This window comes from Phoca vitulina, unplaced genomic scaffold (assembly GCF_004348235.1).
Source record: "Phoca vitulina isolate PV1807 unplaced genomic scaffold, GSC_HSeal_1.0 scaffold16, whole genome shotgun sequence".
NCBI lineage: Eukaryota > Metazoa > Chordata > Mammalia > Carnivora > Phocidae > Phoca > Phoca vitulina.
In genome coordinates this window covers 13971273-14115451 of record NW_022589719.1, presented here as the reverse complement: position 1 = coordinate 14115451, position 144179 = coordinate 13971273, and the positions used below count along the sequence as shown (strand labels likewise).

At 39.1% G+C, this 144179-nt stretch overlaps 2 protein-coding genes and 1 pseudogene across 2 annotated transcripts; 1 reads left to right on the top strand and 2 right to left on the bottom strand.

Annotated features, from left to right (window-relative positions):
• Positions 1-44351: 44351 nt before the first annotated feature.
• On the bottom strand, positions 44352-111523 carry PDHX (pyruvate dehydrogenase complex component X). The gene is made up of 11 exons (XM_032413895.1): positions 111301-111523; positions 94456-94536; positions 82047-82147; positions 76062-76261; positions 74174-74272; positions 65370-65544; positions 63622-63769; positions 56639-56697; positions 53123-53281; positions 48640-48704; positions 44352-46048 (listed from the first exon to the last, which is right to left on the bottom strand). Exons 1-11 carry the CDS (start codon positions 111458-111460, stop codon positions 45790-45792), a joined length of 1506 nt encoding a protein of 501 aa, XP_032269786.1. The 5' UTR covers positions 111461-111523; the 3' UTR covers positions 44352-45789.
• LOC116638173 lies at positions 65556-66848 on the bottom strand (annotated as a pseudogene).
• A 138-nt stretch (positions 111524-111661) lies between the features above and the next one.
• On the top strand, positions 111662-132518 carry APIP (APAF1 interacting protein). The gene is made up of 7 exons (XM_032414542.1): positions 111662-111896; positions 121099-121199; positions 125444-125492; positions 126587-126704; positions 128556-128691; positions 131414-131581; positions 132194-132518. The coding sequence occupies exons 1-7, from the start codon at positions 111840-111842 to the stop codon at positions 132291-132293; spliced, it is 729 nt and encodes a 242-aa protein (XP_032270433.1). The 5' UTR covers positions 111662-111839; the 3' UTR covers positions 132294-132518.
• The last annotated feature ends 11661 nt before the right edge of the window (positions 132519-144179 follow it).

Sequence of the window (144179 nt, the reverse complement as noted above, 5' to 3'; positions counted from 1 at the left end):
TTGCTTTTTTGTTCCCCTGTATTTTGCAAATGTTCTAACACTTAAAAAAAAATTTTTTTTTGTTCTCTTTTAAAGTTACCCTGGAAACTTCCAAAAGGCAGCTGCTGTCTCACATCATCCCCTTCCCACCCCCAGCCCCCGCCAATGTGTAAATAAAGCAACATCTCTATGTCTTTAACTTATAACAGCTAAACTTTCCCCCGTAAGCTGATACTCTGACCAGAAGTCTGTGGGTGGGACGGGTGTTGTGTTTTTTTGGTTGTAGCTTCTTTTGGCTGATAAACTAGCACTTAAGTGTTCCCCTTTTCCAAACCCCCAAATAACAAGTGTTTCTGTGGTGAGGTGGCAGGCCAACCGTCATTGCCAACATGAACGGTCCTGGGGACACTTATTTTTAGTTTGCTGTTTTAAACAACGGTTAGGCCGGGCAACCGGGGGCTTCAAGGCCCAAACTTCTACGATCCAGAGCATGGAGCTATTAAAGAGAAAGCAAGGCGAGGCGGGTAGCACTCTTCAGGAAGGCCCGAGCACCGGCTCTCTAGGTGGGCCAGGGGGACCAGGCAGAGATCTTGTCTTGGGTGAGAAGATTGTCATCCACTTTTTGCATGGGCGAATTTTATCAAGGATGCTATGAAACAGAAACATTTGACTCCATTGGGACGAATGCAAATCCAGGCAGCCGCGGGGAACTAATTATAGAGACGAGGCTAATGACGAAAAGCAGAGACTGCAGTAGACATCTGTTCTGTGGCCTGTTCAGCATTCTGTTCACCCTCCTAACAAAGCCCGAAGCAAGGTGTCTCACCTCCTGCGGGTCAAGTAGTTGGCACGGCACCAAGCAAGGTCAATTAACTCTCCCCGGGGAAGACGAATCCTGAGTAAAGTGACATAAGGGACCTCTGGCTAATGGGGAGTCCATTCATTTCTCCAACCTAATTTTCCCAGCTTCCTGTCCTGTACGAAGCCAGAGTCCTTAGCTTTTTATTTGACTCTATGAGCTACTCTGTGGCCTTCTAATATGTATGTGTCTGTGGTATGATATATATGTGTGTGTGTATTTTTTAATTTATTTTTTGATTAAATTAGCCAAAGTCGGTTTTTCTATGCTTGGAACAAAAGAACTCTCCCTCAACTGAGAACCTCAAATATTTTACTGTATATGTAAACCTCTGTCTGGCTCTGGACAGAAGGTCAATTTCTCCCTCCACTTCTTCCACCCCAACATCCCAGCCCAAATACTCTCAACTTAGGGAAAAATGAGTCTTCCCCCTTAAACAGGAGCTGTGACATGCTGGGTTTTATGAAAGCATCAGTGACCCCCCCCCCCCCCACTTCCTTCTTCTATGAATGCAAGCTTCTTACTATTTCCTAACCAGGGGCAGCCCAGCAACTCATCTCAAAAGGACCCTTCAGATAGGAGAGGGTGGGAGGGTCTGCCCACCCCCGAGTCTCTTGGATTGCTGCTGTAGGACCTGGCTTTGTTCATCCTGTGGTCCTTGAGCTGGAAAGCAGGCTCTGGTATTGACCTCGGAGATTGACCACCTCTAGCAGAAGCACCTCGGACTCCATGAGAGAGGTGTGGGACATCAACAAGTAGTGCTCTCAACAACACGGGGTTCTGTCACAGACGGCGTGGAAAGAACTAGCTGCACCCATCCCAACAGAATCTGGCTCCTCCATCACAGTACATGCAGAGGCAACATCAACGTAAGTGGCGCAGGATGGGCAATGACGCCCTCCCACCGCCATGGCCACTGCTGCTATTCTTTGCCCAGCCTGGACAAGATCTCCCATCCCCATAGGATATATTCACGTTTTAAAGCATCTCTTACTTTATTGGATGCATCTCAAAGTTCCCTAAGGTAGAAAAAGCCAGCAACCTTGGTCCCATTTTACGGATGCAGAAACTGAAGTACGTGCTAGTACGTCACATTCAATCTTGTAGGATTATTACTGACAGTAACAACGGTGGGCATAGTTGTCGAGTTACCAGACCTCTTTCCAGCACAACAGAAACAAGAGCAGTTCATATTTACCGAGTGCTCCCTATGGGCTTCAAATTTATTGAAGTAGATGCAATTTGCAATTGTCCTTATTTTTAAGATAAAGGAACTGGGGCTCAGGAAGATTAAGTAATCTGCCTACAACCACATAATCAGTAAGTGGTTGAGTCAGCCTAGGGACTCAAGCAGTCTGACTCTAAAGTCACGTCCCAGACTAGAAAGTCACATGCCTGTTAGTCCATTTTTAAAGAAAAAAAAAATCCATTAGAGTCAATTGGCCAGACCCTTAGGCTTTGTTCTGTTCTAATCTGACCCCCATTTGTAACACTTGTTAGTCTGAGAGTAAACATCCCATACCCACTACGGGCAGAAGTGGCTCTTCACAAATATTTTCAGCTCAGAGTGAAAAGGTGCAAGAACTCAAAGGAGAAGATGTCCAAGTCCATCCCCTAGACCCAGATGGCTTATAGGACTTGGGTAAACACTCAGCTCAAAAATGCTAACAAAGTTCCCAGTCTTGGCTGTTTACCTCAGCCTGTGTGTGCCAGGACAACAGAAGTAGTAGCCTGGAAAATGTCAAGGATCTAATCAGTTCATGCTGAAACCAAACTTGACTTCCCTCTGCAGTGTGTATCTCTGCCATGTCGATCTGCACGGTCCGGCAGACACCCAAATGTGACAGGAAACCCAATAGCCTAGGCTAGCAACATGTTCTTTTCAAAGTGGTGTTCAGAGGATAGGGAGGGAGGGCAGGTCGGACAAGATCTTATGAGTGAAATAAGATCAAAGGTTTGAGAAGACTTGGTATCATTCAGATGACACCCACAGACACTGGAAAGGTGTTTTGCTCACCTAGGCAACCCGGGGCAAACTGGTGAGTGCAAGGAAGTTGGTCATCAGCAGCTCTACCGTCTCTCAGTGCCCCTTCTTCTCTTGGAAAGTCTTCTTCAGACACTCACTTCTCTCAACTACCATTCCTCCCCAGAACCAGGGCCTCTCCAGTGTCTTCCACACAATTCTGTCCTGCCTGGCCAGCCCCTGGGCTGGTTTTTATAAGAAGGGATCTTAGGTGTGTTTCCCCCATAGTTGTTCATTCCTTCAAAGTTCTAGTGACTAAACCAAAGCTGATAAGCTAATTCGTGATTTATATGCTATTGGGTGATAGTGACTTAAACAAGACTCTCAGGGAACTTTTGAAATTTACCCTAATAATAACCAATGGAATTTTCTGGCATTCTGGGAGGCTGGTGTGGTAAGGCTATTGGGTGCTTGCTTTTATGCAGCTCTCCTGTCCTTTCAGACAGGGTCATGTGACAACAGCCTATGTGTCACATATGGACAAAGGCATTTAATTCTCAGTGAGAGACCTTCCAGCATGCTCTCCCTCTATTGTGAGAACTGTGAGTCATTTGTTGAAATGGAGGTGTCATGAGAGTAAAGCAGACTGGATACCTGAGGCACCATGTGATATCCCAGAGAACCATCCAGACCTACAATGGATTTTGGGTGAAAGTAATAAACTTCCTTCATATTAATCTACTAATATCTTTGTGATATTTGTTATAGCAACATAATCTAGCATATCCTGACTGTTACAGCTGGTAACTCTTGACCACTTTCAAAGCATAATCCATAGTTTGGTTCCTATCTACCATTAAGATAGGTGTTGAGGCACCTGGGTGGCTCAGTCGGTTAAGTGGCTAACTCTTGATTTTGGCTCAGGTCATGATCTCAGGGTCCTAGGATTGAGCCCCACATCAGGATCCATGCTCAGCGGGGAGTCTGCTTCAGGATTCTCTCTCTCCCTCTTCCCCTCTCCCTGCTTGCTTGCACGTGCCTGCTCTCTCTCTAAAATAAATAAATCTTAAAAAAAAAGAAAGAAAGATGTGTGTCACTTACCTGTGTGACTTTGGACAAGCTATTCTCCTTTCACAGAATGAGTCTCTGTATTCTGTGTAGGACAGGATGGCTGGTCTTTTGCAGATACAAGATTTTACCCAAATGGCAATCCATAGTTGCATGGTACCTATTCTCTAAAGATGACTACTGTATGTTAAGGCATGGTGACTTGTCCCAAAACAAACAGAAATGTTTAACCCAAGCCAGATACTTTTTGCCTGGTTGTCTCTGTAAACAGGAGGATCAAGATCCCAGGTTGACAGTACATAAGCACATTTTTTAGGAGGCTTGAGATTGTACAAAAGGCCACACGATATCCCATTCCCTTTTAAAATCGGCCATTCTCGCACCCCTCAGCTATCAATATTTGTCAAACTAGAGCTGCTCGACTGGAGCATCAGGCAGATTTTCTCAAAGTTTACTTAGAAGTTATATGAGAAATTCCCAGTTAAGTTGGCCCACATCATCTAAAATAGTATTTCTCAGCCCTTTGCACTCCTCTGCAGTGCAAAAACTTTCCCTTGATGTGTGTGTGTGTGTGTGTGTGTGTGTGTAACTTTTGGTGTCTGGTGATCTAAAAATGCACTATTTAAAAAAGTAAGTTTTGGTGAATTGTTATTCATATATTTGAAAAATAACACATATATTATTCAAAATATTTAAACATATGATGTATTCATGCCACAAGCATGTGTGTATATTTGCCCACCCCTGGCAATAACTCTGAACCTCCCCAGGGGCTATTCACACCCAGGGGCTGGGAGTTGTAGACTTAAGGAATCTAAGAGAATGTTGCAATCTGTATTTGCTTCTCATTGCCTCCTCCTTCCCCCACCCCCCAGCCTCTAGTTCTCTGGGAAGAAGATGCTAAGACAGAATTAGGAGTGCATAAGGTTTGGCGGGGAGTAGCACCCGTGAGAAAATGTGAGGAAACAAGAATGGTCATGGAGGAAGCCACCTGATCGGGATATTGTCTCTGTTGGCCCAAAAGGTTGCTCCAGAGCAAGATCAACTGTTGGATCCAAGTTGTCATTGGGCAGAAATGGCCAAGTCTCTGTTCTATGGCCCCATTCATTTATTGACTGGGGCCACTCAGGACAGAGTGTGGCTTTGGCTCAAAGGTTGCTCACAGAAGAGGCTGTGAGCGAGCTACCCTCCCAGCAGCCGGGCAGTGAGCCCTTTCTTGAAGGGGGATCTGGGGAGTGTATCTGTATCTGCCACACCCCACCTTTCCCCCTAATCCTGTGAGGCAATTTTGCCTCTCACGGTTATTCATGAAGACAACATAACTCTATAAATGACAGTGTGAATTGCCCTTGGGAAATAGGCCATCTTTACGCCAGCAAAATTAGAAAGGAAATTATAACCAGACATAAGCATAACTGAATCAGCTAAAAGGTGAGGTGCCCCTAGGATATGGGACTGTGTTTTGTTTAAGCAGAATCTCCTTCTGCAGAGGGAGCGCATTGCAAATCTGAAAGATCAGAGAAATGCTTGCTGCAGCAAGCTGGTCATCCTCTGCAGTGAACGTGAACACTCGTGAGTCCGTGAGTACTGACTGCTTACTCAGGGGAAGTCCCTGTGCTAAGAAAGACAAAGCAATCATGGGATGGTGGAAAGCAGCCTGCGGAAGGCACCTCAGGGAGGAGTCTATTCTAAGTGTCCGTCCCTTCACTTAGCCTGGGCTCGGAGGGAGTGTTTAGCACGTGGCATGAAAAAGAGACTGAGAGGGACCCAGCTACCACATCAAACCTGAGAATGTGGGGCCATGTTCTGTTAGTCCAGTTTCAAACATGGAACACTTATCTTTCAGAAGCTATCATGGTGCTTTCCAAGTGAGAGTTTATGCAGACCAAGGAGAGCAGAGGGCAGATAGAATAAAAGGAAGGTTGGGCCATCCCCTGTTGTTGCCTCCGGCCTCCTTCAGAAGAGGGGTCCCATCTTTATCTGTTGTACCTGTTAGGATTTTGTGTAGGGTGACATTTAAGGAAAGGTTCCTTAATGAAAATAAATGAGTCAGATAACTAGTTTCCTCGGCCTCCCCTGAAACCTACTGAAATAGAACTTCCCAGGAATGTGTACTTCCAAAATGCTGCTCAAGGTACCTCCTGATAGGATGGATAGCTGGATGACAGATGACATAGATAGATGATAGATAGATAGATAGATAGATAGATAGATAGATAGATAGATAGAATAAATTTACCAATATACTAATATATAATGCACTTTGTACCAGACACACACAAGTAGAAAATTTAAAATAAATATAATAGAGGCTCCAAGATTTTCCTTCTTGCCCCCCAGGGATCATCTTGATTTCCCGTGAAGCACGCACACCTTACACTGGAGCATTCTCACAGGCTTGTCTATGACAGCAAGAACGTGTGGGAAATGAGGGCATGACCCACCACTGCTTACAGATGTAAATCCACCCCACTGTTTTCACTGGCCTCTGAGCCACTGAGATAGTGAGTGGTACCCTCCATCCTAGCCTATTCCTTCCTCTGTTCCAGGACTAGGGCCTGGGGGTAGAAAAAGCACATAGTGACTGTAGTTGATGACTACAAGGTGGGAAAGAGGGACATGTCTTTTTCCAAACCAGATGGATTCTTCCCCTTCCTTCCCTTTGAGCACAGATGAAATCCAATTTAAGCAAAGTGGCTATTTCAAAACTGAGCTCTAGTCAATCACCCATGTTTAGAACAGTGAGGGGAGCTGCTGACATATTAGTTGCTGGAAAGCCCTGTAGCTCGACTCTGAAAGTCAATCATGGACATGCAGTCACCCATAGCTGGGACAACAACTAGAGAAGGACCGGTGTGAGGGGTATCGACTCTGGCCAAGGGGGTTGGATGTCAATGGAGAAGAGACTGCAAGGCCTGAGCAGGCAAAGGCCAGGCTCATCAACACCCCGGGGACTGAGGAGGCAGGAGACAGGCCCCGGATGTGTTTCCGTCACTTCTGTGACTCAGCTTCTATTTTAACTACTGATAAATAAAGGACTGTTTCCAGGTATGCTATGTTTGGCTAAGCCCTAAACTTGGACATTAAGTATAGTCCTAAAGTTCCCAAGACTACATTGCTCTAAACCACAATTATTGCACACACTTTGGATTGAAAAGAAATTAAAATTAGAAGCATGAAGAAAATGAAATAAATGCCTGAGGGTTTCCCACACAACCTACAAATCTCCCTTTACTAACAATACAACGCAGCAGTTCTGCTTCTGTTTTGACAGCTATTTCCACCTTGGGAACCCATTTTCAGTACTATTTCCCCAATGTGGTTCCCCCCACCCCCGTTTTGTTCACTTACAGTCTCTCCTCCCCACACCTTTCCCTCCAAATTCCTGGGTGCCAATCTGCTTTTCCAACTCCACCTCCAGATACACGTACAGGCTTTGCCCTGAAGCCTCCCCAGTGAGCAATATCACTTTCTGGGGATAGTAAGCACTGACTCATTGCCTCCTGCTTACCACAGTTTCCAAAACACAGTCTTATTTCACCCTTGTCTCTACCCAGATCTCTGTGAGTCTGGGCCACCACGTACGTAAACAGTCTCCTAATGGGGGATTCCCTGCTCATCTTCCCAATACCCTCTCACTCCCCATCCCTCCTCCGATGACTACCCTCCCAAAAGCCTGAAGAAAGCAGAACTTAAAGAACTAGGACCCTCCAGGATCCATCTTTCTCTGCCTCTCAGACTTTTGGTCCACAGAGGAAAACACTTCTGCTGTTAAAATAAAACTCGGAGGTCCTCCGAGAATATGGAGCCGTGAAGACAAGATGGTACCCCCAGTAAGTTCCATCGTAGCGCCACCACCTGGCCAGGAACTGTATAACCTAAAAATGAGCCATGATTTTGTCTGAAGTGGGTAACTATGTGAATTTGACTCTTGTTCTCCCAGCCCCAGTGAGAAATAGCAAGAGATTTAAATGTGAGTAGTTGAAGATGAAAGTTCTCAGATTTTTATGTTAAATACAAGTATATTTATCCCTTGATCAGATCCATGCAAGGCAGCTCCTTGAAGACACTGATCTGAGGGGTGCATGTTCACAAAGAGAACGATGCTATGCAGCAAAATCTATCAGATTGCCCTCTTAAATATTTCCAAGTTGAAGCAGCTTGAACTGGGTGTTCCTACCTCTTTCGATCCTCCTCCTGCTGGAAAATCGGTCTCCTGGTGACTCAGAATTAGTTAAGGATACTCCCCCACACCCTTACTGTCAAGATCAAGCCTGTTCCCTACTGATTTCCAACACTGATCCCACATGCCCTCAGGTTTCCCCTGTACCAAGGTGTGCATAGCTTTTTATTTGGGAAGCAGGGGGCAGCATTTGGAGCAAGCAACCTGTGCCTTTAAAACTCCTCAAAGCTGATGAACAGCTCAGGCCTTCCTGGAGGAATTTATGGAGAAATTCCTTAGTCCACCACACCTTCATTTTCCAGAAGAGGAAATGCCTTCTTGTCCTCTGGAAGTCCTGCTTATCTTGGCTGAGATTTTAGAGAAAGTGTGATCTAGAACAATTAGAAATGCATGCTCATTACAAGATCACTGAAATAGAACAAACCAAACCAACACATACAAAAAGGAGGTGTGTAAAATGTCCCCTGTGAATAAAATGGGGTGTTGCCCCTGAAATGATGCTAGAGGGGGCTGCCGTTGGGACAGGGTTCCTGCAAGGAGTCTGCTTACCTGGTCACCAGGTCTCAAAGAAGAATTTGCTTTCCACAGGGCCTCCAGATGGTGTGCTGCAGATGATCTAATGTTCCTTCTGCAACATGTTCAGCCATATTTGGGAATTAGCATCTAACTCAGGAGCTTCCCAGCAGTACGGAAGCCTGTTTCAGGGTTGATCTGTGAACATGACATAAGCCCAGTGCTAGGCAGTCATAGTGATTCAAGTAACCAGAGGCAAATCGATCTCTCTTCTGCCTTCATCTGCCTCCCAAACAGGGTCTGTTACTGCCTCAGATCCCTTTTCTGATGCCATTCTTCCGGAACATGTGAAGGAAGCAGAGCTGAAGGAAATCAGGACTTCTAGAATCCGGTTCTCTTCTGCATCTCAAGACAGTGATCAGATAGAGTATTCGTGCTGCCAAGGAAGACCCCTAGGTAAATGGTATCATAAAATCCATAGTAGTAGGTACAGTCATTTCCAACTCCAGTTCTCCACCTGGGCAGGAAACTCAAAGATGAGTTAAATTGTTCTGAAGAATGATTCACTCATTCATGCATTCATTCATTCAATTAATTTTATCTTTGTGGTCATGCAGATCTGAGGAAAACAGCCACCGGTGCCCACAACTCCTCTCATCCCCTTGGAGAGCAGAGATCTTATAGGCACTTCTCTGGCTTTTTGCTTGTTTCTATTTCTTTTTTTTCTAAAGCCAGTGACTTAACTGTGCCATTGAGAATTGAGGGTTAATTCACCTCCCCTATATTGTATGATCCAGAATTCTTGAGCATAAGCCACAGAAATCAACTCTTGATGAACTGAAGCAGAAAAGACATTTGTTGGAAGGGTTTAGGGACGTTCACAGAAAAACCAGGGAGGCAAGAGAGTGAGGCTTGGGGAAATGCAGAAACTAGAAGCAGCTCTGGGGATACAGGGAATACTAAGCACCATCAAGACCAGGTCTTAGGAAGAACTCGTTCAAGACATGCTGTGGATACTAGTGGTGGTATAGGTATCACCTCCTTCTGCTGTCGCTGTCATTTCTGCTGATGAACATATTTCTGTGAGTCCCTGCAGCCTACGCCATGATCAAGAGACTCCATGTCCCACAGAGGAGCATCTGATTGGGTAAGGGGAGGTTACGAGCTCACGCTGCCAGAACTCAGAAGTTCCCTCTTGCAGCTTCTACGGGCGGAGGTAGGGCACTGGATTCTACCAACACAAAACACATCTGGGTGGGGAAATCCCCCCAAAAGGGGAGTAGGAAGATGGGGAGCCAAAAAAAAAAAAAGGAAGAAAGAAAATAGTGAGCATCCACCATATATTTCAATCTCCTCCAAAAAAACACAAATCTATAGTCACTTCTTGAATAGCTCTCTCTCCAATCAGATCTTTTAAGGGTCTGATTTACACATAAGAAAAAACCCTTATCTTGAAGAAATAAGAGAGGCAGACAAACCATGAGAGACTCTTGACTCCGGGAAACAAACTGAGGGCTGCAGAAAAGAAGGTGGGTGGGGGATGGGGTAACCAGGTGATGGGCATGAAGGAGGGCACGTGATGTGATGGGCACTGGGTGTTGTACGCAGCTGATGAATCATTGAACATTGCATCAAAAACTGGAGATGTACAAAATGTTGGTCAATTGCATTTAAATTAAAAAAAAAAAGGAAAGAAATACCCTTATCTCAAAGGACCCACTTTGAGCTATAGAGTGTAGTTCATATCTCACATTATTTGGTCTCTTCTGCCAAATTCTGGCACAGTAAATACATTGTTTGTGCTCATATCTAATATTCCCTTGGACACTTCCAACAAAAATTTGATGTGGCTCACAAAATTTAATATGTTGTAAAACAGATCAATGAAAAATAAAAACAAACCAGCTGGGACCCTGTGTGGTGGCCACTCCTCTCAGTATTTCCAGGGAAGGGGGACGCTAACCAAGGAAGACGGGGTCAGTCTGGGCTCTTGCATTCTCTTGACGGGTCAAGTGGGGGGTGCTCTGGGCTGATAAGCAAGGTTTCATAAAAAGGGCTGAGGGGTTGGTTGGGTCCACAGGTATGGAGCCTGGCTCATATGTGTTCAGAACAAACAAGAACTAGGGTAGTGAAGGGAACTAGAGTCATGGCAGGGATCGACCAGGTGGCTAAAGCAGGACCATGGATAATGGGCTGCAGGAGGAACCCCAGCAGGCCTGCTGGTGGTTAATTAGTCATGGTTGAAATCAACAGGGTACGGACGCAAGGGTTAAGGTGAGGTCAGAGGACAAGGCTGGGATTTCACCCAGAGATAGGCTTCCTCTGGCAATGGGTGCTGACAAGTGCTACTCCTTGGAGGGGAAGCTGCAAGTGGTTCTTCCGAGGGTTAACCAAACCCAGAGCATTCAGGATGGCAGTTCTGAATCTTCATCTACATATTACTCTTTAATCAGAAAAACACACACACACATACACAAATGTTATATTTTGAAATGAAACTTCCAGACCGTTGGATATGGTAGAAGGAGAGCTGACTTTAATTTGAATCCAGCTTTCACTAACTAGCTGTGTGATATTAGGTAAGTCAAATCTCTCAAGGCCTAAATTTCCTCCTATTAAATGAGAAGATGGGGCTAAATATTGCTTAAAGAGTCTCCTAGCTTTAGATATGGCTAGTGCACTTTCAAGTGCCTGAGTGCACACACATGCATACATGCGTGCACACGCGTCCCAGGGCATGCTCAAGTGTGCTCCAAGAAGGAAGTCTCCAAACACCATCCTTGCTGTGTATCTCCTCTACCCTGAAGCTGGCTCTGGGAGAGGCGGACTTCCTCACAAACCACAGCTGTTGAAATGGCTCCAAGGGAGTTGTACTTAATTCCTGTTTCCTAACATCCTGGCCGTGGGGCCCAGCAGAACCGATAATGGGGTACTTCCCCCAAGTTACTAACCACAAACTGAAAGGGGGAAAACCATGCTACCCAAGGACTTAGCCAGTAGTGGATAACTGGGGCCAGAAATAATAAGGCTGACCTGAGTCCGACTAGCTCACAGCTTGAGAATGCACAGTGGTAGCCCAGCTAGGATTTCCTTTTTTCCAAGACAAACCATGTCAGCTCTGATTAATCTCCTGGTTGTGGCTAAATGCCCCTCCCTCCCTCACATCAGTATTCCCAAGATGGTACGGTGCTCCATCATCAGGGGTTTTGGGGGAAATCTTTGAACGTATTCAACCATTCTAAGTGATGTGCATTTATCAGCCTCTCTGAGTGACTGGCTGTGTCTAGGTCTTGTGCTGGACATCAGGAACACCCCAGTAAACAAGACTGACATGGCCTGTGCCTTTATGGGACCTATAGTCTTATAGGGGAGATTGAAAACATACAAATAAATATAAACCTCCAAACTTTTTTTTCCCAATTCAATAAGAAAGCAATAAGAATTTTAGACAAGAATAATGATTATCTTATTTCCATTTTCTGTTTGTTTTGGGGACAACAAAATAATAATACAAATAAAATTTGAAGTAAGAAGTCCAGGTAGGAGATCATTATAGTTCAGTGAGGAAAGGGTGAGGACCTGAACTCAGTTAGTCGATTCAGTCCTCTAGGGGACACTTGGCAGTCGTGTCTGGAGACATTTTTGATGGTCATGATGGGCAGGGGGGAGGGCAGAGTGTGCTACTGGCCTCTAGTGGGTAGAGGCCAAGGATGCTGCTAAACATCCTAAAAATGCACATGACAGCCCCCCAAACAATTATCCAGGCCCAATGTCAGAAGTACCAACGTAGACAAACCCTGGACTAGGTCATGGCTGGAGAAATGAAATCATTGGATTCAAGATGTATTTTTAAGCTGAAATAGCAAAGAATTCCAAAGAGATTAAATGTGGAGCTCGAGAGAAAGAAATGATCCAAAGATGGCTTTCAGATTTCTGTCTTGAGCAACATATCATGAAAACACGTTGGATGGATAGGCATTAAAATTTCTGTCTAGTAGATAAAATCAATTGCACAGTTTAAAATTCCAGGTCTACTATTTACCAATTGTGGACTGCAAAACACACAAGCATTCTGTCTCCGTCCCCCTTTTGATAAAATGAGGATTACAATGTACCTACTCCAAAGGTATGTGATGAAGATCAATGATTCCATCATGTAAAGTGTTTCAAACAGGCCTGGCATGTGGTCAACAGTTGGGTTTTAGTTACTTTTGCTGTTGCTACTATTGTTAATATTATCATAGTCTAGACCTCATGAGAACTATCCACCCAAGTGGGACATATGAATTTGGGAGCCATCAACACAGAGATGGTTCTACCAACATAGACAGCCTTTAACGCCTTGAAATGAGTATGTCCATAGGAAAAGTCCAGGGCTGACCTTGTATACCCTATGGGTTAGGATACTGGGGGGGTTAGGATACTGGGGGGATGTGAGTGCCACTTGCCTTTCCTTCTCCCTGAGGCTGCTCCAAGGACACGGCCGTAAGATGGTGAAGTGGTGTTGAGAATGGTGTCTGTGTGCAGTATTCATGACTGAAGCCAACTAAGGCCCCTTTATAAACTTAGAAGATTTAGCAGCAGGGATCCATTCATCTTGCTGCTGCCCAAGTATGTCCCCTTTGCTTATTAAAACTGCCACTTTCCACCCTGGAGTGGTGGCCTCTTTCTTTGGTCTCTTCCTGCCCTCTGCATAGGGAGGCCAGCTTCAGGTTACACTTGGGGAAGCTCCCAGGAGGCTTACAGACTGACAATGACTTTCACAAAAATGACTTCGGTTAAGAAGTGGGAATGGAAAGCAGTCTGGACTGAACTGAAGCTTAAGCAGGGGAAGATATGCAATAGAGTATGTGGGAATTTGGGGGAATTTTGGCTAAGAAGAGCAGAATTGGTGGGGGGGCTGTTAGGTTAATGGGGGACTGTTAAGTTGTTTTTTTAAGATAAATACTATTACATTATATTTATGTAATGATGGGAATAACATGGCAGAAGGGGAAACATTGGGGATGCAGGAAGGAAGGCCGTAGGTAAAGCACCAAAGTCCTTGAGAGATGAGAGGAGGCAGGAGAGAGTGGTCTTTGGTGAGATGGGAGACAATTCGTGTTTTGAAACAGGAGGTTAGCAGGAGATGGATGCCATGTAGACAGGTTTGTAGTTTTTTTTGTTAGGGGAATGAAAGTAGGACATGTCTGGTCACTTTTATTTTCTTAGTGAAGTATGGGACAGGCAGGACCCCCAGAAAAAGTAAAGGAAGAGAGTACAAAATAGTCACCTGGGAACTACAAAGCCTAGACTTCTAGAGAAAAGTGGGAGGATTGTTTTGAGACTTTTGATCATGAATTTTAAGTGACACCAGCGAACATCATTCCTTGATTTTCTCCTGTGATGTCTAGTTGTTCAGATAGAGGCATAGAGAAGGTGGGAGGTAGAAGGTAGGATTCATTGATGAGTTGGGCTTTTGCCAGACGAATAGGGCACAGGGTGAGGCGGGGGAGTTGGGGGTATTTGCAAGGGAGTGATTATAATGGTGGACCCCAGAATGTAAGCTGAGATAAGAGAGGATGAGAGAGAGAGAGAGGTTGGTTAGCAGGAGAGCGTAAAGGGGCAGGAGAGAATGAGAGGACACTTCCTCCCCACCTGGACTGAAGTACACAGGGTGTGAGCCAACAAACAGCCTCTGGTTGACAGACCTGAAGTGAGTGGTGGACCCGCGAGCTGCCAGGTCTTAGGGCAACCAAGTGGAGTTCAGAGAAGAGGTCAAGCCAGCTTCATCCCCTATTTGCTTTGTACACAGCAAAGTCTTACACAATCTGAGGTCCAAGCCTGCTTGGTTAAAGCTTCTTCACTCTGATCCCCCCATTTCCCACTTCCAGGGCAGGGGGAAGATTTTCAAAAGTTTGCAGATTAAAAATAACCATAGAGTAAGCTAATTAAGCAGCACCAGTGGTTTAAACAAAAGCCCATACTTAGCACCAATGTGGATTAGGTGGAGGCTGTTTTTATGAAATTCACATTGTTTTGAGAGCATGCCCCCCAAAACCCCCCCAGCATTCAGTTCAAAACATACTTTTAAGTTTTGTTTTAAATACTCTAGGTTCAAAATGCCTCAGAGATATTGTCAAAAAGAAAAAGAGAGAAAAGTTGTCCAATTAACACCCTGTTTGCTATGTCCAATTAACACCCTTTTATTTATTTTTATTTACTTTTTATTAATTTTTTAAATTTAAATTCAAATTAATTAACATACACTGTATCATTAGTTTCAGAGGTAGAATTCAGGGATTCATCAGTTGCATACAACACCAGTGCTCGTTACGTCACGTGCCCTCAATGCCCATCACCCAATAACCCCATCCTCCCACCCACCTCCCCTCCAGCAACCCTCAGTTTGTTTCTTATAGTTAAGAGCCTCCCTCTCTGTTTTCATCTTATTTTATTTTTCCTTTTAAATGCACTCCTCATCCTTACATATGGCAGATACCCCAAAGCAATTCATGGTAATAGTCCAAGAGCAGGGATAGCACTGCAATTAGTTAACATTTATTTAGTGCTGACTGTGTCTCAGGCATTGTTCTAGACCATGTTTCTTTGTTATTGCATTCGATGTTCACAACATATTTATGGGTTTTTGTCCTATTTTACAAATCAGGAAAATGAGAAATTGAAGAGGTAAGTGACTTGTCCAAGGTCACCAGTCATGAGGGGTAGCGATGAGGTCTGCAGAGCTTGTACTCTTAACCATTTGGCAATGCTACCATATACTGCAAATATACAGCATTTACTCTTCCTTTGTTGTCCAGAGCAGACACCACTGGCCTGTCACAGAGCCATCCCACCAAGCATGGTCCCTAATCTGTTGCTCTGGAAGCTCTAATTAGCTGATGAGTATTGACACCAGAAAGAAAAGATAACTCTCTGCTCTTCCAGGCCTAGACCCTCCTCCCTTGGTCGTTCCTATTCTCCCTTAAACTCTGCCCTGCTCTCGAGGTTCTACTTTGACTCTGACCCTCTATACTCAGCACATGGTCTTGGTCTCTTTCAAGTTTGACTCAGGCTGAGACTTATTCCCAGGTCCCTCTGCCCTTCTTCGGGTTCTTCCTCACCATCACTCCATCACAAGCTATCCCAGGGAGTGATTCGTTAGGTGTTGATAAGGCATCTGTGGTGCGGAGGTGAAGTAGTGGCAATAGCAGGACAGAAAGGGAAAGGGCTCAGAGCAGGATCATCCTCTGACTCCTGAGCTTCGATCATGCTATAAAAAGTTCTGTATGAACGGTAGAGATCCAGAGCTTTAGACGTGGCATCATGTTCTGAAGCTGCTACAGTTGGAAACATACCACTGGATTATCCTGTCCATATCTTCTTAAATGGCCCCAAAACACTCCTTCAGTTCTAGTCAACTGAATTGGAAACACAAGAAAATCTTTTAATTTTGGAGAAAAAACTTGGATATTTATTGGACATTGAAGGTGTTAATTGGGGGGCTGAAAAGTAGTGAGTTCTAATTAGCTGTGCAATGTTGGAAAACTGTTGAGCCTCTCTGAGCTGTGGTTGGTCTGTAAAGCAGGCCAATTAACTGGACAGCCTCTCGGGTCCCTTCCAGTCTCAGCATTTGGTGTCAATGCAGCCTGGGTTTCAGAGGCCCTTGTGTTCTCCCCAGTTACTCCCAAGGGTCACCCAAAGATGCTCCACATATGCTGATGGGACTTCTGTCAGTTTCCACAGGTCAGATGACATCTTATCTCTCCTGCTGTACTCTGCCCTTTCTTTCCCCCACTGCTGTTGCCTATGGTGTTCCCTGAGTTGCTGGTTCTGTGGGGTTTAAAGTCTGTTTACCTATCACCACCATCATGGCCATGGGGTATTCATGTCCTCGTGGTGCCAAAGCTCTTTTAGGACTTGTACACTCTAGTGTTTAGACCTGAAGCAGAACTAACAAACTCTACCACTGACATCTGAACCCTGGGCACACCTGCTAAGAGGTATTCTCAAGTTACTGTGAAAACTTTAGAGGCCCCACTCAAACTCTGGACTGCATGTCAATCTCTCCTCCATTTACACAAAGAATAACATGGGTTGGCTGAATACCCAAGACTCACAAAATACAGGATTGATCTAATCTGTCCCTGGAAACCATTGAGACAAACCCATTATCTGAGGAGCCAGGACAAGTTATAATTAGAAGCCCAGTGAGTCATGGCTCATGGGAGTTAGCTCAGAGGCTCTCACTCATAAAATGACACACTAGTTTGACGTCTGTTGGGCTCATCCTGGGCATCAGAATTCAGCCTGGTACAGGGACGGAGAGAATTTCTTGGAGACAAGTAAGATTTATGGAGCACAAGAATATTCATGCTGGGCCCAGTCTCACCAGGAAGACAGAGCATCAGACACAGGAAGTACAGACAAAGTGATAAAAAATGTTTGCTAGAAAAAAAAAATTCCCTTCACCGCACACAATTTCTCTTTAATTTTTCTTAAGGAAGTACAGTTGTTAATTTAAGCCCTTCACATACTTTCCCAGCAATGAAGTGAATTCATGAGTTTATTGTACATCCTTCCAGGCCCCGTGGATGCAGAAGGAGAATGAATTTTAAAATCCCAGCTCCATTACCTACTTGCTGTCTTTGTGAGTGTGAATAAGTCTGTCAAATATTCTAAACTTTTGTCCCCTTATTTACAAAATGGGGTTTGTATGAACATAAAAAAATAACAATGCATGCAAAGCATCTGGCTCAGGATCCCACACATGGTGTTCAGTCAGTGTGAGCCCCTCCCTAGTGGAAATCACCAGATGATACCAGCTCCAGGGCTTCTGTCAGACACAGAACCCACCCATGCAAAGTGCTAATGCCGGCTCAGCTCAGCAGACACCTCGTCTCAGGAAAGCCATTAGAAACCCCCAAAGTACTATATTTTTCTCCTGGTAAGTAGCTCACTTCCCACAACTTCCCACCACTTTATATTAAGTGAGCCCAACAAATGAGTCATGCCACTTACAGACGCAAATTTGGGAGCCACACCCCAAGCAGAGGCATCTTGGCTTTTCACAAGAAGCTGTCAATCCCACCAAAAAAGAAGGCCTAGGGGACCCACAGTTAGAAAATCTCAAACTCCCAAGCTACCTCTGAATTCATCTGCAAATCCAAAACCTTAGCTTGTTTTTCTTGCAGTGAGTTTTAATGAGAGGTGAGAGTCACTGGAACATTCAAACTTTTGCTGAACTTGCTGTTTGAGGGTGGGTGGTGTGGGTACAGAGGGTCCAGGAAGATAGGCCATTCACTTTCCCTCTTAGGTAAATGGGCAATACCAAATTAAATTTAAAATAACACCCTACTTGTTGGATCACTTAGAAGGTGATTATTTACTTTTTGAAAACATCTACCATAGCATTTAAAAGATGACTGATTTTCATGAAAATTTTCAAGAGTTTATCTATTGTATGAAAATACAATTATTTGTATAAAAATACAAAAACAGATCAAGGAAGCCTGGCGTGTGCCAAGGTCATAGCTGAAGAAAAGAGTTGCACTTGAGATATAAACACTCCCAGCCTATAGAAAACACAGGTGTGAAAAACTAATGATGTAATGTATGGTGACTAACATAACACAATAAAATAAAATTTAAAAAATTAAAAAAAATAAAAAGAAAACACAGGTGTGGTATTTGAATTTATATCTCTTATGTTGGATGAAAAGCCTACCCAAGTAATTAGCATAAAACAGGTATAGAACCACTGAAAGCCCTAGAAGCAGAAACTAAAACAGACATGGGCCTTCTGCTGAAGATAAGCTCACAACATCAAAAGAGGAAAAATGATAAACTATGTGAGTAAGTAAATACCATTAGAGAGAGTCATCAGGTTTCATAAACAAAAGAATTAGCACCTCAGGTGTTGAACTTGGTAAAACAATCTAGAAGGGACAAAAAAAATAAGTATGTTTCAAATAACTAAAGAGTTTTAAGAATGGAGGAAGGAAGAAATAAGATCCATAGTGAAAGCAAAGGACAGTACAGCAAAAGAAAAGACAGATTTGCAAAAGAATCAAAAGAAAATTTAGTCAATAAAATAAAGAATATACAGGATATTAGAGCTGCTGAGAAAATTAGTGAATTGGAAGACAGAGCTGAGGAAACTACATAGATTATATCACAGAGAGCAGATGGCAAATACAAAGGAACAGATAGGAAATATGAAAGCTAGATTGAGAAAATCAGCAGATACAAAATCAGGCTGCCATGATGCATGATTCTAAAGGTTATTCCATTCACCAGGAATCTAATATAAATGGTGTTTTTTGGATTTTTACAATGGATCAGAAATTTCCAAAATTGAAGAAAGACACAAGTTTTCAGTTCTCAGAAAATGTACACAAAAGTCTTGATCAGGATAAATAAAAATAAATGCACACCTAAACAATTTGTGAGAAAAATGAAAAATGTCAAAGACAATGAAAAACAACCAGAAATAAAAGAGATTACTTGAAAAGTAATGAGCAATCAGGATTACTGGCTGTGTGACTGTGAACAAACTTGTCAGACTTTCTAAACCTTGGTCCCCTTATTTATAAAATGGGGTTTGTATGATGACTGAAGAAAACAACAATGTATGCAAAGCACCTGGCTCAGGATCCCTGATTTTTTGCATGCCAGTAAACAATGGTATAGTATCTTTAAAATGCTGAGGCAGCAGTTCTGTCATTTAAAAATTCTAAATACAGGGGTGCCTGGGTGGTTCAGTTGGTTAAGCATCCACTCTTGGTTTCAGCTCAGGTCATGATCTCAGGGTCTCAGAATTGAGCCCTGCATCAGGCTCCTTGATCAGTGGGGAGTCTGTTTGAGATTCTCTCTCCCCTCCTCCCTCTCCCCCGCCACAACCTGGTGCACTCTCTCTCTCTCTCTCTCAAATAAATAAATAAATCTTTAAAAAAAATTCTAAATCCAGAGACATTTCATTCAACAATAAAGTATGGTTCATTCACACAGTGGAAGCTCACAATGGAGAGAACATCATAATACATTCTTAAGTAAAAAACAAAACAAAAAAAACCCCAAACAAAAACAAAAACAAAAAAAAACTTTTGGGAGGGAAAGAGGGAAAACGGGTATATCTTCAGTTTATAGTAATAGTATATAAAACACTGGAAAGCTACCCAACAAATGAATATACTTGGTTACCTGTAGAAGAAGGGAGGAGCTGAATGGATAAGAGTGAAAGCAAAATTTCTCACCAATTATACCACTGATTACCTCTTTAAAATTTGTATCTAATGGGCAAATTCCTGAAGCACAAAACCTACCAAGATCGAATCATGAAGAAGTAGAAAATCTGAACAGAACCCTAACTAAAAAAGAGATTGAATTAATAACCAAAAACCTTTTAACAAAGAAAAACTCAGGGCCAGATGGCTTTATTGGTTGATTCTACCAAACACTGAAAGAAGCATTAACACTAATCTTCCTCAAGCTCTTCCAAAAAAATGGAAAAAGAGGAAACATTTTCAAATTAATTCTATGAGGCCAGCATTATTCTGATAACAAGGCTAGACAAACCACAAGAAAAGAAAACCATAGACCAATATTGAATATTAATGCAAACATTTTCAGCAGAATACTAGTAAACAGAATCCAACAGCATATTATAGGATTTTACACTATGACCAAGTAGGATTTATTTCTGAAGTGCAAAGATGGTTCAATATATGAAAAACAATCAGCATAATCCACTACATTAACCAAAGGAAGGGGGGAAAACCCAAATGATGTTCACAAATAGGACAGAAAAAGCCTTTGACAAAATTCAAAACCCTTTCACAATAAAGAAAAAGCTCTGGACAAAGTAGGACTAGAAGGAAATGACCTCAACATAAGGAAATGATCTCAACATAATAAGGGGCATATATGAAAATCCCACAGCTAATACCATCCTCAATGGTGAAAGACTGAAAGGTTTTCCTCTGAGGTCAGCAATAAGACAAGAATGCCCACTTTTGCCACTACTAATCAACACAATACTAGAAGTCCTGGCCAGAGCCATTAGACAAGAAAAAGAAATAAAAGCATCTGAATTGGAAAGGAAGAAGTAAAACTATCTTTGTTTGCAGATGGCATGATTATGTAGATACCCTAAATATCAGACACACAATGTTGGAACTAGTAAACAAATTCAGCCAAGTTGCAGGATACAAAATCAACACACAAAAATCAGTTGCATTTCTATATACTGACAATGAACAATTTCAAAGGAAATTAAGAAAATACTTCCACTCACAATATCATCAAAAAGAATAAAATACTTAGTAATAAACTTAACCACAGAGGCAAAAGACTTAAACACTGAAAAATACCAAAATATTGCTGAAAGAAATTAAGAAGGCACCGATAAGTGGAAAGACATCCAGTGTTTATGAGTTAGAAGACATAATGTTGTTAATACCATTCAAAGTGATCTACAGGTTCAATGTTCCATTGAATCCCTCTCAACATCCCAACGATGTATTTTCCAGAAATAGAAAAATCCATAAAATTTATATAAAATCTAAAGGAACCCCAAAGAGCCAAACAATCTTGAAAAAGAAGAACCAGAAAGTCTCACACGTCCTAATTTCAAAACTGATTACAAAGCTGTAGTAAACAAAACAGTGTGAGGTGGGCATAAAGACAGACAAATAGTCAATGGAATAGAATAGGGAGTTCAGAAACACATAGAAGATCAAATGATTTTCGGCAGCAGTTCTCAGACCATTCAATGGGAAAAGGACATTCTTTTCAATAAATGGTACTGAGAAAACTGGATATCCACATGCAAAAGAATAAAAGTGAACCCTTTTCTTATATCATCTATAAAAAAATAACTCAAAATGAGTCAAAGACCTAAATATAAGAGCAAAAACTTTAAAACTTTTAGAACAAAACATAGGGGGAAAGCTTTAAGACATTGGATTTGGCAGGGCGCCTGGGTGGCTCAGTTGTTAAGCGTCTGCCTTCGGCTCAGGTCATGATCCCAGGGTCCTGGGATCGAGTCCCACATCGGGCTCCCTCCTTGAGGGGAAGCCTGCTTCTCCCTCTCCCGCTGCTGGTGTTCCTGCTCTCGCTATCTCTGTCTCTGTCAAATAAATAAATAAAATCTTTAAAAAAAAAAAAAAGACATTGGATTTGGCAATGATTTCTTGGCTATAACACTAAAGTCACAGACAACAAAAGAAAAAAATAAATAAGTGGGACTACATCAAAGGACACAATCAACTAGAGTAATAAGGCAACCCAAAGAATGGGAGAAAATATTTGCAAGTTATATATCTGATAAGGGGTTAAGATGCAGAATATACAAAGAATGCTTACAATTCAACAACAAGGGACAAACAACCCAGTTAAAAATAGGCAGAGGACTGGAAAGAAGAGATTTCTCTAAAGAAGATACACAAATATCCTATAAGCACATGAAAAGATGCTCAGCATCACTGATCATTAGGGAAATGCATATCAAAACCACAACGAGATAACACTTCATATCCATTAGGATGCTATTATAAAACAAAATAGAAGATGACAAGCATTGGCAAGGTTATGGAGACATTGCAACTCTGTGCACTGTTGGTAGGAATGCAAAGTGGTGCTACCACCATTGAAAACACTATAGCAGTTCCTCAAAGAATTCAAAATAGATCTAACATTTTTACTTTTGGGTATGCACCCCAAAGAACTGAAAGCAGAGAATCAAGGAGCTATTTGTGTACCCATGTTCATAGCAACATTATTCACAAGAGTCAAAAGGTGAAAGTGATGTGTCCATGGAGAGATGAACTGATAAACAAAATAGAGCAAATACTTATACAATGGAATATCACTCCGCCTTAAAAAAAAAGGAAGGAAATCCTGACACATGCTCCAACATGGATGAACCTTCAGGATATATGGTAAGTGAAGTAAGCAAGTCACTAAAGGACAAATACCGTAGGATTCCACACACATGAGGTACCCAGGGTAGTCAAATTCATAGAGACAGAAAGTAGGATGGTGGTTGAAAAGGGCTGGGGGTGGGGAGGGAAAAATGAATAGCTATCTAATGGACACAGAGTTCAGTTTTGCACAATGGAAAAAGTCCTGGAGACGGATGGTGGTGATGGTGGCACATCACTGTGAATGTGCTTAGTGCCGCTGAGCTGTAGTCTTAAAAATGGTGACAATGGTCAATTGTCTGTTATGTGCCTCTTACCACAATTTGAAAAATCATCCAAGTATGCTCCACAGAAAAGTAATTCAAGAGGCAGAGGTTAACCCAAAAGTCAATATAAAGTATTTCTACCCAAGTGGGAAAAAAAATGTTTGTTTTTATTAAAAAGCAGTGAAGGGCACCTGGGTGGCTCAGTTGGTTAAGCGACTGCCTTCGGCTCAGGTCATGATCCTGGAGTCCCTGGATCGAGTCCCGCATCGGGCTCCCTGCTCGGCAGGGAGTCTGCTTCTCCCTCTGACCCTCCCCCCTCTCATGTGCTCTCTCTCATTCTCTCTCTCACAAATAAATAAATAAAATCTTTAAAAAAAAAAAAAAAAGCAGTTAAAAAAAAGAACACCTTTGAAAATTTACAATACGGCACAAGAAACAAATGTTCATTGTAGAAAACTGACAAATATAGGCCAACAAAAATAAGAAAATACATGAAAGATCTGTGGTTTGCCATCCAAAGGTAACTGTGGCTAAATTTTTGGTGTAGCTCCTTTAAATATGGTGTGTGTGTGTGTGTGTGTGTGTGTGTGTGTGTGTAAAATATACCAATGAGAATTGTTCTCTGTGGGTACAGATGCAGCTGAACAGACAAGGGGGGTCCTTTCTACCCTCTGGACCACTATACACATGAAAGCTGCTTAATCCCCCAACATTTTATTATGAACATTTTCAAACAAATAAGAAGTTGAAATAATTTCATAGTGAGCACTGTATATCCACCACCTACATTCTATCATTACCATTTTCTTATGCTTATTTTTTCACATATATATCTATTCTCTTCATCCATCAATCTACCTTATCACCTTATCTACCTACACATCACCCCAAATACTTCATCATGCATATTATGGTGTTTTCACATATAATTTATATACAATGAAATGTGCAAATCTTAAGTGTACATTCACTGAGATTTGACAAATGCATACAGATGTTTAATCCAAACCTACCAAGCTATAGTTCATGACCATCACCCGAGAAATTTCCCTCCTACCCCTTCCCAGCCACCTCTGCCCTCACTCTCCAGAGGCAACACATGCTTGGATTTCTTTCCACCATAGGTTAGTTTTACCTGTTGCAGAATTGCATGCAAGTGCAATCAGGCTTCTACTCAATATAATTAACATGTCTTATTCAAGAGCTCAGACAGAGGGGGTGAGGGACAATTTAATTCCTTCTGGTCTCCAGTGATGGTGGGACACCCATTTGATGCTGTTCCCATCCCTGCTGGCCCCTTGATGTAGCAGTTAGCTGTGTGCGGGACTTGCCAAAGTCTACGAGATGGATGACAATGCCAGGCCACCATTCACTGAGGTCAGAGGAAAATGGAAATCATAGGTTAGGGATTTATGAATTATGTGCGGGAAATAGCGGCTGCCCAATTCTACTGAAGAATTTCTATGGAGTAGTCATAATGGCCTCGTGCAGTGATTTTGTCATTAATCATACAGTATAAATCTACAACCATTTATTTTATTGTTTGGCAATACTTTAATTTTGCAATAAATTCTTTTTTAAAGATTTTATTTATTTGAGAGACAGAGTGTGTGTGTGTGTGAGAGAGAGAGAGCACGCTTGAGCATGAGCAGGGAGAGGAGCAAAGAGAGAGGGAGAAGCAGGCTCCCCACTGAGCAGGGAACCTGACATGGGGCAGGATCCAGGACCCTGAGGTCGTGACCTGAGCCGAAGGCAGACGCTTAACCCACTGAGCCACCCAGGCGCCCCTGCAATAAATTCTTTTGGCAACAAAAAGTCATAAATTTTTAACTAAACTGGAAGTGTACATTTAGTGAAAAATTAAATACTAAACTTCTGTGTCTCAAGACAATTGATGATGATAAGGTGCACAAAATACGTTTGGCATTTACTCTCCATGAAGAGTGTCACACGAAATCACCAACCACTCAGAAACCCCAAGATACAAATCCGCTGCCGAAGAAGCCTCAGCATCTACATAATCCTAGGTGGGATTGAAAGAAGAATGTGCCCACATTAAGACATAAAAGGCTACTCCTCATATATACTGCACGTGCAACCACATTGGCTGAGATGTGCCAGGTCTTCTGAAGTGCAAAGGTAGGAATTTGAACTTCATTTATGATTTTCATGGACCGAGAGTCAAAATCAAAACACAACTTCCTGCGTCACACTGAACTTGGAAGGAAGTGTAAATAAGATATGCCCTGCGTTGAACAAAAGCTGCTGGAATCCAGAAGACTCTTCTCCTAGCCAAGGACTGCCTTTGAGTTTCACGCCAAAGACCGAACGACCACTGGGCACAGCTGGTCTCATAATTTTGAATATGTAAAGCACTGCAATTCCAGTCCACGAGCACTAATGTAATTTGTGAAAACAGTACACCCACAATTGGCATGGAGCTCAAAACTTAATAAGATCTCTTTTCTACTAGATATATTGTTGGCTAATTGCTCTCAGCCACTAGCTGGAAGAGATACATGGGGAGAAGGCTTTGGAGGCACACAGAGAACCAGGTGGTTTAATTATTTCTCACATTTCTCTTTCCTTGGTAGTTAATTAGCAAACATTCCTTTCTCTACCTTGTCTCTTTGTTGAGGTCGTATCAGCAAATATCTGGTCCAATTTGTGCAAAACTATCTGATTAATTCATAATGCAGAAGAGCTTATCAGCTTGCTTCCATTTCCCTTCGCCCAACAATGATTAGCAATGAAATATTTCAAACATACAGAAAAATAGGTCAATAAAATCACCTAGCTTTAACAGATGTTAACACTCCACTGTACATGTTTATTATAATATTTTTAATAAAGTTCTTCAGTCATCACTGCCCTGTTTACAAGGATATTTGGCCTTTTGCTATAACGTGTCGTATGAACACATCTTGTGTGAAAGTCTGTCATATTTCTCTGGAGTGCTTGCCTGGCTGTCAGCTCCGTGGTCTTTGCTGTTCCAATATGGCCCCCTCTGCAGGGCAGGGATGAGACCAGATGGTGTAGTGGTTGCAGCGTGGCTTTGGGGCCATGCAGATCTGATTTCCAATCCCGGCAACCAACTCAGTGGTGGGCAGATGTCTGTACCTATTTTCACATTTATAAGATGGGAATACCACCTACCTTGTAGAGGTATTTTGAGGTGATGTTAGTAAAGCATGGGAAGGGTACCTAGCAGAGGGTAAGTGGCTGTTACCAGCTTGTATATCTGTTGTACGTGCCGAGCAACCCCATTAATCTTGGGTCCATCTCTAACTGAGGCTGTATTTACCAGGAACCAGCCAGCCACTAGCCAGATAATTAACCACTTCTTATTTGTGGACACCAGCTTTCCACATGAGCCTCAATTTAGTCAGTAAAATGGTGGTCCTTTTTTTTTTTTTTTTTACCAGCTGGAGGTGACTTTGCCCCATGTGTCTGATCTCAAAAACATAATGGAATTTTACAGAATTTTATAGCACTTACCTTTATATAAAGTCAAAACTAGTCCATGAAATAAGGGAGCAGTTGGTTATAATCATGAAGCAAGCCCCCTTGTGACCATGGGCATTGTTTGTTATTTCTGCGAGCATCTTCTCTTGCTGTCCTTAGGTGTATCTGTTATTTATCATTAAAGCAAATTGCCTTTAAATAAGACCACATTGTTTAACATAGTGGTTCTCAACCATGGCTGAGCCTCAAGATCATCAGTGTTTTTTTTTTTTTAAATCTATCTATTTATCTATCTATCTATCCATCCATCCATCCCAAGACCCCCACCTAAGACATACTGGGAGTCTCTGGGAATGAAATCTTCATCTCCTGGATGAAGTGGAAGGGATTAATGTTCCACCCAGGTGAGGCTGTTATAGACCCAGGGTTGAGAATCACACCAGGTTAACTACTTGAAATGGTACCTATCTAAAGGGTAGTTGAAGATTTTGGAATAAATAAGGAAATCTTTTTTTTTTTTTTAATAATTTTGCAAGCAAGATGCTTCTATTCCAAGTCTTCTGTTACAAATTACGTCTTCCACAGGAACGAAGCATACACATGGTCCATCCAAGCACAATGTAAATCAAAACACATGTCCACAGCTGGAGCAGAAGTCTTAGGACTGTCTAACTGGATTCCATTGGAATGAGTCTGCGTGACACCATGTCAAAGTAATTGTGCACAATTCCCCTAAAGAAAGCTACATGAAGGATAGCCAAAACACAAGAAATAATTGGATTTAACTCAATTTTCTTAAAAAAAAAAAAGTATAATGCACACACTATCTTTTACAAACAAAAGCACACCAAATGTCAGAAAGTGACATAAGACTACATTGTTTTCCAGACTTATATTGACCAGTGCTTCCAATACTCACCTTCCCTCCCCGCTTTTCTTTATTCCAAATAGCTGTCTGCTCTCTCAGGTAATTGGACAGAGAAGTGCATCTGAAGATGGAGGCCATTAAGAAATCATGCTTCTCTTTATTTATTAGTTTCCATGGCAAGAGCAAAATAAAAGACAATTGTGTTTCAAAGCAACAACAGTAAAAGAAGCAACATCTCTCTCAGGCAGATAAACCTCAGAGGGAAAGTAAAAGTTACACTGCCCTCCATGTCTTTCCCCAAACCAAGGGCATGATTTGTCATGGCATTGGCCGCAGGTAGATGTTAAGTCCAGACACCGAGAAGCTACTCCTGGAAGCTACTAACTTTTGTATTTTCCTTGGGGATTCTGTTGCTAAGCTTCTCTTTCATTTGACTCCCAGAAATCAGACAGTGAAATCTCGGGGGCTTTCCAGGCCACCTAATTCAAAGTAATCAGGAACCTGAGTAGGGTCAGGATGCTGGCTGACTTCTTTCAACAAACAGGGATCTAGAATGTGGGCTACTGAGATATTTCACCAGCTCTATCCCTCAAGACAGAGTCAGCAGGTGAAATGCCCCAAATGGTTGGGTTTTGTAGTGCTCGAGGCAGGCAACTCCAAAGCTAGATCCCTCTCCCTCTGAGCAACGAAGGCCACCACGTTCATTAGTCACAGAGTGGTCTACTCCTGCACTGCAACCTCATCCTTAGGGGTCCCCTCTGCCTGGCATTCAAGTGCCTGGCCCAGGTCAACTGCAGCAGTTTGCTTTCCTTTTCAAATAAAGGCTCCAGTATCAAATCATTAGTTTCCTCAACCACCCAGCACGATGACAGTATTCTCTTTGATTAGCGTCCACAGCCCTATGTTAGAAGAGTGGGAAATAAGGCACAGGTAGAATGGTGAAAGCAGTAGTTTCTAACCCCCACACCCCTCCTTTTTTTTTAAGGGAGGAAATTCCCTCAGTGGGTAATCCACTTAGAGCAAAAATGGTATCACAGTGTTGGGCTTGCCCCTACATTCATTCATGTTGGTACTTTTTTATTTAAGTTTTTATAGTAGGTAGGTTCCCCTCTGCCTAAAAACCCAAGGGAAAAAACCCAATTCTTTAATTTACTCACATCCTGCTATGCTTTCTCAGGCTACTCATTTCCTTACCCAGCCTCATCTTCAGCTACAAGGAAGCTGGGGTTGCAGGAAGGGGGGAGGCAGGTCAACTGGAGGTTGTCCTGACCTCCGAGGGAGAGGACCCTGGTCATCAACACCAGGGCTGCCCTGGGCTATTTCAAAATGTCAGCAGGCTCAATTCTAGGGAAAAAACACCATTTGCTTCCCAATAGGCTGGGGCTCAGTGGGGCAAAAAGAATAAGTAAATTAACTGACAAAATTTGGCAATTGCCGGTTCCTGAGAACTTGCGAGAGAAACAGTAAGAGGTATCCTCAACCTTCAGGGCCATGAGGAGACTATCTTGATGCAGTCAAAATAAAGGAATGATGTGCTCTGCAGATTTGAAGACGTTCTCCTCTCTGGTCCTGGGGGTGCCCCTGTGTCCCTGGCTCTAGGAGACCATCCAACCCGTAACATCGACAGCTCCTCACAAAAGCAGCATTGCCCTTGCCCCACTTACCATTCGGGCCTGTGGACTGCTTTTATTCTAGGGTGATTTTAAATACTTCTCTTCCTGCCATGGCTGTTGTCCCCTGTGCCCCATCTCGATCTTTGTATCCAGGTTTGATTACACGGAAATGAACTCTGAGCATCGTCAAGGAGCCACAGATGCCACAAGGAGGAAGAGGCAGTAAAGAGGGGCCAGAATGCCTACTTGGGTTGACAAGGACAGTCATGGTCTTGGGGTGGGCTGGGGAGATTTTGTGTGGACAATATGTGAAACGGGACCATAAAATAAAGGCGCCCATGTCACTGGCTGGCTGGTGAAGCCAACTTCACTACTGTGCCGCCACACTGTATATGCACATGAAACACACAGGTCTTTTTTTTTTAGCCCTTGCTGGCAAATCCACTTCTAGCTCCTCCTAGGCAGCCTCCCTTGGTCGCTACTTAGCCATCAGTTACCTCCAAAGTCCCACGGCCCTCGAAGTATGGGAGCTCTGGCCACTTGCCATTTCTGATGTTGCCCCTGAAATCTTTATGTCTCCTTCTGAGCTCACAACACTTGGATTTTGGCATTATATTCTTAAACTATAAAGTCCCCCACATTATGGCCATTCAGAAGGTCTAAGCAGGCAAGACTGGTTCATCTAGGAAATGTCCAATTTAGTCCATGGAAATCTGTTCCTTTCATTGCCCAGGACCTGCGGACAGCTAGTTCTCAGTCTTTCCCTAATAGCCATTTGACTTTGGGGAAAGACCTGTCTTTCCTCTGGATTTTAGTTTTCTCCTCTTAACAAATGAGAAGCTGGCTAGATAATACCAGTCATATTTCTTTCAGCTCTATGTTCTATGCTTTGTAACTGCGAGGTTGAAGATCGGAGAATTCACGCACTCCCAAAGGGCGTAAAAATAATAGTGCCTAACACACAATTTCCATGTATTAAGTCATTCAATTCTCTTTAGAATCCTATGAGTAAGTATTATAATCATGACTCCTATTTGTTGGGTGAGGAAAAAGGCATAAAGAGGTTGAGTAGCTTAAACTGTGTCATGAAGTAGCAGTGCAACGGGGTACAAACTCAGGCAGTCTGGCTCTAAGCTATGTTCTAGAAACCATGACAGATACAGGGTAATAGGCAGATCTGAGGACCGAGCTTCCTTGATGTGTGTGTGTTTAGGTGAGAATCAGTTTATCTGCCAGTCAGTAGCAGTTCCAAGGAGCCAAGACCAGAGCTAGCGGCCAGCGCCCTCTCTACCACCTGCTGGATTCTCCTGCATTATTTAGGGCATATATTACCACAGACAAACACAAGCACTTCGTGGCAGTGGTGTAAATTAGGATGATTCTGCCAGCAAAAGCCTAGAATCATGAAGATAACATGACTAGCTTGGGATCTCTTTGCCACCTACTGACCTGTCAGTGTATTGATGCCGTTTGGGGTAGAAAATATTCAGATGATCCTGGATGAGGAGAGACCAGGCAAAGAGAGCCACTCCCGAGCCTAGTTTAGGGAAATAAGCTGTGTCTCCAGGTATCTTGAAAACACAGCCACTCTGAGGATCTGACTGCCCTATTCCAATGTCCCAGCTGTTCTCCTCAAAAGCAAGTGCCTTAGCACCTTTCACCGAGGCCAACCCTAGCCCCGGGAGATCTTTGCACAGAAAAGACAACATGCTCATTCATTTTTAAAATAGGTCCATTAAGAATCCCAAACTCAGGGCGCCTGGGTGGCTCAGTCGTTAAGCGGCTGCCTTGGGTCATGATCCCAGGGTCCTGGGATCGAGCCCCGCATCGGGCTCCCTGCTCTGCAGGAAGCCTGCTTCTCCCTCTCCCACTCCCCCTGCTTGTGTTCCCTCTCTCGCTGTGTCTCTCTCTGTCAAATAAATAAAATCTTTAAAAATATAAAAATTCCCAAACTCAACAAGACTCTGTCTACCAGGAGAGTTCTTGCCAGTTCACTCCAGAAAGGTAGTAATGCAAATTCATAAGGCTATCTTGATTCTAAACTCATTGCCAGTAGGGCCCAAGGTCTAGAACTGGGCCTCTTTTCAGTGCTTATTTAAACATTGCTGAGCATTGAGTGTTGAATGTTGTTTAGTTCTCTGCCCTTCGGGTCTTTTCCATCTTTAATCCTCTTAGAGCAGGGTGGGGCTGAGCTGGGAACTAGTGTAAGTCAGGTTGGAATCATCCTTGTGCAATCTAGCACATCCACAGGGTAACACCACCTTTGGGGGGAAACCAACATAAGGGAGCTGTTTGATAGAGCTTCTGGCTGCTCGAGGTCACTCAGAGGTCTATGGCCAACTGGGAAAGAGTTCTAGACATTGATACTTTCTTTGACCTTTTCTACCAAATGGCTATGCGGCATACATGCTATCACACTGAGTGAAATACCTTTCTTTCCCTCAAGCTAAAAGCACACTATTTTAAGAAGCTATGGATTCTTTGCCGCCATGTCACTGATTTACCTACTGTACTTTGTAACCCAGAACTATGAATCATCCTTCCTAAATTTTCAGCTAACAAAACATGTTCCCTTAGATACAATCTCTTCTTTATCTAGATTTATTTGTTCTGAATCCTGATGCATTCTTAGGGCATTATTTCTTACTGAAGGCAGCTCTCCCTCAGTGTTTGTTTAATGATAATTTTTATTTCAAGCTCTTCATGAGTAGTAGGCTTGTCCTTTCTCAAGGCTTTATATTCCTAGAACTCTCTGAGTCAGTTGTCAGATTTCTGGCATTCGTCAAGTACAGGCAAGGGGGCTGTATTTCCTTGCCTCTCTTTCATGGGTCACTGAACAGTGCTAAAATTCTGAATTCCTTAGGAATAGAACTCAGAGACAATCTCTTACCTTTTCCCCCCTCCTCTTATTCATTAGTTTTAATTTCTAAGTAATGAAACAGATCATTTATTCATTCCAACACTGGTTGAAGAATCACCATGTGGCAGGCACTTTGCTAGGGATACAGAGATGGTCTGCTGTCAGGAAGCTCACAATATGGTGAATAAGATCAGGTCATGATTGGAAAAGCAGTATGTGCTCCAGGGTCTGCACGGCATTTATTTAGAGGTGTGCAGATCCCAGAAAATCCATCCAAAAGCCAAGAGATGCTGCTTGACCTGAACTGCAAAGGACAAGTAGCAGTCCTTTTGGAAGAGTCCAAACAACGGGTAGATTGATGTGGACACAGCAGAGGGACAGAATTAAGGGAGTGGCTGGAGAGTCAGGGCCAGATCACAAAGGGCTTTGTCCCTTGGGCTAAGAAATTTGAACTTTATCTTAAAAAAGAGAAGGAACCACCAAAGGGGAGAGACAGCAGAACTGTGAATACAGAATGGTATCATGTATGAAAGAATGAGAGTTCTGCTAAGTTCACACAAGTTAGTAAGATTCTGTGTCCCCATGTGCTTGATCTGACACTGCTCTTTGGCCGCTGGGATGGCATACAGAGCATGTGGAGACTAGTCTCGGCTCAGTGCCAGTTCATGGTGCCAGTCTGCCTCTCCAGATTTACAGCCATGACCTTCTTCCCACTCCGAGCGAGCCGTGCTTGTTCTGTACTCGGCCCTGTACCAGGATCATCCGGGAAGCCTCACTGGAACATGGCCTCTTTGCAGAAGGGCACGAAATAAGGAATCCAGATGGTGGAGAGCAGTGTAAATGGCACTTGGGGACGGGAAGAGAATGTGTGTGCAGAGGCAGAGAAAGTCAGCAAGCCCCACGTGTGACATCTCAAATACAGGGAGGCAGGGGAAGAGGTGGGAAACGTGGGGAAAGGGACCAGAAGATCCATGGGTTCTCTTCCAGAAGAGTGCTGCTGCATAGAATATGAACCCACTTCCAAGCAGGAGAAGCTAAGGTTCATATGAAGAGAGAGTAAATTGTCTCAGCGCAAAGGTGAAGCAGGAACAAATTAATAAAACAAGTCACATGGGTTTGCTTGCTTCCTTTTCCAATCTCTGTTCTCCAGACCCAAAGCAGTCTGCCTGTCACCTCAAGTTAAACATTCTCCCTGGGAAATGATGCAGTCGCAGAGCTTAAGTAAGCTTGCAAATGGAAATGTCATTACTTAATTTAAAAAAAAAAATTAAAAAAAGGCTCAAGTCCTGTCCAGTCACCTGCTATTGTTGTTCCTCTCTTTAGCACAGCCCGTGAGCTAATGCTCTTCAGGCTCATCAGCGGGCTTGGGAACTGCTCAGGGGAACGATCTGATGCCTAATGAACCCTGAGAAATTCTTTTCATGTTTTTTCTCTGGACACTGACTTTTTACATTTTCCTTGAGAAATTCTGGGTACAGCTAATTAATATACATACCAGAAATGTGATGAGTGCACGGAACTTAGTTTAATCTGGTTTCATGCACGCTGGCTCCCTGCTCCACCACAAGCCATGATTTTATTCCTCTCACATAGATGTTTTATGATGGATTTCTCAGGAATTTAAAAGAAAAGTTTAACACTTTCACTCGAGCTGAGGTTCCTCAATTTTCATTTGTAAGTTCATTGGCCAGGATGTGTTACAGGGACAAAAGTGATTTCAAAATTGCTGGCTCAGCGACTCTCAGCGTAGCAAAGAAGAAAGTCTTTCGTGTTGTTACTGTCCTCAAACATACCCTTTCTGCTCGGATGTCACCCCTAGTTCCTCTCATTTGGGCCACATTTCCTATTTCACAGCTATAAAAAGACAGGTTCTGGATACTGTACGGTAAAGGTAAGGTTCCTATGTGTAATGCATATAGGTGTATTTCTACAAAATATACATGAACAAGGATTTTGTGAGCACCAGTTAAAACTATGTGAAGGGTATTTTCTAGGGAACTTTCTGTGGATCTTTTCAAAAAACAAAAAGCCCTATGGAAAAATATCCATCTCTTCTTCATGAATTTCAGGTTTTCATGGACTAACTTCAAAAACTGATGGAGGTCACCATTCGTTTTCCTTTATTGAGCAAGCTCCACACCAACACAAGGGTCAAGCATGCTTGGCTGTTAGGCTTTACTAAACAAAGATATTTGCAGTGTGGAATACTGAAACAGCAAACTTCCCCATGAGTCAGGAGCCAACCCCAGCAAAAGACCTCATGGTTCCAAATAACCAGCCCACAACCTTTCGTATCCAGTTCTGCTTTTTCAGTGGTCTCTACAGTCGAATTTCTAGTTAGGAACTGAAAAACTGGCTTGGTTTCGACTTCCGTAGGATAGGCAGTGGTGCTAGCCACCATACCCTGGGAGTTACAGGATCTCAAACACGTGAACGCTTCCCCACCTGAAGCCCCCACTCTAACCTCTGCCCCATGGGGCTCCAAAGGGACACCATATATGAGCAGAAAAGAAGGCCAGGTAAGAAAGACATCTCGTTCGTGGGACTCCTGCCTCAAACCCTGGGGAGCTGGCTTGGAGTATAAGCGTTCTCGTCAAAGGAATAGTTCCTAATTCTCCTTAAGCATCTTAATCACCTGGGGAGGTCTGGGTTTTGTAGTTTCAAGTTTCGCCTCAGACTGATCTCCAGGGGTAGGGCCCTGGATTCTGTATTTTAAAAGGCATATTGGCGTATGTCTGCCCTGTCCCCACCACCACGGGCATTAAGGAAGCGCGGGTCGGAGTTGGAGGGTGGGAAGCCACGGGTGTGCTGAAGCTGCCTTGTACAGCTTGGGAGAACTGACTGTTAAAAGCAGCAGACTGTTTCAAGAATTTTGCAACCCCTTATTAAAAGTTAAATTATATAAGCTTACTATTAAATAATTATCAACACCAAAAATAATACCCACAGCTCATCACCTCCTACTCATTTACTATTATCTATGTTCTTGAGGTTTTTCCCATCTATTGTATCTGTACTAATGGTGGGAAATGCTACATAATGGTACACAGCCGCATGCACTTCCCAACTCTGCATTCTATGACATCACATTGGTAGTTTGAGATCACAGCATTTATATAATAGGCAAAAGCTAGAAATCAGGGCTTCATTTATTGTTGATTATCTCCAGCCTTAAGAAAGTGATGGGAAAATGTAAATAATGCAGATTAAACTTAAAAATATGTCACACGTAGGGGGTGTCTGGGTGGCACAGTCAGTTAAGTGACTGACTCTTGGTTTTGGCTCATGTTGTGAAATTGAGCCCCTGGCCCACTCCGTGCTCAGCGGGGCATCTGCTTCAGATTCTCTCTCCCCCTCCCTCTGTACCTCCCACTAGTGCGCTCTCTCTCTCTCTCTCTCTCTCTCTCAAATAAATAAATCTTAAAAAACAAATATCACATCTATAGCTGGTATATTGTGAATAGCACAAAATTTGAGGAAATGTTCTTCCAGTATCTGAAAATGGTCCGATTTCAGTAAAGAAGTGACTCTCTTCATTGACAAACAAGTGAAATTCCAACATACGTCTTTGTTGTTCTAACCTTCATCTTAGTCTTTCATGTAAAGGAAAATATCAACCAACATTCATGCTGGGAATCATACTTATTCATCAACTGCAACCATAGTTTGGCTATAAAAGAGTTCCATAAAATCAATGAACGCATTCTGTGAGAATCAATGAGCTATATAAAAACTTACAATAAAGAGGACTGTGTGTTCTATTATTATTTGTGAATTGTGTATTTTATTGCACTGTATTACTAATGTATTCATACATTATTGTATTTAATAGTATATATTCTATTCAATTTGTTAATTGTATATTTATTTGTATCTCAGTAAAATTTATAATAGACTTACATTTGATTATATGTAAATATACATTTTCCCCCAGAGAGCCAGTTGTTAAACATTTCCCAGCACACCACTGCCTAAGCCAAGAACAAAAACAGGCTGAACAGCTTCCTTGGCTTCTATCCTATAGGTCCACACCCTTATCTCAGCCGTTTAGTTTACCACTCTCTCCTGTCAAGAAAAACACCAAGAATTGTACAAGAACACAAGTCAAAAGAGATTTTCCTGAAGATTCAAAGCAGCTAATTTAATCTGCCTAATCCAACACTTCCTAAGAAGGCTGCCTTCCAAGGAGGGACAGCTTTGGGCTGATCTGACCACACTTGCCATTGGAAAAAAAAAAAAAGCAGAACCCCAACAGATGGCAGTTTGGGCACTATAGTCTAATAAATATCCTCCCCCTAGAAGCCACGTCAGATGGTTCCTTCGGAGCAGAGGAGAGGGGACTATGAAGGCATCCAAGTAGGGAACAAGAGGAATTTGAATCTTCCTGTCAACTGTGGTACATGTTTGGGGTAAATAACAACAGGATCAGTGAGGATTTCCACTTTTCACCAACCTGAGTACACGTGCACGCCATGGCTTCTTCCATATTTAAATTGTCATTGCTTGTGATTTAAAAACGTCTTTCTAAACGTGGAATAAAACCCAGTTACCAAACCAAGATGTACAGAAATTTTAAAAATTCTGTTACTTGGGGGCACCTGGGTGGCTCAGTCAGTTGAGTATCCGACTCTTGATTTCAGCTCAGGTCATGATCTTAGGGCCGTGGGATTGAGTCCCATGTCTGGCTCCAGGTCAGGCTCTGTGTTGGGCGTGGAGTCTGCTTGAGATTCTCTCTCCCCCTCTCTGCCCCTCCCCCCACTTTCATATACTGTCTCTCTCTCAAAAAAAAATTCTGTTACTTGATAGTTTTGTTGTTTGGTAACTTTAGGCCAATGTCAATAGCCAACACTAACCACTAAGGAGTTTCCTTTAGTGTTGGAAAAATAGAATGCCACAAAATTTTCAAGTTTTCTTTAGAGTTTAAATAAAAACTTGAAATAAAAAAAGTTTTCTTAAAAAAAGAAAGGCTTGGGGCGCCTGGGTGGCTCAGTTGGTTAAGTATCTGCCTTCGGCTCTGGTCATGACCCCAGGGTCCTGGAATCAAGTCCCACATCAGGCTCCCTTCTCAGCCGGGAGCCTGCTTCTCCCTCTCCTCCCTACTCATGCTCTCTGTCGCTATTTCTGTCTCTCTCTCTCTCTCAAATAAATAAATAAAATCTTTAAAAAAATAAATAAAAATTAAAAAATAAAAAGGAAAGGACTCATCTTAAAAAAAAAAAAAGGCCTGTTCTCTCTAATCAAATCAGATTACTGACAGTTCATGTTAATCCTGGTCTTGTCTAAGTGTCTACTTAACTCCATTCATACTTTTCCATTTGTTAGTCTTACCCTACCTCACCTTCTCCTTAATGGTCTTTCTCTTAAAAAACAAAAGAAGCAAAAGCCCATCAAATATCTGTTGTTATTATCTGAGTACCATGAGCTAGAAACCTTGGCTAAAGAGCCATCCTCCATTTAAAGAGTGTAATTTTTCATTTATGAAAAAAAAACCACAATTGATACAGATAAGGAGTCTTCAAGTAAGTTGCTTTTTAAAAAAAATATTTAAATTCAATTAGCCAACATACACTACATCTTTAGTCTCAGATGCAGTGTTTAACAATTTATCAATTACTTCTGAATGTCTTAAATATATGGTATTGCAGATGTAAATACACAAAGAGACCTCTCTGACCTTCAAATAGGAGAGGACTCTGCTACCGAATGTTCACATATCTATCCACCAGAAAGGGAGACTGGTCTCAGAAATCCTCTAGAGAGCATAATGTTATGGGTGAGTCTTGACGAATGTTAACATTTTTACTTCATCAGTATGTTCTTGAAACCTAGGCACAGAACTGCTCCAACAAGATTCCCCGGGCCATTAATGAAAGGAATGTGTTTGGTGAATGTCAGACCACACATTCGGGGGTTGGGAGGAGGTAAGATGTGAGAAATCCAATCAGTCAGGAATCCTACAAGATGTGAGTCTTGTGTTACGTATTTTGAACTAACAGCCTTGAAGGTGGTAATACGGATGAGGGGTGCTGTGATAATCAAACAAAAACATATCCAAGACACTTGCAAAACAGTCCAGGGAAAAATCAAGATGTTTCTACTTACCTGATATCTGGTATCTTACCTGGTATCTGGTATCTTACCTGGTATCTGGTATGTTATCTGGTATCTGCATAGAAAGAAGACGTACTTTCAAGTACAAAGACATTTATTATGTTTTTTTAAAAAAGGGTATTTTTTTTCCCTTAACTTGTTATCTCAGAGAAAAATTAAAGAACTCTGGTCATCACTCAAAAACTTGCCCTGTAAATAAGAACGTGGAGGTGTCTTCCTGTTTGACTAATTACTAATCCATATCAGCTACCACCCCTTCATGAATCAGAAGATTAAAGGAACATGTCACTCATTAATATAAAAATCTAGAGGACAATAAACATCAGATTACTGTGGCTTTAGCCAGACTCATTTGTATGATATTCCTGTAGGAGATGCTACTAAGAATAAGCTGTTTTCACTATATCAACACAGAGGCATTTCCTCAATTCGTGTCTTTGTCATGTGCTAAGCTCCAGAATTTCCTAATAGATTGACGTTTTTAAAAAGAGGACTCTTTTGCAAGGCTCTGGGGCCAGACTGTCCGCCTTGACTCCTGTCATCACTTCTTGCTATCTGATCTCGACATGTTACCTAATGTGTCTTCTGTGAAGTACTGATAGGACCGATTCCTATCTCAGGCAGTTGTGAGGATTTAATGAGTTAATAATACTTTACAAAGCATTCGGAAGAATGCGCGGAATATATAAAGTTAGCTATTCGAATCATTATATTTTCATAGTCAGCATATGTGTAGTTGGAAGAAGAGAAAAAAGGTCTGCATCTACTTACCGAGAACTAAGTAAATAACTAGAAAAATTATATTAAAATATCCGGTTGGAAAATAAAAGTCCTATAGAGGATTTCCCAAGTAAAAAAATACTTTGGGTTTTATTAATATATGTTTATTTCTTTTATCAGTTTTTCCATTTTTAAAACATTTTAGGAAGCTATTCTTTCCAATATTTCCCAAAGTCATGAGGATTCCTTCAGGAAGTGCCCTATCCCCCTATGAATACTGAGTTTCCATTTTGCCCAATTCATAGGCTCATATATTCTCAGCATAAAGGAATAACGGCTTCTGAAAAACGGCCAAAATTAAAATTTTTAAAAGGAGGGTTCGAGTCTGCTTTCAGGAACAGATATATCTATAAAACTTAACACATATTTTCATTCTTCTTAAGTTATATCAAAGCATTAAAAGTATAAGAGAATACCTGGAAACTTAGTTCTGATTAGCATTTAAATTAACAGGTTGAGATAAAATACATTCTTATTAATTTACCAATAATTTTTTTTAAGATTTTATTTATTTATTTGACAGAGAGAGACACAGTGAGAGAGGGAACACAAGCAGGGGGAGTGGGAGAGGGAGAAGCAGGCTTCCCGCGGAGCAGGGAGCCCGATGCGGGGCTCTATCCCAGGACCCTGAGATCATGACCTGAGCCGAAGGGCAGACGCTTAATGACTGAGCCACCCAGGTGCCCCCCAATAATTAATAGATGATTTGGTGTCAAAATGAAATGCCCACAGACTGCATAATGTATTAAGTAATGAAATTAAGTTTACCGGGGGTAGGGAGGGAGGGGGTGGCATGGTGCTAGTGGGCGAATGAAGTTGGCCTCAGAACCTACTAATTTGATACTTAGCATTAAAGATATCGAATGGTAAAAATAAAGCTTGATTTTAACTTGCACCTATCGTTTTGCTCAGTTAGCCAGAGAACCCAAAGATGATCGTTTCTCTGAAAATAAATTTAACAGATGGTCCCTTGAGATGTGAAACAGTGAGCCTGAAGATACCTAAAGAAGTATCTGTCCTGGCCGATGACTTATTCCATTATCAGAAGGCACTTGCACATTCATCTTCCAAAAAAGCAGAGGTTAGAGAAGAGGTAAGGGAATGGAAGTAATATTAAAATATATTTCAATTAAACAGGACATAAGCACTTATTCCTAAACTAACTTAACTTCCTTTAGGCATGATGACCTTGGCAAGAACATTTTCTTGCAGGTAAAGGGGTGTAAAGCTTTCTCTGCTCACGAACGGCCCCCATGGAGTAGCTTTCCTTCCAACTAAGTTTCTAAGCTCTGTTGGAGTTAAAAAGTTACTAGAAGGATAGGTACAGGCACTGGGTCAAGGTCATACAAAGATGGACTGCTGATACCTGTACATTAGGTGTATAAAAGGTGCTAAATACTTGGCTACTGAAATTAGAGAAGTCAGAGACAAAAGGGAGGTGGGTTAAAACCAGTCAAAACCTGCTTCAAATGTTACCTGCTCCGTAAGTCTACCTCTCAACCCAGGCCCGATGCACATACTTTGAATACAGAACTGACTGAGTTGTCTGTATCTGCAGTTTAAGCTGATGGAGGGTAAGGGCCATTAGCTATAAATCCTCAGTGCTGATGCACGGGAGATGCTCCCCACTACTGAATGAATATTGAATTTCACATTTTACTTTTGTTTCACACTTTAATAACTGTCTCACCTAGGAAATAGGGAACTTATTTGAAATGAAGTGACAGTATTTTCAGTATTAATCTCTCGTTTAGATAGATTTCTACCCACAAAGCAGGTCTCACATAGACTGCTATGCCTGTCTAAGCTGTCTTATTATTTGGTGTTATTTCAAAAATGACATCACATTATATTTCCCAGCCTTTCTGGTTGGGTTTATTGTGCCAGTTTTAATTCACTGTCTCTCAGCTTCAAATTTACCCTTCAGTGGCTGTTCCAAAACAATGAATGCAATTCTTTTAAGCATTTTTCCTTTTACAGCAAGAATGATGTTAGGCTTTCTCAGAAGACACATAAAGAACAAGCAGGTGTCTTTGCCCCTGCCGTATGTCCAGAATGGCTCTCCCAACACCATGTCCCAATGGCCCTCTCAATATTTAGATACCATGTGCTCTAGGTCTCCCACCCACTGTGGCACCCTGACCCCCTCAGTACACCAGCCCAGCGGCTGAGGCTCACCTGTGCCCTGGAGGGCCACTTCCTATTTCCCTGGCGAATGTGGACAGATCTGGCCTTGACAACCCAATGGACACTACCAGACAGTGAACTGCAACCAGTGGCCCCTGACTGATAAGGTCAATATACGGGATTGGACCCTGACTGAGATGGTTGTCAACAAAGAAGTCTGGAGCCTCCAAAGGAAAAATGGGATAACTACTTTTGCTTCTGAACTTGGACCTGATTCTAAGGTATTTATTAAAAGTGAAATGTTCTATATATCATGTTTTTATCCTCAGAGGAACTAAGCCCCTAGTTTAAGTTTATATTTTTCTAAGCCTTCCGTTCAGAGGGAGAAGTTACAATACTTAAGTTCAGCATTTCAGGTTAACAGGAGTTGTCCATATAAAAACAAAAATCCCTCAGCACTTTCTGCATACAATTACCAGAAAGACACCAGGAGAAGTACTACAGAAAAACTATGAACTGATTTAAGAGTGGTCATGTAGCAAACACATCACTGTTAGGACTGAGGGGCAGGACCTTCAGTTATTCCAAGTGGAAAACGCTATGTGTTATAAGGAACTAACTCAGCAACAGTACTACAACCTACAAAGCTCTATACCACACTGTGGCGAGCTTGAATTTGCGTGCTGCACGGACCTGGGTTCGAATCCCAATTGTGGCACCTGAGCCGTGTGCCTCTGGCCAAATGATATCATCTCTGAGTTTCTTGCATTGCCCTGCCTTGCAAGGATGATGTTCAAGTCGGATATATGTACCTTAGAGAATTGAGAAGATATTAAACAAGATCAGCAACACCATAGTTAATTTTCCCTCCTGTTTCCTCATTTTCTAAGTAAGAATACCGAGGCACAGAAATGAAGTTTTTACCAAGAGCACAGTAATTTATAAAGCTGAAAGCAGGCTAAAATGTTCTTGATTTAAGTGTGCAAACTTGGGCAACAAAGTATGTACTGAAGACCAGCAGTTCTGTTGAGGACAGCAACTTATTAAGTGCTATCTTATACTTTCCTGACAAATGCCATTCTTTACCAAACAGACTGTGGATGAGCCACTGAAAAGAAGTATAGAATAAATGCAATTTATGCGATTAAACATTTAACAACTTACATTTACAGAATACTCTATGATTTATAAAGTGCTATGACTAGTATTTCACCTGATCACAACAGCCTTCTCTTCAGAACAATTTTTAGGGACATCTGGGTGGCTCAGTCGGTTAAGCAGCTGCCTTCGGCTCAGGTCATGATCCCAGGGTCCTGGGATCGAGTCCCGCATCAGGCTCCTTGCTCAGCTGGGAGCCTGCTTCTCACTCTGCCTGCCGCTCCCCCTGCTTGTGCACGCGCTCTCTCTGACAAGTAACTAAATAAAATCTTAAAAAATAAAATAAAAAATAAAAAAATAAAAGACTGATTTTTAGTGATAAAAATTCTTTAGTAATAATTTCATAAATCAAGAAATTTCAGAAAAAATAAATTTTATGTGTGAATAAAGGCAAATCATGACTAATTCACGATTTTGTGAATAATTTCTCAACTTCTAATGAAAGTCCAGGTTTCCTTTAGTTGTATATGTCATATGTAGTAGAGGGTAAGTTAGAGTTTTAAAAGTATCCACTTTCCTAGGCAGAAAAGGCTGCTTGAACTTGTTGCAAAAAATACAGATGAGTGATAAAATGTGTAAGTAAGCTTTACATATGATCAAAGAAATAAAAGACTGCTACTAACAGAGGCTAATCATCATTTTTCAAAACACATCTTTATGCCTTATAATTTCATTCAATATTACAAGTCTAGACAAACCACACCTTTCCTCCAACACTGTGCCTGTCCCCATCTGCCGAAACCAATGGAAGCACTAGAAAATACAATGTAAAAGTCCACAAAACTATTTAAAATTATTTTACTGGAAGACTGCTGCTTTTTCCATTTATAAAAAGTTTAAATGGAGATATACCATCTGCTGTACATAACTAACCTTTTGGAGACTGGCGATGCACGGGCCGTGGGGGACTGTGATCTGGCCCAGGAAATTTCATCACTCTTGCCACATCGTACACGCCCGCCCCGTATATTCATAATATGCCACAGCAAACTGACATGTACAATATTCTTCATTTTCTCCCTTCTTTAAAATCCCCTGACCTAGTGCAGAATCTAGTCAACTCACGCTCTCATTAATGCAAAAGTATCCAGATGGTTCCTGTTGCCCGCTGTCCTTGCCCTGTTTTGACCTGCCTTGCACATTGTGGCCAGAGACTAACCTCACAGCAATTCTGCACTGTTACTTCCTTCTTCAAAATTCAACAGAAGTGTCCCATGAATAAGATCATATTTAAATTAATGGTTAATTCTTACCTGCAACATACTTAGTTCTTTTACTTCTTCACGTCACCGGAGACAAAGTCCATCATGAGGCAGTGCGTAATGAGGACACATTTCCCTTGAACACGAAGATTTAAATGCCATTTTAATTTTTCTCCCACACTCTAACTACAATCCCTTAACTCACAGCACCACCTATCTTTCAGTTAAAAGGTTAGAAACCTAGCTTTACTTTTAACACAATGCTCAAACGCCTGGCCTATACAATTTAGTGTGAAATTAAGTCCAAAAGGCAAAAAAGAAAAAAACATTCTAAAAATAACAGTTCCATTTGACACCACATGTAAGGTACCTGTTCCAGTCCATGTAAGTCTTTTATATGGACTGGAATGTTTCAAACAAAGGAGTTGGGCGAGCAGTGTATCGATGCCACAATACAGTGAACAAACTCCATCTGTAAATGTCAACCAGAAATTGCAATCAGAGCAGGACCATTTGACTTATAAATTCTAATATTCACGGATATTTATTTTCATGCCCAAGTGTTAACTGAAATGTGTGTCACCTTTTCCTTAGAAGTCTCCCCAGATTTTATTCATTTTCCCTGTTTAAATGAGAATATAAATATAAAATTTAATTTTTATATTCTCTCAGTGTGATAACTGTCACTACTACAAATAAATATCTATTATATATATACAGAATAATATATATATTTATAAATAAATAAAAATAAATAAATAAAATGGGGGAGGGAGACTGCCCGTGCAGCACATAGTTTGTTCTCTATAGTAACCCAAACCAAGTTTACTGTACCTCTTTCTCAAATCAGTGTTACAGCAATTTCCTTACATAATCAGTATGAATATTCGAGAAAATGCTTTTAGTCAGAATGAAAGAGCATTTGTACCAAAAGCTGAAAGGTCAACCCATGAAAAGTCAAAATGTCTTAAATGTATACGGCATTTCTCCTGTGCAGTTCATAACTTTATAAAGCAGGCTGCAGTGCATCTCAGCACCCATTTCACTGACAGGGAAACAGATACACTACTGTTGATGCACAACGGTCCGTGGAGAACAGAACTCCAAGCCAAGGCTTATTTATGGCTATCTTGTGTTCTGTTCCTCAGATATAAAAATTAGGAAAAAAATCGGGGCGCCTGGGTGGCTCAGTTGGTTAAGTGTCCAACACTCGATTTCGGCTCAGGTCATGATGTCAGGGTTGTGAGAGAGCCCCACGTCAGGTTCTATGCTCAGCTCCGAGTCTGCTTGAGATTCTCCCTCTCCCTCTGCCCCTCCTTTCTGTTCATGCTCTCTAAATAAATAAATAAAATCTTTTTAAAAAACTAGGAAAACAAATAATTTCAGTTAAAACTGAAAGCAATGTAACTTATAAAAGTTATTTTGAAAATAGCATTTGGTTATAATTTTCAGTGTAACTATTAAACAGAAGTTTTGAAGGCTACTTTGGAAAAACAGCTTGTTGAAACTGAGTAATTGGGTTAAGCATATTCTTAACAACTGATGTATTGGGGCTCTAATTGTTTTAGAAGCTCTTTGGTTCAGGACTAAGTAGTGTGCTGTCATACCATACACCTTGTACCACATGGGTCTTTTTTTCTGGTGATTTCCGGCAGGAGATACCAACACAAGCCTTTCTGGGACTGGTTAATTAAATTTAACTACCCAATTTCAGTACAGTTAACTTACCAACTGTAGCAAAGTTGTTAAAAGAGAGAAATAAATTCTTTGAACTTTTACAATTAATTAGTGAAAATTTCATACTACTGATGGAATAAAAAGGAGAGTTCTTGCCTACTTCATAAGCTCTCCCTTCCACTCTCTTTCAAAGTTTTACATTCCATATCCATTGTTTTCCTAATGTCATATGAAGTTTAAATTCTTTCTTTCCTCCTGTAGAATTCCTTATAAGCTGTTCCAAGCAAATTACTAACCTACTTCAAGGTTTCGCTAAACTTCTTTGTCCTAACATTTAAAATACAATAGAAATTTTTATATTTTCTCACATTTATTGCACAATACAAACTTGATTAAAATGCACTAAAACCCCCCAACATTTTGTGTTTAAAGTAACACTAATTTAAAATGTTTGGTAGGAAATAGCATAATTTATTTTAATATATTCCAACTTAATATGAAGGTGAGCAGTTTATTTCAGAAAATCTATATATTTTAACTATAGTTTATTACTGAAAAAAATTTTTTGGTCTCTCTTATTTTTGACTTAATTCTTCCTCTTTAGAAGTTCACAGTGTCATAGAAGTAAAAAATAAGATTGACAGAAACCACTCTAAGACCTATGGCTTTATATACATAAAAAATTCAATAATGTTGCCATAACCCCTAATACAATGTGATCCTTATTTATTACTACTATCCAGAATAAACTGTACATATTAAACTGTTCAAGTATATCTAGAGCAGTGCTTATAAAAAGTGAGGTCCCACTGCTTAAATTGATGGGCCTCTCTTTGAAGATCACTTCTAATTTCAACATAATTAGTTCTAACAATTTTTCAATTTTACAATTTATCATACATTTTCAATAGTCTAAAATGCTCAAATGAGCCAAACATTTAATTTACATCGAGCACCAGAAGTTAAAAATGGATCTAACCAAATGTTCTCTTTTATTAGTTACAGTTTGTTATTTATTTCTATACCATTAAATCCAAACTGAAAATGAAGACAACTCGGGCCAAACTTGTTCACCTTGAATAAATAAACAACTCACCCACTTCACGCTTATATACCTAATTGTTTTCCTATAGTGTAGGTTCTGGTAACAGCTATACAATAAACTAAGCCCAAGACCAACTTCTTATCTTGGAGGACTAGGCCAGTCGGATAGGATTCTCCAGGTTTGCTTTAAAATTTTCAAGAAACCTGGTAGCCAGTTCATCGTCCACCACTCGGCTGTCACTTGACATCGTGACTGTTATAAGCTGGTGCTGCTGCAACCTGGCATTCCCCTCTTCGTCCTGCTCCAGCTTGAGCACAGGTCGGAATCTCCCAACAGCCAGTATGCAGGCCTGAGGAGGGTTGATCACTGCAGTAAATTCGTCGATGCCAAACATGCCCAAGTTGGAAATACTAGGGGAAAACAAAAAGCTCTGAAGGTGGCATGTCCTCAATCAAAGAACCCTTTCCCGGAAGCATGTTTTTACTCTACTAAAAAACGGTGACACAGAACCCTATACCAAGTTATTCAAAGACCAAAGACAAAGATACCATGTACAATAGTATCAAAAAAACAACACACATATAAATAGTGTATCTAATACAAACATTCATTCAGCATGAACTGAAGTCCTTGGCAGTGGATTATGACAAGAAAAAGAAATAATTAAATATAAGAAGAAAGAAAAAGAAAAAAAAAGAAATAAAACAGTCAATATTCACAGATGAACTGAGCGTACACAGAAAATTTAAGACTCTATAGATAAACTAGTAGGATTCATAATTTAGCTAAGTCACTAGATAAAAATGTCAATATAAAAATCCATTTTATATCTATATACAGGTTGCTGTAGTTAAAAAATGAAATTTTAAAACAATACCATTTAAAGTAGTAGCAAAAACCAAATATTAAGAAATACATCTAATGAAAAAAATGTAAGACCTCTGTATAGAAGATTATAAAACAGAACTGATAGAAACCAAAGAACTGAACAATGGTTTATACCATGTTCACTGCCTGGAAGACTCAATGCTGTAAAGACTGAATCCTCAAACTGATCAAAAGATTTAATGCAATCCCAATCAACACTCTAGCAAGGTTTCTTGATTTTGGCTCAGGTCATGATCTCAGAGTCGTGGGATCTCGAGCCATACATCTGCGCTCAGCGCGGTGTCTGCTTGAGATTCTCTCTCCCTCTCCCTCTGCCCCTCCCCTCACTCGTGCTCTCTCCCTCCATAAATAAATAAATAAATAAAATCTTAAAAAAAAACCCCAAAAAACACAAACAACAACAACAAAACTCCAGCAAGGTTTCTATGTATGTGTCTGTATATTGAAAGTGATAAGTTGATTCTAAAATTTATTTGAAAATATAAAGAGCCAGGAAAGACCATCTTGAGGGTGAACAAAATTAGAAGACTTTCCTTACCAGATATCAAAAGTTATTGCTTAGTGGTATCGAGCAAGGGATGGACAAACAGGCCAACTGAAGACAGAACACAGAACAGACCAAACACATACACAGTCACTTTCTCAGTGCTATGGAGTAAGCTTTTCAATAAGTGATGCTGGGTCAATATAATATCCATAGGGGGAAAAAAAGAATCTTGACCTTTATCTTCATACCACACACAAAATCCAGTTTTAGATGGATTGTGATCTACATGTGAAAAGTTATAAAGCTTCTAGAAAATAGCACAGAAAAATAACATCATGATTCTGGAATAGGCAATAATTCCACATAGAACAAATAGTACCAGCTGTAAAAAAAAAAACAAAAAACAAAAAACAATAGAATTTAATTAAAATTCAGAACTGTGTTCATTAAAAAACACCATGAGGAAAGTTCCAAAGGCAAGGGACAGAGTGGGAAAAGATATCTGAAATAATATATATCCTATAAAGGTCTGTGTATTTGGAAATAAACCCCCACATATCATTTTTAAAAATGGACACAAGACATCAACAGGTACTTTATCTGGTAAGTTACCAGATACTCAAAAGGCTTTGCATTTCCCTGACCACAAAGAGTATCACTACACACTCCAAGAACTGTTACAATTTAAAACCTAACATTACTAAGTGTTGGTGAGAATATGAAGCAATGAGAATTCTCATACACTGTTACTAGAAGTATAAATTTGTATAACCATTTTGGAAAATTGTTTGGCAGTATCCATTAACGCTTTTAATTCAGGGATTTCACTTGCAGATCTATGCAACAAATATATTCACCGTAAGATGCTAATAATAAGAATGTTCATGGTGCCATTATTTGTCATAGCATCAAACTGTAAACAATGACAAATGCCCAACAGTAAAATGGATACTGGCATACTTATACAATATACTATAAAAGAGTGTATACTGCAATAATAATAAACTGCTTCACACTGCAATGTGGTTAATCTCACAGACATTAATATTGAGTAAAAGAAGTCAGACACTAAGGAATATATATTATTTATATAAAGAAAAAGGTAGCAAAACAAATCTACGGTGATGATTTTCAGAAGAGTGGTTACCTTGGCAAGGGGGATACTTAGGAAGGGGTAAAGGGAAGCTTCCGGGATGCTGGTAATGGTCTACATCTTGCTTTGGTTGGTTACACAGGTTTCTCCGCTTTTTGAAACATTCATGCTGTACTCAGTATATTACACCGTGTATAAGTGACACTTAAAAACAGAGCTGATGATAACTAAAGGGTCTAAGTATTAATGTTTTCCTCCAAAGTACCTTAAAATAAGAGATCACAAGTAGAAAAAGTTGAGGTTTATAAATGTATTGTATTTATAAATATATATTTTTTTAAAGTTTCAGAACCTGGATGTCATTCTGAAATACCTGAATGGGTTAACTAGCTAACCCTAATGGGTTCCTACTAGCCCTGATACGTTGCTTCGATTAAAAAAATTGTTTCAAAAAATAAATGAAACAGATTGACACAGACTCCTAGGTCTGATACCTGTTTGACGCTACCGATAATTAAGAGTTTAAATATTACCTAAAAGATCCTCCCTGGTATTCTTCAGGTAACAGTTTTCCATCTCTTGCTTTCTTTGATAGAGCCTGGGAAAGAAAAATACAAATACAGCATGACAACCAATACTATATTACAGCCTGATTTTGTCACTTAAAATATTTGTAGAGAGTACATGCTCATCTCTCATGTGCCTTGATTTGACTTTATTGTCTCTAATACAATTAAAAAATGAACAAGTTAGAGCGCAAATAGTCTAAGAAGCTGAAGATGTAAATCGAAACTCTACAAAAATTACTTCCCTTTAAAAATTCTTCAAGTATTAGAATTACCCTGTACACCATTACTATGCAGAAGGTTTCACTGTTTTCTATAGATACAGTAAAATTTGTCTATAGGAGTTTTTTCTTGTAAGACACAGAATATTAGAAGAAGCCATTCTTGTCAACCCGGTAGCTTTTAAATAGTTGTCCAATGGCAACAAACCCACAACCAATGTATTAGTTTTCATCTTTCAGTGTTTGCTTCTTTTTTACATATAACATATACATATATATAACTTCAGAGAGTTGTAAAAAAAAAAAAAGTAGAATTTTGTATTTCACTCCCAATATTATAACCCATCTTCTGGGTTGTTAGTCTTTATAAATGGTTTTTTAATGTCTGCTTAACATTCTAAAGACTACATCTGCCACAATTCAGTCATGTCCCCAGTGTTTTAATTTGGTTCACTGGTTTTTCAATTATTTCATATAAATTTTCAGAAGTGGAATTATAAAGCCCTAGAACATAAACATTTTCTTGGTTCTTGATTTACAGCCGAGGCATTTCCTGAATGAGCTAGTCCAATTTGCACTGCCATGAGAAATAGAAGAATGTAGTAATTTCATATCACTATTGGCAAAACTGATTTCTAAAAACTGACAGAGGGAAAGACAGATGACACTCTGAGAGTGACACTAAGTAGTTAAATTTTCCTTTACTTGCACTTGCAATTAACCACACTTACGTTTTTATTTTTGAATGCTTCAAAAACAAAGGAACGGAGGTAGAGTCATTACATATGAAAAATTAATAATGAACTAATTTATGAGTGGAAGAGAAAAATGAAACTATTGTCATTTGGGGAGATGAAATAAATCTGAGGCTTAATTTTCGGTACTATACAGCTTACATAGGTACAATTACAGTCACTGTTGACAACTGTGAAATTTTTTTTTAAAGATTTTTATTTATTTATTTGAGGGAGAGAGAATGAGAGAGAGAGAGAGAGAGAGCATGAGAGGGGGTAGGGTCAGATGGAGAAGCAGCCTCCCCGCTGAGCAGGGAGCCCGATGCGGGACTCGATCCCGGGACCCTGAGATCATGACCTGAGTCGAAGGCAGTCATTTAATCAACTGAGCCACCCATGCGCCCCGACAACTGTTAAATTTTAAACCAGAGAAGACTTGGGCGCCTGGGTGGCTCAGTTGGTTAAGCGTCTGCCTTCGGCTCAGGTCATGATCCTGGGGTCCTGGGATCGAGTCCCGTATCAGGTTCCCTGCTCTGTGGGAAGCCTGCTTCTCCCTCTCCTCCCCACTTGTGCTCTATCTCTGTCTCTCTCTCTCAAATAAATAAATAAAATCTAAAAAGAATTTTTTTAAACCAGAGAGGACTTAATTTTTGAAAAATAAAAACATTCTTTAAAAGTCTAAAAATGATCTCAACATATCACTGTGACTTTCTGAGAGTTGAGAAAACTACATATTTATACCAGTTGGATGTAGTTATTTATAAAATTACTTGGATCCAAAATGAAAACTGAAAAGATGAACTTAGACTTGTGTGGTCCTTGGACTATCAGAAATAGAGAGGACAATCTACAAATGTGTTTTTTCTGCCTTAAGCAATGTGACTGTTCACATGATATAAACAGGCATGTATCATATGAACTTTGAAAGGCATTTCTTTAAAGGCAGATGATCTCAACAATCTTGCTGAGTTATGAGGCTAAAAACAAATAACACAGACATTCATTTAAAAAACTGGATTGCAAGCCCACATTAAAAAAAAAAAAAGGGAGAGAGAAAAAAAAGGAAAAAAAAAAAAACCTCTGTAGACCCTAAACACATCAGCAGGATATTTCTACCAATGAACTCTAAAAGCTTGGAATAAGAATAATTCTGAGGAGCACTGGTTTTGAAAATTGCTAATTCTCACTGGGATTTCCCAGCAATATAAACTTAAAATCAAAGCACAAGCTACCTGAAGCCTCCAGCTAAAAGGATGAAATATAAGATGACCAGCAAATATTTCTAAAATACGTTACATTCTTTATTAATTCATTTAAAAAATCTGCGTAAATAGAGGAAAACTTTACCTCTGTCTTTTAAGACTGTTAAAATTAATGAAGAATTAAGAATAACATGGGATCTAAGGCTTATTACTATATTACTTTATATTTAGGGAATACAAACTTGAACTCAGCTGAGGCATGCCTTTAGTACCACACAATGACATCCCTGAGGCTTGTGAGGGTCAAGAAGTAAAAACTTAGTGCAGGTATTCTAACCTGGGTCCACAGATGGAGTTCCAGAGAGCCGCAAACTCCTTAAAAAATTAATCTCGGTAAGATTTTTTATTGAAAATTAAAAATATAAATTCACTGAGCATCTATGATCTTCCACGCACTCTTGTAGAATTAGTTATATGGCAAGAACAAGACCCTCAATGTCAGACAGGAGGGAAGAGAGAAGGATCAACAAATAAACAAGGTAACCTCAAAGACTGATCAACTGCATAAAGACAGTAAAACAGGGTAATGTCAGGAAGCTACTTTAGCTATGGAAGGCCTAAGAAAGTGGCATTTGAACTGAGAAATGCCCAGATTTAAATAAATCCTCACTTCTACTGCTTTCTAGATGCATCACCTTGGCAAATTTCCTAAAGGTACTATAACTCTGTTTCCTCAATTTTGAAATGGGGAAATTAAGGTTTCAACTATAATGTGGGGCTAATAGGATTAAATAAAGTGCTTAGCCTAATGGCTGGTATATCCTAAGAACAGAGAGTGGAGTGTTCATCATAGACAGCAGGGTGGGAGAGAGAAGCAGGGAGAATGGGAAGCACAGAGTAGCCAGAGCGGAGTAAACCTTAAGGATTGCTGGGAATGAGAGGAAAGCCTCGAGGACCACCAGAGGCCGTGGAACATTCCAAAGGGTTAAGACTGCCCTTCCCATCGCTGAGAGGCTGCTCACACTGCCTCCTTACCACCTCAACGTAGGTTCTTCCAGGATACAAGGAACAGACTATGTATTATCATAGTAGAATTAGTAAATTGATCAAAATCAAAGAAACCTTCCTGGAATGGTTAATTTTAAAAATTTAATATACAAATATTAAAAATAAGAAAAAAATATATAAAGAATATATATGAAAATTCTAACTCTATAGTTAAATGTAATTTCATTTGAATTTCACAAAAACACTAAAATACACGAATTCTCATTATTGTTGAAAACATGTGATGAACAAAAGGCACATAACTACCTTAGTAAACCAATCTAATTACTTTGACTTTTGAACCAGTCAAATTAATACCACCACTCAATTAAGAAAAAGTTACATTTTTATCTATAAAAACACACTGCAAATCTTTTCAAAGAGGAGTGAAGACCTAAAAATGTCTATTCCACTAAGGTCACCCTTAATTATATCTAACTGGAAGATTCCAAGGGTGTGCTTTTAAAAGGAGATTAACTTGTCTTCATGTATTTTGGGCAACTTGATCGCCTCTGTATATACTGTCAGCTCTCCAAAGAAATCTGATGCTCTACTTTTAATTCCTCCTTATAACTGGTTCATCCACTATACATACAACTGGTCGTTGGTAAATGAAAAAAAAAGAATCACTTACTTAAATGAACCTAAAATTTTTTAATTCTAACACTCTTATAAGAGCCATGAGACTTCTGTCAAAAAGTACCTTTGGAAATTATAGTAGTTGTCAGAGCTGACCTACTGCCTGTGTTCCTGCTGATTCAATGGAATATTTGGGGGAAAATCAGACTCCTCCATATTAGAGCTATAAAAACTGCTTTTAAAGAAACTCAGGAAAAATTCCATACTTTTGCTTCTGGAATATTAAGTACTTTTAGTGGTCTCAATTCTAGAGAGGAAATGAATAAAATATAACAACTTTGAAGAATAAAATGCTGTGAACAGTGAGGTCTTTCCATTACCACCTGCACAGGAATATGGTTTCAGCTTTAACGTTAAAACCACCTAAAATACCATCGTTAGAGTTGAATTCTAGACTTTGGGAAATAAAGCATTCACCTATAACTTGAATGCAGTTGATCCTCATTTAACTGTATGTTTTTTCCTGAACTCTTGAATGTTACATGTTCTTAAAGTGGGTCATACCTGGATTAAAACTTAAAATCTCCATATAGTGTGACTAGATGATGTCACGACTTTACCAGAAAGTAAATACTAACATTCTGAAAGCACAGTATTTAAGACATACCTTTACAGAGTCAGCAATTTCCTGTATACCCTTAGCAGCAGCATCTTTTATGATTGGTGTAATTAAACCTTTATCTGTTGCCACAGCCACTGAAATGTCAATAAAGGGCAGTTGCTTTGGGCCCTCTCCATCCCAGCTTACATTAACATCTGGCATTTGCTAGGAAACAGAACCAGAAAAAACATGTTACTCTAAAGAAGCAGCTTTATTTTTTTTTTTTCAATTTTTTTAAAAAGCAGCTTTAGGCCAAAGTGGTTACAGAAAAATAGCATTATTATGCATTTTTGGAAGTGAGTATAGTAGACAGAAGCAAATAAATGAAGATTTGGTTTGAAACAATGGTTTGGATCTCTGTGTTAAATGTCATTTTCTGTGTTCGGGAAGAATAAACATACCATGCTTCTTGAAGCAAGCTTGAGGAAACGCTGATGTACATGTTTTGATCTCTTTACAATAAATCATGGTTAAAAAAAGGTCTCCCTTTGTTAAACCTGATTGCTAAAAAGCATTTAACATTTGTTATACTTCCTGTCTCATATGCTGACTGAGATGGCCTTGAGGAGAGGAGGGGAGGGGACGGGGTAACGATTCAATCATACTATTCTGGTGGCAATGTAGAAAGCCCAATTTCCTAGTGCAGCCCTGGGAGATCCATCCAACCCTTAATAAGTGACTTCCCTCTTTAAGAAAGATTTCCTAGGCTTCATAAACATGTGATAAATGTCTGAGCATGCTTGTATTTAACACACATACAACTACATGGAGGATGAAAAGAGCAGAAGAAATCAGTAAACGCCTGGAGACAGTATGTACGACACTGTTGCCAAATATCATAGAGAAACTGATGGTGAAAAACAGAAATCACAAACAAATTTCTCTTCTCAAAAATTCTTTGCTTTGATTAACAGCCTACCTAACTGTACTTCTGACCACTCCCTGGAGATGCATTCCCCACCGTACTCGAGCTTCTCATCGTCCTGCTATGTTCACTCCCACTGCATAGTTTTTGTTTTGTTTTGATTTTTAAGAGAGACAGCACGTGCACGAGTGGTGGGGGAGCAGGCAGAGGGAGATGGGGAGAGAGAATCTTAAGTGGGCTCCACACCCAGCGCAGAGCCCAACATGGGGCTCAATCTCACAACCTGAGATCATGACTGGAGCCAAAATCAAGAGTCCGACGCTCAGACGACTGAGCCACCCAGGTGCCCCTCCACTGCACTGCTTCCATCTGCTCTTTGCACTTCTCCATCTCTCAAGGCTCCTTCATTCAAAGTAATCAAAGCTCGTTTATGTCAAAATAATTAACAGTGAAGCCCCAAACCCCCAGAAGATTTAAAATTCTTTATAGAGAACACTAAAGTAAAAGAGGAAAAAAAAACCCTCCCAAGTGAGGAATATCTGGCAAATAAATGTAATTACAGAGCTATGTAACAAAAACCCATGGGATGTAGCCTCAGTTGTAGTCAGAAGAAAATTCATACACTTAAACCTTCTTATTCATATTCATAACTATAATAATTACACATTCACATTTCCTAACAAAATATTTTCAACCAAAGTCTAATATAATTCCAATCTGAAGGTAAGGAAATGAAGGAAGGAATACATAAGGCAACAATATAAATGGACTGAGAACACCCATATGCAATAATAAAAGCAAGACAGAGTTTAGCATAATGCCAGCATTGAGGATTATAATATTAAAATATTATAAGAAGCAAATTTAAATGACTCTGGGCTAGTGAGTTTGGGAATCCAGATGAAATGAGTGATTTTTCTGGGAATACAGGTTTCCAAAATCGATTCAAGAAAAAGCTGAAAATTAAACCGCTCAATAATTATGGGGAAAAATGAGAAAGTTGCCAAGGCTCCCTCCTCAAAACAGAACTAGACTCAGATATTTTTACTGGTGAATTCCTTAAAGCTTCAAGAAATAAAAACCTTTATAATATTGAAATAAGCACAGAGAAAGGAAAGGGGGGGAAGAATCCAAATTCACTTAAGAAGCCACTGATTTAAAAAAAGAAAGCCTGACAAAACTAGCACAAAATGTAAATTACAATTACTTATGGCTCCTGATACAAAATTATGAAATGAAATGTAATGACCACTAGAAATTCACTTAAGGAGGACAGGAATGATTCATAATTAGAAAATCACTAATATAATTCAAAATATTATTCGATCAAAAGACAAAAGCCATACAAACACTTATTATATGAATGGCTAAGAAAATGCATGACTTCAAAATTCTCTATTACTGTATTGTTCAAGAAATAAAAATAAATTCCTTATAAATATACATTAAATATAGCACCTAACATGCAGTGATCCAGAAAAATAGCCTAGTCATGGAAAGAAAGACAGGACAGAAAATGGTGCAGAGCAAGAAGGCAGGAAGGCTGGGTTTCAGATCCAAATCCAACTCTAGACTCCTACCTCAAACCTGCTCCTCTCCCACCTTCCCCATGTCAGTAAGTGGAAAACTCCACTCCTCCCACTGCTTGGGCCAAAGTCCTGGTCCTTCACCCCACATTTAATCTATAAGCAAATCTTGCTGGCTCTACCTCTGAAATGTATCCCAAATCTCACCTTCACCCCAGCTTCACCGCTAGCTGCCACCTTACCCCAAACCATTGTCCTCGTCCATAGCCTCCCGGAGAGCGCACTGCTGCCCTCCCCCCCCCCCCCTCCCCCCCCCCGGCTTCCCTGTCGGCTGTTTTCCACAAAGCACCAGAACAGTCTTTTTCTTTTTAAAATTTAAGTAGGATGTCAGTCCTCTCTCAAAACCCTCCAAAGGCTTCCTTCTCCTTCATAATAAAATCCCCAGTCCTTCCATGGCCGCCAAGGCTTCACCGGCTTCGGGGCCCTCGTAACTCCTCTCTCTTTCTTCTGTTTAATCTCATCCGCTACCTTCTTTCCTCCAGAAACAGTATCCCCGACGCCATGTCTGAATGGCAGTGTCCCCTTCCCCCAGCCTCTGTCTGCAGTTCCCTCTGCCTGGTGCACTCTTCTGATAGCTCTGCGGCTCACACCCTCTCTTCCAGGCCTTGGCTCAGTTACCACCTTGCCAGAGAGGCCTTCCTTGCCTAACTGTGTGCACCATGACACCCCTCCTATTCTGTAGCAGGGTCTTTCTCTTCCTCCTCAGCACTTTGACTATCTGACAAATATTGGTCTCTCTCAACTAGACTATAATCTCCAGGAGAGCAGAGAACATGTAGGCTTTTGTTCCTACTGTTTCTCTAAATGCCTATAATGTATTCAGCGCATGACAGGGGATCAGTTAGTATTTGCTGAATAAATGGTCTTTATTCTGCTATAATTAGTTGTAAGGCCCACTGATTCTCAGTTTCATCTATAAAACTGAGGGAGTGAGATTAAATGGTATAATATTTTTAGCAATAAAATTATACAATTTTTGTGACTTAAAAATGACAGTTCTATTTATCATATGAAAATCCCAAGACATGAGACCACTGTAGAAGCCGAAATGATTTGGGGTCTGCTACGTACTTTAAGGGTAACAGCTGCAGCCTTGATGATAAAATCGTTCACTGACACTTTAATGTCATCTGAAAGAAAACCAAGCGTATCAAAATTAGCGCTCATAATGAAACTTTAACATTGGCCATTATGATTTCAAACTTGTTCATTAACAAATTATCATAAAAATATTATAGGTTTTTGCTGGTTCACTTAGTAAGAGTCCCCTGATTAGAAAAACTTATATGAGGTTCTGCATAAGTAATATTAACCATAAATGTAAAAGATTACTTCTGCACCTTGATTACAATTCTTTTAAATTGCTCAGATATCATACACGAGAACCTGAAGGGCACATTATAACCATAATTAGAAAGAAAGGAACCAACTCCTATGTCTCTAAAAACACAAATGGTCTATGGTGGTTCATTTTTTCTCTCACCCTTTTCAAATGTCTTTATTCTGCATATGCTTTATAATATATTGATTATACTAGAACAGTGGTAACATACAGTCATTTTAAAGATATCTGTATCTATCTACATATCTACCTTTATCTAGAGAGAGCAATTTTTTACAAATGGAGTGTGTACCAAAAAAATTTAAGACCACCGAGCTGCTTTTTCACTTAACGAAACAGGATATAGCAAAGCCAAAGATGAAGCAATGTTGGCACAGGCCCTAGTGCAACGAACAAAATGAGGTTTTCTGTCTAGTTTTATGGTGATTCCATTTGAATCAATTTCCTTCCAGTATACATAATGATTTCAAGATAAAGCTAAGGTCCCCTCCCTTCCCACCGAGCTGATCATAATGAAAGCACTTGATTTACACTTTTGCTTTTCCCGGTGGGTAGGAAAGTGTTGAAAAATGTAAACTACACTTGATTCTCTATTGCAAAAGCTTCAAGAAAAAAAATTTAAGATCAATATCTAGTCAATGGTATGTGGCAAGATACACAAATCCTGTTACTATAGTATCATGGAATTTTACATGAATGATAGCTCATTCCAAAGGCACGCTGGGGATTTCAGAAAGACATTAGATGAATTACCATAAATCCAAATACTGCCAAACTGTCATAGTAACCACCACCTGCTCATCCAGTTCCTAGTTCTTTTAATCCAGATTTCCAGAGATATAAATATTTTTGTTTGCTTGTTTAAAACCCCTTTAGGAGTAGAAATAGAAGTGGATTTCCAGTGCTTACAGAATTTTAATGATAACCACATACAAAAGATACGGTCTGCATAAATTCAAGTATGTGGACATATTTGATGAACCCATTATGCTTACCTTTCATGGCTCCCTCAACCTCCTTCGCACTTTATCTAGCATCTATAGGTAGCCACAGTGAAAACTTCCCACACCACCCACCAGCTGATGATTCTTTATCTACTGCCGGAGTCCACAGTGCTCACCTAAATTCTCTGCCCTCATCATATCCAACATTTTGTACTCTGGAGCTGATCACTTTCTTCATCATGAAACATTTCTTCTTACTGGCTTCTATGTCACTGTACTCTCCTGTGTTTTCTTCCACTCTTTACTACTCACTCATTTTCCATCCCTTCCTCTTAATGGTGGCATCTTCCCAGGCAAGAACTTTCTGCTCCAGGATTTTGATACCATTCATATGGTGATGATTCCTTCAAATGCTACCTCTTATCCTGATGCATCAGGAGTTTCAGACTTATATGTCCAATTTCTCACATGACATTTCTAACAGGCATTGAAAATCAAAAAAGTACAAGGGAGATTTTTTTTTTCAAGATCTTTTATTTTTAACTCTTTATTATGGAAATTTTCAAATATATAGTAAGGAGACTGTTGGTGACACTGAGAATAGGAAATAGTTTCTGAGGGAATATTAAATATTTTCATTTGCATATCATTACAAAACAGTGTAAACATGCTTACAGAATGTTATATAACTATATAAGAAAGAGGACTGAAGATAAATAATGTGGGCTCTTTGGAGACCCCCTAGAAACTTCCTAGTTGCAAGGACATACAAAACTTGGACGATGAAAAGATACTAAACTAATCCATCTCTCCACTGAAATAGTACTCTCTTCTGCCTCATGAAAGGAAGAAAGCAGGAAAATTACTCCCCTAATGATCTCTGTATCATGACTAAGCAAGTACACCTAAAACCTATAAGGGGAGCTTCCAGGATTAACTTTTTGAATATTGTTAATTTTCTCTGAAGTAAGCTTTCCATTTATTTCCTTGAACTTTTAAAAGCTGTCAGGTTGTCTTCATATGAATTCTCCAAAGTCTGTATTTAAACTGAAATACCAGTCCTGCTGTCTCTTAAGATGTAGAAAGCCACAAGAGAACATTTTTCCCACCCTAATAGGGTAGGGGAAAAAGCAGGAGAAGTTACAAAATCGTAACTTCTCTTGAGTCTGTTAGGGAGTCGAGGTTACAAGGCAAACAAGTGAATTGAATGTCAAGGGTAAGGATTCCCCTCTGAAGAAGGACAAACACATGAAATGATTAACCACTGTCAGAGTATGGGAAAATATGGGACAAAGTACGGGACAATGCGCATGAACAGATGGGGATATCAGCAGAGAGATGGAAACTCTAAAAACATTCCAATGGAGAGTTAGGGGAAAAAAACATGCAATCAAAGATAAATACTTTTTCGTTAAGCTTCACAGACTAAACATAGCTGAGAAAAGAGTCAGTGACATTGAAGCTAGATCAACAAAAATTATCCAAACAGAAACACAAAGAGAAAAAAAAAGGATGAACAAAAAAAGAATAGGGGATCTAAGAGCTTTGGACAATTCAAACAGTTGAACATTTATAATCAGAGTTCCAAAAATAAAACACACGGAGCAGAAAATATAGTGAAAACTAATGGCTAGGAGCTTTCCAAAATCAATGAAAGACAACAAACCACAAATCCAAGAAGCTGAGAGAAACCCAAACAGGATAAACACAGTTTGTTTATGAGAGAGAGAGCATGTGCAAGCAAGTGCACAAGCCAGGGGGTAAGGGCAGAGGGAGAGAGAATCCCAAGCAGGCTCCATGTTCAGCACAGAGCTGGATATGGGGCTCGATCTCATGACACTGAGATCATGACCTGAGCTGAAATCATGAGTCACATGCTCAACCTACTGAGCCATCCAGGTGCCCCTCATTTTTAAAATTCTTTAAAACACAGTTGATTTGCTAAAGCAAAAAAACATCAAGCATATATGCTGGGGCTTATACCATAGGTAGAAATAAAACATGACAACAACAGCACAAAGGATAGAAGGGGGAAAATGTAATATATTGTTGTAAAGTTCTTACATTACACATGAAGGGATGTGATAAAAATTTGAAGGTAGACTGTGATGAGTTAAAGAATCATATTGTAAACCTTAAGGAAACCACCACAAAAGAGAGAGAAAGGTAAAATAGAAATAAAATGGAATCAAAACTTAAAAAGTAACCAATCCAAAAAAAGGCAAGGAAACAGGAAAAAAAAAAAGGAAGAAGAGATGGGACAAATAAAAACAAAGGACAAAATGGTACAAAGGAAAATAGTACAAAGCAAAAAGAAAGGACAAAATTATGAAATGTGAATGGTCTAAATACATAAAAGACAGTATAGGATTAGACAAAAAACAAAGAAAAATTATATGCTGTCTGCAAGAAGTCAGTTTAAATATAAAGAGACAGGTAAGTTAGCAGTAAAAAAAAATATAAAAAGATATAAAAACATTAATCAAAGAAAGTTGGACTAACTGTATCAATATCAGATAAGGAAGGCTTTGGGGTAAGAAAGATTACAACAGGAGTGGACAGGGACATTCCATGATACATCTATTCATCAGGAACACATCAAAACCCTAAATGTGTTATGTGCCTAATTACAGATCTTCAAAATGATGTAAAAACTGACAGAACTCAAAGGGGAAATAGACGAATCCATAATTATAATTGGGAGTTTCAACACTCTTCTTCCAAGAATTGATAGAACACACAGGAAACCAGTAAGGATATAAAAGACATGAACACTACTACCAGCCAACCTCACCTGACATTTAAAGAACACTCCTCAAAAGTAGAATACACATTCTTTTCAGGGGCTATCTGGGTGGCTCAGTCGGTTAAGCATCGACTGAATTTCAGCTCAGGTCATGATCTCAGGGTTGTGATTTCGAGCTCCACGTTGGGCTTTGCACTCAGTGCAGAGTTTGCTTGAGATTCTTTCTTTCTCTTTCTCCCTCTTGCCTCTGCCCCTCCCCCTGCTTGTGGGCTCTCTCTCTCAAAATAAATAAAATCTTAAAAAAAAAGTAGAGGGGTGCCTGGGTGGCTCAGTCAGTTAAACATCTGCCTTTGGTGCAGGTCATGATCTCAGGACCCTGCTCAGCAGGGAGCCTGCTTCTCCCTCTCCTTCTGCCCCTCCCCCTGACTCATGTTCTCTCCTGCTTGCTCTGCTTTCTCTCTCTCAAATAAATAAATAATCTTAAAAAAAAAAAAAAAAAAGTAGAACACACATTCTTCTCAAATACACATGAAACATTCATCAAGATAGACCATATTATGACTATAAAATCTCAAAAAATTTAAAAATATTTCAATCATACAAAGAATGTTCTCTAAGCACAATGGAGCTAAGGAAGAAATCATAAAAGAAAGGCTGAAAAGTCCCCAAATATTTGGAAATTATACTTACATTCGAAATAATTCATGGATCAAAAAAGATACACAAGGAAAAATAGAAAACATCTTGAATTGAATGTAAAGAAAAATAAAACACATCAAATTTTGTGGAATTCATCTAAAGCACTGCCAAAAGGGACCTTAAAAGCCTTATATGCTTATGTTAGGAATAAGGTTTGTTATATTATATTGATCTCAGCTTTAGCCTTAAGAAACTAGAAAACAAAAGAGCAAATTAAACTGAAAGCAAACAGAAAAAAAGAATAAAGGTTAAGAGCAGAAATCAATGAAAAGAAAATTATAAAAATGGAGAAAGTTAATGAAATCAAACATGGATTATTTGAAGAGATCAATAAAACTGATAAATCCCCAGCCAGCTTGATCAAGAAAGTAAGAAGCCACAAATTACTAATATCGAAAATGAGGATATCACTTCAGATTATATAGATGTTAGAAGTATAATAAGGTAACATTATGAACAGCTTTATGCCAATACCATAGACCCCCTTATTCACGGTTCTGCTTTCCACAGTTTCAGCCACCTGTGGTCAAAAGCCCAGAAGCAGATGATCCTCCTGACTTATTGTCAGATGGCCACCAGTAGCCTAATGCTATGTCACAATGCCTATGTCATTTACCTCATGTCATCTCATCACGTGGGCATGTTATCTCAGCATCACAAGAACGGTGAGTACAGTACAATATTTAGAGACAGAGAGACCACATTCACTTAACTTTGATTACAGCATATCATTATAATTGTTCTATTTTATTATTATTGTTAATCTCTCACTGTGTCTAATTTTTAAATTAAAGTTTATCATAAGTATGTATGCATAGGAGAAAGCATAGTATATATAGGGTTTTGTACCATCAGAGGTTGCAGGCATCCACTGGGGGTCCTGGAATGTATTCCTGCAGATGAGGGGGGACTACTGTAAATTTCATTGCTTAGATAACATAAACAAATTCCTTGAAAGACAAAAACTACTAAAGCTCATTCAAGAAGAAACAGAGAACTTATACTTACTTTTAAAAATTGAATTCATAGTTAAAAATCTCCCCACAAAGAAAATCACAGGCCTAGATAGCTTCAATGGTGAATTCTACCAAACAATTAGAAAGGAAATAAACTAATTCTACCCAAACTCTTCCAGAAAATAAAGGAGAAGGAAACATTTCCAACTCATTCTGTGAAATCTGGTAACAAACACAGAAAAAAGTATCTTCAAAAAAAGGTAAACTACAGGGTTTTCTCATGTGCACAGGTATAATGATTCTTAGCAAATTTACTTTATTTATTTTTTTGAGATTTTTATTTATTTGACAGAGAGAGAGAGAGGGAACACAAGCAGGGGGAGTGGGAGAGGGAGAAGCAGGCTTCCCGCTGAGCAGGGAGCCCGATGCGGGGCTTGACCCCAGGACCCTGGGATCATGACCTGAGCTGAAGGCAGACACTTAACCGACTGAGCCACCTGGGCACCCCAATTCTTAGCAAAATTTTAGAAAATGAGATCAATAAATAGATGAGAAAATTAATGATTAATGAGTTTTATATGGGGAATACAAGGTTAATTCAACATCTGGAAATCAACCAATATAACTGACCAAAATAACAGAGTGAAAAAGGAAAGATTATCTCAAAGGATGCACAAAAGCATATGATAAAATTCAACATCCATTTATGCTTAAAACTCTCAGCAAATTAGGAATATAAATTTCCTCAACCTAAAATAAGGAATCTACAAAAAACCTACAGCTGATGTTAAAGATGGAATGTTTTTCCTAAGATCAAGAACAAGGCAAAAGTCCGCTTTCACCACGACATTCATTACTGTACCAGAGGTCTTAGCCAGCACAACAAAGCACGAGAATGAAATAAAAACCACACAGACTGGAAAGAAAGAAAGAAAACATCCGTTCATGCTAAAAATTCGTTATGTCTCCCAGCAACCTTAGTTTTAACTGATTGCTGGGAGGTACACCGCAAATTTCATAACCTGAAAGTTCACTTTGAAGAATAAATACAAAATTAAAATTTGTATTAGGCAGAAGAATATCTAAGATACACGTAACATCTAAAACATTAAGTTTGGGATTTTGTACTTTCTAGAATGTTAATAAGGACTGCTTTATTCAGGTATCGTACCAAAAAGCATGATTTACTCAGTACTAGGGAACCAGTTTGTTTCTTACAGGAAAAGTGAGCCAATTCTTTTCTCTAGCACTAAAATACATCCAGATGATGAAACTGAAATAAAAAGCTATACAGTGTGCCTTTACAAGTAAAGGATTTCATGACAGTTAGCATGTGTATTGTATTAAGTAAATTTAACTTTACTAACCTTTGACCAGACTTTGTCTAGCTTCTAAAACAGCTCCGAGGTCACAGTCAGCAGTGGCATATGCATGTGGTACGGTACTCTTAGATTCAGTTAACCTCTTGGCAATAACTCTTCGAACATTGCTAGCAGGGATCTCAGTGAATGTGCCCTGTAAAGAAATTGCAATTTGTCCATTAAACCATAAATATGGAAGTGGAAAAAACAAACTCCATAGCTAAAATCTAGTCTCAGTGACTTAGCTTTTGGTAATAATTAAAGATTAGTATAGGAAAAGTACTAGTAAAAATTCTTAGTATACGGAGGAATATAAGAAATCCAAAGAGTTTTAACTTTATAGTACATGAGTGTAGAAAATAGTAAAATTCATGTTTTAGTTTTAAATGGGTTGTCTTATGTTACTATGTTTAAGATGATCAAAAAGAAATCTCCCAAGTCATGAATAATTCTCCCGTGTGTGTGTATGTGTGTGAAACAGAGACAAGAGAGACAGACACACACACATACCACCTGTAAGCAGCTTCTATTGCAAATATCACTTCTTAATAAAACTCAAAGCATACAATTCAACAAACCAACAACAGACAATTCTTACTTATAAATGGCATGCAGTAGAAAAAGATAATTCAATATATTTATAGGATAATCTGCCAAACTATTTCTATTTTGGTTTGTTAATTTAAAAAAGAAATCACATGAGTACCCTATTTCCTAAAACTTCACAATATAAAGTATAGGTGAGATAATAAAATCTTCCTGTAATTCTACTGTAGCTTTTCCACTCTGTTCCTTGAACCTTTAACAAAAGCAGGATGGACCTTAAACTATATGTGATTCCTTTGTTGTCCTTCGCTCCATTCTGGGACCAGATCACAATCACTTCAGAAAAATAACTAAGCAGCTAAAAATACACGTGATTTCTTAGGAAACTAAACATTTTATTTTGGCAGAGTACTTGTTCAAATAGAATAAATGCTCACTATATACCATTAAAATTTCAAAGTCAGGTTTATCTTCTTAATTTGAATAACCTACTTCTTAAAAATGTAAGATTTGATTACAAATAAATGTTTTGTATGTGCAGTCATGAATCATGAATTTACACTAAAAAATTTTGTTTCCCATGAAATTTATACTGTTTGCAACTATTTTAAAATATACTGAAATGTATCTCTCCATGAGAAAGAGCAGGATAGGTTTGTGTGTTTAGTTTCTAAGTGCCCATTCAGTTTTACATGAACCTGATTATCCTGCATTTCTTCTGATTGGAAGCAAATGACATGAAAGATACTAGGAAAAGGAGGTAAAAAGAGGCAAAAATGGAATATTTTGACAACAAAAAAGGGGCTGTTACACTGCCTGCATCTGACAAAGAATGTCTAGCAGTGCAGTCTCTGTAGTTCTTCACAGTGAGACTATCCATTCCCTCAGTCAAAATCAAACAGCCACAGAAGAGGGCTAGTGGCAGCTACCAATTAATAGTACCACACCCAAGAAAAGCTACATGAAAAGTACCGTAATTACAGAGCATACACATATGGCACTGAATTTGGAAGTTAGCACCATACAAACAAATCGGGTTTGCGCTAGGAGTCTGCAAAACAAAGCATTTGGAGTATTTCCTCTTTATCACTTTCAGCTACTACTAAAATGGACTGGTAGAATCACTTGTAAATGAGACAGTAATGGTTCTTGTTTTCTTTCTCACTGAAATCTGAAAAAAAACCCCAAATCTACTCAAATGATATTACCGCTACATTAGGTTGTCCAGGAGTTGATAGCGGTGGGATCATCGGCCGTGGATAAGGTGGCGTAGGTATGGCCTGTGCGGGCAGAGGCACCATGGGAGTGGCTGGAGGGGCTGGGGTGGGTCTGGATTCGGTAATCTTGCCCATTTCTTTCAACTGGAACAGTTTGAGAGCATCCCTGAAGATAACAGATAGAGAACCATGATTAGCAACAAGGAACAGAATGTTCAGAAAGCGGAGATGAGGTGTGGGGGGAAGGTACTGAACTAGAGAGAAGTCAAGGCTAAAATAATGCAAAATGAATCATTTGAGTTAAGCAAGCAAATCTTATCTGGTCTGCTGATTTACATTATTCACCCACTAGAATACTTGGACATTTTCAAAAACTAAACAATTCAGATTTATCAAAGTATTGGGTGTAGGTATCTTTAAAAAAGAAATTAGTCTTTTTTTGAGGGGGGTATCATCTGATAGATGAACAATTCATAAATTAAACCATAGTCTCATTTTTTATACTTGTCAATTTTCACATGGCATTCAGAAAATGTCAAGTTCATTACAACTTTCATTAGGATATGTACTAAATCATTGGATTTTCTAGTGCAAATTACCCTTTTTATGGCCAGGAAATCACACCATTTTATATTGCTCAATATGTTGTCAGCACCATCCAATGAAATAAACCTAACCCACAGCATCATTCAGAATGAAAGATAACTAAACTAGTAATAGACTTAACTTGCATTAAAGGTATCTTTGGTTTTTAAAAGGATTTAATTAGATTACTACATATATCAAGCTTTCGATCTATGCTAAGTTATAGTGGGTATGAAGTAATACAATCTCTTAAACAAAATGGCTTTTGCAAAAATTATAATATCTGACAATTCAAAAGAACCCTTTCCAAAAACAAAATTTTACATTTTAAAAAATGTTTTCTTTTTTGTTCCCCCATTGTGCCATTTTATTTGCACATATGTATTACATCCCTAGAAAAAGAATCCCAGGATTTTCCCTCCTGTGTATTTTCGTCTTGCTTCTTCATGGTCCATGATGCCAGCTGAGGCTATCAGTAAAATGAAACCAAACTGGCAGGATGGGAGCAGGTTATTCTGCCATTTTTTAGATCTTTCAATTGTACATCAAATCTGGGGCCGATCACTCCACACTTGTTTAACCTGTCCGTGAGGTTCACAGCAATTTTCCCCGCTCTGTGATCATCAATGATTTCAAATTTGCCAATGTAACCATGCTTCATCATTACAGTGAGAAACCGGACGATGACTTTGGAGCACGGCCTAATAAGAACCTGGCATTTGCTTCTCTTTTCAGCATTGTTAATGCTCTTGAGAGCATCTGCCAGGACATTCATGCGCACCATTATGGCGGCACAGAAAGATGGCAGAAAGAGCTTAAAAAATGTTTTTAATCTAAAAATTTCTTTAAAAAGGTTTTACATAATCTAAAAACAACATCATGGTGACACAAATTTAAAGGCAAATTACAGGGCGCCTGGGTGGCTCAGTTGTTAAGCGTCTGCCTTCGGCTCATGTCATGATCCCAGGGTCCTGGGATCGAGTCCCACACTGGGCTCCCTGCTCGGCGGGAAGCCTGCTTCTCCCTCTCCCACTCCCGCTGCTTGTGTTCCTGCTCTCGCTATCTCTCTCTCTGTCAAATAAATAAATAAAATCTTTAAAAAAAAAAAAAAAGGCAAATTACATTACTTAAATTTCTCAAACACAGTTTATTTATTATTGTTTATCAAAAGAATTATGAGGGGGAAAACCTAGCATCTGCTGGGCATATTAGAAATGACAATCATCCTCCCCTAAACAAACCCTTTTACTTAATATCTTATGGCAACATGGTAGAGAATTCTGAGATGGATGGCTCCAATATTCTTGTATGTATAGAATTATTACCCGGTGTACACAGCCCACATAATCCCTTGTGAGTATGGGTGGGCCTGAGGATGATGGATGGGCTCCCATGATTAGGTTACAAGACAAAGGTGATGGACTTTGCAGACCTAATTAAGGTCCTCAATCAGTTGGCATTAAGTTCATCAAAAAGCAAAAGTAAAATTACCCTGGAGGGATCAGACATATCAGTTAAGCCCTTTAAAAGGAACCAGGAATTCCTGGAAGAAGAGATTTGAATTGAGAGAGATTCTCCTGCTGGCACTGGAGAAGGGAATAAGCATTTGTGGAGATGAGTACACGGCAAGGACCTGAGGGAGGCCTCCAGGAGCTGGGACCAGTCCTTGGCTAAAAGCCAACCAGGGGCGCCAGAGTCTCAAAGACTGAATTCTGATAGATTGACTGAGTTCTGATAGATAGAACTGAATTCTGCCAACAACCATATGAGCTTGGAAGAGGACTCCATCCAACCTTTAGATGAGACCCTAGCCCTGGCCAAAAACCTTCATTTCAACCTCGTGACCGGAAGCTGAGAACCCAGCCATGCTGGGCCCTGACTTCTGACCTACAAAACTGTTAGATAATAAACAGGTACTGTTTTAAGCTGCTAAGTTTGTAGTAATTTGTTATGCAGTAATAGAAAACTGACCCAGGCAAGCATGTTCCAACCTGGGGCACATTATTAGAGGAACCCCCCCATAGTACTGATACCGTTTTTAGTTAGGAGAGTCCATGCTTTATACCCAGTCCAAAAAGGGGTCCATGGAGTTAACACTAAGAACAATGAACTTACTTGTTTCAAAATTAAAGAGCTGACACTTAACAAGAGAGGTCAGATTGACGGAAGAACTCTTAAATGTTTTACCATCTTGGATCCCTAATAAGCACTGAAAGTGGGAGTAAAAGTGAGAAAATGAGCCTCTTAAGCCTGTACTGTGCTTATGTTAATTATGTAATCTTACACCAGCCCTGTGAGGGAGGTATTATTACTCCCAATCCATCAATGAGTAAGTAGGCTTAGAGAGGTTAAATTCCAAGCGTAAGTCAGTATTTCTCAAGCACCTACTCTATTGCAGGTGTTGAGGATACAGCGTTAAACAAGACACTTTATTCCACAGAAAAGTCTGTATTAATCAGGCAAACAAATGACAGTAGTGATGTGCTATGAAGAAAATAAAGCAGAATAACGACATGAGTGACAGATGAGAGGAGGGGCTCTTTGAAAAGAGGATGGATGGTCGGGGAAGGCCCAAGGACGTGGTATTTGTGTGGAATGACGTGAAGGAGCAAGCCACAAGAAGAGCTGGGGAAAGTATGTTTCTAGGCAGGGAAAATACAGCTGCTTCTAAAAACAGAAGGCAGGCCAGTGTGGAAAGAGCAGTGAACAAGGAGGAGAGGGTTAAAAGATGAAGCCAGGGCGGCATCAAACCCAGGTATGGCCAACTCCAGAGCCTGTGCATTTGCTACTACTTTTCTCATACCTGTGCACATAATATGCAAATATAAACCAAGGCAGAGTCAAAATACTTTTTTCTCACATGAACAGACTAGGATAGAATCCAGTACATCTCAGATTAACAGCAAGTCTGGGATTGAATGACAAAATGTGATCTACCTAATCTAAAGCTAAATGTAGGACCTCCTGACCATGGCCTCCAACCCGTCACACAAAAAGCGGCACGGGCGTAACTGGAGGCCGTGCTGGTTCTCAGAGCATGTGCTGTGCACACAACACGGTGATGGGAATGGAAAGAACGAGGGTGAAGAGGAGATACGTGGCCTAGGGAATGACCTTATATATTGTTGAGGCTTTTGACAACAAGCTTACTTCTCTTTGGAAGTTAATTTTTAATTTACTTATACTCATAACCAAAAGCACCATTTTCCAGTTAATTATGGTAACATTTAAATGTGAAGTAAATGGCTGCCAATATCCTTTCCGGGGATTTATGCCATGAGCCAAAACCCTAGCCAGATAAATAAAAATATGAGCACTGGGGGGCGCCTGGGTGGCTCAGTTGGTTGAGCACCCAACTTTTAATTTCAGCTCAGGTCATGATCTCAGGGTCGGGGGGACTGAGCCCCATGTCGGGCTCCGTGCTCAGTGGGGAGTCTGCTTGAGGATTCTCTCCCTCTGCCCCTCCCCCCGCTTGCTTGTGCTCTCTAAAATAAAACAAATAAAATCTTAAAAAAATGAGCACTGATATACAATAAGGCCTTCTGTTGATTCAGAAAAAATGCCTTCAACAAAAGATATTTAGCTTTTAAGAGCTCTTACAAGTCATAGCCTAACATTACTAGTCCCTTTCTATTATATAAGGTAATTAAATACATCTAATAAGACCTATTACTAATCTGGGTTTTAAATCAAATTAAAGTTTAGCATCAGAGTGACATATCCAAAACACATCCATTTCTTTATATGGGGATCACCAGTTTACTCTCAGGCATCAGTTAAAAATAAACAAACAAAAATAACAACTGAACATAAAGACTAAAATATTAATGCCTGAATATGTCTATTTAAGAAAAGATTGGTCACATTAAACTGACACATTTTTATTTCATTATCAGCATAACTAATACTATTTTATCAAGAAATAGGCATAAATTTAGTTTCGTTCTTGTAGTAACTAAGATTCTTGGGTAAAATTGCTCTTGGTAAAGAATAAAAGTAAGGAGAAGTCATTAATCATTACCAAGTAAACAGAAAATCAGTTCTGGCCACCGCTTCACAGTAAACTTTCACTGCTGATTTTACACTTACATACCTCATAAAGTATAAATGTTAACTACTGTTTAATAACAGCCAACAATTTAGTTTCTATAATGCAGAGAATGCTTTTAATGATTTCTGTCCATGAAATAATGAATCAGATTCTACTTGAAGAATGAGGTGGGCATTAAAAGCTCTAAAAATTAGGAGAAAAACAAATACGTCACACTTCTGCATAAAGGCAGAAGATACCCTGGTAGTTCACTCAGGGTAGAACCTTTTTTACCAGGATCCCTTAAAGAGTAATTCATTTGGGTGGGCTATAACTTAGTTTTATTTATTTATTTATTTAAATAAATTCTTTTTTTTTTTTTAAGATTTTATTTATTTATTTGACAGAGACACACAGTGAGAGGGAACACAAGCAGGGGGAGTGGGAGAGGGAGAAGCAGGTTTCCCACTGAGCAGGGAGCCCGATGCAGGGCTTGATCCCAGGACCCTGGGATCATGACCCGAGCCGAAGGCAGACGCTTAAGGAATGAGCCACCCAGGCACCCCTATAACTTAGTTTTAAAAAGAAATACTGAAAACCTGCTAGACGCTCACCTGTCACACCTATCAGTTTTGATGCTGTGATATGAATACAAACATTAACTACAGCTATGATTTAAGACACAGATACACAAAAGATGTTAGGTTACTGGCAAAGAACTTAAATGTATTCTGTCTCTAACTGTGGCCCCAGCACTAGCTTTCCTAAAATAGTTACATACACAGGCAAAGTCAAGTCTATATGCTTTTGCGCAACATACATTCTGAGCAGTATGTTTGGGCAATATGTTTGCTCTACTGCAACATTTAAAATAGCAACCCTAACACTGAGGATTTACTTCATAAACACACTGGATCAGAGGCACTTCCTCAGCGGTTGGAACTGATTTTTCTATTCTACTTGCATTTTTAGTTGACAGTGGAAGAAGGAAGGATGTCCCTCCAAATTTCAAGAATTTGTGCTAAGGTATTTTGGGGGAAGCTTAGCCTGCAGTTTTTCAATCTCATCAGAAGATGACATTTTTGTAGGCGACAGTAAGCCAAAGTTTTTTCTGAGGTCCACCTTAATATTAAACTTAAAACACAGGCATCTTTAGTAGTATACAAATTAAAAATCCTAAATAATGCATGCCTTCAGGATCGATTTTTCTCATGAAATCTTTTGTAATGTGTCAGATTTTGAAGACCAAAGGTTGACTCTCTTACGGTGTAGAGTTAAAGAATCAGGACAGGAAAGACAACTGGAAATTAGGAGGAGGAAGATGGCAAAAATATTAAAAATATAACTCTACTTTAATAGTGCTTCCTTTGGGTGTGCAGCAAGACAATACTATTTCATTTTCCTTAATAAATATTACATTACTATTATAACTTCAATTCAGGTTTAAAAAAGTGCTATTTGTTCATTGTATATATAGTAAGCACATATGGAAAGAGAAGGGAGAAAGGAAGAAAGGGCTATTTCATTCCTCTGCTGTCACACCACTCAACTGCCTTCTAAAATATCACCTAGTAACCGACTTCAAAAGGCTTTTCTCAGATCACATGTTCCTTAACTTTTTATCCAGCTCCTAGATATCCTCCAACACAAGAAAAGCTGCCTTCTAAAAGTTTACCTCCTGATTATCTCAATTATAACTACTGCTCTACTACCTACCAAACCTCCCTCTCGAGTCCCGAACTGTCTCCTCCAAGTAACCGTCACCTCACTGATCCTGATGCCTGTGGGCTTGTCAGCACTGACGACAGGCTTCAGAGCTAACATATCACTCACTCCACCAAGATAAATACTTTCCCAAAGCCCTTATTTGTGTTTATGGAGCCAAAATTTCATTGTCCAGACCAGAATCCCAAATTCATTCCTTGATTCGTTGCTATCCTGGTCTATGCTCCCCATTCAATCCTTTATGAAAGCTTCTGGATTCTGTCCTTATAACATTGTCTAGATCAGTAATCTCTACTTCTTTCACCTACATTCAAGCATTTTTTTTATCTTTTATCTGAATTACTTTATACGCCTATTAATTTATCTCCTAACCTCAAGTTTTTTTCTGCTCCAATGTATCTTCTACAAATATGCAAAATTAATCCTTCTAAGGTACAGCTATGATTACTTTACCAAAGATGTCACCAAATCTTGATCAATGACTAATGAATTAAGTACAGACTCTCCGCCCTATCCCTCAGAAATACAGGTAAGTCTATTTGGTTATAAAGAAAGTTGCTTTATCCCATTTTTATGGAGAGTTTACTAAAACATAGACTGGTAGATTAATAAAATCAAGGTACAAATAGTAGGATAGATGTGGGGGAGAAACTAGGCTTAACTGGCTATGAGGATACTTAATTTTAACATTTTATGGCTAAGTGAAACTTTTTAAGCCCTTTAACTAAAATTTCACAACCTAGAATACTACTTCAGTCATAGGTCAGGACAGCTGATCTCCAACTCATGTAGGTATGGCAGGACTCACAGTACGTGTTTAAGAGAACCACATACACATCTGATGAACAAATCAATAAGGCTGTAATACAGATAAATGAGGCTACCTAAGAATTAAACCTGGATTGCTCGCCATAAAAGAAATGCCCCAAAATAAACCAGTGCTTTCTTTTTAAGATTTATTTATTTATTTATTTACTTATTTATTGGAAAGAGAGAATGAGTACAAGTGGGGAGGAGGGGCAGAGAGAGAGGAGAAGGAGGCTCCCTGCTGAGCAGGGAGCCCAATGCTGGGCTCAATCCCAGGACCTTGGGATCATGACCTGAGCCGAAGGCAGACACTTCACTGACTGAGCCACCCAGGTGCCCTAAACCAATGCTTTAATGAAGAGTAAAATAACCCAATGAAAAAAAAGAAATTTCCGTTGGTCCAGCACTGCCACTTAATAGTTTTATAACCTTTGCTCATCTCAACTTAAAAAATTTTAGCCAGTATTACTGATCACTTTTTATCAATAGTAAATGGGGAATAAGTATATTGCCTTAAAATGTTAGCTCAATTTGAAGAATTTAACATTACCGCCAATAGAAATGTAATACAGGGGTGCCTGGGTGTGCACTTGGTTAAGCATCCAACTCTTGGTTTCAGCTCGGGTCATGATCTCAGGGTCTTGAGATCCAGTGTCGCTTTGGGCTCCATGCTCAGTGTGGAGTCTGCTTAAGACTCTTTCTCTTTCTCCCTCTGCCCCATTCCTTCTCCCTGCTCTCTCTCTTTCTAAAATAACACATACCTCTACAGCAATTTAACATTAGTCAAATGTCTAAAGGATTAATCTTTGCCTTCCCCACTGATTAAGTTTCAATAGAGCAGGGGCCATCTGTTCTCATACACTCTTAAAAGAAACAAAATGTAAACAAATGGAGAAACATCAGTGTTCTTGAATAGGAAGGCTCAGGATCATCAAGATATCAATTCTTCCCCAAGTTAATTGTAAAATGTGATACAATCCCAATAAAAACACCATCATTCCCCTGTACCAGCAGGGCAAATGAATTGTTTAAAATTCATTTGGAAAAATAATAAAATAAGAATCAGCCAAGAAAACTGGTCTATTGAGAAAGAAGAACAAGGATAACTCGATCAAATTTTAAAACTTACTATAAAATATTTATAATTAAGAGTGTGGTACTAAACAATGGTGCCAACTCATGGACAGTTGACTAGAAAAGGAAATCCAAAAAGAGCCAACTGCATATGGAAATCACTTTGATCATACAAGTGACTAAAATCCAAACAGATAAGAATGAAATTATTTTTGAAAGTATATTTCCAGGTTTTAAAAAATTAAATGTGATTACAAGCTTATTTCAAACAAACGTAAAACAATATAAAGGTTCACCACTCTGCACTCTATATATAATTTTTTGCATTTATCACCATTTCTAAGGATCTGGCTTAGTTACCAAATTAGAACCATTCTTCACTAATGCTATAATTACTCTGAAACAACCCTTGCACAGAATATAATTTTGCACTCACAAAAGCAATTGAAAATACAAAAGAACGGTATATGTCCTCTTAAATCTTAACACTGAATAAGTTCTTCTTTAAATACTTTCAGAAAAAGCTGATCATGATAAATAATGGAATCGGTTGTTACAAAAAGCACAAACATACTCTTTAGTGAATATCCCCCGAGGACCAGTGGCTGTGCCCTGGCTAGCATCCAGGGCATGTTTTTCCACAATATTACGGGCAGCTGGACTTAAACGGAACCTAAGAAAAAAACGTGAAGATTAAAAAAAAAACAAAAACGTGAAGATTAAGGAAACTAATAAACACTCATAATTTGAATCAAATATACCTAAACATCAAGTTTTACCGATAATTAGCAAAATAAAAATTTATAATAAAGTTAAAATGATTCCCATAGTCACAAATAAATTAATCTGTACTAATCTGGTTTATTTTACTACCAAAACATTTTCATACAAAATTAATTAGTTACTATTTCAAAATATTCCTTTAATAAGAGTAAATATTCAAAAGGAGAGAGCTTCTATTTTGATTAATAATTTTTCACATGGCTCTTCATCCAACACATCAATAAGGAACTAACTATACTGTTCCTTCATTTTTTTCTGTGTGGTAAAACGTACCAAAAAAATGACAATTTTAAACATTTTTAGGCGTACAATTGAGTGGCATTAAGTACAATTAACCTGTTGTGCAACCATTGCCACCATCCACCTCCAGAATTTTCATTCTCTCAAACTGAAACTCTGTACCCATTGAACAATAACTCCCCATTCCCTGCCCCACCCCCTGCCCCAAGCAGCTAGCATTCCACTGTCTTTACCAATTTGATTACTCTAGGTAACTCATATAAGTGGAACCATACAATGTTTGTTCTTTTGTGATTGGCTTATTTTACTTTGCATAATGTCTTCAAGCTTCATCCATGTCATGGTACGTGTGTCAGTATTTCCTTCCTTTTCAAAGCTGAGTAACATTCCGTTGTAGGTATATAGCATATTTTGGACACATGGGTTGTTCTCACCTTTTGGCTACTGTGCATAATACTGCTATACATGGCTGTAAAGCATCTCCTTGAGTTCCTGCTTTCAATTCTTTTGAGTATATACCCAGAGGAGGAATTGCTGGGTCATATGGTAATTCTATTCTTATTTTTCTGAGGAATTGCCATACTGTTTTCCACAGTGGCTGCACCACTTTACATTCCCACCAACAGTGCACGAGCGTTCTAGTTTCTCTATATCCCCATCAACATGGAAATTTACAACTCAGCACTTCAAAAACACTGACAAGAACTGACACTGGTAAACTAAAGGAAAAAATTTTTAAAACGGTAAGGGTCTGCATTTTTATTTAAGTTCAAAAATGGTTCTTAAGAGGACCTTTCTCAATGAAGAAGTTTTTCTTATAAAGAAAAAGTAATTTTGTATAATTATAGAGAATGTTAAATAAATGAACTTGTTAAAATTTTCAGAATCCATCAATTAAAGCTATGTAAGGCTGAAGTGAAATGGTGTTTACTAAGTATCGGTGTTATATAGGGACAAAATTGAGCTCTAGTCTGTGTCGGACACTCAAATGCAATATAGTTGTAAAGGAATGCATGTTAAGATGGTAATTCCATTTTATGTCAGTTGTACATTTAAAACTGGAATTCACATTACGGTAACTAGAATTCCATGGACAGAAACATGATATGAAGTCTGGTATATTGAATTCCATCCTGTAATCCTAAAACCTACTTCAAGTTCAACGTGGACAAAGACTACTTGCTTTGTTCTCCACCGGGTGAGCAGGGCTTTCATACTACCTGGAACATGACACGTATTCAATAACTGTTTGTTTGTTGAATGAACAATGACAGTAAAAGAATCATTCCTAGGCCTCAGTCACCTAAGAGAAAAAGGGAAGATCAGCCACTTCCTACATAAGGTGCAAAGATGTTTTAAATATAATGACTGAAATATCCTAAAAGCTGCTGTAACTTTTTTTTTCTTTTTAACATCAGCATCCAAATAAGCATACTCACTGCAGTTTTCCCAATGTGTGTTCCTTTTTGACAGGAGGAGAAATTTGTGGTTCGGGTGGGGGACAAGGCACTGATGGTTTTGAAGCTGGTGATGGAGGACCTACATCTTTGGGGATTTCAACATGTTTCCAATCTTCTCCTTCTTCAACTAGCAAACCAATTAGTGAACCTAGTTGTATATTTTTAGATCCTTCTTCAACCTGTATTTTAAAAAGAAAATAATTGCAGAGATGGAAAGGCTCATGACCATATGAAGTAGTTTAAATAATTCTGTACTGATTAGAAAGATCTCTTAATTTGAGCTAAAATCTGCTTCCAAGTCAGCCTGCCTCCTCCTTCTACCCACCACCGTCCTTTCTTACCTTCCCCCACGTATACCTTCCTTCACCACTCTTCCCATCCCAGTTATTAATGCTATATCCTGAAAAAAAAATCCAGAATTTCTCCTCTGACAGCTTTCAAATATATAAGAGCAATCATTACCATCTTCCTTTTGATGTCAATCAGTACAAATCAAAAACAGGAGACTGGTTTACTTCAACTATTTGTCTTTCCCAGATAGTTTCTTGTTACAATAGCTTAGAAATTCCAAGAGCTCACAATGAATTAAGCACCCTAAATTAGTCCTATTACTAACATTAATTTAATGTAAAATGTATTCAGTAAACTTAGTCTCTGGAAAAAAGTATATCCCATCATATAAACAGAATTGGTTAACTACTCTGGTTAATGTTGGTTTCTGTCTTTCCCTATACTTAACTTTTCCATATGTATCTATTTACAAAACCTGAGAAATAAAACCCCATGAATTTTTGTAAGTACATCAGAGACACGGTGGTGTCTCAGCTAATCAATCTTTCATAGATAATGCCAATTAAAAGGATAAATAAGATTGAAGTTTAAAAAAAACAAACTTATATGTATTTCAAACATTTCAGCCGCATTAGCTTTTAAAGAAAGGGCTGATTTTTATTTACTTAGTAAGAGAAGTCCCTAGGGGACCTTCAGATGACAATGTTTTTAAATTCAGTACTGGAAGAAAATGTCATTCCTTTAAAATTTTTATTATTCTCTTTCAATTACATTAAATAAAGTTCATTACAGATGTAATTTAATGAATAATAGAATGAGAGGTTGTAGGATGTTCACTAATATAATAACTGTAAGTAAGAACATAACTCCTAAAATGCACTTGACATTTCTGATTAACATTAAATTTGATGCTTATTAGTATGTGCACTATTCTAAAAATAAATAAGGCATAAGTCATGGTAATTAGGAAGCTTTGTAAGTTTACTAATTACTGATGGAGAAGAACAGAAATAATGCTTCAGTGAAGCAAAATATATATATAAGAAATGAGTACAGAATATAAGGACATGTAATGAATTGCAAGCTGTGAAAAAAAACTAAACAGCCCAAGAACAATTTGTTTAGCTGTTTGTCACATCCTAAAAAGTTTTAGTTCTATGTACTACTCATTTTTTTTTTACTATTATGTCAAAAAGATGAGTTAATATTATTTTAAATAAAAATTTTGTTTTAAAAAAAAAAAACACTCAACATGGATCAAGAGTGGACTTCAGAATGTCCGCTGGTAAGGGTTGGAAAGTGGCGCCTAAAGGCCCAGCACGAGGCCGGCGGAACTGGGGAAGAGACAGCAACATGGGACAACAAATGGGAAACCTGTGGCACCTATTTCTCCAGACACCCATACACGGGCTGAACTCCATCCCAAGGCACAGACCCCTAGGATGGAGCCTCTTTCTTTACAAGAGACATTCCCATAGGCTGACATGAATCACCTGCAAATGTGCTAAAGACGGCCCGCCTAAGCTCACCAGCGTCCCCGAGGATGTGAGATGCTGACGTCGAGAGACAAAATCTGTACAGCAGAAACTCCCAACAGAGAAATAACTTGAGGGGGTTCACTCCATTAAAGGTGCTGGTAAAAACTCTGTTTTGATTGTGATGTTAAAAAATAATCAGTAAGTTAAATAGTTTCTTCTGTAAAAGTCAAACAGTGTGAAAGCTGCTGACACAGAAGGAGCGCGCACCGCGGTTAATGGAGAGGAGCAGAGTCACATGACTGATTGGGTTTGAGAGCTTAGTAAAATATAATACGTTATATGTTAATAAAGCGTCTAAGACAAGATATCTAAAAAAAAAAAAAAAGAAAGAAAACTTAGTAAAACTTTTCCATCATGGTTTCAACCATTGAACAGTTTGAAACTGTCTATATTCTTTAAGATAAACATTTTAACTTATATGCAAATTAACTTTGGTCTGAAAGGAAGATACATAAGAAACACTGAAGCTGAAAACAAATCAATGACAAGTTAAAAATGCAGAGGGGGAGAAAAACACTCATTAAGTCCTTGACTAACAGTTTGGCAGTCAAGTGCCAGGCACTGTTCTAGCCCTATGTCAACTCATTTAATTCTCCTAACAACCTTAGGAGGTAAGTGCTATTATTATTCAAGTATAGATAAGGAAACTGAAGCACAGAAAGGTTGAAGGACTTGCTCAAGATCATAAGACCAGGAGGTATCCAGCCAAGATTCAAATCCAGTCTGACATTACAGACAGCATTCAACACGCCAAGTACCAAATCTGTAAACTGCATTCACAGGACCAAAATTATCATACAGCAGTTCAAGATCATGCTCCTACTTTAAAAAACAAGCTTAAAGGGGAGAAGATATAGACTGGATTATAATTCATTTAGCTTTTAATTCACGGGGAACACAGACTCATTTACCATTTTAATGCGTCATTTACCCATTTCAACATGAAAATATTAGAACTGAGAATATCTCCCATTTAGTGAATTTGCTCTGAGTTTTGAGGGTTATTTTCTCAATTAAAAATGTTATAGTCTACAGAGAGGAATCAATTGAAGGTCTCACAACGTCAAATTTCAACCATAAACTTCGGAACAGTGAAATGCATCTTTGAAGGTGACTCCGGCAATTTAATGAAAAATAAGGGGGGAAAGGGACCTAACAATAAAATCATATTGAAAAAATACATATTCTTGAAAAAGAAAGGAATACATTCTTTAGAGAAACACTAGTGACACAGTATTAGAGTAAGATACAGCTAAGAAATTGATTGAAGAACATGACTAGTACCCAAAATAATTATTCTTTGTTATTTTTTAATTTTAGGAGTATCAACAAAAGGAAGCATTTTTTTCTTTTTTAAGTAAGCTCTCCCAAAATGGGGCTTGAACTCACGACCCAGAGATCAAGAGTCGCATGCTCCACCAATTCAGCCAGCCAGGTGCCCCTAAAGGAAGTATTTTTTAAAATTTTGCATTAATATCCATGGATTTTAGTTTTCAGAAAGAATTCTAGTCTTGAAAATTATTTTGAAAAATAATGGTCTACCAATATAATAAAAATCTATCAATGAATGTTTTGCCAGTCAATAAATTAAAATGTCAAAAATTTATATAAGTTTAAATAATCTTAATATCCTACACCCTTTTCACCCTCAAAAGTATCCTGGTTTGTAACAAATCATATAGTAACCCTAAAATGTTAGAAGCCAAACCAGACAATCTTTAATAAATTCTCCAAATAGGGGCGCCTGGGTGGCTCAATCAGTTACGCATCTGACTCTTGATTTTGGCTCAGGTCATGATCTCAGGGTCGTGAGACAGAGCCCCACATTGGGCTCCACACTGGGCATGGAGCCTGCTTAAGATTCTCTCTCTCCCTTTCCATCTGCCCTTCCCCTTCCCCCTCCCCCTCTCAAAACAAAACAAAACAAAAACCCCAAATATGTCATCCTAATATTCTACTTTATTAACATCATTTAAAATGCCTGCTGTCCAATTCGCTGAATAAATTTAAGACTAAGCTTATGAACTAACACCTGAGTAAAAATTTAAGGTTTTCTGTACAATTTACTAGTGATTAAATAAGAATTTAACAATTTTCTCATTAACTGAACTAAACTGGAAATGGATCATAAAATTATCTACACTGACAGCAATTATTCTTTATTAACATTATTAAAAACTTCTAAGCTTTTTTCTGGTTCTAACTGAAATGTAATAAGTATTATTTTATATAAAATGGAAATCAGATGCAAAAATTATGAATGAGAACAAAGAGATATGAAATTGGGCAGGGGGAGAGGAAGAATACAAAAACCTTTCCAAGACTATGCAAACAAATCTCCATGAGGAGCAAGATAGGTAATAATTTCTAATGGTTTCAAAAATGTGCACAAGCTAAAAACTAGAGCTTTATATCATCACTTGCCTTTTAATAAGATCAATCTCCACCTCCTTGATTCCGAAAGTAAAGATCTCGTATAAGTATTCTTATTAAAATCAGTTTATTATGTGTGCTCATATGAGAATTATTCCACAACGAAAGACAAAGGTGTAACCTGCATGGGTGTGAGAGAGCTGAGAGTGGGGAGGGGTGAAAGACTAAAACACCCCAGTGATGTCACCTAATATCACCCTGATTTTTTCCCTCCATAAAACTTACATTGTGACATGAATAGACTCCCATTCCTATTATTCAAAACGCATGTGGAATAATAATAAAGCCATAAAGCCCTAAAACACACATACAATCTTTTCTTTGGCAAGGAAGTAACCATTTGTGCTGCTAAAGCCCTTATTAATCATATCTCCCCCTCAGCCCCCTACCTTTTCAGAGCATTAGGGGCCAGATGAATAGGCACTACTGACCTATAACACTGTTAGCAATTTGAAATGCATTACGAAGCAGCTAAGTGGGAAAAGCTATCAATTCTGGGAGACTTTCATAGTCAAACAATCCAGAGCTAGGGCCAAGAACACAGCTTGCCAAAAGCATACACAATAAAATGTAGCTGGGTTTATTACATATGGTAATTCAAACAATCTTTTCCTTTTTCAAAATGCTGCATAAATTAGTTGAAGAAACTATTTTTGGTATGAATAATTACATTTTCCTTGTTATGAAGGTATAGAAATTTTAGCTTTCCATTCATATTTCCTCCAAGAAGTATTTTCAACACGGTGTTTTAACATGGCTATTAATAATGTAGATGATAAGTAAAGGAAGTTTGATAATTAGAATGTAAAAAGCAACATATGAATGATGAAAAAAGGGAAAAGGATTTTTTAGTAAGAAACACGAGTGAAAAACTGTGTATAGATCTACATCTAATTAGATTATAACATTCCAAATTGTGGTCTTTGGATAAAATGTACAAAGAAAGGTGTTGTTATCCATTCCCAAAACAGAGGTGAGCTGGCATCTCAGAATTAAAAACGTATCAACAATGGACTATAACAGATATGCAGCGTCTCTGTACAAATCAAACTACAGAGGTATGAATGGATACTTACTGTTCAGTTGCAAACAACCAATACAAATTATTAGATAAACATATAGATTGACATAGGGGCTAATGGTCACTAAGAGCTGAGTGAGTAATTATAATAATAATCAGAGTAGCAATATTTCTTGATGCTTGGTGGGTGACAAGCCTTATAATGAGTATATATGTATTATCTCAATCTCTACTACTGCTCCATGGTGTAGATATTATTATTATCTCTACTTTATTATGAAGGAAAAGGCACATAGAGGTTAAGGAATTTGCCAATCACAGGGCGCCTGAGTGCCTCAGTGGGTTAAGCGTCTGACTCTTGGTTTTGGCTCAGGTCATGATCTCAGGTTCATAAGATCTAGCCCCAGGTTGGGTTCCATGCTCAGCATGGAATCTGCTTGAGATTCTCTCTCTCTCCTTCTGTCCCTCCCCCTGCTCGTGCTTTCTCTTTCTCTCTCTCTCAAATAAAATCTTTAAAAATAAATAAATAAATACAATAAAAAATAATAAAAATATATTATGTAGATACAGATAACATGATATTATAAATACAGTGGTAAAAATAAAAGGTGACTTTAATTCAAAGAACTTCACATTTAAGAGATCTTCATCCCGTTGAAGACAATCAAAATAAACACTTACCACTATTTTGGCCAAGATGCCATCATCACTTGCATCTAAGGTAACCACAGCTTTATCAGTCTCTATTTCACATAAGGCATCTCCAGCACTCACAGCTTCACCTACAAAACAAGACTGGGTTTGTTTTGTTTTTTAAAATATGAATGTTAGTATGTGGGTTTGAGTGTGTGTTAAGTGCATAAAACATGAATAATGAATACCAAGATATTCAGTACCTAGCTCTGGGCTGTGGAATTACAAGTAATTTTCATTGTGTATGTGAGTGTGTGTTTGCATGTGTGTATATTATGTATGGTTTGTTGTATTTTCCAAAAGCTCTATAATGGACATAAACTACATTTGTTATAATAAAAACAACAATTACAAAAGATTATTGAACAGATATAATGAGATCACACTCTAGAAACAATAGCAATGAATGCATATTCTCTTCCAAACAAATCAATTCCAGATCTATTCCTTTCTTTTTATTATGTTTTGACTATTATTCCATGAGGAGAAAAGTTTTACAATTAATAGCACTTCTTGGTTAACATTGTAGCATAAATTCAGAAACCCTGTTGGCACTGCAGAGCATAAATAAATAAAGCATATTAAACAAAAAGAGACAATGTCAAAGACACAACTGAGGTCAAATAAGAAACATTTCTGTGCAACAGAAACAATATGGAAACTCAAAAATGTTGAGCAAGATCTGACTTGCTGTTTCTGAATCTAGAAACAGGTGGAGTGGGGGGAGGTTAGCAGGGAGAATGCAGTGGTTTCCTTTGGAATAAAGAGAACTAAAAGTGATTTGCTGGAGACAGGGATGCAAATCAGAATCTCCCCTTAAAGCTAGGGCTGGGTCAGTGACTCTAGTCATAACAGAAGGCCAATAACGGGGGCAATCAAGACCTGCTGACTAGGACTATGGCTTTAACCAGAACTGTAGGTCTAGGAAGGTAGGGAACAAAAACACTACCTCAGTACCAGGATCTGAGCCAAGCCACCCTCTGTCTCCATTACCGCATCTATTGATATCTGCAATATCAATAGCAAAATCCCTAGACTGGGGATGGGGAAAGGGAAAGTGGAGGGCAGGTGGGAAGACACTGAAACACAAACAAAAAGCCTTTTTTAAATAAATAAATAAATAAATAAATAAATAAATAAATAATAAAACAAAGTTCCAAAACATTTGAAGAAATTTAATGCTAAGAAAGAAAACCACAAAACCAATAATGGAAACAAACTTTTTCAGATGAAATTCATTTAGTGCAACCTGCCAGAGATTTTTAAATAAGTATTTTGAGGATGTTCAGAAACATAAATGAAGGTAAAAGATCCATCACAAGAACAAGAGATAAAAAACAATGTACAGAAATGAAACAAAATGACATCACATAGGAAGGAAAACCTAATTAGAAATCTTGGAAATGAAAAATAGTCATTGAAATAAAAAGAAACAATCATTGGGATGTATTCTAGACTAGACATAGTAAAGTGAATTATAAAGGCAGCATTAAGGAACTACCTGGAACTTACTACAGGCAGAAAAAAAAGATTAAAAATAGAAGAAAGCAGTAAGAGACACAGATTGAGGCTGCAATGTTTGTCTAATAGATTTTCCAAGGGAAGACTGGAGGGAATAGTTGAAAAGCAATACGTGAAAAGATAAATGCTGAGAATTGTCTACAATGGAAAAGAAATACATATCCTCAACATGAAAGAGCTCTGAATGAGTTTAGATAATTGTAACCTATGATGTATTGACTAGGAGGGGGCACTGGGAGCCTTGTAGCTTGCTGGAAATATGAATTATGAATCTTGACTAGGTGGTGGTAACCTGGTTATATGTGTATGTAAAAATTAATTGAGCTTACACTTTCTTCAATTTATACTTCACTAAAAAAAAAAAAAAAAAAGCAGAAAAAAAGTATTAGACTGTATGAATTCACATTAGATACACTGTAGTGAAATTCCATACAATAAAAACAATCTTAAAACCTATCAGAGGAAAATAAACCAGATTACATCAATGGAATGACAGAAAGCATACTTCCCAGAAGCTGTAATAAAGGTCAGAAGACAATGGAGTAGTATCTTTGAAAAGCTGAGGAAAAGTAACTGTCTAGAATTTTATATGCAACCAAACCATCATTCTAGAATAAACGAAAGGGGGAGGCACCTGGGTGGCTCAGTCAGTTAGGTGTCTGACTCTTGATTTCGGCTCAGGTAACGATCTCAGGGTTGTGGGCTGTGAAATCGAGCCCCGTGTCGGGCTCTGCTCTGGGTGTGGAGCCTGCTTAATATATTCTCTCTCTCTCTCTCTTCATCTGCCCTTACCCACCTTCCCTTTCATAAAAAAAAAAAAAAAAAAAAAGATTCTTTAGACATAAAAGGCTAAGAAAATTTACCACCTATTGATGAGCTATTAAAAAATGCAGTTCATCAAGAAGAAAAATGGGACACAGGAGGGACCCATGGACTACATGAAACAAGTTACTACAGAAACTGATAGAATGGTAACTATGAATCATTTAAAAGCTAATTTCTGAGGGTTTAAAAAATGTAAAACTCAAACTCTAAAAAAAAGTAAGCTGGATAAGGAAATGTTTAGTTGATAGTTAAAGCATTAAAAGAACTTTGATATAAATAGGCAGAAAAAAATGCTAAATAACTCTAGATTTTATTGGCAAAATTTAATTAAATATGTATCCAAAATACTTAATGATGTACACCCCCCCAAAAATAGAAATATTATCTACAGCATTCTGCAAAGCAGAGGAAACATTAAATAAAAACTATCACCCACCTGAAGACACATGAAAAGAAAAAAATAAAAAACACACCGAAATTGTAGAAATAAGTCCAAATGTATCAGTAATTGTAATAAACGGATTAAAACAACCTACTAAAAGAAGCAGAAATTATCAAAATGATTACAAAAAAATAAAATCTGGATAAATGTGGCTTACAAGAGACAGACCTAAAACAAAACCAGAATAAAAATACAAGTATAGAAAAGCATGTAACATACAAATACACTCCCTCACACATATACCAAAAATAGCTGGTACTGTAGTTTTCATAGGCACACTCAATAAAAGAACATGAAGGAAAATCTAAAACACTATGATAAATATGCTCTGGAAGTTTACTGTACAGAAACTACTTCCCTGTATACCAAGATGGTCACATAGATGGTTATATTATCTTTGGTTAAAACAGTCTGGAACTGTCAATATAAACTATTTTAATGAAATCAACATTATCTGTTAGATGATATTTATGAAACACCTAAAAGGTGATTGTTGGCCTAACCCTGAAGAGATTTTTCTACTCAACAAATATTTATTAAAAATGCTTTAAGGTACTGAGGATACAGCAGGGGGGTGGGGGGGTGGGCAGGGAAGTTAACATTCTAACTTCAAGAAGCTTGCTTTCTACCTAGTGACAATTAACTGGAAATTATGGTGGGATCGGGTGGTTAGGATGTCATAGGAACATTCAGGAGGGATATCTAATTTAGTTTTTGCAAGGTGAAAGGCTTCCTAAAAAAAGAAGATATATATTTACATAATTATGTATATTATATACATACTATTTATACATATATATAATCTGAGCCTGAAAAGACGAGAAGACAATCAAGTAAAGAAGCAGTGATCCAAGCAGAAGGCACAACATACCCAAAGCCCAGGAGGCAAAAGAGAACAGGAAACTTTGGAGGAGCTGGGTAATAGTACCTGAGAGAAGCAATGAGAGATTAGGCTGGTGAGGTAAGCAGAAATCAGACCCAAAAGGAACCTTGTACGTCCCACAGAGAAAGCAGATTATATCATCTTACACACTTCTTTATAATGGCAGATGTTTTCATAGTTAAAATAGAGTGTATCTCAAAAAAAAGAAAAAAAAAAAGAGTGTATTTTAAAAGGAAAAAAAAAAAATCACACCCTTATGTTTCTGCTGTAACCATGGAAAAAACAATTGAACTAGGCCACCTAGCAATACTTCTAGACACCTAGAAATTCTGCTCATAAGAAAAAAGTAAAATTCACAGATCTGTACTTCTGAAACAAATAATACAATATATGTTAAAAAAAAAAAAAAGACAGGAGGGGAAGAATGAAGGGGGGGAAATCAGAGGGGGAGATGAACCATGAGAGATGATGGACTCTGAAAAACAAACTGAGGGTTCTAGAGGGGAGGGGGGTGGGAGGATGGGTTAGCCTGGTGATGGGTATTAAAGAGGGCACGTATTGCATGGAGCACTGGGTGTTATACACAAACAATGAATCATGGAACACTACATCAAAAACTAACGATGTAATGTATGGTGATTAACATAACAATAAAAAATTTAAAAAAGAGAAAAAAGTAAAATGATGTTTTATCACTTGTGTCCACCTACCACAAATTCCAAACACCCTTTAAGAACCATAGATCAAAAAAAAAAGAAAAGCCCCACAAAAAAACAAACCATAGACAGCCATCGATCAATCTAGATGACTTTGTTCCTATTCCTGAATTCCTACAACAGTTGTAATTAATTTGAAATGAATCACAAATTGCATTCTAAAATGTTATGTAGCTACTGTTATTTGTTTTTTTTTTTCAATTGGGTTTTCCTCTATTTACCAGGCTGTGAGCTTCTTCACAACAGGAATAGGACACATCTTAAGTGTTTTACATTCTACCTCATTACCCTGGCCTCCAGCTAGTGCTTCACACATAATGAGTTTGCGCTGAAAACGCTTGAGGGAAAGAAACTATAGTAATTTCACAAATGCTCATGTCATCATAAGGTTTACATCAAACTATCATCATATTTCATTTGGTTCTAACATTTGATTTGTAGCATGCTTCTAACAGTTAATATCTCGGGCAGCCTATTTCCTTTTTATGGTGTTTTAATTATATGTACACCTACTCACATAACACAGACATATATATTTGCTATATGAGGATGCCGAGAGAGAGAATGGAAAGAAACATAGAGAAGGATCAATCCATTACGCAGTGAAATTTCCCCAGAAACCAGAGCACAGTTTAAAACATCGCATTATTATATAAGGGCACATTACCCCTAATTTTATGAAACTAAGGTACTAGCTATCAATAATCAAACATAATGTAAACACCAAAAGAAAATTTTGAGACTAATAATAAGCCATGATGATTCTAAATATCCTCACTTTTAGCTTTGATTAATTAACAAGTTAGTGCTATAATTGAGAAAAGCTGTGAAGCAGAGTATTAGAACTCAGACACAGGTTTGATTCCAAGCTGACACAAGTAATCTTGACCAAATTACTTAGGTTTTGAATGCATAGGTGTTAAAAAAAAAGATCATGGAACTGGAAATGTTAGGTTAACTCTTCATATACATCTTCAAACACTTCACATCTTTAGATAAAAACATCAGGTATGTTATTGAGAACCATTAAGAACCAGGACTCATTCTCACTCCCTATCCCATACTCTCATTTCAAACAGATCATTCAACAATTAGTACACATTAATATATAAGGCATTCTACTAAGCACTGGTTACAAGCACAACGAGAAGAGTCTGTAGTCCAAAGGAGCAGGCTGAAAATGAAAAGCCAGGACAGAGCATCATGGACGGCGTGAGGTGACAGACCCTCAGCTGCCCGTGTTGCAGGAGATGGCAGCTTTGCAGTGTCCCCGCCCCATCTCCTCGTGGTGCATGTCAGCAGCCGAGGTGGAGCGGGCCCGGAGCGAGAGTGCGGGCCCCAGGAGGGGCCAGAGCAGAGGCCCGCCCGGGGGCCGCTCCCCAGCACCGAAGCCAGCATCATCGTTGGTTCCTTTGTCCAGATGGGCGGCTGTCGGAGCTGAGGCCTGGAGTTACAGAGGCTTCCCTTTCTCTTTTTAAATTCTGGGTATGAAGTATAGTCTTGATCAAACACAACGGTCATGTTTATGAAGTAAATACATCCTGTGACTTTAACAAAATAATTTTGTCCTGCCAAAAGTTAAGAATAAAAGTCTTTATATAAAAGGTGTATATGGTGGTAGTGGTGGGGGAGAGCTAGCTTTTATCTGTAAGACTAAGAACATTAAAGAAAAAAACCTCTTCTTAGTGCTAAGTTGAAGCATAACGACAGCTATGATTTGAGAAAAATAATTCAATTGTTTACACAACAAATACTAGTTAAGTACGTAAATGACATTGTACAAGGCAGTATGGTAAAAAAAAAAAAAAATAAAATCAGACAGACCTGCTTCAAGAAGTTCTTAACGTAACTGAAGAGTACAAACAAGCAGGCCACGGCCTTCCCACCCAATAAGGGCTTACAGCAGTGTGGGAAGACAGAGGAGGGGCCCCTAGTCAGTGTTGGTCAACTCTTTTCACCTCATTACACAAATAAAAAATATTATTTGCATGACCAAAGACCCCCAGCAACTGTGCTCCTTGGCCATCTGAGGTCCTGACCTGAGAGCTAAAGGCAGGAGTAGCAGTTTGAGAAGGAAATGGCTGGGCCAAGTTAACCTCCCTTACATCCTTCTGGCCCCTTACATTTTATTATGTTGCCTTTCAAGTGCTCAACACACATGTGGCTCGGGGTCACCCACTATATGGGGCAGGGCAGACACAGAACATTTCCATCACCACAGAAAGTTCTATTAAATAAAATGGCAATCAGTAATTGCACCCACCAATTCTAAAATCCTAACATGATAAGAAATACGAACAATAAATGTAAAAAGCATAGATGCAGTGTTGTTCAGCAACGAAAGGAAGGCATTGCTGATACCGGCTACAACATGGATGAACCTCAACAGCATGCTAAATGGTAGAAGCCAGTCACAAAAGACAACACATTATAGGATTCTATTATACGAAATGTCCAGGAAAGGCAAAATTTTAGAGCCAGAAAGCAGATCACACTAGGGATGGGAGAAAGAAGTGACTGCAGTCAGGCACCCGGGATCTTCTAGGTGACAGAAATGTTCTGAAACTGGATTTTGGTGATGTCGCACAACTCTTCTACTTAACTAAAAATCATGGAATTGTGCACTTAAAATCAGCAAAATCTATGGTATGTAAACTGTACCTCAATAAAGCTGCTAAAACAGTAACAGACTGAAAAAAATGGTGAAGCTATTTATGAAATGTGTGTTTCAAAGTTTTCCATTTTAGCACCACAAACATGGATACAAATCCCCAGAAATAACAACAGACATCGGGAGCTCTTCTTCAGCAGAATCCAGAGACCCATGTGACTCCACAACAGCACCTCGTGATAACACTTCCAACAGTGATGAACTCCTTCCGAACAGTTTTACTTCAGAACTGTATAATCCACATTAATGAGATCTAGTCTAAAGACTTGTACAAAAGCTATTTGAGATAGTCGCAGTTCCCAGTCACATGACAGAAGGAACGTCCACATAAAATGGCAGTCTCTGGGGGAGAACATCAAGAGCTGCAGCAGCAAACATCACTGATGAAGTTCCAGACACTAAGACTAAGTAAGTACTTTGCGGGACTACCTCAACCAACTTCTCTTCCAGTATTTCATGGTATGCTCTAAAATATCTCAGAGAGAAAACAGTGTTTTTCATACCCTCAAATATTCTCTCACAGAAGGGGGGAAACAAGAATATTTTCTTCCTTTTGTTATTTTAACGGATTTGATTTCAATTGATGAAAAAATAAGCTATATCCATGTTCATTAAACTGAAAATACCTGAAGCACATTTTTCTCTCCAAATAACAAACTTGTAAAAAAGATGTGAAATTACAGTTCAGCTCACCTTTCAAGAGATTCTGACATTGTACATGTTACCTATCACTTTTGAAGTGTCTTCTCCACCAATTTTACAATGCATACTCCTTACTTAATCCCAGACTGAAATTAAGTACTGTACTATTCATTATAAAACTGCTTTGTTAACAATCATTAGATCAACAAAGATGGGAAAAAATGTATATATTATTGCGTATTTCCGAGACTCCAACAAAACAAAATGAAATTGAGTTACCATAGAATTCTAAAGCCAGGAATATAGCTTAGATTTTAACTAGTTCAACTCACCCCCAGATATTTCATGGCAGAGTGGGAACCCCAAAAGACAAACTGTGATTTCCAGGCCAGAGTTCCTTTCACTGCACCTTTATCACCTTTGCTTAAAACACACCCCCCCCAACACCCCCCAAAGCATTAGTAATAACAGTTGTGAATTACAGAGTCTCCGATTTTCAAGAAATCGTTAAAAGTTTGTAAGACCGAACTGCTATCCATTAAAGGTTATAAGATCGTTAGCCTTAAAAATAAACTAAATTTATAATTAGATATAACACTGTTCTTTTTTATGAACAAAAATTCAATCCTCTTAACATCTGAAGGTCTAAACTCATTGTTTCAAGTAACAATGACCATGCATTAAAAAATCTCAAGATCAATTTTTTTTAAAACACAGTTTTAAAAAAGCTGCAGGAGACAGCTGGACAAAATGGTATACATAAAGTTTGATGCAAGAATTGAAATGTTTTTAATATAGAATGACTGAACCAAGTTATCATAAATGTATCAAGCCCCAGACATACTTAGACATATAGTCACATGCATACTGTACATAAATGTTAATGAAAAGAAGTTATGCTCAAAAGATCACAATGAAATCATGAACATGATCAACTTAAAGAAAGAAGATGGTGAATTACTGAGCACCAAAGATTAAGATTACTCTCTATTATTTATAGTATATTAGTAAAGGAACATTTCTCTTCAGTTGGCAGAACACAATTTTAAGAGCAACCTTCAGGGAAACATGCTCCAAGGGCTTACAGCGTATCCTGGCTTGTCCTATGTGAAAATAGCACATTGTCATGAAAAGGAAAAAAGAAAAGAATGATGAGACCATATGTCTCCTGGCTCTCCATCATACTCTCCCTATTCTAATGGATGTGAATAAGTTATCAGGTTGCCAGTGAGCTAGAAGTCTGAAAGATAAATGTGGTCCAAAGAATCCTTATCTACTTGCCTCAAAATGTGAAAAAATTTAATCTTTTTCTAATAACCCTAAAATGCTGTTCTGCGTCTGAATCATTATGTAATGACACCAACACTCTGTCATACTGAATGTGGAAATAGCCAAAGCTCTGTAATTCATCAGGAAAAAGAAACCTAAAAATAGATTCCAATTGATTACATTATTTATAAAAGTGACTTTCTTAGATACTGGTAAGTATTTTAAGAGACAGCAGTCATGCAGAGCCAATTGCTCAGAGTGCTTCAGCACTGGCTCTTTCATTTATGTGATCTATGTCCTCCTCAAATTCTAAAAATTCTCTGCCACTTTTGCCTTGAATATTACCTTTTTCTCATTCTCTCTTCTTTCTCCTCCTAGAATTCCTGCTGTTGGATTACTGGATGATTTTCATATTATTCCCCATCTCTCAACTTCTTGTTCATATTTTCTACTGCTTTATCTCTTTCGGCTACATGCAAACTAATTTTCTCAGGTTGAACTTCTGTTCACTAATTCTTTGCTCAGTTACACTTTAACACAACCTTGAGTTTTTCGTTTTCTAATTTTAGAGATAATAGATTTCATTCTTAGAAGTTCTGTTTGTCCTTTTCAAATCTGCCTAGACTTTCTGGAGAGTGTCTGCCTCTTTTCAGATTTTCAATTCCTTCTCTTACATGTTTAGTCATTTCAAACAGTTTTATGTATCTAGTAATTCCAATTAACTGAAGTTCTTATAGATCTAGACCTGTTTTGTTATTAAATTTGAGATTGTGAACTCTTCATAAGTAGGACTTTATCTGGGAATCTTATATGGCTTGGACTAGAGGCTGAGTTTTTCCAGAATAATGGCTTCTGCCAGGTAACCCAGGAAGATTATCAGCCGAGAACCACTTTACCTCTGCTTGTGGGTTCCCAGAAAATGCAAGTACTATAGATGTGAACCTCAAAGCCTCATGAGGACAGGACTATGAAAGCAAATTTTCAAGGGAGTAGGCATTCTTATTCCATAGAGATCTCAAGTCAAATAAATGAATTTGCCTCTTATCATATGGCATTAAATTCCATCCATATACTGATGACTCTCAAATTTCTATCTCCGAGTCAGACTTCACTCAGGAACTTCAAATCCTACAACCGATCATCTATTCAACACCTTGGCTTCAATGTCTAATAGGCATCTCAAATTTACCACATCAAAGCCTAAAGCTAACTTCTTGATTTCCCCTCCCCCTGCTCCCTTCCTCGTCCCCTCAAAAACACCTGTTCCCAATCTCATTTATTCTTCTTCCAGCTCAGGCCCCCGTGTGGCACATGGCTCCAACTCCTACTCACCACTGTAGATGCTGCTAGCATCTGATGAGTCCCCATTCTTGTATTTAAGCACTACTTACCATTAAGAAATTTGCTTTATAATTTTCTATCCAGTAGTGAGCAGAAGCCTTACCCCACTGCTTAGATGGTCATAGTGACCGAAAGTCCTCAGGGTTGACTTTTCAAATGTGAGTGGGCAAAGGGGGCTACTTAAATGACTTATAGTTTGCTCTTGATACCAGATTGCCATCAGGGCTTGCTCCATTCAGTGTAATGCTACTAACAAGGCTCAAGAAAGCACACAGAAACCACTTCCTACAAAATAACCATGAGTGTGGATACATCTTGGTTTCAGGATAAAGACCCTTATAGACTGACAAACTGATGATTGGTATTCAAGATCCTTCCTATAACCTATCTGACCTCACACACACTATGCCCTTAATGCAGCCTGAACTACCTACAATTGCCAAAATATATGTCATGACATCTCACTTCCAAGATTTTGCCGAATTGTTTACATTATCCAGGATGCCCTTTCACACTTTTTTTTTTTTTAAAACAAAACCCATGTGTTCTACAAGGACCAGGTCAAATAGTACCTCATCTGCAAAGCTCTCTTAGATCCCTGTCACATTTCCTGCTTTTGGCTTACTCTTCCCCACCAATATATTTACTGATCAACTACTTACTGTGCTGCTGGGTGTGTTCCAATTACTATGCTAGTCATAAAAGGGAAAGGAGACAGATCAAGACATATTCCCCAGAGAGGAACAGAATTAAGTAATGCTTCCAACCAGACGTGGTAACTAGTCAGGGTCATCTGGTAGCCTCACTCTACCACACCTCCTAACCTCCACATTGGTCCAATCCATAGTCCCAAGTTCCTGCTGTTGAGGTCCATTTTGTAATCTATCTTGCTGCCTTTCCCAGCACCTCAGTCTCTCTCAAAGAACTGAGGCCTTCTCCTAAACTCTCAAGCTCATTTGGCTACGGTTCAGAAGTAAATACTTGTAGCCTTCTTCCCAATCCCCATATCTGTCATCACTGGCAAAAGTGATACCATGAATGGCTCTATCCCCTGGAATCACAGCATAAGTGTCAGACTGAATTCTTGCCCACTGCCTAAACTCTTCAGTGTTATTTTACAAGCACTAGACTGGACCACTCAATACCAGCATTTGCCTGGATGACATCTGTGCCCACTGAGTCACATACAAGTCCTTGCCAGGGCTAGTCTCTGGAATGAGATATGGCATTCCAAGCCATGTCATCCATAAGGCCCCCTCTTTCTGTTTTTAACACCTGGTTCACCATTTTTCAAGCTGAAGCATAATAATGGCTACAGGGAACTCATCTAGTCCATTTCTCTGTAATCTCTAATAGGGACTGGTGATTCATCCTCTTTCCTCCACAAAAGTTTAACATGTTGCAGAACGAGTAAAGCACAGGGAAAGACGGCTACATCGAGTGCCGAAAAAAGCTGTCCCCAGTCAATACCTGCACGGGGGAAGGTAACTCTACCGTAACAGGTGGCAATGACCAGAGTGGGGGGATAAAGGAAAAGAGAGCAGCCACCAGCAATATAAAGTCTCCTTCTCCAGATGCCTCCACATTAATTGTTCCTTTGTCCCTCTGTATTATAGAGGCATAATACATTTCACTATCTAGTAGGGCTGGAATCCTTCTCTTCTGCTGTTCTTTTGAGAGTTTTCTCTATTATTCTTATTTGTTCTTGCCAATGAAATTTATAATCAACTTGCTTAGCCTCAGGAAACACACACACACAGACAGCATCATCATAAAACCACAAATTAACTTAAGGGGCTCAACAAATTTATGATGTTGACACTAAAAGCTAAGTATAAAAATAAAACTAAAAAAAAAAAAAAAAAGTCTCAAAATATTTTACCATTCTCTGCTTGTGAAAAGATACAGGCTGAACCCAGAAAACCTTTGCTACATTCATTATACATTACCATGGGAAAGTTTATTTAAACAAACTTAGATTAACTAGCGGAGGATGTGATTTATTTCATGAGCTGTGTAATGCAGCTGATTGGAAAAGACCCCAAAACGATGAAGTAACACAAGGCATTAGTAGTGTACTCGCTCACCTTCCTTCTTCAGCCATTTCACAATGTTTCCTTCTTCCATCGTAGGAGACAGTGATGGCATCAGTATCTTAATGGGATCAGCTGAAAATGAAAAAGGAAAGATCAGCCACAAAAAAAAAAAAAAAGCACCTCATGAGGCATCAATAGAAAGTTCAAATACGTTAAAATCAAATTCAATTTGGGAAAGAAAATATTCCAAAATCTAAAAGACTCCCAAGTGGTCAAACTAAGTGTCCAGCAAACAGTATGGAAACACAGAATTGTCATTTTTTTAAAAAAAATAAAACTCTTTTTGGAATACTTTCAATTCCTTTTTCATAGTTCCCCAGTCATGTGTATTTTCAAGCCAGATGCTTGCAAGATTAAAAAAAAAAACCAAAAACCTGATTTATGATTCACCTCCTTCTTCACGTTTGTCACTGCAAAAAAATATTTACAAGTAAAATGACCAAAGGAAAAGACAAATAAGAAAAAAAGAAAAAAAAAAAAACTAGGATTCTGATAACCTATAACAAAGTAATCAAGATTAGACTTTAAGAAATTGATTGTATTTTTTATTTTCCTCTACTATTACACTATTCAAGAACCAAAGGTTCTTGCTGGTAGTCGTGAAAGAAAAAGATTCGCCTAGTCAAAGAGGACTAGGCAAACGAACCTGCATAGTTAAATTAATCTCAGATTGTGTTCCATACAACATTTCAACTAGGTATCCAAAAAGGTAGACTCAAACCAGGGTGACCCCTCAGTGAAACACAGCTACTTTCTCCTTGGATATCAAAAAAGGACACACTCTCTATATTTGTCCAGATGTGCTTTCCCAAAAGTCACCCAGTGCCCAGGACCACACTCAAAGAGCACACAGCTGTACATTAAATTCACATAGTTTATACTAATAAAGCAGTTAATAGCATATACCAGCTCCTAGCAGTAGCCATAGTAAGAAATTACATTCCCTGAAACCTTCCACAGAACCCATTCTCTCCTCAGATTATTCAACTCTCTGACCCAAAAAAGCAAAACACTATAAAGCACATCTAATATATTTCAAATGTGGAAGAGCACAGGATAGGGTTTCTTTTTTTCCATTGATGTTTTAGGGTTAAAAGCAAGGGAACTGAACACTAATGTTAAAGGATGTTAAATACTTTCTTTCAGAAACAACTAATTTACTGTGACTTCAAGCAGAGAGTTCCTACAGCTTCATGGTAAAGGAATTCCATCTCCAAAGCTTTGGAGAGAAGCTTCTGTCTTCTTTCCACCAAGCACACATACCTGCCTCAGCCTCTTCCTCATTTTCTCTTAAGAATTGCCTACCTCAGGGGCGCCTGGGTTAAGTATCTGCCTTCGGCTCAGATCATGATCCCAGGGTCCAGGGATCGAGTCCCGCATCAGGCTCCTTGCTCAGTGGGAAGCCTGTTTCTTCCTCTGCCTGCCGCTCCCCCTGCTTGTGCTCTCTCTGACAAATAAATAGATAAAATCTCAAAAAAAAAAAAAAAAAAAAAAAGAATTGCCTGCCTCGAGGCACCTGGGTGGCTCAGTCGGTTAAGTGTCTGCCTTCAGCTCAGGTCATGATCCCAGGGTCCTGGGAATCCCGGCTCAGCGGGGAGTCTGCTTCTCCCTCTGCCTCTGCCCCTCCTCTGCCTTTGCCCCTCCCCCCCCGACTCGTGCGGGCGCCCCCTCCCTCTCTCTCTCTCTCTAGCGGGCTCTCTTACTCTAAGTAAATAAATAAAATCTTAAAAAAAAAAAAAAAAGAATTGCCTGCCTTAAGGAACTTGCATTTTCCTTTCAGCTCTTTCTTGTGCAAGTCCTAAGTGGATCTGCCTTTCAAAGGCAGATAGATAGCAGGCCTACCTCTGTTCCTGCCATCAGGGCCCACTGGGCGTGAGGAAACAATTAAGGTATGTGTGTTTGCTTTATGTACATGAATTCTCCTCAAACAAAAGCCCAAAGTCTAAATATGGGGTTATGCTGGGAAGCCCAACCGTAGAAGGCTACAGATCTAAGTCACATCCTCTAATCCAACAAAACCACCACACTGAAACTGTTACTTGGATCCCCATCTCACTTTTTCGCCTCTCTCTCAATGGGTACCAAACTCTAAGAAGGACAGAAAAGTAGAATTTTCACTCCTAATACCCCAACAATGGTGGAGCTCAAACCAAACTCTAAGTCAACACATCCATTTCATCAATGAGACAACTACAAGTCACTGACTAAGAGATCTGAATTCCTCCTGCCTAACTCTAAAGGTTATACTCTACTACACTGCCCTACTTCTCATCCTTACAAACATGGATCATCAATTAATCACTGGTTATTCATAGCCTACTCACCCAGAAATTTATAGCCTACTCACCGAGAAATTCAAACACAGCAAATCAGACATCTCAAATCCATGTGAACATATCTTCAGTCAAATTTCCAAATAAGTCCTTTCGCTACCTTGGGCTTAAAAAAATTCCTATATCAAGAAACCACTTTTACTACTGACAATGAATATTTTGAACGTAGAAGAAAGCAGGTAATCATTAAGTACATGATATCTTGAAAATAAGGGAGGAAAAATAGCCACAATGACTTTCCTAACTCCTGATAAATGCGATTTATTAATAATTAATGTATCATTAATAAGCCATGTATTTATTATTAACACCTGATTTTTTGTTAAAACACAGCGCAGAAGAGACCGGTAAACACGGGCCATCAACACCTGGGCATTATGTCTCTCAAAAACTTCCTCTCCTCAGATTATTCATGTGTTGTGTAATGACCTCAACAGTTTCATTTAATTTCCCAGCTCCATCTAGTTGAAATTCAAACCATAACTGTAATATGGCTTAAAAACATTTTCGCATTTTTTTCTTTAGTAAAGTAAGTCCTCGTGGACTAAAACAGGCACATTAAGATACTGAATGGGTAGAAAAGAATGCAAACTACTATGCAGGACCTCAGTGCAGTGCCATCCATACAACACCACAGTACGGGATTCTTTTTCTTTTTTCCACAGTTTATCTATATTTATTATTTTTTTCCTTTTTTTTATTATTATGTTATGTTAATCACCATACATTACATCATTAGTTTTTGATGTAGTGTTCCATGATTCACTGTTTGCGTATAACACCCAGTGCTCCATTCAATACATGCCCTCTTTAATACCCATCACCAGGCTAACCCATCCTCCCACCCCCCTCCCCTCTAGAACCCTCAGTTTGTTTCTCAGAGTCCATCGTCTCTCATGGTTCGTCTCCCCCTCTGATTTCCCCCCCTTCATTCTTCCCCTCCTGCTATCTTCTTCTTCTTCTTCTTTTTTTTTTTTTTAACATATAATGTATTATTTGTTTCAGAGGTCCAGGTCTGTGATTCATCAGTCTTGCACAATTCACAGCGCTCACCATAGCACGTACCCTCCCCAATGTCTATCACCCAGCCGCCCCATCCCTCCCGCCCCCCTCCACTCTGAATTAGAATTCCGGGACGTACATTTAGGGAAAACACAACACACACAGGCAAACTTAACATTAGTGATACATCTCCAAATCCAAACTGTAACAAGCCTATGCTTATTGCAAGAATTCATGAAAAGTGCTCAAAGCCTGATAAACTAACCCCATTTAAAAACAATAAAATGAGCTTTCTTATCCCTTACATTATGTTGCATGTGCCTCTTTCATTTTCTCATGGCTTGATGTAGAAAACAAATAAAAACATTTGCCTTCAAAATGTTTAGCAAGTCCAAGCCTCCGCATTTAATTTTTTTAAGCTCATAGTGACAAATGGGATTAAAAAAAAAAAAAAAGCAAATAAAAAATTTACCTTCTAATAGCAGCATGATAAGAGGTCAGCCTCTTTTTGAAAAACACAGCTTCAAAAAAAGGCCGAATATATTGCTTCCATTAAAAAGTTCAAGGCTGGTGTTATGAGATAGAATATTTCATAATCACATACATATGAAATTTATATCAAATAGAGTTCCACTTCAAAGCAACAAAATAAATGGACTTCAATGATTCTATGTCCAGATTCCAACTTATGCCAAACACTAAATCAAGTCTTCCAAAACAAAATCTCGCTTCAGTATTTTTATACCTTGGTTCCAGCTGCCAAGATACAATTCATAGTATTTTATGATTCTATCTCTTATTATAATCTCTCACCTATGAGACCTTCACATTTCCATTATTCCTGACATTAAGGACTATATTACAAAACTTTTGTATTTATTATTATTTTCCAAATTACCACATCAAGAACTCAAAAATTTTCATATTTTAAAAATAAAAAGAACATAATCATTCCTCACACAGCTACCCTTCAAGGATGAATTGAAATTGCTTCTCTGAATAATGACAATAAAATATAAAAATTCTGTAATAGATCACTATCCATACTCTGAAATGAAAGTGACAAAAACCAAAGAAAGACATTTTGGACATCTCTCTTATTTGGTACTATCTCTTGATTGATTACACTAGCTTACTGTAGAAAGTAAAATGTGCAATGCATTTTCTGATTAATCTAGCCAATCTACCCTTGGATTCTCATGCCAGAAAATAACTTCAAAACATAAACATTAATTTACTAATAATGGTACATATTTCACTCTAGTATAGTCTCTTTTGACTGGAACATTATACATATCTTTTCCAAATGTATTTTTCCAGTGGGAAAGTAAGTATGCAATCATATCAGCTTTGAATGACAGGCTGCACATTATTAATATCTGCCCTCTATGGCTGTTGTCAATTCTATTCAGATAGTATGGGCTTTTTTCTAGACTTCTTGGAATTTTGGCTTAGACCTAATATTTTTAATTTTATTACAGAAATTAAATATAGCTTCCCTTTTCATTCCAGTAAGCAGTACATCCGTCCTACTACCTTCCTTCTGTCAAGTTGAGGAGGCCTTGAAATGAGCACCAATTATATTTCCTACTAATAACCTGGCACAACTATGAATAAGAATAAAGGAAATGTGGGCTCCTGGGTGGCTCAGTTGGTTAAGCGACTGTCTTCAGCTCAGGTCATGATCCTGGAGTCCCAGGATCCAGCCCCGCACTGGGCTCCCTGCTCAGCAGGGAGTCTGCTTCTCCCTCTGACCCTCCCTCATCTCATGCTATCTCTGTCTCTCTCTCTCAAATAAATAAATAAAATCTTAAAAAAAAAAAGAATAAAGGCAATGTGTTTTATTCTCCACGGTCATATCAGTTATTTCAATTAATACTCAAAAATACACCCAAATTTTAGTTAGAATTTAACTCTTTGGTAGTTATTTTAATATTAGCCTTTTATTCTTTTCTAGCAAACTAACAACTTATAGCTAATGGCTTATAAAGTCTGTCCTTCTGTAGTTAAAAACATATATAAAATTTTTAAGATGACTACGGCAATGTATATTCCCAGTTTATATTTAAAACAATGATTTTTAAAAGTAGAGTCCCAAAAATCAGTAGAACTGTCCTAATTTTTTTTTCTTCGACAGAATGACACAATAAATTAAAATTTTTTGCTTAGTGTATTGCTGCTTTGCTTGTCCCATCAAGCACACAAGCAATCCACCAATCACTGAATTTCACAAGTTTCTCTAAGCAACTCCTACAATTTCTTCAAATCTGCTCTTCTAATCTTTCTGCAGAATAATTCTGTCTTCAACTTCCAATATGGTATACTAATCTAATTCTACTACTTGTTCCCTAAAGAACTTCTTTTACCCTAAGAATAAAACACTCATACTTCAGTAAAATCGATTATATCAAACCTTTAAATTGATGTTCTATACATCAATTCTAAAAGATCTCCAGATTAAAAATATATATATGTAAGCAAACTCTTAAAATATAAAAGCAAAACAAATTGCTTTGTGGTTAATATGAAAGAGATCTAAGTTCCATTACTGTGACTAAAGAAATTAAGGAAATTCAGCAGTTTATATATGATACTGCTTGAGCATCAGGCTCTCGTCCATTTACACGACTATTATCCAAATACATAAAAAATTGTGAAGATAGACCAAGTGAAGAAGTAAATTATCCAATACCTTCTTAGTGTGCCTCCCTGTTCTTCACATTAATTTGCTTCTTCTCTAATAGGGAGAGATGCTGTTCATTTAATCACCTCTCTGTCCAATGCAAGAACTCATTAAATATAATTAACCTTTAAAATATCTGTTAAAAATAAAACAACTCTGCCATCTGCAGGCTGGATGAAATAAAAGCACAATGAAGTACAGCTAATTTAAAAATCAACACCAGGGCACAAAATAATATTAACACTGAGCTTTGAATAAAGGCGGCTAAAGCAAAATTTTTTTTTAAATGAGTGTTTGTCCTATACATCTTCTTTATTCAAACAGTGATTTTGGTGTATTACCAGTGTAAGAATAAACTGAAAATGTCAAAGGACAACAGAAAATGCATGCATAATAGTTTGTAAAAACAGCATTTACAGGTCTTGCCATGGTAAAAGATGGCCCACAAACACTATATATGGCATAATCTATTTCCTACCTGCTTAGCTTGTACACACACAAAGACTGAAAGGATATACTCCAAAATGGCAAAAGTGGTTCTCTGGTTGGTGATATTATATAAGTGCTTTTTATTTCTTTTGTTTCTTATAATCTACATGTTAGTAGTTTTCTCCAGTAAGTTTATCCAATTTCACTCCCTGCCCAAAACTTATCTAACACTAAGTAAAAAAGAAAGAAAAAAAAAAGAGTTTTGTTTTTGTTATTTTTAGACACAAACCCACAAGGACAGAGAGAAAGGAAGGAATAATAGCACACAAATTTGGAAGTAGAAAAGTAAATAAATGAGTAATAATTGACTGAAGAGATTCTAGAAAGCTGAATCCTAAGCCAGCTCGGGGAAAGCCAGGCTAATCACCTGTTCATACAACAGAATTACCCAAAGGCCCAGGAACTGGCAGTCCTGAGGATCTTTGGAACTGGGGAATGGGGGTGGGCATTTGGGTGAATGCTATTTGAGATGCAGTCAGATACGGGGATCCCCTCCTGCAGTCCAGTGCTGGGTAACAACCCACCCTCATTCAACAGAAGACTGGGACCCTGGAGATTGTTTCTCTGGAGAAGGTAAAAAGATCTTTAGAATGGAGGTTCTCCAAACCTTTAGAATGGAGGTTCAACTTCCACATCTGGGGGTATATAGAAACTGCAAAAATACATGAACTGAGATTATCTGATGTGACTGACAATACAGAAAGTTATGCTGAGAAGCTATTAGATGGTATGGGATGAATCAGCAATAGTTACAGAAGAAACTGGAGAAAAAATTTAAAAGGCAACAATGTCAGGAAAGGCAAAAAAGTAAGAAAGCTAACAATCATAATGGGACAATATACGACAATCCCAAATTGTGTATGACGTTTGTTGAGTGTAAATACTGAATATGGATTTAACCACGACCTGCAAAATAACTACACTGTGGGGACAAGAGAGGGAAAAGCTAGGGGATGGCACTGTCCATCACTCATCCACAGATAACATGTAAAACAGAAATAGGGAGATGAGCAAATGCTGGAACAAAGCTAAGAGACAAAACGTATTGCTTATAAGAAAGAAGACTGGGGAAGTAGGGAGATATCCACTATATCGTTATAACCCTAGCAGTATCCTAATAGTACTATTGTTAGTACTACTTGACTATTCAAACTATATGCATATATTACTGTGTTAAGGTAAATATTTTATTATTTAATGAAATGGTTAGTTAATTTTATAAAATCCTTAACAAGCAGCAGCAGACCATGGTGATTCAGAGAACAGGCACTGGAACCAAACTGCCTAGGTTCCAATTATAGATCCACCACTTACAAGTCACTCAACCATTCTGTGCCTCAGTTGCCTCTTCTGTAAAATACAGAGTTTATAAGGATTAAAGAAGGTTAACACATGCAAAGTCTTTACAGTGGAGCCTGGCAAAGAGTTAGTCAGTCTCAAAAATGTTAGCTATTTATTACTGATAGGTGGTGTAGAAATGGTTAAGAGGGGGGACTCTGCAGACATCCAGAGATGGCTAGATGTATCACAATATCCTGCTTTACAACTCCTTCCTCAAGTAATGGAAGATGGACTCACACAGTTCCTTTCACATCCCCGGCCTCAAGGTGAAGGTTTCCTTTCTACTCTCTCCTTTACCTAATCTGACCTTGTTCTCACAGCTACAGTACACTAATTCTTGATCTCTATTTTAACTGTAGTGCACATTTGAAAACCAAACTCTCATTAAAATAAATCATCAGCAAATGTTTTATCTTCAGTGGTGCTGTCATAACATTCTCTATCAAAGCTAATGAGCCAGTTAGGCCCTCAGTAAATGCCTCTAGAGCTCCTGTTATCCTCGCCCTAGACCAATACAAGACCAGAATCTTGACCTCAAAAGGATTATGGTTTAAATGGGCAGTCAAGATATATATAGAAGTACTAGAGCGTAGTAAATAAAAATGTCATAGGACACTGCAAAGCAATGAGAGCTGAGATTCTAGCTGATCAAGAAAGGAAAAAGAAAAATCTGTGCTAGTACCACTTCACTTTATATGCATTAGAATGGCTATTATCAAAAACCCAGAAAACAACTGTTGGCAAGATGTGGAGAAATTGGAATCCTTGTGTGTTGTTGGTGGGAAAGTAAAATGGTGAGGCTGCTATGGAAAACAATGATTCCTCAAAAAATTAAACACACAATTACCATTTTATCCAGGCCTCCTATGTCTGGGTATATACCCTAAAGAATGGAAAGCAGGAGCTTGAACAGATACCTGCACACCATGTTCATAGCGGCATTATTCACCACAGCCAAAAAGTGGAAGCAACCCAAGTGTCCAACAACAGATGAATGGATAAACAAAATGTGGTAGAGACATACAATGAAACATGATTCAGCCTTAAAAAGGAATGAAATTCAAATACCTGCAACAGAACAGATGAAACCCGAGCCATTATGCTGTTAAATAAGCTAAACACAAAAAGACCAATGTTGTAGGATTCTGCCTTTGGGAGGTACTCAGAATAGACAAATTCAGTGACAGAAAGTAGAATGGTGGTCACCTGGGGCTGGGGAGAGAGGGGAAAAGGGATGTATTAAGGGACACAGGGTTTCAGTTTGAGATGATGAAAAAGTTCTAGAGATAGATGCTGGTGATGGTTGTACAACAATGTAGATGTATTTAATGCCATGGAACCAAATGCATAAAAATAATTAATATGGTGAATTTTACGTATTTTTACCACAATTTTTTTTTAATTTAAAAAATGTGTGCTAGGCAAAGAAAACAAGGTGAGGGAATGAGCAGATATTTCAGATGAGGGGAACACCATTTGCAAAGAAGGAGGCAGGAGTTACAGCTTAGTTTGGCTGGAGTGTAGAATATAATTAAAATGAGAAGTGAGCATGTAAATTAAAAAAAGTTGGGACTATTACCTTCTAGTTGTCTATAGTACCTTACAGTACTATCGTAACTTAACTTTAATACCTCATTAATGGGTTTGATGTTATTTAAACAGCAATGGAAAACCATGAAAAAAATTTTGAGCAAGAGAAATAACCACAGTTAAAAACTGAACTTGTTTGCAGTTCCACATAAATGGCTTATGTTCGCAAATCTATAATTTACAGAAAGAAAAAAAAACTGCACATGCTTTGAGATGGTCGCAATTATAAACTTCACAGAAAAATTAAAATAATAGGATTTTAAGTACCAAGTGAAGCTACCCATGAATTTGTTACCCATTCTCCTTTATCCACTTAGACCATTTGACTTGAGAGACTGAAAAGGCACCTAGGATCTTTCATTAGATCTCCCAAATGTTTGGCCTTCATTCGAGCAGTGGTAGAGAGAAATGAGAGGCATTTCTGGAAGAGGGCGGCTTGTATATCACAGTCAGGACTTCAGATCTCATCCTGAGTTTAATGAGAAGTCTTGGAAGTTTTCAGCAGAGAACTGACACGATCTGATTTATAACTTAAAAGAAGCACTCTGGGGGCGCATGGCTCAGTCGGTTAAGCATCCAACTCTCGATCTCAGCTTAGGTTTTGAACTTAGGGTCATGAGTTCTCAGGTCATGAGTAGGCCCAGGGTGAAGCCTACGTTAAAAAAAGGGGCGGGGGGTCTGGGTGGCTCAGTCTGTTAAACATATGCCTTCAGCTCAGGTCATGATCCTGGGGTCCCGGGATTGAGCCCCACATTGGCCTCCATGCTCAGTGGGGAGCCTGCTTCTCCCACTCTCTCTGCAGCTCCCCCTGCTTGTGCTGTCAAATAAATAAATAAAAACTCTAAAAAAAGAGAAGAAAAGAAAAGCAAAAAAAAAAAAAAAAAGAAAAAAGAAAAGCAGCAGCACTCAAAGCTCTACGGGGAACAGTCTGTACTGGCCCAAGGGTGATGGTAGGGATATGTCCTGGGACACTCCTGCAATATCTAGAGTAGAGGTAGTGGTAGCTTGGACCAGGCTAGCTGGTGAGGAGTGGTCAGATTACATTTAAAAGCTAAAGCTTGGGGCGCCTGGGTGACTCAGTCGTTAAGCGTCTGCCTCCGGGTCAGGTCATTGGGATTGAGCCCCATATCGAGCAGGGAGCTTAGCTGGGAGCCTGCTTCTCCCTCTACTCCCCCTGCTTGTGTTCCCTCTCTCGCTGTCTCTCTCTCTGTCAAATAAATAAATAAAATCTTAAAAAAAAAAAAAAAAAAGCTAGAGCCAACAGGAATTTCTGATAGACTGGATGTGCCATATGAAAGTCAGGAGACAGGGATGGCTCTAATCATGAGTACAAGTGAAATAACAAAAATCAAAATAAGATGCCACAGTTCCAAAAAGAAAATCTTTCTTCCTATAAAAAGTGCCCGAAGAGCCTTAAAAACTATATGGACTTGATTTCCATTCAGCTGTTCAAATGCCTACAGAAAAATCCCATTAAACAACAGGTCAGTTATATAGACCCTGTGCTTACCCTTGTGCCCGGCCCTTAGGCCACAATCCAGGGAAACCACACTTGCTTCTTCCAAGTATAAAAATTATACTCGCTCTTTTCCCCCCTCGTAGTATGAGAACCACCATATTTTTAAACAATACAGTACTTGGTTGTTTCAGTGCTCACCTGAAACATAAAGTATAATGACTGACAAGCGTGAGTCAGGAAGGTAGGGGAGAGATCTCCCATTTACCCTTCTAGATCTATCTACTCGTCAGCTTTCCCCATACCACTGTGTGTGCTTCAACAACAGGCTTCCTGGGGCGCCTGGTGGCTCAGATGGTTAAGCGTCTGGTTCGGCTCAGGTCATGATCCCAGGGTCCTGGGATCGAGCCCCACATCGGGCTCCCTGCTTGGCGGGGAGCCTGCTTCTCCCTCTCCCTCTACTGTTCCCCCTGTTTGTGCTTTCTCGCTCTCTCTGTCAAATAAATAAACAAAATCTTAAAAAAAAACAAACAGGCTTCCCTGTGCTCAGGTATCCGCCTGGGTTCAGCCAATGGGCAGCATAAGCAGAAGATGAAGGGAGAAAGGAGAGCAAGGTCAGGGTATTTATTTCCCCAGCTCCCTCCCTGTGGGATCACCCGGGGTTGGTTGGATCCTTTAACTGAAGGACTACACCTCCACCACTGGTCCTCCCCTCAGGCTCCATCCTTTCTAGCTCTGGCAACGGCTTCCTTCCCATGCCTCTTCATGCCGAGGAGTGGGGACAGCATCTTGCTCTAAATAACCACCTCTACACCCTGAATTCACAGAAATTAGTCACTTAGTAAACTCTCCTCAAATTTGCCATTTTTAGACTGCCATCTATTCCCTGCCAGGACCCTACAGAAAGACTTAGGAGGGTAGCACTTAAGTAATGAGAAAAATTTCAAATCACAGGGAAGGTCACTCCATTTGAAGAAATAGTATGAATCAAGATTTCCAAATTGCAGGCTTTATTTAAATGTATTCTCTAGCCATTTGTTTATAATGGGAACCCCTATAAAAAACATTTCTTGTTCTCAGATATGGTAAACATCCTTGCAAAGTGGCACCTTTTTCTATAGGAAATGACAGAAATGTTTATGGAAATAGGCTGGAGACTAGGCAGTGTTTATAGATAAATTACAGGGAGATCCACGAGTTTCCTGGAACCACACAGAAAATTTTGCATGTACACATTTATCTTGAAAAGTGGTGGAACTTTTATCAGCTTTCAAATAGATTTGTGCCCCCCTAAAAACCAGCACTAGTAGATTCCCAAGGAAGCTCTCCTGAATTATAAATATGCCAACCTTAATTCTCCCCTAAAATTTTTCATGTAATACAAGAAAGTCCTTGATTGCAGCAAAGTATTGAGTAGATCATTAGCTATAGTAAATGTATTGCCTACCAAGTACAAAAATAAAATAAAATAAAATCACCATTGCCTCCATTTTGCTGATTCTTTCGTACACGTAGTATGCAATGGTACATCTGTAAGGAAGCTGGCGAGAACTTTAGGTAGTCAGTCTGTGGCTGCAGAACTACTTCCTCTGAGTGGGAGAAACCAAACACTACACAAGAGGTTTCAGCTTGCAATACTGGTCTTCTTGCGATTAAATTATAAAATTAAAATTCTACTTGAATCCATTTATTTTGCAATCTTGGAACAGGACAAAAAGAAATCACCACTCACGAGTCTAGCAAAAAAATGAACACATGCATAAGTTTGGGGATTTACGCATTTTGCTGTAAAAGGCAAATGAAATGAAGCTCAAGACAAGTCACACTTAAGAGTACAGGTGACCCTGGAACAACATGAGTTTTGAACTCTGCAGGCCCAGTTATACTCAGGTTTTTAAAAAAGAAATACATTGGGAAATTTTTTGGAGATTTGCAACAATTTGAAAAAACTCATGGATGAACCATGTAGCCTAGAAATACCAAAACATTTAAGAAAAAGTTATGTATATAAGAATACAGTATATGATACATATAACACACAAAATATGTGTTCATCCAATGTTTATGTTATCAGTAAGGCTTCTGGTCAACAGTGGGCTATTAGGACTTAAGTTCATTATACATGGATTTTCAACTGCGTTGGGGGGTCAATGCCTCTAATCCCCATGTTGTTCAACAGTCAACTGTGTATCAATTATCAATTAGAAACTTACAGATGGGAGGACATTAACATACACTCTAACTCCCTTAAATGGTTACACTTTAACTCTCTTAAATGGTTCCGCCACCCTTTATACACAGTCTAAACTTGTAACTGTTAAACTGTTATGATTATCAGGACCACTGCTGAAATACTATTTCACAATGTAGCTATTACTAAAATATGTCTCACTTTATTAAAAAAAAAAAAAAAGCAGAGGCGTTCACACACAATATACGTATGGTGAACAAAGCTTCAGCATGCTGGCACTGTTCTGCTGATGGCTAAGGCCAAGCAACCGCAGACACTGAGGTGGACTGTAGTTAAGGAAACAGGCTTTTGTTGTCAGGCAGAGCTGGGCTGAAACTGTTCTATCCCCAGAGCACAGCATTATCCACTATGAGGACTAAATGAGTTAAGTCGTGTAAAGTGCTGAGAAGGGTGCATGGTACCTAGTAAGCGATCGGTGCTACTTGTTATACTCAAACCCACTCCCCCAACTTCTTTCTTGCTGGAAGAGACCAAGTTTTGTTCAATTGTATGCCTTTCTTGTGAACATGTGCTCTGAGTAAGGGACGCCATTGCTCAGTGTCTTAGTCCCTTCAGACTGCTAAAACAAAATACCTGGGACTGGTGGCTTATAAACAACATTTATTTCTCACAGTCCTGGAGGCTGGGAAGTGCAAGATCATGATGCTGGCAGATGTGGCGTGATGGCTGATGAGGGTCCACTTCCTAATTCATAGACAGTGCTAAGCACGGGGCATAGGTCATTACTCATAAAAATGCTGCCAACAAACACCATTTAAGGAAACCAAAACTCCAAGTGTGACTCCCATGGACAGACTTTAAGATCCTGGATGGATGTATGAATGTGGAAATCATTCAGTAAGTGTACTTAATTCATATAGTCTAGAGATTACCAAATAGTTGCTAATTTCTACCAAGCTCAGTGAAAAATGAGCCAACACCATGTAATTCATGCTTTGTAGAACAAATAGTTCAAGGACTGCCACGTGCATTCACCATGGCAAAACAAAAACCTGTATGTGAAAAGTCAGGAGACAAATTTGAACTCAGCATTAGGGAAAAAAAAACCAAACAAAACCCCAAGATTTCCAAATCATTTAAAGCTACCTAACAACACAGTCAGCTACTGGGGTAGGCAGAATAATACCCTTGCCTCCCTCCCTCCCACCCCCCAAGATGTCCCACATCCCAACATCCAGAACCTCTGAATATGTTATGTTACATGGCAAGGGGGAATTAAGGTTGAAGGAGGGAATAAGGTTGCTAAAGAGCTGGCCTTGAGATGGGGAAAGAATCCTGGTGGGACCAATGTAATCACCAGGATCCTTATACATGAAAGGAGGAAGAACTAGGAAACTAAGACGGCTTCCTTGGGATATAGTGTTCTCCCTCTTACAGACGACGTTCAGGCTGAGTTAGACATGTTGCTCATGATGTGCAGGGGAGTAGGTAAAATGTCATGATGCTTCAGATGAGGATTGCCTAAGTGAGTTTCCAGAGGCAGGAGTCCTTAAACTGGGTCTCAAGAAAACCCCTGAGAGAAGATATTTGCAAATGACATGTCAGATAAAGGGCTAGTATCCAAAATCTATAAAGAACTTACCAAACTCAACACCCAAAGAACAAATAATCCAATCAAGAAATGGGCAGAAGACATGAACAGACATTTCTGCAAAGAAGACATCCAAATGGCCAACAAACACATGAAAAAGTGCTCCACAACACTTAGCATCAGGGAAATACAAATCAAAACCACAATGAGATACCACCTCACACCAGTCAGAATGGCTAAAACTAGTAAGTCAGGAAATGATAGATGTTAGCAAGGATGCGGAGAAAGGGGAACCCTCCTACACTGTTGGTGGGAATGCAAGCTGGTGCAGCCACTCTGGAAAACAGTATGGAGGTTTCTCAAAAAGTTGAAAATAGAGCTACCCTATGACCCAGCAATTGCACTACTATGTACTTACCCAAAGGATACAAAAATACAAATTCTAGGGGCACATGCATACCGATGTTTATAGCAGCAGTATCAACAATAGCCAAAATATGAAAAGAGCCCAAATGTCCACTGACTGATGGATGGATAAAGAAGATGTGGTATATATACACAATGGAATATTACAAGAAAGAAATCTTGCCATTTGCAACAATGTGGATGGAGCTAGTGTGTATTATGCTAAATGAAATAAATCAGAGAAAGATAAATACCATATGATTTCACTCATATGTGGAATTTAAGAATCAAAACAGATGAACATATGGGGAGAAAAAAAAAAGGAGATGGAAACAAACCATATAGACTCTTACCTATAGAGAACAAACTCAGGGTTGATGGAGGGAGATGGGTGGGGGATGGGCCAAATGGGTGATGGGTATTAAGGACACTTGTTATGATGAGCACTGCGTGTTATATGTAAGGGATGAATCACTAAATTCTACTCCTGAAACCAATATTACACTATATGTTAACTAGCTAGAATTTAAATAAAAATTTGAAAAAAAAAAAAGAACACTCTTCCTAAATTATTTCCAACACTGAGCTTGTACTGTTTCATCATTTTCTAAGGTAGTGAGTCTCAAAGTGTAGCCCATCAAACACCAACACAAAATATCAAAATTCACCAAAGGTTGTTTGTAAAATGAAGATGGCTGAGCTCCACCCCAGATGGAGTATCTGAGAGCTATAGGAAAAGTTCAATATTTAACAAAATGGGGAAAGGGAAAACAGGGAATTCTATACACAGTTAAAGAACTACTACTCCAACAGGTATTTTATTAAATACCAAGCTGAAGAAACGGAAATAAATTGTTCTTCTCATTACCAAATCTTAAAATCAGTGCACTCATCTTACCGTGTGACTCTGTGTAACATTTTTTTTTCTGAGCCTCAGGTGGCTCAGAATATTTAAGCAATGCTACTGCACCTAATTTTTTATATTAAAATTCATACTGTGGAGTGCCAGGATGATTGGCAGGTAATGCATCACACACACAAAATGTTAGCCATATCCCCCCACCCTCATGTAAAGAAAAATAATGCCCGGCATACTATATTGCATCCTGTTAAATACTAAAAGAGGGTTAATATCATTACGTGTTAATATCATTACTTAATGCCAATTTTATATAATAACTTCTTGGTGTGATTCACCTCCTAAATTGCCACTCTTTTAAGCGCATATTTTGCTTAAAATATTCTTCTGGACCTATGTCTGTGATGCCGTAGGCATTTACAAATTAAGTCTTTTGCGAGCCGTCGCGCGGGGCAACCCGAGAGGCCTGGAAGAAAATCGCCCCATAGAGATGGGCCCAGAGAATGAATACGAACTGCTACCAGTGGCTTCTGAATTTCAGCAACCTTGGGCAGCTTGACAGCTCTAGGGGGACCTGAGATATAACTGGGAAGTGGCCTGAAGGAAAAGCGTTTAGGACCTGTCTCCGCGCGTCACAAATAACCCAAATTCCGAGGCAAGGTCACAGAGAAGCCATACCAACCAGGGGCCTAGGAACGGAGTCGAGTTTTTCCAGCTCCCAAGAAAACCCTTCGCGGCGTACACTAGGCCAAGTCGGCAGACTCCTCCCCAAGAAAAGGCCGTAGGAAGAGGGAGCCCCGGGCACCTCCACACCCAAATGGGCCTGAATCAAAAAGCCCCTGACCCAGGCCCATTACTCAGCTACACAGAGCAACCGAGCGACCCCGACCACTCACCCCGCAGCCGCTGCGTGCTGTGAAGCCATCTCCAACTAACTCCGCGGCCGACAGACCACCCGGAAGCGCCCTTCACCAGCCCCAGTTTTTGGCACTCCCCGAAGGCCAAGAGATAGCGCAGCACCCGAGGGTCACAGCCTAGCCTCCAGGAGGCCGCCATCTTCCCGGCCTTGTCACGGGCTGCCCACAGCACAGCCTGATCGCCCAGTCATCAAGACCCTCCCGGGCCCCGCCCCCTGTCATGTTGGCCACGCCTCCGGACTCCAGCGGTGCTGTGAGTCTCCGAGGCGAGAGGCCCTCCTTAGTCCCGCCTCCAACCTCGTTCGCCCCACCTCCCGGCCAGGCGGCTGCGCCTCCGAATCTCCCGTCCGCGAGGCCCTCCGAGACCCGCCTTCCGCCTCGTCCGCCCCGCCCCCGGGCTGCCCTCAGCGCCGCCCGATTGCAGTTGTGGCCTCACCACAGAGGGGGCTTAGCCCAGACTGAGCGCGGGTCCCGAAGCCACGCGAAGATAGGAGGCCGTGGTTCTCCTCATCCGGGCCATGTCGGGCTGTCACGCTCCGGAGGGAGACTGCGGCTCGCGGTTCTGCGGCGCGCAGGTAGGGGCGGGGCCGGGAGGTGAGGCGCTGGTGACACGCGGCGGCGGGAGCTGGGCCCCGGCCCGGGGTGCCTGGGCCCCGTGCGGACGCGACCCCGCTCTCCGCCGCCTCGGCTCCCCAGGCCGACCCGAGGCCACGGCCCCGCCGCGGTCCTGCTCCCGGGGTTGGGCTCCGACGGCGGGCGCTGAGCGCCGGGCGCCAGACACTTTAAAGGGAAAATAACGGAGGAGAGCGTCGGGCATCTTGAGTGTGTTTTGAAACAACTTTTTGGGGGCAATAAGGCCAAACTAGGCAACGGGAAGCACTGAGTGGAAATGAAGCTAAGACTGTTTGCTCTCGAGCTTATTTTCTGCGCCCTTGGCGACCAGCCCGACGTTTGGCAGGCAGTAGGCGCTCTGGAAACGGTGGCCAGATCGGGGCCGCGCTGCAGTAGCCAGCGCTTTCCCGCTCTGCCTGCCTCAGTTTAGAGTGATTATGGGATGATCATAGAAGCTTTCTTCCTTGAGCAGGAGTCAAAGGAAAATCCACCCTCGGGCTGCATCTGCTTTTCATTCACTGGGTATACTCACCAACAGTTTTATGGAACACCAGTGTGCTCAGGGATACAGCAATGATTAAGACAAATGGCCTGGCGTCTGGAGGAAAACTAGACGAATAAACAATTACAATACAATGTGAGAAGCCCTGCTTCAGAGGCAGGGAAAGCCCCCCCACCCCAAAATTAGCCCTCTTATTCCCCTTGTTATTCTTTCTTAGGACTGAAGGTCCCAATTAAAAAGTAGTAACACATGGGAGATTTTATTGCAAAATACTTGTCAATCTCGTTTGAATAAGTAACTCCCAGATTACCAAAGACGACTGTGAGGATGGAATGCTGGACAGGGACAGTTGGATGGGAAGGGGGGAGACATTGGATACAGGACAGGTAGCTAGGCAGGTGTGTGTGGCAAGTGAGGAAAGGAACCTGTTAGTAGAATGTTGCTAAGATGTTTCAATAGCCCATGTGTTAATGCCCCAGGTAAATAAATCGTGGTGAAATAAAATCTAAAAGCAATCCCTTTATCAAGGGATCTGAGAATAGACAAAAATTCTCAAACCAAACACTGCCGACAGACAATTCGGTGAACAGGCATGTTTAGTTCACTCGTTGTTTGTAAAAAATTTGAGCCCACCTTTCAAAATGGAGAACACTTAAAACTTTAGAACATCTGATGGCATTGGGCTTGTATTCCTTCATGGGGTCTAGATTGAGCTGACTAGTGACTACCACCTAAATGTGCTTGCCAGGTTACCACAGCTCCACCACTCACAACAGATTTGCATATGCACTTAAATAAACCACTTCTGTAAGCTTGGTTCAGCCCCTGGGCCACCAGTTTGTAACCTGTGATATAGGACTTTTCTTAATGTAGATGTGATCTTAATCCAGTCAGTGTTTATTGAACAAAGCACTGTGGTAAGTGTATCGCTATATCAAGAGCATGTTCCCTGCCCTTCAGGGAGCTATGCTTAGCTGGGAAATAAACCAAGAACTACTTCTATTTTTTAATTATACCTTACCTATCACAGTGTCCTATATGTGTTAACCCTGAATAATAAATATTTGTGCTTTGATATTACAGTAACACAAGGTCTTCCAATATCCTTCCCTCTGTTTTCCTTGACCTCATCAGATCTCCACCCTCCCCTCCACTCTAGGAACCCATTCCCACGGCCATATCCTTCCCCGCCCAACCACTACCTCTTCAGCCCACACTTTTTTGGGTGAAGGATTTTTCTTTTTTACTCATACAGGTCTCTGTGTGTAGCCTCTATCAAGCCTCTATCATAGGATCCTCCATCCTGTATTACAAATAATTGCCTTTACTTAAATGCCTCCCACTCAGAATCCCCAAGAGATGGAGGGGTGTCACTTGACATATACAAATACTATTGAGTCCTACTGCAGCTAGCTCCTAAGCACCTCATGGCAGCCCCCTGAGGAGCTTCCCTTCACATTACCTTAAGTGACCATCCCCAAACCTCACCATCTCACCCCATCCTCTCCTCCAAGCCTGTTTTGAAGATGACTTTGCCTCCAAAATCACAAAGAAAATGAAGCTATTAAGTGTGAACTTCTTAACTTCAATTTCTTCCTGTTACCACCTACGTTATAATGTGAAGGTTAAGAACAAGACATCTAGAATCTGACTGCCTGTGCAAATCTTGGTTCTGCCAGTTGCCATCCGAGTGGTCTTGGACACATTAATCTTTCTTAGTGTAACACAGTTGTTATAAGGATTAAGCTAAGTTGTGCATATAAAGCCTTTAGTATGTGTTATAAAACAAGTATTCAATAAATGTTAACTATTTTTGTTATTAATTGTATTATTACACATTTTCCTGCATCTTTCTTCTTCCTCCTGTCTAAGATAAATACCTCCCTGGTCTAATTCCAACTGCTCTGTCTCAGCAAAGATTGACCTATTTATTAGGCTTTTGTTTTCCTATGCCATTAATCTCTCCCCTTTCCCTAATTTTACCTTTTAGCGTGTAAAGAAAACTCTGTGTTAACTAGTTTCCCCTTCTGTTCCCTATCCAGCCTTTCACTGCAACACTATAGAAAGAGTCCTTAGAATTCTCTGCCTTTCAGTTTTATTCACTTCTTCACCCACTGAGATCTGGCTTCTACACCCAGTCTATTGAAACAATTCTTACTTAAGATCATGGTTGACCTAATTTACAAATACAGTTGGCCTAGCAAAACCCCAGCCTAAGATGAACCCTACTAACTATGGTTTTTGTGATTGCACTGAGCTGCATTCCTAGAGAAAACTACACAACTACACTGACCGGCCTTGCTTCATCTTCAACATGTCAGCCTCAGATTGACACTTAACACTGCCCAACAACCATCCTGGGTTTCCCCAGTACTTTACTGTCCCACTCCCTGAGATGACTGACATATACCTTTTATTATCTTTTCAAGCCTCCCATACCCTGTGCTCACATTGTTACTCAGCTGATGACTTTGTTTATACTTAAGAAAATAGAAGACATTGGATATGAACTTACCTTCTACCACAAAACCTACCGATCTGCCTAAACCTGAACCCGTCTGCTCAGTTCTCAAGATGGAAGAAGCCCAATCCCTCCACTTGTGCCCAGGATCTCCCTCCCCTCTCACATCCAGAGGTTGTTTCTCTCCCTCTCCCTGTCTCTCCTACCATGAATCCATTCCCTCTCAGCAAGACCATTCTCATCAGCATGGCTTCCAGGCCCCTGCAAACTCATCTGTGCTTTCCTTGTCAGTACTCTGCTCAGACCACCTGGCCTTTTTTTTATTCCTTAAACATGTCAAGCACTGTCTCACTCCAGGGCCTTTACATCTGCTGTATTCTTAGGGTGGAGTGCTTGCTTTTCCCCAACACAAAACCTTGCATGTGAGGGGCACCTGGGGGGCTCAGTCAGTTAAGCATCTGCCTTCTGCTCAGGTCATGATCTCTGAGTCCTGGGATTGAGCCCCGCTCAGTGGGGAGTCTGCTTCTCCCTCTCCTTCTGTCCCTCCCCACCTTGCTTCTGTTTGCGTGCACGCTCTCTCTCAAATAAATAAAATCTTAAAAAAAAAAAAAAACCTTGCGTATGCAAACACACTTATCACACACTGTTTTTTTCACACTTTGTAGGCCTTAGATCCTCAAGTGCCCAGAGAGGCTATCCTTAACCACCTCAATCAAGTCAATCTCTGCTATGTTTCTATAAGTTCCTAGTTTGTTTCCTTCTTCCTACCTATTATAATTTATTCTTCTCTTTGCTTTTTCAAAACTAGCCTCCAGAATGTAAATTTCTTTAGTGCAGGGACTTGGTCAAGAGTTCACAGCCAAATTGCCAGGAAATGCTTGGCATACTCCCACTGTGCTTCATTAAGACTTAGCTCAGCCATCCCCTCCTCTCTGAAGCTTTTCCCAACTCCTGCTCTCTCCCACCACTAGCTCTGCCCCCCCAAGCAGTAGCTTCTTTGGACTGTCTTGTGTTATGTATTGCTTTGTCCTTTCATAACTTCTTTACTAGATTGTGAGCTTCTCAAGAGTAAGGATTTTTATCTTACTCAATATTCATTTTTTCAGGGCTTGCAGTAAAAGTTTGCTGAATGAATGAATGAGAAGGCTCTATAATACCAAAGGAGAAGTATATAAAGCAAATGCCGTGGCACAGGATTAGAGGAGGGAGTGATCATTTCCTGCTGGGATGATGACAGAAGGAATCCCAGGTGAAGTGGGTAGGGAGTGTGGTATAAAGGCCTACAAGCAGGAGTCTGATAGCTAGAGTTGGGATAATTGAAAATCCAGCATGAGCATTAACAGTGCAAAGAAAAAAAGATGCACTTGCTTAGCAAGAAAATATGTCTTAGTTAGCTAGTGCTCCATAACAAATACCCCAAAACTTAGGCTTAACACGCAAGCACTTACTGTCTTACAGAGTTTCTGAGGATTAGGAATCCAGGAGCATTTGGCTCAAGGTTCTGGTTCGGGGTTGCTCATAAGGTGGCAGTCAGACTGTCTGCTGGAGCCACTGTCCTCTCAAGGCCTGACTGCAACTGGAGGGTCCGCTTCCAAGCTTGCTCACGTGGTTGTTGGCAGGCCTCCATTCCTCGCTGATTTTTGTCCATACACCTCTTCACCACATGGCCTTCTGCGTAGGCCGAGTACCCTTACCACATAGCAGCTGGCTCACTCCCCCGGAGCGAGTGAGCCAAGAGAGCACCCAAGACAGGAGCTGCAGTGCTTTATAAGCTAATGTCAGAAGTGACCTACTATCACTTCTGCCCTTATACTGCAGTCTGTTGGTCACGCATGCCCCCATACAATGTGAGAAGGACTACACACCAGGGTGTGAATACCAGGAGGCAGGGACCATTGAGAGCCATCCTGGAGGTTGACTACAACTAGGTTGAACAGAACTGAGAGATTTATATAAACATAAACTGAAAGAAAATATTTGAAAAGGTAAAGTGGGGCAAGAAAGCAGAAGGACTTAAGTAACAGACCATGGATGTGGCATTTGTGCATTCTGTGATTGGAGGAATGGGGTTCAGTGATCAAAGTAGTATATTCTTTTAGTACCAAAAGGAGAATGGAGGCTAAGCTAGAGAAGAAGGAGAGGAAGGAGAAATTGTGGGCAAGGAGACTAAATAGGGAAAGATAACCTTATTCCTCCCCAAATGTGAGTCCCTGAAAGAGTTTTTACTCAACTGTTGCAAAATAGAAAACTCAGGATAATGAAAAAGTGAATTTCACAAAATTAATGCATTCAGTTTAAAGGACTACCTTTTATTCTGAGATGACCCTACTTTTTTATGTTAAAAATGCATTTTTTTGAAGAAGGTGATAGTAGATGGTTAAATGTAATAAATGTTCTAACTTGGCAACCTTATGACAGTCCCTAAAATTTAAACAACAACAAACTGCTGGCCTATCTAGGGAAGTCTGGAAATCACGGATACAGATTATTAACGTAAGGAAACTGATACCCAGAAAAGGTCACTGACTTGCCTGAGGGCACTCAGCTAGTGGAGGGTCAAAGCTGAAGCCAAGCTTCAGGTCTTCTCATTTCTTCTAGGCACTGCTCAGCTGATGTGAAGAAGAGTTTTTAAGTATGGCGAAGGCGAAAGGGAGAAATAGGGCTCTGAGTGGAGGTGAAATTGCAAAGAAAACCAGTATGCACAGAGAGGAGAATGAGACAGAGAGAAACAAAGCCCAGGGACTGAGAAAATGCTGACAACGTGGCTGTGCCTTCATCTAGTCCCTTCCTCAGGCCAGTGTCAAGAATTTTGAAGGACTGAAATGAGCAAAAAAAGATCACTAGGTGTCTTAGGGCCATCTTGGAGCTATTGTGCAATCCTGTAAACTGTAGAATGCTGACACAGTGCAGATGATTATTGGTCATAGAAATGCGAGCTGTATTCTGGACATTCAATTTGTTGCTGCCTGGAGGATATTGTCCAGTTTTTCCTTATTTGTAAATCTAGGATTCATGATTACTTTATAGGGGTGTGTGTTTTGCATTCTCTTTGGACACAGTTGTATCATCTTTCTGGTTCCGTCATTAATAGATGGGTTAAATAATGTCTTTCACACGTTTATTTTATAGTTGTGTGAGAGTCCCCCAGGAAAACCTCTGTCCAAGCAGTACATGTCTCTCTTATGCTTAAATTGAAAGAAAAGGTGGGGGAGGGGATTAGTCATTGTTGGCTGTGAGCAGGTGTCTCAGTGACAGTAGAGTTGATTTCCTTAAAACAACTGGATTGAAAAATTGGAAAAATAAAGTGTTGGTTCAACTGCTTTTTAGACTTTAATGTTTTTAATAGACACAAAATACTGTTAAATGTTTCTCCCTCACAGTATAGGACCTCTACTGTAAGAAATTGATTATAATCCATCTTTAGATACGTCCTTCAACCTTCTTACTCTGAAAAGCCAGACATAACAGTAACAGACAAGTAATATTATTGACATTCAGGGGAGAAGTAAATGTTAACTAACCTTTTTCCTTCTTGTCTATTCTTATTGAAATGTATGTTCTGATATTTACTTCCTTACCATTCTGAACAATTTAGATGACTGCATTTTACCCAGTATATCTGTTAGTTCCCACTGCTCAGTGATTATTTTCCTTGAAATTGTAATTTTGTGGGTTTGAACAGTTGAATGAAACTTTATTAACAACAGCTGCCTTATCATTGTTATTCCTGTAGCACGAAGCGGGCTAATTGCTATAATAACTCAGTACTGGAAAAGACAAAAGGGAAAGGGGAGAGACCCATAATAACAGACCATTTTCTATAACGTTTGCAACTTGCTATGCAAATTGATGGTTTTAAGGATTGGAAGACTGTAGGAGTCTTCTCATTAGCTGTACTTTAATGTATAATTAAAATATCATTTGTATCACTAAAAAAGGAAATAGCAAATGACACAGGGCATGGATAATTCTGGCTAGATTTTGTAAGGACAGATATAAGGAAAGCCAACACAGCATTCTTATTATTCTTAATTCAAGAATTCTTAACACATTAAGAACGGGAAGGAAGGTAAAACTCCAGTTATAAAATAAGTAAGTCACAGGGATGAAAAGTACAACATAGGGAATATAGTCAATAATATTGTAATAACATTATATGTTAACAATGGCAACTATATTTATTGTGGTAAGCATTGAGTAATATATAGAACTGTCAAATACAGTATATTGGACACCCGAACTAATATAACACTGAAAAAAAATGGGAGGGAAACTAACATTGACTGTGTCACATATTGTCCTGGATGCTTTATCTTCATTATTTTCTCTTTTTTAAAAAAACTTATTCATCCCATACCTGGAAGCCTATAGCACTGTATCTCATTTTAACCCTCATAATGTTTTCATTTTATGGATTAGTAAAGTGAAACCCAAAGTCATATAAGCAATAAATGGTATAATGTAGGTTTGATTTTATGTCCATTAACTCCAAAGCCTGTGTTGATTCAGAACTTTAAAAAATGTTAACATTCCCATGTTCTTAATTTTATATTTTGAAGTCTACTCCATCAAATTATCATTTATAATAAAATACAATGTATATGTAAAATATTAACAGTGAATTTTGGAAAACACCATAATTTCCGAAAGCCAGTTAAATACCTGAACATTTGGTCTGTTCAATAATCATCCTCTTTGGACTCAAAGATGTTTTTCCCATTTGCTCAGTGCCAAGATTTATCTAGGCAAGCTTCCTTGGTATGCTTTTGTGCACAGAGGGTCTATGTCTTGTTCACCCTTACCTGGAGGGTATAGCCCGTTGTCTGGTCTCAAACCTGTGAAGGGATTTTTCTATCAGGTACCCCATTCTGAGCACATCCTGTGTTTTATCTCGTGTTTCTAGCTCACCAGAGTTCTGCAAATACTTTCAGGGAAATTACGACTTCAGAGCTTCCTTCCCAGGTAGATTCACCCTGGTTTCTTTTATGGATACTGTCAATTTCCAGCCAGCTCAGCAATTTAATTTGAAATGTTTTTAAAAAATTTATTCAGCATTTTTAGTTGTTTTCAAGTTAAGAGTAGTATTTCATACTGCCAAAAATAGAATTCATTATATTTCTTTATTACTGTTTTTGTTTTCATTAATTTTCATTTTAAAAAATGGGGGAAACATTGGTTTTTTTTTTTCCTAAAGAAGTAATCATTAAACTTAATAAAAATAAGCTCTTATTTTAACTTGACTTACTGTGCTAATCATTTCACAATATATACAAATATCTACTCTTTATCCACTAATATAATGTTATATGTCAATTCTACTTCAATAAAAATACATAAAGCTCAAAATTTATCCCAACATGCATACATTTGTTCCTGTACACACATATCTTCATAAAAATGAGCCCAGAAAGTATTCATTGTGATTGCTTCTGAGTGAGTCCTTTCCATGTTATTTTCTTGAAATTATATTCCATAGTGAGTAGATACTGCTTTTGTAATAAGAGAAAACAATGTAATCACTGGAAAAAAGATTTTAGAATAAAAATAAAATTGAAGCCAACACAGAATATGAATACATAGCTGTCGTATGTATATCATGACTTAATTGAATAAGATGTTTTGTGTAAAGAAATTCGCTGGACAGACGGAATCATGTTCCTCTCAGCACTAGATACTATTTCAGCCATTGCAATAGACACATATATACTAGGCGTTTCCCCACCTTGTTCTTGCAGCCTGTCCCATAGTGTTGGACTAAATGGCCCTATTCTGAATAATTTCAGGTTGCCAAAATAACATAGTAGATCCACCTTCTAAACATTAAAAACAAAGTATGTTTTGTAATAGTTTTTTCCCTCATGGTACCTTCTCTATGGTAGATTTTCTTAAACTTCCTTACATTGGCTTTTTAAAAAGATTTTATCTATTTGAGAGAGAGAGAGAGAGAGAGCACAAGTGGGGGGATGGGAGAGGGGCAGAGGGAGAGAGAGAGAAGCAAACTCCCCTATAAGCAGTGAACCCCTCACCCCATGTAGGACTCAATCTCAGGACCCTGGGATCATGACCTGAGCTGAAGGCACATGCTTCACCAATTGAGCCACCCACGCACCCCCTTACATGGGCTTCTTAACAGAGATGTCAGCTAGAAAAGTCACTTGATAATATAATATCTATTGGAAAAAATCATTATCTTCTTTTTAAGGACAAGGAACATCCAAGATACCTGATCCCAGAGCTTTGCAAACAGTTTTACCATTTGGGTTGGGTCACTGGGACTGGAGGAGGAATTAGCTTGAAACATGGGTAAGTTTGGGGCTGATTTCATTTCTGGGAATTGTCCATATAAGTAGCCCAATGAAGAGCCTAATATGTGTTATGTCTAAAGAACACCTGGTGCCCAGTTTTATGTGATACTGAAAATATTTAGTTTCTAAATGGAGAAATGAATAGTTGCATAACTGAATACTTGTGCAGAAATTGTAGATACAATAAATACCTAAGGGTTTAAGAACCACAATTTCTAATCAGAATAATTTGGTCCTCAGTCTTCGGAGTACCAAAGTTAAATAACATGTTGCCAACTATGTTTATATGGCTGGAATTAGAAAAGGTCCCCTCTAGGTGGACAGGATTTGTTTTAAAGGTTCAGAGACATATTTTAAAAGTCACTTAAATACAGATGACGAACCATCAAAAATACTAAAAAAATACATTTTATTAAGTCAAAAGACAGGCAATATGCCTTTCTAAATGCATCATGTGTCATCACTAATGGACAGCACCTGCTGGTCTTTGTTGCTCAGAGGACAAAACAAGAGGGACTGGCTGAAACAGAAGGAATGAATATTATTTAATTGTTCATGATATTTATTCAGTGTCTTTCCTCCAAGAAGATGAAGTAGTACATAACCTAACAATGAAAATACAGGTTGTGGAATCTCATTCTTTTCAGTGTTTCCGGAAGAGGATGAATTTTTTTTCTCCTGAAATGTTTTAGGAATAGTATTGTCTGGAGGCTGAATGTTAAACTGAGTAACTTGATTTCTTTATCCTAATTCACTTTCTTTAACAAAATTGAGTTACTGTAACACCTGTATGATACTGAATATATACAGTAACACCCCCTAGGAGGCTCCATTTCCTAGAAAGGAATGGAGCGTAAAATTTAATCAGAACATCTAGAACAAAAGGGGTTTTTCAGCATTCCACAAGATGATGCCAGTGAAATTTCACCTGCTTCAAATTACCAAGTAACTCACGGAATATTAATTGAACTGTGGGCAACACTAGGGGGCTTTAACTGTCGCAGTTACGTGTATAGGGATGCCCTCTGTCTGGAAGGGTCATGTTCCTCATGGGACATCGTACATCCTCTGTGCCTCCTCTCTTACCATCACCCCGTGTTCCTGTGTCATTTCAGTACTTTGCCAGTTTTCAGGTGATTTTGCCAAAACTTCCAAGTTGACCTGTTCAGAACAAGGCCCTAAGATAACGTTTTCATGTATCCACTTAGTTGTGTTCCCAGTAATTTGGTTTCTCAGCTGTATTTATGATAAATCATACTCTAAACATTGCCTTTAGTTAACTGCTTTTTATTCGCATATGCAGAAAGTTTATGTATGTACAAAATAGAGCTTTCTACCCAGCTGAGTTACAATAACCATTTTCTAAGTGGCTCTTTTAAAAAACAGCCACATTCTTTATCATAAAGACATAAAAGACTGTGTTCTTTCTAGAAGAATTTTGTTAACCCATGCACTGAAATTGTGGGTGGTCACTCTAAAACACTCACTGGCACCTTTTAAAATTAAATGGTTTTTACAGCACTACAATCAATTTATGGGGACATTGCATCATAAGCAAAAAATGCTTTGCCCTCAGTTAGATTCTTAATGGGTAAGGAGCTCCTCCTGGAGGTCACAGGTGGAAACAACCACAATTTTATGGCATTGGAATTTTATTTGTGCTTTACAGAGTAAGATGGGTACTTTGTAGGAAAACGTCCAGTTTTTTTCCTAATATTTAAATGACTTCATAAGCCCCCATCATTAACTTTATCCACTGTGTTATTCTCGTGTTGTTAGTGAAATTTTGCTTTTCTTTGTCTGAAGCTTAAAGCAAATAAATTTGGAATGAAGGATAAACCCAATAGATTGTGTTTGGGAATATAAAATTTACTGATTCCAAGGTTTGACTGATACCATTCTAGATTATGCTACTTGTGTGTAGTCATAAAAGATGTATATAAAAGATACCTTAAGATCCATATGAGCGTTAAATCAGAAGGAGGAAATGGAAGACCAAGAAAATGACAGTAATCATAAGCAATTCCAAGATACCCAACAGCCACTGTGTTTAGGTTGGGTCATTATCATTCACATTTAGCATTTCCTGTTTTCATGGTATGTTATCGTCGTGTGTCAGAGACACTAATCCTATGGCATGCTATTAGAATGAAAATTAATCAACCCATACTGTAGACAAGATAACTGAGGCATATAGTAAGATTTACATTTTTTAAAATAACTAGACAGTAAAAAAAAAATAGAAGCAACTGAACACAGATATATTATGAACTCTTGAGTTTTGTCCTCTTCCTTACCAAATAGTTAAAGAGCAGAGAGTATGGAGAAATAAATTCCAAAACTTAATGCCTTCAAATTCAAAATGCTTTTTGATTGCAGCTTACAGCACCAAGTAAAGACTTCACTTCTAATCTTTGGCATATTTCCCTCCTAAAATAAAGGCTCTATCATCTTCCTATTTTTATCCAGATAGTTCCTTCTTTGTAGGTGAAAATGTATTTTTTCCACAATCTATTTAGCTAATCTTTTAATTACCCAAGGTGATCAGTCTAAACTGATTTTTGTTTTCAGAAAGGCAGCAATAAAAACAGATTTAGATTACCAAATCATTTGAATAAACAGAATACCCTGGATTTTTCCACTTTGTAGATGGATTTTATTTACCAACAGGCTGTTTTGAACTTATTTGGGTCTGTTCCCAGATTGCATAAATTTCTCCACACACAAGACTTACCCTACAAGTCCACTGACTTCGTACCACACATGATTCTCGAAATGATTCCATGTTACCCAAGGACAAAAGATTTGGATCCCTGGTATTTGCAAAGGGCCCTTTTTTAACAGTATGATCCCTACCAATTCCACTGATTCCGGAGGAATGCCACTCCATGTTTTCTTATGCAACAAAGCCTTACATAAAGCGAGCTATGTCATTGTGAAAACAAATGATTGGATATAGCTTGCTGTGCTTTGGATTTCTCTCCCATTTTCAGGCATTTATTTTGTATACCTTAGTTTACAAATGGACCCTTAAAGAAACTTTCATTTTTGTCAGTTACAAATCTATAGGTTTATTAATAATCCCAACAGGATTGATAGCTTGATTCAATATAGGCCATCATCCTCATTTTCACTAGGGAACAGTTAATATTCAGTGTCTCTCTATCCATGGCTCAGGGGCAAAAGCTGGAGCGTGCAGGTGCTGGGATTTCCTTCATTTGTATGTGGCAGCTCTTAAAACCCTCTGGCAGCAACTGAAACTGATAAGGACCTTTAGAGAAGATTTTGAAATTAATTTCCAAATCAAATTTGAGAGTACTTTCTTTTTTTTTTTTTTTTTTAATTTATTTATTTGAGAGAGAGAGAATGAGAGAGAGCAAGCACATGAGAGGGGGGAGGGTCAGAGGGAGAAGCAGACTCCCTGCCGAGCAGGGAGCCCGATGCGGGACTCGATCCAGGGACTCCAGGATCATGACCTGAGCCGAAGGCAGTCGCTTAACCAACTGAGCCACCCAGGCGCCCGAGAGTACTTTCTGATAAATGGTATATTATAGCATCTCCCTTAGCACAACATTCTATAACAGAAAGATCTCCAGATGTAAGCATGCCTTTTATATTTTTAACTTTCCGCAGTTGTTTTAGCTTTATTACCAAATATTTTCACAAGAAAGATATGCTTTTCAAATAGGAAGCATATATTCCACCCAAAAAGTAGCTGTGTTAATGCTGTAATTTAATAAACTGTCCAGCAGGGGTCCCCGAACTTCATGTTTTATAAGAAGAGCATTTCAAGCAATAAAATTAAACTTGATCCCTTGTAAGACAGAGATCTACTCCTCATGAGAATATTTTCTTCTGATTGGATTTTATAATAACTATTCCATGTATAATAAGATAAACTGCTTACTCATGCTTAAAGATGCTAAAGACTTGTGTTTTCACAGTTGTATTTCCCCTAACCAGATAATTCTGATTACCATTGATTTTGCACAGTAAAAAGAAATAAAGAAATATATATGAAAACTATCAAAATTTTACTTTGTCACCAGCATTATAAAGACATTACCAGTAATTTGGTATTCTTTCTATACAGCATATACCATTAATTAAATCAAGCAGCTTTCTGTGTGACTTGATTTATAAAGAATATTGATGATTGGACTGCAAGAATACACTTGTCCTTGGTCAAAAGCAGAAGAGTAGAGTTAAATAAATGCCAATTTCTTTATTTTGTGTTACCAGCAATGAAATCTACATTGCTCCTTCAGGAGTGCAAAAGGAACGGATTCAGGTATGTTAAAGGGATCCTTCTTAACTCCAAGTGCCTTCTCTTCTCTACTTGACTACTGTTTTGTGAAAGGGAATTAATTTTAAAAGTTTTAAGGGGGGGTTATAGTGTTATAATTTAAATAATCAATAAACATTTGATAAGTAACTATTAACCATTTTTTTAAGGTGATTAAGTAATCTCCATGCAACTAATATGTTTTGAATTCTCATTCAACCTCTAGAGGACACAAGGGAATAGTGCAATCTTTACAAAGTGATTATAATTTTGCAGCATTATAGCATTTTTATCAGGCTAGTAGGGTAGTCACATTGATAGTCTCAAATGGACCAAACTGGCTCATATTTAACAATAGCAAAGCTATTCCAATCTAAAGTTATAAAACTTTATTTCAAATTTTTGAGAAGTCTCATTCCATATTAATGCTTAGGAGACTCAAAAGCTAGTTAAAACAAACATCTAACACTTAACTTCTAGCTAAGGCATAATGCTTCAGTAATGAAACATTTAGATTGTAGTTTGTAATAAGCCCTGGCAAGGGAAAGTCACAAGTTGGAAGTATGCACGCACTACTAGGAAAAATCTGCATCTGCTTAACTGCTTGAACTTTAAAATAATATACCTTATTGAGGTGAACATTTCTGAGTATCAGTTAAAACGTTTCTCAGGAGATTAGAAATTCAACTCTATATTTTTCCTCATATCATGACATATAAAAAAAGAACTGTAGCACCCATCTCAAAATGATGATTTCTTTGTATAGCTTCTCTGAAATATAATTGTGAAATTGCAGGGAAAATCTAAGAAGCTACATGAATGAAAATAGCAATATTATTACATACATACGAAATTTTCCATATCAATTGTTTCTTCAAATTCTAAAGGAAGAATTTTAACTCTCGAGAATATTTTTATCAGTAGAAACATTTTTTTATTTCTCAAAATGGCTTAAAGAGTTTCAAAGAGAAACTACATATGGATATTTAAAATAGGAGTTAAATATGCATACATATATATTAGCACACACAAGAAAAGGGACACTTCTAAATGATATTGTATAAGCCTTTTTTTTTTCTTTTTCCCCCCTCTGTAAACAGCCTGAAGACATGTTTGTTTGTGACATCAATGAACAGGACATAAGTGGACCTCTGCCGTGTAAGAATCTTAAAAAAAGCCAGTGTACTCCTCTTTTCATGAATGCTTACACAATGAGAGGTAGGCAGAAAATGGGTTGAACGTAAAGAATATTTGCTACAGAGTAGATTCCTTAAATAATTGTAATTATTGTTGTAGTTAACATTTCTTGAATACCTACTATGTGTAAAAACTTTAAATATGTTGGGGCACCTGGGTGGTTCAGACGGTTAAGCGTCTGCCTTCAGCTCAGGTCATGATCCCAGGGTACTGGGATCGAGCCCCACATCAGGCTCCCTGTTCTGTGGGGAGCCTGTTTCTCCCTCTCCCTCTGTCCTTCCCCCTAGCTTGTGCTCTCTCTCTTTCTCTCTCAAATGAATAAATAAAATCTTAAAAAAAAAAACTTTAAATATGTTAACACATTCAGACCTCAAATCAGCCTAGTGGAAGGTCCATTGTTACTCCATTTTATATACCAGAGGACAGAGGATCTGGGAGATTTTCCTAAAATAAATAGCTAGTGAGTATTGGGGCCAGAATTTCAACCTAGTATGACTCCACTAGATTGTCAAATTGACTAAATACTATATTTACAATCAGATTCCCACTTCTAGTTTAGAGTTAAACCTCTGGGAACTTGTAGTAGAAGTAAGTCAAATTATAAATGAGGGGAAATTGTGGCCTTTACTTTAGTAGGACTGGTCCTCTCTTTTTTAAAAATGTACTGTACAAGGAGCGCCTGGGTGGCTCAATTAAGCATCTGCCTTCGGCTCAGGTCATGATCTCAGAGTCCTGGGATCGAGCCCCACGTTGGGCTCCCTGTTCATCAGGGAGTCTGCTTCTCCCTCTCCCCTTGCTGGTGTGCTCTCTCTCTTTCTCTCTTAAGTGAATAAATAAAAAATCTTTTTAAAAAATGTACTGTACAATAAAAGTAGGAGTCTTATTTTAATTCCCAGAATTTGCAGTAGAAAATCAGGCTGGAAAGGTTGAACTTAGAGGACAGCATGAAAATAGAAAATTATAACTGGCTCAACCATAGCAATAAAGGCATTAGAACCGTGCTTTAATATAGCCACTGAATGAAATCAGGATTGAGTCTGTGATCATGCTATGTTCTGTTCCTGGACTTTGTCAGCTGCTCCTGAGAGGGCAAAACCTCAGCAACAGATTCTAACAGAATGAAGCCCCTTTCCCAGCAAAAAGCTAAATAAACTTCCAATCGCAAAAATAGCCATTACTGAACTTTATAGCATACAAATCCTTTTTAGGTAAATCCATTACAATTATACCTTAAAATCCCTACCACCGCTTATGCTACCAAGACATGGCCTGCACTATGAAACCCAACTCACTGATTACGGGTCACACTGACCCCGAAGTCAAATCCAAGTGCTGCCACAACTATCTGTGAACATAGACAAGTTATTTCACATCTCCAAGCTCCCCACTTCCTTGACCACCAAGTTGGGGAGAGAGAATTTCCGTCTATGGTTGTCGTGATGACTTAAGAGCAAGAGGTAACATATAAAGGGGATTTGCCCAGTGCCTGGCACAGAGGAACCCCTAATTAAATGGTACCATTTTGACTATGGTCTCCATGATTATTACAGCTGTACTTCAGACCATCTAAAGCTATTTCTTGAGCACGTGTGAAGTATTGTGCATTGTCCTGATGCGGATAAAGCTTAAATGCCTTTTACTTTCCAGCTTCTCTATTACCATTTCTCTCTTCCTCCCTCCCTCCCTTCCTACCCTCCTGTCTATTGCCACCTTATGATTCCATGCCAAGAAAAACAAGTTCAAAATCATATACAAATGTGATTTATTTATATATATATATACACACACACACACACATATATTTATATATATTTCTTTAAAAGGTAACATTTTGTTTTCACTGAGCATGTGACTTTTTTTTTCTTCCTCCAGGAGCAGGTGCAGTGATTCATACCCACTCAAAAGCTGCTGTCATGGCCACCCTTCTCTTTCCAGGACGAGAGTTTAAAATTACCCATCAAGAGATGATCAAAGGAATAAGGAAATGTACTTCAGGAGGGTATTATAGGTATTTTTTTCTATTTTTGCTTAAGTAATTTGAAAAGTATTTTTCTGTCTTTTGATAAAGAAGCTACTGATCTTTCTATGCCTTTAATGAGATGTTGTGGGATCTACGTAGCCCACTTACTATTATTACTATTATACAGAATTCTTCTCAGTGACACAAATCAGATGCCTCCCCTCCTCCTCCCCTACCCCAACTTGGTAAATTATTAGTAACACGAATAATGAAACATTTGTCAGAGTAAGGTGAAAAACCCTTGGCTGAGCTTTCTATAGAGACAGAAAGATTATGTTCCGTATGGAATCACCCAGAGAGCAAGATCCCCTCACCTTCACTAGGTCTCCGGGAAGCTTCAGCCCTTACTGAAGTTTCTACTTCATCTTGATTTAATTTAGTATTTCTAGAACATTTTCGTATTTATAAAAGTTGTACACTTATTTCAATTAAGTAGATCTCTGTATTTTTATAATTTTTCAGTATGGAAAGTGGCATAGATGGTATAGAACCTTCTAGATAAAATCAAATAAATCCACCAGCCCACCAAAATGTAGAATTATTTGCCAATCTACACGGGAAGAAACGTGTTCTCAGTGCTCAGGTACAAGCTAAGTATTTCATTTGAACGTATTGGCATTCTTATTTCTGAGCTTATTAATTTGCTAAAGGGCCTGATTCTACCTTATCTAGCTTAGAGGAAATGGGTGCCAGTTTTTCTAAAGTGTTCTGACAGCAATATCTTATTGTTACTCCACGTCGTAGAATGTACAAGTTTAAACTAGTGTGTCAAGAACTTACTATGATTTAATTTTAGTTAATATTTATTGTATGCCTGCAGCATTCGTTAGCACTGTGGAATACCTATTTACAAAAGTTAAATGTTTAAATTATGAAAGTGTACATACTAAAGAAAATATAGCCCCACACTGCCTTTTCCATTCTGGATCTTGAAGGAGAGGCATTATGTGTGCTATTAATTTCCTCAGCACTTGATTCCTTTGGTGAAGAGATAAAAGTAGGTCGGAAGGAGGTGTGAACAGCTGCCTAGAGGAACAGCACAGTAGAATTCCACAGCCTTCGGAATTCTGGGGGGAAAGGAATGTCATGAATGATGTCATTTCTTATGCACCATAACATACACATTTCATATATTATTTTAAATGTTTCAGAACTTAAAGAATACAAACTTTTTTGCAATGTCCTTTGCAATTCTCTTTGAGCCTGGAAATCAGTAACAGGGTCATTATCACCACTCAGGAGGCAGAGATATATCTTTTTATTTTTTTAAGTCCATCTTGAAAAACAAAAACTTTCAAATACATACCTAATTCTCCTCAGGGGAGGTTCCCATATGTAAGTGTAATTGTCCTCTCTCCTGGCAGCAACACGCCGGTGGTAGAGTGAAAAGAACTATTTAATGATCAAAGGACCATCCTGGCTCTGTTCCTCACTTAACTCAGAAGGATTAGTGTTTTGTCTGTAAAGTGGGTGATCGGATTGAATTTCAGGTCTTATTTTGCTGTGATACTATTGTACCCCCAAAAAGATGTCTGACTATTCAGTATAGGCTCGAGGGAGATACATGTTTGTGATTCTCTTGGCCAATATTAGGAAAGATTTGGGATTAGCAATTCATTCCTTCCATATTTAAGAATATTTTTTAATTACTTCTCTTTTACTTAAATGAAATAATAAGGGGCACCTGGGTGGCTCAGTCATTAAGCATTTGCCTTCAGCTCAGGTCATGATTCCAAGGTCCTGGGATAGAGCCCTGCACTGGGCTCCCTGCTTGGCAGGAAGTCTGCTTCTCCTTTTCCCACTCCCCCTGCTTGTGTTCCTGCTCTCGTTGTGTCTCTCTCTGTCAAATAAATAAACAAAATCTTAAAAAAATAATAATAATAATAAACATCTCCATACATGAGAGCTACTTAACCTATACCTGTCCTAAAGTTGCAACTTTTGATAAAACTATACCTAGAACTTTTTTGTTGTTACGTTTGGCCATTACAGAGGTAGTAAAAAAGCAGATGTTACATTAAAAGGCAAGAGAAATCCATGTAAAAGGGAAAACATGTCCAAGTTCGACATGAGCAGGAAGGAAAACGCTTACTTATGCCGATTTTATCACATGTATTTCCCGAAAACAAGATGGAAGTAAAAGAATTCTAACGCCACAGACTTGAGAATGTTCTGAAAATATTATCACACCATTAAGAGTTATTCCCAGAAGGTTCTTGCTATCCCGGTGCCACAAACCACATCTGTATTTATTTATTTGCCTGAGACACTTTGGGGTCTTGCAGAGATAAAAGAAAAGGATTTTGTATCTTTGGAAAATTCATACTTAATAAGCAGTTAAATTGTTAATCCTTTCTATGCTTCTGGCTATCCGATCTATCATTTCCCGTCTCCTGTTGAAAATACTTTGATTGTCTCTGCTTCAAGGAAATACTTGTATGATCTTGATAATTTCTTTCTTAGGTTTTGGTATCCTATACAAATTTCTGCCACTTATACTTAGAATAATACCTGCCAAATTCCCAAGACATCTTTTGATACAGCAGTTTATGCAAGATACAGAATAACATGCAACATCTTGTCCATAATTTGGAGTGGCTTTCAGAAATAAAGAGAATGTCTAACTGGTCACTTGAAAAAAAAATTATAAACTTTACATATGAATACGTTTGTTTTAATGGGGAAAAAAATGGCTTGTTTTGTCCTATAGGTATGATGATATGTTAGTGGTACCCATTATTGAGAACACACCCGAGGAGAAAGACCTCAAAGAACGAATGGCTTGTGCGATAAATGAATACCCAGACTCCTGCGCGGTCCTAGTCAGGCGTCATGGCGTGTACGTCTGGGGAGAAACCTGGGAGAAGGCTAAAACCATGTAAGTATCAATCACAGGACATTTGGGACAAATCACCACACTGTCAATGTGAAAGGGAATGGAGTATATTTTATGATTTGAAAGGAAGTAGGATTTTGTGTGTGTGTGTGTTATTGGTCAGATTGGTTTAATTTAAGTAGCTTACTAGGTCTAGATATTTGATTTGTATTATGTATTCATTTATTAAGAAATATTTATTGGACAAGCTATGATTTGGCAAGGCGCTATGCACTTGACAAAGAAGGAAATACAGATCTCATTCTCCAAGTTTAAGGCTAGAAGGAAGAATAAAGCTAACCCAAGTTATATAATGATTTGCTACACTTATTTCAAAAAGTGACACATGGTAGAAAACTTAAATTTATGTAAGTAGTATATTTTAAACTCCCTTTTATTTCCTGAGAAGCATGTAATATGATTGCATGATTCAGTAGGATTCCTTTCCATGTTTTAATAATGCTGGGGGCAAAAGGAGAAAAATTTGGCCTGGAATTGAGAAAAAAAAAATGCACGAGGAACAGGGTTGGCTTGATAGAGAGGAGAAATGTGATTGGTAGGATTGGAGAACTCTGTTTCACTGAGACCTTCAATTCTTTGCTTTTTCTTTTATAGGTGTGAGTGTTATGACTATTTGTTTGATATTGCTGTATCAATGAAGAAAGTCGGGCTGGATCCTACACAGCTTCCAGTTGGAGAACATGGAATCGTGTAAGACAAATGAAAGTTTAATGATATACACAGACAAAGTTTATCTTGATTATGACTCAAAATGAAACTCGACTATTCTTTTTAATGAATTGAACATTTCCGTGATACTATTAATTTGTCACTAAGTGCTGAAGATGACCACCCTGAATCTGTTCGGACATTGGACATTATTTGCTTATATTCTTGTAATTTTAAATGACAGTGCAGTGGAATAAAATATTTCATAATGAATGGTTTTTTTTAATGTTTACTTTTAAATCCTTAACAGCAAAATATTCTCCTTTAAATTCCTTTCTTACGTGTACTCCCAGAGAATTCCTCTTATTCTTTAAAGTTACTGATAATGTAGACTTGATGAGAAAATTTCCATTTGTTATGAAATGAGCATTTTCTTATTTTAGTATTGGCATCGTAACATTTATGTGAAAAGTTAAGGCCAAATGTATCTCTCAATGTTGATGTCAAAGCAATTATAGATTTCCCCTATACGCTGTAGGGCTTCCCTATGATAAAACTTAAGCACTCATTTTATATTGGAATCGATTGTGAAGTTCCCATTAATTCCCACTCTCCTCGCCAAACCAGTGATATAATCAGAAAGTGCTTTCTTTAGGGTAGCCAAAAGCAACATCACCTTGATCATAAAGGTTTCACTTGGTGAAGGCTCTTTTCAGTTGGGGGAGAAAGATCAATAATGTACTCTCCACAGTCTACATCTCATACACCCCCTCTCAGTTTCCCGTCCTCTACTCTTTGAGTTCATTTACCCCAGGTCTTTCACTCCAGCTCCTGGATCACACCCTTTGTCATTATCTAGACCCCGTTCCTGTCCTTGCTTCCTCCCTTATGAAGCCTAGATGACAGCCCCTATTTGCACCATTCCGTGGCAAACATCCCAACCCCCTTGTACCGTGCTCCCTCCGTCACAAGCACCTGGACAGCCCTCAGTCCTTGTGAAGCCACTTACTTGGCACCTGCACCCATGCGGCAAGGCCTGATGGGGAAAAATTACACAACTCTGTTGACTGATCTCACTTCAGGTTTAGGACCACAGATCTCAGGTGGGCACTCGATCCTGCCAAACAAACTTCCTATAATTCCTTAGTAAATTCATTTTCCCAACCTTGTGACTGTTTCTCCTCACCCTTGTCTTTCATCAGATCTCCAACATTCTCCCCGCCCCCAACCAGATGACAACCTCTCATACTTGAAGAGATAAAATAGATTCATTCCAAAGAGAACTAACTAACCTTTCCAGCTCACGTTTCCACCAATCTTCCTACCTACAGCCTTCTTTGCCACTTTCCTTGTACCCAGTTGGTTCTAAGGCCGATTCTTATGCCTGGAATCCAATGCCCTCTGACCTCAAGGGTTTTGCTTCTGCAAGGATCCCCACATGTATGCCATTTTTCTCTTGTATTGGCAATTTTTTACTCTCTTAACTGGATCTTTTCTATTGGTATAAAAACATAGTAAAATATCATCTATCTTAAAACTCACACACACATACACACACACAAACTTTGCCTTCAACCTTCAGCTCATCCAGCACCTTCAGAGCAAACATGTTTCAAAGAGTTGTCCACTTTTCTGTCAACCCTTCTCTCACTTGTTCCTTGACCCACTCCCTCCAATCAGGCCACACCACTCCACTGAAACAGATTTACCAAGAGTAACAACCCCCCCACCCCCAGCCTCCTTGAATGCTTCCTTTACTTCTTTGCTCTGAATGAAACCTGTCTCTCCCAAGACACAGTTTCCCCCGAGGCTCTCCTCTCAAGTGGTGGTAGTTCTCACTTCCCCTACCCCTAGGTATGGGGTGAGTGAATTCCTTGAACATTAAATGTCTTTCCCTTTCTCTCATTCCATTGTACTCAGCAAACCTTTGGTCACAGCTAATCCCAGGTCTTCTGACTCCACACCTGTACCTGTGTGCCTTAAGGTGGCTGAAGGGAAACACGTAACCACGTTAAGGTCATTAAGGTTGAGTGGGCTTTTAATGCTGCCGGGGAATTTTACTTTACTACCTCATCCATTCATTCCCTCACTCTCCTTGACAAGTGTCTCTTCAAACTTCAAACACCTCCTCCCTGCATATTCACTCTTGGCTGATGACCCTGAGTGCTATTTCATTGAAAAAATAGAAGCCGTCATGAGAGAGCGTAGCATAATGTACAGAATTATCAAATCACTATGTTGCACACCTGAAACTAACGTAACATTTGGTGTCAACAATACTTCAATTAAAAAAATAATTAGGGGCGCCTGGGTGGCTCAGTCATCAAGCATCTGCCTTCGGCTCAGGTCATGATCCCAGGATCCTGGGATCGAGCCCCGGATCAGGCTCCCTGCTCAGCGGGGAGTCTGCTTCTCCCTCTCCCACTCCTCCTGCTTGTGTTCCCTTTCTCACTGTGTGTTTCTCTCTGTCAAAAAATAAATAAAATCTTTAAAAAAAATTTTAAAAAAATAATTAAACAAAAGAGCTTGCATGGGCTTGCACCTCTCTGCTGGGACTCTGATGATGAGCTGTCCATGCTCCCCACTAAGGCTAGCCTCTTCACGTAAAGAGATCTCCACCCCCTTCTCATGCAAGGACAATATCCACGACAGAATTTCCAATTTCCTGAAGTCCTCCCCAACGCAGTTAATGGTAACGCCATCCTTCCAGTCGCTCTGGCTCATAATCTCGCTATCATGTTTGGTGGTTTCTTTGACAGGCTATACATCCAGCTAATCAGCAAATCCTATCTGCTTTCGATTCCAAGTGTATCCAGAATCGCTCAACTTCTCACCAGGTTCACTGTTAACCACCTTGGCCCAGGGGCCACCATTTCTCACCTAAACTATTGCAGTTGCCTCTTAACCAACTTCCCTACTTCACCCTTTGCTCAGCACCCTACTCCTGTCCCCAATAGTCTATTCTCAACACAGCAGCCTGCACAATCCTGTCAACATGGAAGTCAGCCAGTGTCACCCCTCTGCTCAAAACCCTGGTTTCCTGTCTCACAGTGAAGGCTCCACACAGCCTCCCCTGGACACCCCCATTGCCTCATTCAATTTCCCTCCTCCCCACTTACTCTGCTCCAGCCACACTGGTCTCCTAGGGAGTCTTTAGATTTTCCAGGCAATTTCTTTGGCAGGTGTTCTCCCCACCCTTAAATGCTCTTCCTCCAGACACCCGTATAGCTCATTCATGCCCTCCGCTCATTCAGGTCTTCAAATGTCACCTGTGTGGTTTTCCCTGACCATCGTCTTTTAATCACAACCCTGCCCTATTCCCCTCATCCCGAACTCTCTTCTTCCTTGCTTTAGTTTTAGTTGTAAAGCGCTTATAACCAACTAGCATGCTATTGTGAAAATTAGTAAGGGGGAGCCTCACTAAAATAAAGTCAGGAGGTTTCCACGGGAGGAGCGATCACACCTACCACTCAGTAGTCAATTGCAGACCCAACAGGGAAGAGATGGACTTCACCTTGCACGTAGATACTACTCCACTGCTCCAGCTGGAGGAGGACAAGCTTTCCTTATCCCCCCAGCAACAGCTCAGCCAATGAGAAGCCACCACACTTTGAACTCCCAGGTTATTCCAGTGGACTTTTAGTTCCTAATGGCCTTTCCAAATTACCCCTGTTCTCCTTAAAGAAGCGTGCCTCTCCTTTGTTCCCCCTCCCCACGTGCCTATGGTTTTGCTGCAGCTTGTTTGTCCCAGATTGCAATTCTTTTTTACTCCCGAAATAACCTATCTTTTACAGGTAAAATACCCGCCTGTTTTTACTTTTACAGTTAACACAGTGATTTAATTGTTCACCGTTCCCCCCCCTCACCAGAATATGAACCCTGTGAGGACAGGGATTTTCGTCTGTTTCGTGCACTGGTCCCTTGAGCATATCTAGTAGAGTTGGTACTAAATAAATATTTGTTGAATAAAAGAGCAACTTTTTGCCAAAACTAGTGATTAGTTCTCTGTATTTTACATGAATTTACAGTAGCATTACTAGTGATTATTCCCTCCTTGAAACGTTTTTCTCTAGGCTTCCATGACCCCAGACTCATGCCGTTTTCTACTCACCTCATTGGCCATGCCTGCGGTTCTTTTTTTGAGTATCTCCTATCAGACCACAATGTTGGAGGGCCCCAGGGCTGTCCGCCCTTAACCATGCTCTCCGTCTTTACTTTTTTCCTGGGAAATCTCATTCAGTGCCACAGCTTTAAATATTATCCACATGCTGATGACTCAGTGTTCTATCTCCAGCCCAGACCTCTCCTTTACATTCCAGACTTGTCTCCACCTCCTACTCCTCACCCCTTGGATGTATAACAGGCATCTAAAACACATCATGGCCCAAAACAGTGCTATTGATTTTTCTTCCCTATAAGCCATCACCCTCCCCCTCCCCACCCCCAAACATTTTCTGGAGGCTTATGCTAAAGATCTCTTTAAGAGAGACCTGTCTTGTTCACTACAGCCAAGAAAAATGCCTGACACATTTTAACTATTTGTGTTCTGGGTTCTAGGTTCTATAGTTTTGGTTACTTCAGCTTAATTTCATTCTCTTCATTTTTAAAATGAAGCTAATGAATGAGATAAAGTACGTAGAAGAACAAACCACAGAGCTTGACCTTTAGTAGGTATTCAATACTTCAATAAATATTAATTACCCTTCTTTCTATAAGTCCCATTGAATTCTCATAAGAGTGTTTTGAGGTAGGTATTGTCCCTTTTTTTTTTTTTGGATGAGGAAATTGAAGCTCAGATAAGAATAATAACTATGTAGAATATAAGAAAAAGTATGTAAATGTCTTACCGCGGTGCCTCAAACTATAAACGCACCCAAGGCATTCAACTCAACCTATAAAATTTCTCTCCTGAACAGCTCTCACTTAGCTATCCTAGAGCTAGTTGTAATGCGAGGAAGTCACTGACGTCCTGCCTCACTGCAGCACCTCTCCCATTGTGTTTCTCACCCTTGGAAATGCAGAAAAGATTTGCAAAACCTGATTTAGAGGCGGAGAAATGGCTGCTGGAAGTCTGTATCACCCAGTTCATTTTTTTTTTTTTTTTTAAGATCCCTACAATGTGGATCGCTAGGAGCTGAGGTCCAAAAGTGAATACAAATACAGCTGTGGGAGGGCTTATTCTCAATGTCTGACACATGGGTGTTGAGTGAATATTTGTCCAGGGGGGGCAACAGGCATTCTTCAAATGCCCTTGTGACTGTTGTTCTCTCAATTATTCCTACTTCTTTAAATAAGGAGGGGAAACGTTGGTTACAAATGAAGGATTAAACTGGTAAGCGATCTAGATCAAACACTTTTATTTCATTAAGTGCAGGACATTCCATTCACTCTCAGATTGAATAAGGGATTAACATATTTTAGTTGACAGTATATCATCTGCTTCTCAACTGATTTTAGAGCTGTTTTGTCTCACCCAGCTCTCTTTTATGAGAAGTACCTCAAAATAATATAGTTCCCCAGAGAATATCCCAAACAAGTAGAAAGGTAAAGTGATAACCTAAAGGAGAGTTTCATCTTGTATTTCAATTTGCTCAAATACTTCCCCTTGGATGAAAAAAACCGATATCTCATCAGCGATTCTAGTCAAGGTGGTCAGATATGGGGCTCACAATTGGTAGCACTTTTCGAGAAGCAATTAGAATCCTCCCTCCAAGTTTCTTTAAAACAGAAAGAGAATTTGGCTTTATTTCATTGATCTATAATCTATATAATCATCGAATCATCACATTTTGGTTCATAATCACTGAAATAAGTATCCTCTTATGTGGTTATAAGTTGTAAGAAGTGTTCATCTCTTACTCTGTCACAGTTCTTTTTTTTTTTTTTAGATTTTATTTATTTATTTGACAGAGAGAGACACAGCAAGAGAGGGAACACAAGCAGGGAGAGTGGGAGAGGGAGAGGGAGAGGCAGACTCCCTGCTGAGCAGGGAGCCTGACAAGGGACTTAATCCCAGGACCCTGGAATCATGACCTGAGCCGAAGGCACACGCTTAACTGACTGAGCCAGCCAGGTGCCCTGTCACAGTTCTAATTGTGTAATTTTGTTGTTGGAAAGTATATTTTCTGAAAATTAAATAAACTTGACTTAAAATGGAAATAGATATAGTTTTCCTCCATTTAATACTGTTAAATTACAAAAATTCAACCAAGAAAAATTTAAAGATCTAACTAACTGGCTTTATTAATCGATTCATGAATTGAGCAGCGTCCCATTTAGCAAGTAGAGGGGAGCTCAGGAGTTGTATGAAAAAGTAGATTCATATAGGAAGAAGGATAGGCAAGAAGCTATTTACAAATGATGAGCACTGGTGTTATAGGTAACTAACGAATCATTGAACACTACACCAAAAACAAATGATGTACTATACGCTGGCTAATTGAATTAAAAAAAAAAAAAGAGGAAAGGATTGTTTCAGGCAAGATCACCTTTCTTTAGGGAGAAGGGCAGTGGGTCTTACCAGGTTGGGGAGGGTCCAAGTGACAGATTGCCTCATTGATGCTGATCAGAACTGACTGACTAGTTAAGACTACATTTCTGGGGAGGTTGAAACTGAAATTAGGTTAGGTATTAAGCCCAGTTTGATGATTTGGCCTAAGTGACACCATTTGGTTTTGGGGCCTGTGGTTTTCTATTTAACACCGTCTCCTTGTTTAAAATTCTACATGTTTTTCATTATTGGACTTCTAGAAGACAGAGAATAAGCAAAGCAATTCTTATCATAAATACTATGTTAATTTCCTGTATGATTATTCTCAAAACTTTCTCATTTACAACTAAAGGTTTTGAGGATAAAATGAATTTATTCATGTCATTAGAAAGGCCAAGTGCAATTTTAGTAATCATAGCAGTTTGTATTTTTAGGAGCCTAAGCACTATGGTAAGGACCTTTATTTTATTTTATTTTATTTTATGATTCAACAAATTTTAATTTGTATAGATGAGTGAATTTATTATGGCATATTTTGAACTTCTCACTACCCTGAAAGAGAATCATCTTCTCCTGACACCAGTATACATTTTTTTCTTTTCAGATTTTTATTTAAATTCTAGTTAGTGAACATACAGTGCAATATTGGTTTCAAGAGAAGAATTCAGTGGTTCATCCCTTACATGCAACACCCAGTACTCATCACAAGTGCCCTCCTTAATACCCACCCCCCATCTAGACCACCCCCACCCACATCCCTCTATCAACACTGTTTGTTCTCTACCTTTATGAGTTTCTTACGGTTTGTCCCCCTCCCTTTTTTTCTCCTTCCCCTATGTTCATCTGTTTTGTTTCTTAAATTCCACATATGAGTGAAATCATATGGTATTTGTCTTTCTCTGACTGACTTATTTCACTTAGCATAATACACTCTAGCTCATCCATGTTTTCGCAAATGGCAAGATTTCTTTCTTTTTGATGGCTAATACATATATACCACATCTTCTTTATCCATCCATCAATTGATAAACATTTGGGCTCTTTCCATAGTTTGGCTATTGTTGATAATGCTGCTATAAACATTGGGGTGCATGTGCCCCTTTGAATCACTATTCTTGTATCTTTTGGATAAATACCTAGTAGTGCAATTGCTGGGTCGTAGGGTAGTTCTATTTTTAACTTTTTGAGGAACCTCCACACTGTTTTCGACAGTGGCTGCACCAGTTTGCATTCCCACCAACAGTGTAAGAGGGTTCCCCTTTCTCCACATCCTCACCAACATCTGTTGTTTTCTGTGTTGTTAATTTTAGCCCTTCTGATAGATATGAAATGGTATCTCATCGTAGTTTTGATTTGTATTTCCTTGATGATTAGTAATGCTGAGCATCTTTTCCTGTACCTGTTAGCCATCTGGATGTCTTCTTTAGAAGAATGTTTATTCATATCTTCTGCCCATTTCTTAACTGGGTTCTTTGTTTTTCAAGTGTTGAGTTTGATAAGTTCTTTATAGATTTTGGATACTATCCCTTTACCGCATATGTCATTTGCAAATATCTTCTCCCGTTCCCATTTTAGTTTTGTTGATTGTTTCTTCCTCTGTGCAGAAGCTTTTTATCTTGATGAAGTCCAAATAGTTCATTTTTGCTTTTGTTTCCCTTTCCTTCGATGATATGTCTAGGAAGAAGCTGCTGCAGCCGAGGTCAAACAGGCTTCTGCCTGTGTTCTCCTCCAGGATTTTGATGGATTCCTGTCTCACATTTAGGTCTTTCATCCATTTTGAATTTGTTTTTGTATATGGAAGGAAGTGGTCCAGATTCTTTTTTTTGTGCATTGCTGTTCAGTTTTCCCAACACCATTTGTTGAAGAGAATGTCTTTTTTCCTTTGGATATTCTTTCCTGCTTTGTCAAAGAAGATTAGTTGACCATAGTTATGGGTCCACTTCTGGGTTCTCTATCCTATTCCATTGATCTAGGTGTCTGTTTTGGTGCCAGCACTGTATTGTGTTGATGATTACAGCTTTGTAATAGAGCTTGAAGTCTGGAATCATGATGCCGCCAGCGTTCCTTTCCTTTTTCAGGATTGCTTTGGCTATGCAGGGTCTTTTGTGTTTTCATACAAATTTTAGGATTGTTCGTTCTAGCTCTGTGAAAAGTGCTGGTGGTATTTTGACAGGGATTGCATTAAATGTGTAGATTGCTTTGGGTAGTATAGACATTTTAACAATGTTTGTTCTTCCAATCCATGAGCATGGAATATCTTTCCATTTCTTTGTGCCCTCTTCAATTTCTTTTATAAGTGTTCTATAGTTTTCAGAGTACAGATCCTTTACCTCTTTGGATAGGTTTATTCCTAAGTATTTTATTGTTTTTGGTGCAATTGTAAATGGGATCAATACCTTGATTTCTCTTTCTGCTACTTCATTATGATGTATAGAAATGCAACAGATTTCTGTACATTGATTTTATATCCTGCAACTTTTCTAAATTCATATATGACTTCTAGCAATTTTTTGGTGGAGTCTTTTGGGTTTTCTACATAAAGTATCATGTCATCTGCAAATAGTGAAAGTTTGACTTCTTTCTTGCTGATTTGGATGCCGTTTATTTCTGTTGTCTAATTGCTGAAGCTCAGACTTCCAGCACTATGTTAAATAGTAATGGTGAGAGTCGACATCCTTGTCACGTTCCTGACTGTAGAGGAAAAGCTCTCAGTTTTTCCCCACTGAGGATGATAATAGCTGTGGGTCTTTTGTATATGGCCTTTATGATGTTGAAGTATGTTCCATCCATCCCTACCTTGTTGAGGGTTTTTATCAAGAATGGATGCTGTGTTTTGTCAAATGCTTTTTCTGTATCTATTGAGAGGGTCATATGGTTCTTATCCTTTCTTTTATTAATGTGGTGTATCACATTGATTGATTTGCAAATATTGAACCACCCCTGCAGCTGAGTAATAAATCCCACTTGACCATGGTGAATAATTCTTTTAATGTACTGTTGGATTTGATTTGCTAGTATCTTGTTGAGAATTTTTGCATCCATGTTCATAAGGGATATTGGCCCATAATTCTCCTTTTTTAGTGGGGTCTTTGGTTTTGGAATCAAGGTAATACCGGCCTTGTGAATGAGTTTGGAAGTTTTCCTTCCATTTTTATTTTTTGAAACAGTTTGAGGAGAATAGGTATTAACACTTTTTTTTATTATTATTATGTTATTTTAATCACCATACATTACATCATTAGTTTTTGATGTAGTGTTCCATGATTCATTGTTTGTGTATAACACCCAGTGCTCCATGCAGAATGTGCCCTCCTTAATACCCATCACCAGGCTAACCCATCCCCCTACCCCCCCAGAACCCTCAGTTTGTTTTTCAGGGTCCATAGTCTGTCAAGGTTCGTCTCCCCCTCCGATTTCCCCCTTTCATTCTTCCCCTCCTGCTATCCAAATCAAAACCTCAATGAGATATCACCTCACACCAGTCAGAATGGCTAAAATTAACAAGTCAGGAAACGACAGATGTTGGCGAGGATGCGGAGAAAGGGGAACACTCCTACTGTTGGTGGGAATGCAAGCTGGTACAACCACTCTGGAAAACAGTATGGAGGTTCCTCAAAAAGTTGAAAATAGAGCTACCATATGATCCAACAATTTCACTACTGGGTATTTACCCCAAAGATACAAATGTAGGGATCTGAAGGGGTACGTGCACCCCGATGTTTATAGCAGCAATGTCCACAATAGCCAAACTGTGGAAAGAGCCAAGATGTCCATCGACAGATGAATGGATAAAGAAGATGTGGTATATATATACAATGGAATATTATGCAGCCATCAAAAGGAATGAAATCTTGCTATTTGCAATGATGTGGATGGAACTGGATGGTATTATGCTGAGCGAAATAAGTCAATCAGAGAAAGACTTATCATATGACCTCACTGATATGAGGAATTCTTAATCTCAGGAAACAAACTGAGGGTTGCTGGAGTGGTGGGGGGTGGGAGGGATGGGGTGGCTGGGTGATAGACATTGGGGAGTGTATGTGCTATGGTGAGCGCTGTGAATTGTGTAAGACTGATGAATCACAGACCTGTACCTCTGAAACAAATAATACATTATATGTTAAAAAAAAAAAAAAAGAAGGAGAGAAGGTATTAACTCTTCTTTAAACGTCTGGGAGAGGGGTGCCTGGGTGGCTCAGTCAGTTAAGCCTCTGACTCTTGATTTTGGCTCAGGTCATGATCTCAGGGTCATGGGATTGAGCCCTATGTCAGGCTTTGAGCCCCAAGTTGGACTCCATGCTCCACACAGAGTCTGCTCGAGATTCTTTCTCTCCCTCTCCCTCTGCCCCTCCCCCTCCTCTCTCTCTCAAATAAATTAAAAAAATATATAAATATCTGGTAGAATTCCCCTGGGAAGCCATCTGGCCCTGGACTTTTGTTTCTTGGGGTATTTTTGATTACTGATTCAATTTCTTTGCTGGTTATGGGTCTCTTCAAATTTTCTATTTCTTCCTGTTCCAGTTTTGGTGGTTTGTATATTTCTAGGAATTTGTCCATTTTCTTCCAGATTGCCCGGTTTGTTGGCATATATAGTAAGGACCTTTAAGTACATTATATCCAGTTTTTATAGTAACTCTTGAAGGTATTATTACCCCTCATTTTAAAGATGAAGAAAATAAAATTCAGAGGTTAAATTACCCAAATAAAAAATTTACCAAGCTCATTCAGTAAGCCCTGTGCACTTTCCACATTAACTAACTTTATCTTGTCAATGTAATATAAATTACTCTTCTGGGTATAAAGAAAGTTTGCCTCTTAAAGCATATGTGGCTTCTGAGATAGGCATTAGGGACTTAGGAATCTAAGAACTTTTAATATGTTCATAAAGAAACATCTTTGGCTTTACTGACCTAATACTTTCCAAAATTTCTTTGGGGACCATTTATTGATGATGCATTGAGTTTCCATTTATTATTCAACTGTGTGATTAATTTTTATCCCTTTAAATATAAATATGGTATTCTATTCCTTCTATTAGTTTACTTAATATTTTACTAAGTACCTTTTACTTTCCTACTTGTTATCATTTTTATCTCAAGAAGGGCCACAACTTTGCAAACAAAACTAAGGAATCATTTTCTTGATGTACAGTAGAGCTACATCTTAGGTTTGAAAGTTAATGAATGAAGTGAAAATTTCCAATAGTCAAAATTACCTTAAAAATTCTTTCAATCACCCATAAAGTATAATATTATATATGTGATTTGTGAATTTAGCCTAGGTTTTTTTTTTCATTCTTTCAATATTAAGTATTTACATATGGCCCTCAATCATACCTATTTCCCATCTTGAGGATATGGACCAGGTAATCAACAACCATTCATCTACTATTTGAGTAATGTTTCTTAAAATCACTCAAAAATTTTTTCCATTGGTTTC

Coding starts and splice junctions, on each gene's coding strand:
- PDHX (XM_032413895.1), bottom strand. CDS start 111,460: ATGGCGGCCTCCTGGAGGCTAGGCTGTGACCCTCGGGTGCTGCGCTAT. Junction 82,148..94,455: donor GAAATGGCTGAAGAAGGAAG/GTGAGCGAGTAC, acceptor CTTGTTTTGTAG/GTGAAGCTGTGAGTGCTGGA. Junction 53,282..56,638: donor CTGCAGCTGTTACCCTTAAA/GTACGTAGCAGA, acceptor TCTGTTTCCTAG/CAAATGCCAGATGTTAATGT.
- APIP (XM_032414542.1), top strand. CDS start 111,840: ATGTCGGGCTGTCACGCTCCGGAGGGAGACTGCGGCTCGCGGTTCTGC. Junction 121,200..125,443: donor GGAATTAGCTTGAAACATGG/GTAAGTTTGGGG, acceptor TTGTGTTACCAG/CAATGAAATCTACATTGCTC. Junction 128,692..131,413: donor ACTTCAGGAGGGTATTATAG/GTATTTTTTTCT, acceptor TTTGTCCTATAG/GTATGATGATATGTTAGTGG.